General features: G+C 37.1%; 5 protein-coding genes and 2 long non-coding RNA genes across 25 annotated transcripts; 5 read left to right on the plus strand and 2 right to left on the minus strand.

Annotated features, from left to right (window-relative positions):
* The first annotated feature begins 20,089 nt into the window (after positions 1-20,089).
* On the plus strand, positions 20,090-25,287 carry LOC145804651 (uncharacterized). Its single transcript, XR_014346853.1, has 3 exons — positions 20,090-20,453; positions 24,489-24,524; positions 25,017-25,287. It is a non-coding gene; the product is annotated as an uncharacterized LOC145804651 (long non-coding RNA).
* Positions 25,288-26,029: 742 nt separating this feature from the next.
* Positions 26,030-29,788, plus strand: LOC114289280 (HAD superfamily, subfamily IIIB acid phosphatase). The gene is made up of 3 exons (XM_028232951.2): positions 26,030-26,699; positions 28,352-28,561; positions 29,445-29,788. The coding sequence occupies exons 1-3, from the start codon at positions 26,158-26,160 to the stop codon at positions 29,620-29,622; spliced, it is 930 nt and encodes a 309-aa protein (XP_028088752.2). The 5' UTR covers positions 26,030-26,157; the 3' UTR covers positions 29,623-29,788.
* A 36,575-nt stretch (positions 29,789-66,363) lies between these two features.
* LOC114289281 (protein PHOSPHATE STARVATION RESPONSE 1) lies at positions 66,364-80,466 on the plus strand. Of its 10 annotated transcripts, none has more exons than XM_028232953.2 (10): positions 66,375-66,735; positions 69,172-69,221; positions 70,897-71,160; positions 71,668-72,382; positions 72,534-72,744; positions 73,046-73,122; positions 73,225-73,264; positions 74,312-74,369; positions 76,795-76,864; positions 79,915-80,466. In XM_028232953.2, the coding sequence occupies exons 4-10, from the start codon at positions 71,750-71,752 to the stop codon at positions 80,284-80,286; spliced, it is 1,461 nt and encodes a 486-aa protein (XP_028088754.1). In that variant the 5' UTR covers positions 66,375-66,735; positions 69,172-69,221; positions 70,897-71,160; positions 71,668-71,749; the 3' UTR covers positions 80,287-80,466. The 10 variants fall into 10 exon arrangements, with proteins under 10 accessions (XP_028088756.1, XP_082755477.1, XP_028088753.1 ...); XM_082899352.1 differs by having other exon boundaries at positions 66,590-66,735; positions 71,739-72,382; XM_028232952.2 differs by lacking the exon at positions 70,897-71,160 and having other exon boundaries at positions 66,374-66,735; positions 71,739-72,382.
* A 3,411-nt stretch (positions 80,467-83,877) lies between these two features.
* LOC145804652 (uncharacterized) lies at positions 83,878-84,472 on the plus strand. Its single transcript, XR_014346854.1, has 2 exons — positions 83,878-83,959; positions 84,037-84,472. It is a non-coding gene; the product is annotated as an uncharacterized LOC145804652 (long non-coding RNA).
* A 2,388-nt stretch (positions 84,473-86,860) lies between these two features.
* LOC114289282 (uncharacterized) lies at positions 86,861-90,023 on the minus strand. 2 transcript variants are annotated; one of them, XR_014346851.1, is made up of 4 exons: positions 89,706-90,023; positions 89,250-89,338; positions 87,225-89,084; positions 86,861-87,132 (listed from the first exon to the last, which is right to left on the minus strand). XR_014346851.1 is itself a non-coding variant. In XM_028232958.2 (3 exons), exons 1-3 carry the CDS (start codon positions 89,790-89,792, stop codon positions 87,329-87,331), a joined length of 1,932 nt encoding a protein of 643 aa, XP_028088759.2. In that variant the 5' UTR covers positions 89,793-90,023; the 3' UTR covers positions 86,861-87,328. The 2 variants fall into 2 exon arrangements, 1 of the variants encoding a protein (XP_028088759.2); XM_028232958.2 differs by having other exon boundaries at positions 86,861-89,084.
* Positions 90,024-91,513: 1,490 nt separating this feature from the next.
* Positions 91,514-94,968, plus strand: LOC114289284 (heterogeneous nuclear ribonucleoprotein 1). Of its 8 annotated transcripts, none has more exons than XM_028232961.2 (5): positions 91,514-92,000; positions 92,595-93,995; positions 94,094-94,187; positions 94,269-94,445; positions 94,732-94,968. In XM_028232961.2, exons 1-2 carry the CDS (start codon positions 91,776-91,778, stop codon positions 93,588-93,590), a joined length of 1,221 nt encoding a protein of 406 aa, XP_028088762.2. In that variant the 5' UTR covers positions 91,514-91,775; the 3' UTR covers positions 93,591-93,995; positions 94,094-94,187; positions 94,269-94,445; positions 94,732-94,968. The 8 variants fall into 8 exon arrangements, with proteins under 8 accessions (XP_028088762.2, XP_028088763.2, XP_082755481.1 ...); XM_028232962.2 differs by having other exon boundaries at positions 94,094-94,183; XM_028232966.2 differs by having other exon boundaries at positions 91,668-92,000; positions 92,595-93,654.
* A 4,569-nt stretch (positions 94,969-99,537) lies between these two features.
* Positions 99,538-109,588, minus strand: BARD1 (breast cancer associated RING 1). 2 transcript variants are annotated; one of them, XM_028232969.2, is made up of 13 exons: positions 109,275-109,588; positions 109,100-109,153; positions 108,912-108,982; positions 106,813-106,908; positions 106,220-106,671; positions 104,122-104,424; positions 103,818-103,918; positions 102,709-102,895; positions 102,500-102,609; positions 101,526-101,616; positions 100,785-100,950; positions 100,552-100,670; positions 99,538-100,032 (listed from the first exon to the last, which is right to left on the minus strand). In XM_028232969.2, exons 1-13 carry the CDS (start codon positions 109,361-109,363, stop codon positions 99,682-99,684), a joined length of 2,190 nt encoding a protein of 729 aa, XP_028088770.2. In that variant the 5' UTR covers positions 109,364-109,588; the 3' UTR covers positions 99,538-99,681. The 2 variants fall into 2 exon arrangements, with proteins under 2 accessions (XP_028088770.2, XP_028088769.2); XM_028232968.2 differs by having other exon boundaries at positions 106,220-106,692; positions 109,275-109,556.
* Positions 109,589-144,179: the final 34,591 nt, after the last annotated feature.

A 144,179-nucleotide genomic window follows, 5' to 3' on the forward strand; every position in this document is an offset into this window, starting at 1 on the left:
CAATTCAAAGCCGTAATGCTCTATCTTTCTTTTTAGCAAAGAGAGCCGGTGCTCCCCAAGGTGAAGTACTAGGGCGAATAAAACCCTTATCTAACAATTCCTGGAGTTGAATCTTCAACTCACTCAATTTAGTAAGTGCAAATCTATATGGAGCCATAGAAACCGATGTCGTGCCAGGCACTAAATCAATAGAGAACTCGATCTCTCGGTGATACGGTAAACTAACAAGATCCTCGGGAAAAAATCGAAGTATTCACAAACTACCCTTGGCAATTCAACCCGAATTTCATCACACTCACTACTCAAAAGGCTAGCAAGGAGACAATTAAGTTCACTCCGCCTATGCAGATCATATACCGGTGATAAGACTCTATCCATCCGGTCCCCCAAGAAATAAAAGCAATCACCGCTCAAGGTACATACAGTAATCTTCTGACGGTAACAATCTATAACAGCCCGGTATGACAATAACCAGTCCATACCCAATATGACATCAAAACTAAGCATATCAATTAATACAAATGCAAAAAGTAATCGACGACCAGAAACCTCGATGTCACAACCCCGACTTCCTTGTCTCAAGACAGTCTGACCACCAATAGGTGACTTTACACAAATAGGAGATGCTAACTGTGCCAACTCCAAACCCAAAACTGATGCAAACGCATACGAAATAAAAGAATGGGATGCACCCATATCAATCAACACATTAGCAACTGACTTGCAAAATAAAAAGGTACCTTTCACTACAGAAGGATCAGGTACAAGATTTGGCCCTACAACTGTATACATATGTCCAGTAGGCCTCTGCTCAACCTGCTCGCCCCTCGGAGCATAAGCCTGATGCACAAACTGAGCCGATGAGACTCCTTGATTGGCCCTTGAGGCCTGTGCTGACTGTGTTGGCTGGTAACTTTGTGTCTGTCTCGAACCAGACGAACCAGGTGTACCACCCAACTGTGGGCAAAACCTCTTCAGGTGCCCCGCCTACTCGCACTGATAACAAGTGAGTGACTAGCCTCTTCCCTGACTCTGGCTCTGAAAACGAGCCTAAAATGATGTTGTTCGCTGTCCTCTCCCTCTCTGAGGATAGGCTGGAGACTTGTGGCCCAACTGACCACATTTAAAGCAAGTAAAATCTCCTCGCCCATCTCTCCCAGAACCTGAACTCAGTATTGGAAAAGTGGACCTCGACTGAGTTCCCTGGGACTGCTGAGGGTAGGAACCCCTCTGCCTCTTACTGTCTTCCTAACTATCCTGACTCCTCCTAGAGCCCCTCATTCTTTGATCTTCTGCCTGCATAATAGTTTCAAGGTGGGTTGCAGACTGCACAAGGCGCCCATAATCTCTAGTCATGGAACCGGCAACTTTATACATTGGCCTGGTTCTTAACCTCTTTTCAAACTCCAAACAACGACGCTCCTTAGTCGCCACCAACTTCGGTGCAAAACTCGACAGACTAGTAAAGGTTGCCTCAAACTCAGCCACTGGCGTATTCAACTGTAACAATTTAGAGAATTGATCTCTCAACTTCTCCCTAACCGTGGGAGGTAGAAATTTATCCTGGAAAGCCTCAACAAAAGCCTCCCAAGTTCCTCTAATGTGCCCACGCGTATATTTCCACCACTAACCCGCATCCCCCTTCAACTGGAAAGACGCCAAGGTCACTTTCAACTGATCATCCTTGATGCCAAGAATCTTGAATGTCTTCACTAACTGTTCTAGCCACTCATCTGCCTTCAGTGGCTCCCTGGGATCACCCACAAACTCATCCAGATTCAACCGGAAGAACTCCCTTTTCAGAAAAGATAGCCTTGCTTCAACTACTTGGGCTTGGACCTGATTCTCAGCCTTGAGAATGTCCATAGATTCCCTCAATGCGCCGGCCATTTCACGGGCTAAGGCATCCATGGCCTGATGACCAACTGGTTCAGCCACATTGGCTTGACCAATTCCTTCCTCTTATGCCGGAATGTCATCCGGTATCGGCATTTCATGCCCCATAGGTCTACTACGTCTACCACCACCACGTGCACGTCCAGACATCCTAATAAAGGTAACAATAGGAGATTAGCACATTCACAAATGTGACGACGCTAACTCACTTGTGTCCTAATACATTGGACAACAATAAATCATTCCATGTAAGCACATAGTCATAGAAACACATACGAATTTTATTCCCAGATAATGACCGTCCCACGGCATTGCTAGAGTTCCAAATAGAAATAGCAGTGATCAAGTGTTCTTCTAATAGGATTTCTAGAAAATCGTAGACTCAATCAACATCTTAGGAACCAAATCCCATACTCATATAAGCACATAAGCATACAATACATGCTAACGTCTCAATCAAGCGAGACAAACCCTTGTGGTACTAACCACTTCCCACGTACCCAAAGTATTCAAACCCAGTACACTCTGATACCAAGTTGTAACGCCCCCAAAATAATACAATAAACCTATCTATCATGCGGAAGAATATAACAGAAATATAATACTTTCATTCATCAGAGTTTACCATTTAATAACCAGTTAAATGCCATGCAGGTTCACATCTTCAAAGTCATTGCTTGGTTACACAAATTGAGTCACGCTCATTACATCTTAAGCCCTTGGCTTTACAAATAATAAACATACACACAACAAGACATAATTAAGAAGCTCTTGCTTCCCGAAAGTCCATTCCCGCTATTGCCTTGGAGGAAACATCTCACCTGCACCTGAAAATGGTATTCCCGTATAGGGGGAGCCAACAGCCCAGTAGAAATAAGTTAACACAATATATGAGGTTTAGCAAATGTATAAATACCACGTGCATAAACAATACCGATACTAAAACATCCACAAGGCCTATATATTCATATGCCACTAAGACCAAACCTCATTTCCATTTTCCTTCAAGTCATTTCAAGTTCATATATGCTACTCAATTCACAAGTTAAATTCATTATCTTTCAACAACCAAAATGAGACTACAACTCAATGGTTTCCAATTATGCAAAACATACATAAACACTTCAAATCTATCATTTTACGGATATTTCGTCCGAGGGAATCGACACCCATATATATTTTCTCAAATATGCCATTTTACGGATATTACGTCCGCAGGAATCGGCACCCATGTATATTTTCTCAAATATGTCATTTTACGGATATTTCGTCCGCTGGAATCGGCACCCATATATATAAATGATTTCGGGTCTTTCACCCAAGACACTCTGGCTAACTTGCTTTCTACGGAGTCCATCTCCTTTCTCCTCCCAAATAAACATACATATACAATGTATTTATAAACATAGTCATATGCAATGACAACCAACGTTTGATTAGCATTAAATCGCCTAATCCTCAAGCAATTTCTACAACAATCATAACTATCATCCACCGATAGCCCAATACATTTATCTCTAAACAGATATTCAATATAAAGATAAATAGTTTATTCACAACTTCAAAAAGTGTAAGATAATACATATCTAATTTCACCATCTATACACATAACCTTCCAATTTCACATTTCAATGCTAATCCCAATTATTTATACAAAATAATAATTTAATCAAAATTAGGGCAAAATCTTCCTCTTTCCAAATATCAACGTAAACACCATAATCAACTATTTTGGCACAACATGATCTTATATTCAAGCCTCATACTCATTTACCTCATATTCATCAAATACCCCTTTTTTCATTTCACACCCAAATCCTAGATTTGTCCAAACCACAACCAAATCTCATCATCTATACAAAATAGCAAATAACTAAGTTAAAAACCATATTAGAGTGTAAAAAATCCCTACCTCAAACTTAGAAGAGAAGATGAGCAAAACAAGGTTGAAAATTCAAAGATGTCGAAACTAACTTCTACTTAGATCAAAACGAAGCCTTTGATAAGCTCTACACTTAATCTCAAAGGAGCAAGGCAATGAGATGCTTCCAAGAGAGTAGATCTAACGATCTTTGAGCAAAAAGTGATTTTGGAGAGGGAGAGAGTGACTCACATCTTGGAGAAGGAGAAAAAGAAGAAAAAGTAAAGAAAAGCTTAAGTGAGGGACCTATTTATAGTGCTAGGTCATAATGAAATAAAGTCCCAAAGTCAACCCAAAAGATCAAGTCAAAATCCCCAAAAAGTAGGCCCAAAACCAGACTAAAATTTGAAAAAAAAAGTCTACAGGGGTCGACCCTTTCAGTACAGGGGTCGACCCTATGAAGAAACTTATATTTGACAGCATGCAAGAGGGTCGACCCTTAGACAGGAGGGGGTCGACCCTATTTTCCAACAACCAATACACAGACATAAGAGGGTTGACCCTCTCCCAGTCTAGTATCTACCCTATTTTTCAACAACCAACACACAAACATAAGAGGGTTAACCCTCTCCCAGTCTGGTGTCTACCCTATGTAACCCAACATTGGTATCCATTGTGTGACCCATCTAGTTGGTTTAATTCAAACATCATTATATACATATTTATTTGTATATATTAAGCACATGGGGGGTTTAGACCTTTGTAACTCTCATCTTTTGATGATGGAGTTGATGACCATATTAGTGGCCATAGGTTTTCAACCTTAGTAACTCTGGCCCTAATGGCTAGAATTGATGGCCTTGGTTAATGGCATTTAACGGCCCTATTGATGTATAGCCTTTATGGCTAGGGATTCCTCTACTTATATAAATAGAGGCCTTTCCCCTAGAAGAGTTTAAGAGAGATTTTTTATGGAAAATGAAGATGTTGTTTTGAGATAAAAAAAAGTTGGAGATGGTTTTTATACCGAAGAAAAAATTTCTTATCTTCTTTTGCTAGTCCCTTCTTTGGTTCTTGTTAGAGAGAGTACAACCATTATCAAGTTCACCGAAGCTATTTAGAAGGTGTTTCTGCATTAGCTGGTTTTGACCGTCGTATCCTAGGAGATAGAAGTCGACATACCTCCAGCACCCCTGGTGAGGCAGCTAATCTGTTTTAAGGATATTGTGACATCACACAGGCTTCGGTTTGCTTTTTTTTACCTTTTATTGTATTGTATATTTCTATGGTTGTAATATTCAACATGTTTTCTTTTTCTATTATGTAATTTGATTAATCATGAATCTATTTATCTTGTTTAATTACACAATTTGTACAACAATCTTAAAACAGATTAGCTATTTTTCTCATGAAATTAACAAATAGATTCACATAGATTAATTTCCCCACTGTATCAGATTTAAATTTTTGTAATAAGCTACTGTGTGGCAGGTTCATTATGTTGTTACCTTTGCATAATAATGGAATTATATATATATATATAGGCATGCTATCATCTATTGGAATTCTAGTATATACAGTTTTGTGTTAATAACTTCACATGATGTGGCCACAGCTTTGCTTATAATTGTATAATTTAGAGGCCACTGTTTTCCTGTATATGGCAATAGGATATGCATCCTAATTAGTTGCTATTTTTTTTTTTTTTATACATGTTCATGATTTTCTAGAACCTAGTTTAATTCACTTTTTTATTAGTTTCTACAATTTAAAGGTAATTTGCATGTCCTTAGATTTTGGTGTATGTTATATGCATATTTTCTAGGATTATTTGCATGTTTTTAATTGCTAGAGTTATTTTCATAGTTATTGTTAAATAAATTCATATGTAACTCTTGCCTATTAAACTTTAGTTTAAGGTTTTGGAATTATAAAATTTTGTAACTTACCTAAATTTATTTACATATTTATTATGTAATAATGGATATATAACTCATGGCAATAAATTTTAATTTTAATTATTTGTAATTATAAATTTTAAGGTTTTTTAATTTGTCTAATTTATTTACATATTTATTGTATAAATTTAATTGTACATTTAGTTTTGGAGTTTTAAAGTTTATATGTGGAACTTATATTGCATTTTAATTTTCACTTAATGTGTTATTCATGATAGTGCTAGAAGGGTTAAATATAAGGGTTTTTTTTTTTAATTAATTGTTTTGTATTTTGTTGTGGTTTGTTATTAACTTTCTTTGTAGACATACCTATGCGAAAGGGAATGGAAACAATACAAATCCAAATTAATAGAATTTTGGAGTGCAATTTTTGGACTACTTACAATCATCAATTGGATTGGTTTACTCGTCTTTTATTTGAAGCAATTGTTTGCTTGAGTTTTAATTTGATTGATTTACCAATGTGTTGAAGTAAGTTTGTTTGCTTGTATTGGTAAAAGAATTTTATTTTCTTGTATTATTGTAGCAATTTTTTGCATTGCTTGTAATGTTTATTAGCAATTTTTAAATTGCTTGTAAAGTTTGGAACTTGGTTTGATTTTCTGTAATAAAAACCAAAGTGTTTAGCCTTGGTTAAAGAGTAGTTCTTATTTGTTCAGAAATGACAACTAAGACGGATTTGGTTTCAAACCTTTGGGGTTTAAGGAAGTCTTTGGGTTCAATTATTTTATTCCCAAAGTGTTGGAAAACCAAGTTTGGAGAAAATCTTTGATTATAATCTGATTATTTCCAAAGGGTTTTGGGTTATAATCTAATTATTTCCAAACTGTTGTGGTTTTGAGAAAAGAAACCAAATTAGCATTAGCTAAAATATCTTTGATTTTTATTCAGAAATCATAGGCTCAGTTCCGGGAGTACCGGTTAACTTTTATGAGTGGTATAATTTTACTAACAAATTTTATTTGCTTAGGAATTGGTTTGTTATAACTTGGTTTATCCCCTAGAAAACTTAATTTTAAATTTGTTTCCCATGGACTAGGAGTCAACATGCTCTTGAAAATTTTGTCAAAATGTTAACTGGGTTTTAAGTGAGACCAATGTGACCCCTCCAGTCTTCTTGGAAACATGCTTGACCATGTTCGATTCTAGGTTAAGTGGTGAGACTAATTTTGAATTAAATTTCTAACTGTGGATTTTCTAGTGTTAAGTTCAGTTTACGGAAAAACAGAATAATGAAATTATGTTGTGATTTTTTAGAAATGGTTTCAAGAGGTGACAACAGAAATGTTGTTCCACCTGACAACATTAAGCCTTACGAGATTCTTAAAAGAAGATCTAGAGAGATCAAGTGTGATTAAAGAAAATCATAAGATTGCATGATAATATCTCTGAATTAATTAGAGGCAATTAGTATGTTATCCTTGTGTCAATTATAGCATTTTGATTGCTATGTGACTTTGCTTAAAGGCAAAGATGAGACAACCCGTTAGGGCGGATGAATATATTTTTGAATTTTTTAAATTTCAAATATATTCTTAAATTGATGGCTCCTAATAAGTACAAGATCACTGATCATAGAGATAGAAAACTAGTGGTTCCTATGAGGTGTTAGACCACTGGCTACACAGTTATGAGATTATGGTTCCTAGTAGTGAACATATTACTGATCACATGTCAAGACATGATGGTTCCTAGTAGTGGAGAGACTAATGATCATATATCAAGACATGATGATTCCGAGTAATGAAAGAGTCTATTGATCCTATGTTAGGACGTTGTGATTCCTAGTAGTAAAGTGACTACTGATCACAGGTTAAGACATTGTGATTCTTAGTAGTAGAAAATCTACTGACCACATGCTGAGAAATTAGGGATTCCTATAAGACTACTGGCCATGTTATAAAGTTTTGAATAGTAGACTATTGCACACTGGATTTCTGTTTCCTAATAGTAAGACTATTGGCTTCAGAATGATAGGTTGGACCAAATATGTTTGGGTGCCTAATTCGATTGAGGATATTCTGGTGATATGATTTTAAGAGTTTCATAATCATTGTGACACAAGGAATTGTTTAAAGACTCTGTATGAATTTTCGAAAAAGGCCAAAAGCCTTTGTATAAACTCTACAAATGTTCGAGTGTCATGCAAAAGGTGGGAATACCTAATCCCAAAAGGGTTAGGATAACCTAAAAATCTGGTGCCTTTGCATTCAATGGTTATGCACAATATAGCAGTGCATATCGATTTCTTGTGGTTAAGTCTGTTATTCCAGATATACACAAGAATATTATTATGGAATCAAGAAATGCATCTTTCTTTGAAAATGTATTCCGAGATCCATGAAAGAGTTTGAAAGTGACAATGATCACATAGCTGATCAAACAGATGATCACTTAGTTGATCAAGCTAATGATCAAGCTAAGGAAGTAGATGAGCCAAGAAGGAGCAAGAGAGCTAGGACTGCCAAGTCCTTTGGCCTGGACTTCTTGACTTATATGTTAGAGGGAGAACCTCGAACTTTCCATGAAGCCGTGACTTCACCTGAAAGTCCCTTATGGAAAGAAGTTATTAAGAGTGAAATTGACTCCATCTTACAGAACTATACTTGGGAGTTGATTGATCTAACCCCAAGCAGTAAGACCTTGGGGAGTAAGTGGATCTTTAGAAAGCTAATGGGTCAATTGATAAATATAAAGCTAGGCTAGTTATCAAAGGATACAAGCAGAGAGAAGGCTTGGATTACTTTGATACGTATTCACTTGTGACAAGGATTACATCCATTCACATGGTGATTGCGATAGTTGCTTTACATGGTCTAGAGATACATCAAATAAATGTAAAAGACAGCTTTCTTAAATGGAGATTTAGATGAAGAAATCTGCAGGAAACAACCCAAGGGGTTTTCAGCTCTAGAGAAAAATAAGAAAGTCTGTAAGCTTGTCAAGTCATTATATGGTTTGATTCAAGCACCTAAGCAATGGCATGAGAAGTTTGACAATGCTACGTTATCAAATGAGTTTAGAATCAATGAGTGTGACAAGTGCATATATGTTAAAGACATTGACAAAGGTTATGTCATTTTGTGTCTATACGTAGATAACATACTCATTGTTGGTAGTAATGATAAAATGGTTCGAACTACCAAGAGATTGTTAAACTCTAAGTTTGACATGAAATATATGGGCCTTGCAGATGTCATTCTAGGTATTGAGATTACCGGAACATCTAGTGGTATTGTACTTTCTCATTCTCACTATGTTGAGAAGATACTTGAGAAATTTGGTAAACCAGATACAAGTGTGTCCAAAACACCGGTAGACGTGAGTCTACTTTTGACCAAGAATAATGGTGAGAGTGTCTCTCAACTAGAATATTCTCGGGTCATTAGAAGTCTGATGTATTTGATGAGTTGTGCAAGGCCGGATATAGCCTACTCTGTTAGCAAGCTTAGTAGATGCACGAGTAATCCAAATGCCACTCATTGGAGAGATATTATGCGGGTGTTAGGTTATCTACACTACACCCGGGATTATGGACTACATTATAGCAGATATCCAGCGATACTAGAGGGGTATAGTGACGCTAATTGGATAGCTGATATAAAGGACTCCAAATCCACTAGTGGTTATGTGTTTACCCTTAGAGGGGCAGCCGTGTCTTGGAAATCTTCCAAACAAACGTGTATATCGAGATTAACAATGGAATCTGAGTTTATTGCATTAGATAAAGCAATTGAAGAGGCTAAATGGCTTCGCCAATTCGTTGAGGATATTCCACGTTGGCCAAAACCTGTGCCTGCTATCTGTATTCATTGTGATAGCCAATCGGCGATTGGACGGGCACAGAGTCATATATATAATGGAAAGTCTAGACATATCCGTCGTGGACATAATTCCGTACGACAACTACTCTCTAATGGAATTGTCTCTCTAGACTATGTAAAGTCTAAGGACAACATTGCGGATCCGCTAACCAAAGTGTGATAACCATGTTCTGTATTATGCTGATTAATCTTGATTATGAATGTGATTGTGTGTTTGATATGACTTTGAGTGCTATTTGTATGAATATATGTGATTTTGGATTTCTATCTGTTTACCGTAGGAAAATCTGTTTGATTTTCTGCTTTAGAAATTAAATTGAAGGCCTTATCGGCCGTAGAACTCGAAATTGATTGCGCCATTGTGATTAGCGTAATTTTTAGAGCCCATGGTGAAATTTAATTAAAAATTGATTTGGATCGAATTAAATAGATTAAATTGATAAAATAATGCTCAATTAATTAGTGTTAATAAAGTGTGATTAAGAGAGCCTATAAAAAGGCTCATTCTCACTCAATTCCCCTCTTTTAATTCATTTGGCTGAGATTAGCTCTCTAGGGAGAGAGAGAAAACCGAATTTAGAGAGAGAGTGTGTAGACAAGTGAAGTTTTGATCAAGAAGTTGGAAATCTTGAAGATAAACTCAAGAATTAGCTACAATTTGGAAGAATTGAAGCTCCTAGGTGAGTAATCAACCCTTAATTCATGGGTTTGAGTTTGTAACCATGTGAATTCAAGTGATTATGTGACCAAGAACAAGAATTGAGTGGTAATTGATGAATTTAAAGTTAATAGATGCATGTATGTGAGAAATTGCTATGAATTTGCATGTTTGTGCATAAAATGTATGATCCATGTTAGATTTTAATTGAAGTTCATATTTTTTACCATCTCTTCATCATCTAAGTTGAGAATAAAAGTTGTGTTCCACATGCAAGTGCAATTCATAGAAGCATGGGCGTTGAATATATGAATTTGTTATGTTGGAAATAAATTTGGTATGATTTGGGGCATGCATGTATTTTATTCATGGGATTTGAGCTTCATAATGTTGTAATTTGGTGTTTGTATCATGTTAGTATATATATATATATGAGAAATATGGGTTGTAAAATGCAAGAAATATCAACTTGAATGCATGATTGAAGCTCAAAGGAAATTCTAGAAAACCCAGAATTTGGCATGTCCGCTCGAGCGGGGAAGGGGCCGCTCGAGCATGAAATGTGAGTTCCCAGAACTTTTGCAGACATTGGTGTCTGCTCGAGCGGGGACATTCACGCTCGAGCGGGGAGCCATGTAGTGTGACTTTCAGCTCGAACGTCTGAGTTCATGCTCGAGCGTAAAAGTAAGGCAAACAGTACTTTTGCAGACTAAAGGGGTCCGCTCGGGCGGGGAACCCTGTTTCAGAAATTTTGTAAAGATATTTTGTGTTTCATTTTCCGTTCTCTCTCACTTCTAAGCACTCTTAGACATACATTAAGTATTGTAAATGAGTTAAAAGAATAAGAAAGAAGCCTAAGAATGGTGTATGAATTAAGAGCGGAATGAATTATTTGTGACCCATTGTGTTCATGAAATGTGTAGGGTTGAGCTCCAGGGCAAATCCACTGACAGAATACTGTGAGCAATATCTTAATAAAGATATTTTGAAGTACGTTATTTGTCCAATTGCTTATTTCTATATAAGTCTTATGACCTAGTTAATTTGAATTGTGGACAAATGTTTGTTATGCCACATGGTTGGGCCAAAGGCCGTTGGATACAATTAATTGGGCCGAAGGCCGTTTGACATGCATGAATGTTTGGGCCAAAGGCCGTTTGATCTAAATAATTGGGCCAAAGGCCGTTTGACATGAATGCTTGGGCCAAAGGCCGTCGAACACTGTTTGATGTGAATGATTGGGCCAAAGGCCATTTGACACAGATAATTAGGCCAAAGGCCGTTGGACATCAATGACTTGGGCTTGAGGCCATTTGTTAAGGAATGAAGTGGGCCAGAGGCCGTTTGATATGTTTGGGCTTGAATTGCCTAATGTACTAAGTTATGCGCTATATGGAATTCTAAATAGGCCCAAGGCCGTTTGTTATATGTGAATCTCATTCGTGTACCTTCTTTATTTGATATTATTCACTGGGCTTTCGCTCACACTCATTCATGTGTATGTAGGTGAGCCAAGGGATGTCCAAACCCAGCCTCTGTGAAATATATGAGAAATAGTCAAGGTTTTGAAGAGTTAGCGCAAACGTCTCACACACGAGACTTGTCTTCGCCTCTTTTGTTCTTTTGATATAGTTTTGTTATATTGGCGAAAACATCAGATTACTTTTGTATATAAACTTTGGATTTGACTGACTTAGACTTGAATGATCCTGTATGTACAGAACCTTGTGTTATTATTCCATTGATGTGAGTTATTAACATATGTATATATATGGATTGTTATGGTGTGCCATGTAAGCACAGCTCTATGGACAAAAGTTTTAAATTTGCTTCTGTTTGGCCCTTTTACTCTGATGAGATATGTCTTGTTTGGTTTGAGGTCGTAGGTAATCCCTTGATTACTGGCTGGTTATGACCTTAATCCATAGGGGCAGGTTCGAGTCATGACACAAAAGGTTAACTCGAAAGTTAGTAGAAACGTCGTCAAGAGAAATGGGGTTAAGGCCTTTAGTAATGTCATTGGAATGGAAACCCAACCTAGTTGACAGAAGATCCCAAGATTTAGGTTCAAAGGGACAACCTAATTGCGTGTAACGAATGAGTCACTGTGGAGGTAAATCCTCCTGCACATTCCTTTATACAGTGATACCCTATGGGGTGGGAGGTTAAGCTGATGCTTTTAATGACCCAAGTGTTGTGAATAGTCAACCACAGTATAGAGAGATACCTTATGTAGGTCACCTATATGAGTGCAAAGTGGAGCCGCTTCTTTAAGAATTGACAAGGCTGAATTCTTTAAAAACGCTCACTGAACCAGGCTAGTGTTCCAGGGCCAAACCGAACACACCAATGAAAATAAGAATAATGGTTGGAGTAACTCCTGTGTGAGGTCTATTGTCTCGATTTACACAAACGGCAGAGCAGGTTAAGACATCACGTTCACTGGTCAGCCAATAAATTCAATAGGCTTTCACTACGAAAGGTTCAAGGCTAACAGCTACCTTTTCTGATGTAGGATTAGTCTGTGTTCTCTCCCTCTGAGTCTTTGTTGTAAAGCGTTTTCCGTTTTCTTTATTCGGCCAATTTTATTCATGTGGGAGATTGTTGAAAAATAATAATTTTTCGGCAACTTTAATTCAAAATTAAAGTGGGACCCAACCGCCGATTGAGGTGGGTCTAAGTGGTTTTGTATTCTCTCAACTGAGAAGATTACAATATAAAAATGATAGGCCGAAACCATTAAGGTGTGAATGAGAATTGTCTCATAACGTGGACATCAATAAAAGTTGGGCTTAGATTTGGACTTAGTCTTAGTTTAGATTGGGCCTAGACTAGTACTTGTGCTTGTGCATGTGTTGGGTTTGGTCTTGGACTTAGACTTGGACTTAATCTTAAGCTTGAGCTAAGCTATGTTGTATTGGGCTTAGCTTGTGCATGTGTTTGAGAATGGGGTTTGGATCAGGTTGTAACCCAACATTGGCATCCATTGTGTGACCCATCTAGTTGGTTTATTCAAACATCATTATATACATATTTATTTGTATATATTAAGCTCATGGGAGGTTTAGACCTTTGTAACTCTCATCTTTTGATGATGGAGTTGATGACCATATTAGTGGCCATAGGTTTTCAACCTTAGTAACTCTAGCCCCAATGGCTAGAATTGATGACCTTGGTTAATGGCATTTGACGACCCTATTGATGTATAGCCTTTATGGCTAGGGATTCCCCTACTTGTATAAATAGAGGTCTTTCCCCTCCAACTTAGTAGAAAAGTTCAAGAGAGATTTTTGATGGAAAATGGAGATGTTGTTTTGAGATAAAAAAAAGTTAGAGATGGTTTTTACACCAAAGAAAAATTTTCTTATCTTCTTTTGCTAGTCCCTTCTTTGGTTCTTGTTAGAGAGAGTGTAACTATTATCAAGTTTACTGAAGCTATTCAGAAGGTGCTTCTGCATTAGTTGGTTTTGAACGTCGTATCCTGGGAGACCAAAGTCGACATACCTCCAGCACCTATGGTGAGGCGGCTAATCTATTTTAAGGACACTGTGGTATCACACAGGCTTTGGTTTGCTTTCTTTACCTTTTATCGTATTGTGTATTTCTATGGTTGTAATATTCAACATGTTTTCTTATTCTGTTATGTAATTTGATTAATCATGAATTTATTTATCTTATTTAATTATACAATTTGTACAACAAATAGTTATATCTAATAGCTGTAGTTTAAGAAGTATGAACACGGACAAGGAAAATTAAACACAATGTAAGACACAACACGTGGGGGATACGTTCAAAATATATAATTTTATATTTATTATATGTCATGTATATGAACTTAACTTAAAGATAATAAGTTTTTAAGTCTAAGGATGAGAATAGGTATAAATTTGCATTGTTTTTGTTTTGCTATTAGATTTCAAATTATTTTATTCAAACTTGTAAATGTTTCTTGTGTGTCCAAGTGTTGGGAAGTATCCGACGAGTGTTGTGTCCATGTCAGTGTCAGCAAGTTACCTTCTTAGAAGTGTCCGTGTTTCTTAGAAGTGTCCGTTTCGTGTCCATGTCCGTGCTCACAAAAAATTGCATCTGGTAATTTCTTACAAGAATATCCACTAGTCATCCCATATACACTGTTTTGGCTTTTGCATCAGATAGAACACACAAGCATGCCTAGCCAAAAAACATGTGCTCTTTCAAACGGTCCTCAGATCACCTTTGTGACTGCCTTCAATATATATTTGGTTTTGTGCTATTAGCGCCTTCTCATATTCTAAGGACACTGAAGCTGTAAATCTTGACAGTTTCTTAGTAGATCCGAACTCTTTATTGAGCTGCAATTGCGACTGATATGATACAAGTGCTATTTATTGAACTGTTTTATCCAGTTGAGGCATCTGATAGCATATGTAACACATTAGTTTGTTGTGTATGATAAGGATGTCACTATAATCCTGAAGAGATAGTTTTCAACTGTTAAGAAATAGTAAATAAATTAATGAAGTGCTACAAAATGCGCAAAGGAATAGAGTCCATGGACATATTCACCTTCTACCGCATTAGTTTGTTAGCATTTGGTTTTGCTCGACTTTTCTTTAAATATTGAGGAAGCTGACAAGATTACCTAATAGGGACTTAAAGCCCCAAGTTAAAACATATTTTTCCACTGAAAGGCAGTTGGTTGAATATATGACATGGTTATAGAGTGACACCCATATCACAATGTTCAAAGTGTTGCCATACGGGTAACATGATTAAAAAATGAGTAAGCAGGTTTTTATTTTATTTTTTAAGTTCTTGACATATCTAAAGTAAATTTAAAGGAAAATTTGACTTCTAAGAATCGCTATCTGATATGGCTTTGCTTCTCATCCATAGATTGGTTTACTGTATTCAAGACTTGTTTAACAAGATTGAATGATTAAAATAGGAAGGACAAAAAAAGAAGAAAAAGAAAAAGAAAAAGAAAAATGAGAACAACTTGGTTTATCTCATTTTTTTTTGAAGTGATTGCAAATGTCAGTCCATTCAAATTTCAATATAAATTCAACCTAATAAGTAAAGTCGTCTAGCCTGCGTCATCTCTGGTTCATCTTGCCCAATAATTTGGGGTTAAATAGAATACAACACATACATGTACATATCTGAAAATTCAATTCAAGGAATTAATTGTTTTAATAGCTTAGGATACAAGTTCTTTTTTCCACTTCAGTTCAATTAATCTAATATAAGTTGGTTGATTCTCTGGATAGCTTAGCTAATATCAGTTTAACTTGTATAAGTAGGTTGTTTAGTTTGCTAATGTAAGTGCACCGTGACTTGAGGAAACACGTAGAACGATTGTCTGGGAGAAATTACTGGTTTATTAGCTAAGTTTAGACCGTTGTGGTGATGGGGGAAAAAATACAAGGGAATTATCTCTTGGTTTTGAAATTTGCCATTGGAGATATGGTTAGTTTAAAATTTTAATTTATTATTTTTCTAAAGATTGAAGATATGTTTCAACTAGAACCCAATAACTTACAGTGAATTCCATTTAATCTCCTTTATAAAGACATGTCACCATGTTTTTTAAATGTTGATAACTATTGAAAGACAAAATTTATGTAATACCTCTTGCGTGGAATATGATACACACAACCAATATGGGCCTGACCTGTGGGCTTGAATTGCTGGCCTGACTTTACCCAGATATGATGGATTAACCCATATGGCTTACGGCCTAATGGTTGTACAGTCTATTACTTACTACTAAGGGGCACCATAGGAGAGAAACTCTACTAAAGGCAGAGGAGAGAAGGCACAAAATAAGTAATATATAAAACCGTAAAGCCCTCATTCCATGACCTCTCTATACGTTGATTATGCTAACTCAAGCATCGAATAGTCTTTGGCTGGCACTACACAGATGCCCACCCAAGACTCCCATCTTCTCTTACAGGGTCATTGGATCAAGTTGGACCATACAAATCTGGACATCAACAGAATAATATCATTTTCACCTATAACAAAGTAGCATGAAGGGCTATGAAGCACCGACACTTCAAAACAAGTGCTATATCTGTATCAGACACACGGACACTTAAGGAACATGTATGGGACACACCACATGGCATGTCCCCTTATTTAATTAACTTATTTTCTGGAGACATGCCGGGGACAGTTGGGGGTACACGAAGTTGTCTTTTTTCTCATTTTATTTAGTACTTTTGATAAATGTTGAATGTTTATTATTTACTATTTTTTTTTTTAGATTTAAATACTTAATAGATCCATTGTTTTAAAAGGCGCACAGCGCAAGGCTGGACTTTGAACAGGTTGAGGCGAGGCGACGTATGTGAGGCGCAACTTAGGCGATGAGGCGATGCCTTTTTTCGAGGAGCGAGGCGATGGGTTTCTGCACTTTACCTATTTTTCGACTCCAATGGTTGATTAAATGGTTTTTCTGTGTGCATACCCACCTAGAATCAAAACTCTTCAATATAAAATGACCAAACGTGGTCCAAAAAGAGCAGAAAATGATTAAAAATACCGTAGGTGGTTGGAGAAGATCAGAAAGTGAAGACAACACGACACGACACGACTTCAACTTCGACTTCGACTTCGACTTCGACTTCGACTCTTCAAGTACTTGTCTTCTTCTTCTTCTTCTTCTTCTTCTCCTCTGTTTCTCTTCCTCTCCTCTGGTTCTCTTTGATGAGTCCTCTTCTTCGCTGGTTCTCTTTGTTGGGTTTCTTCTTCTTCTCTTCTGCCTCTTCTTTTTTTCTTTTCTTTTTTTCTTCGCTTTTATTTTTCCGCTCTTATTCTTCCCTTCTGCCTGTGTTTTTTTTCTTCTCTGTTATGCATGCAAGAAAGGTGGCTCGGTTCTCTCTTTGTTCTCCTCTGTTTTTTTTTTCCTCTGTTATGCAAGCAAGAAAGAGTCTGTTTTCTTACTTTGTTGTTTTATTTTTGCTGCACCTCTTTACTACTTGCTTCTCGCCTTGCCTTGCACTTAGGCTATAGGAGATCTTATCGCCTCAGTGCATCTTGAGCCTTTTAAAACACTAAATAGACCATTCATAAAAAAATATATAAACTGTAAGTATTAATTTAAAAGTGCTTTTTTTAAACAAAAAAAATTAGAATTAGAGTTAGTTTTTGTTAATATTAATTGTTTGTGGATGTAATATTAATTTAGATAGCAAATAAAAATCTATGAAAGCATATTTTATTATCGTGTCCTTACAGTGTCCATATCCCCATTTTTTTTGAAATCGCCGTGTCCCGTGTCCCATCCATATCCTTGTCCGCACTTCTTAGATGATGGGTATACTGATGGTTTGTTTTAAATTTGGATTAAGTGTATTGTGCCAACATATCAGTCTTGGGTTTTGCTTTAACGAAGAGTTGTTATAAGTTCTGTTTTCATTGAAAATGTTGAACTCCTTTTGTTGGTGTACTTTTTTTCATTAAGAAATTTATAATATATATATTGATCTAATACTTGAGTATTACTTTACAAAAAATTTCATGCACTTAAATGAGGCTTGTCACCCTTTGTACATCATGTGATGGATTTTTTATTTCAATATTCTTCCCTTTTAATGTTTTTGTCCCTTTTCTAAAAACCAATTACCATTTTCACATTATATTTTGCAATTCTCCCTATGGCTATTTTTGTAATGGAGAAGTTTGAAAAGTAACTAACTAAACGAATATGGATTTAGTATGTCACTCTCATCGCGTCTCAAGGATTTTAGGCATAGACGGTGATAACCTTCACATAATATCAGACCTCATCCAACTTTCCCCTGCTGGATGCTTTTTCCAGGAAACTCTTATCATATTTATGTCACAAACAATATAAAATACTCCCTTTTTGAAATTCTATCTATTATCTATTGTAATCTAAAAAGTGATTTCTCCCCACTAATGATTTTACACCACTAGAGTGGCAGTGTCTTTTTTCCTCTCTTAAGAATGGGACCATAAGAATAGCAAAGAAGAGTTGAATGTGCCTTTGATTACAACATTTTCCTACTCTCTGCATATGCAAAAACAACATCCATTATCATCGATGCTGATCGCTGCTCATGGAATATATTGGCACTTGAATTGAAAGCACAATTTTCCTGTTTTCTTGGCAAGTTAGATTTAGATTTTTCTCATGTTGTCAGTTGGATCTGAAGCCATATATAAGAGTTCCTTGCAATGATATACTCTCTATTTCTCTGAGAGTCAAAGGTGTGCGCTATGTTGAGCTTGAAGAGGATTCAAATGAAGTGTGGGAGTAGAAGAATTACATGCAGTGGCTCTGCAATCGGCTTTCAAAGAAGAGCACAAGTGGAAATCCACCATGGATCGTGCGCCTTCTTATTGGGGAAGCTAATTTGTAGGTTAAAGTCACAGTGGAAACAAACTCTCAGATGGGAAAGAAGAACGAGCACTGTACTGTACAGCTATGACATTCAAAGCTATTCTCAGAACTTTGATGATGGTTGCTTGGATGAGCATATCTCACCTTTTGCTCCAAGATGATTTTGTGTGTGCTTATGTTTGTTTCTTGGCCTCTTGGGTTGTGATAGTTTCTTTGAGTTTTGTTTTTGTGCTCCTCTGTATATCTTTTTCTATTCATAATAAATAAATAAATCAAGTGGCTCGATTGTTAGTACTTCTTTCAAGGTGTGCCATTTGAGGCACAAAGACAACCTTTTGTTTTTGGATGTTTAGAAACTTTCTGAATTACCCAGTCTCAATCATCTTACTTAATTATGCAGCTTTGCTTGAGAGGTGATGAAACTAGCATCATGATAAGATGTGTGGCTATTTCGGGTAGTGTTTGGTTAACTTGAATGAAAGTGGAATGAAATTACCATTACTCGAAACATTATTCTAAAGTTTTGAGAATTCCTTAATTCTTTTTCCCTTTTATGGGGTGGAATAATTCTTAAAATTCTTGCCCATGTTTGGGGTAGTGTTTTTTTTTTTTTTTTTTTTCTTTAAACCTCCACCTCCAATCCCTTCTCCCAGTTCAGTGGTGACAGCAGAAAGGTAAGATAGCATTTCTATATATGCAAAATTGGATCTGGAATCTAATAAAAGATATGGGCCCTCCACTATCCATTACTATATTCTTTATGTAACCCAAAGTGATGTGTTATTTCCATATTTTCACATCTATTTAGATCTTAAATTTGTAAAATAAAATAAAAAAAGAGTTAAAATTAAACTTTCATTGTTCCTTCTCTTTCTCTTTTTGCCAAGAGAAGAGAAATGACTTTTTAAGGGGGACAGAATGATGCAAGATAGGAGAAAAGTGGGCTTCTTGAGAGAGAAAGAGTGTAAAAGGGAAGAGAGAGAATGGATTTTTCGACAAGAGAGTGAAAAATGATGTTGAAAACGTGCACCGAAAGAGAAATATAAACCAACATATAATCTATAAGATTTGTTCATTAGTATAACATTATTTTTTCTACTAGAGGGTTGCTAATGCAACTAGTTGCTAACTGCTACGATTAATTTGCTTGAAGAATTATTGTTGGTCCATAAGGTAAAATATATAACAATCATGTGAATTGTAATATCAATTTTCATTAATCAAAAATGTGAAAAATATTCCAAAATTATATCCTTAGCTGTTTCTATTCAATATGTATAATTACAGTTGCGCAAATAATAAGATGTGACTAGATAATTTGCTAAACAAAAACAATAAAGAGAAAGAAGTCCATACGCGAGGAAATTCTATTCACACCCTAGAAATTTTTTGTACACATAGTTTGTATTGTTTGAATATATATTTCTAAATAAAAATTAAATCTTTGATTATAAATTTTGGGCATTTACATACAAGTATAATCCATTAAGTCTAAATAAAATTATTTACTTATTCAAGTCTCATTAATTTTTAATAGACCAATTTACCCTTCTAAACTTGAATTTGGGAATCAAATTGTCGTCTTCCAATCCACGATCGAGCTCCTTCAGGTCGCCGTCGTCGGCAGCCAAAGCAGCGGCAAATCCAGCGTCCTCGAAGCTCTTGTCGGCCGCGATTTCCTCCCCAGGGGTTCCGATATCTGTACTAATGGTGTTTTGAGTTATTTTTATGATCTGATCTCACAGTCAGAACCATCCAACTCTGAAGAACAGGTTCTTGATCTGGTGCTTTATCGGTCCAAATGAGTGCGTCGAGGTTCATAAAGTGCGTCACGGTTGGTGACGGTGCTATCGGAAAAACCTGCATGTTGATTTCATACACCAGTAACACCTTCCCTACGGTGAGCTCCAAGCCTTGTATTCCATTTCATTCCATTTCCTCACAACTTTCTGACTTCTTTTTAAAGTTTTTGCCATCTTTTGACTTTGATCTACCTCTGTGTGAAAGAACAATGTTGATTTTTTCAATTTTATTTTTTTGGGTATACTCTTGTTACATGTTGTGTTGTATCTTGAAAAATTGTAGACACAAACTATTTAGCTGAGTCTTTTTTTTTTAAAAAAATTGAAAATATTCTCAATTTTAATTATGAAAAAAAATTCAATTCAGCAATTTAATGTGTCAAGTTCGTAAAATTATCTTTCTTTTCAATCCTATATTTTTCTCAAAAGCCAAACAGATTGTGACAAGCAAGAAGAGAACACATACCTCTTAGTTCATACTAGGAAAAAAATTGAGAAATTTCTTAGTTTTGAAAATTGAGAACATTCCCAGTTTTGAAATTGAGAACATTCTCAGTTTTGGCATTAAAGGGCAAAACGTCTTTTTACCTATAAATGAGACTTATTGGTTCAAAAACTTTTTGACAGGACCTAAGCTATCAACAAATATGTAGACAGGACTTTTTGGTAATTAATTCATAAATTTTTGAGTAAAGATTAATTATTCAGATATTCATTTTGTTTAACTATTTATATCCGAATAACTGTTTTTATTAGGAAATTATTTCTGAACATTAATTTTTGTTTGAAAATTTATATCCAAACATAAGAGGGTTAAAATAGTCAATAAGACAAAATGTCACATTCAAATCATAATTATTTCACTTTTTTTTTTATAACCATCAAATCAACTAAAAAACATATTAAAATAAATAAATAAATAAATAAAACTAACTAATTTCCCAAGCATAACTATTTTAGCGAGGTTAAAATAGCGAAAAGTGTAATGCTAGAAATCTCAAAAATTTTATCAAATATCTCTCATAGGTGTGAAACCTACACAATGTGTGTCCCATGTGGGTTCACACTCATGTGAGACATTTGGTATAATTTTTAGGATCTCTACCATTTTGTAACTAAAAGGTCAAATAGCCAACTAGAAGAGCTAACTTCTCAAACAAGGCCAATATAAATTACCGCTCGACTATAAAGTCCCCTTTTGGAAGTTGGTTGGAGGTTAGTTGGGACTAAAAAAGTACAAAAAGATAAAATAAACTAAATAAGTCAATAAGACAAAAGAAAATGTCGCATTCAAATCATAATCATTTCATTTTTTCTCTTACAACAAAGCAAAAAAGTCAATAACAACCAAAAAATTCTTCCAAAACAAAACTAATTTGCTCAGGCTAAATTAACCAAAAAATTAAAAAACCAAACTAAAAAAATTCTTTCCAAATGAATCTGAAGACCTAACTCGGAGTGCCCCTACCTTTTTGTTTCGGTGGTGCTATATACCTCAATTAATGTACACACTAGTGTACCAATTAGTATTATGCTATTATTACTGACCTCACCTATTATACGAATTACAAATACTCAAAACCTCTAAAATTATAACGCATCATCTATTAATATATTAATTATTAATACATTAATATGTACATATAACTTTATTCTTTTATTTTTTTCAATTGTTTATTTTAGTTCACCTCCTTTGTCTGTACTTGTGGTGTTTAGGCCCCCAATTCTCATAATCAGTGGACAACAAATTGTTGGTTGTGGCGTCAATTACACTTAAGTGGGCCTTTTTAAATTGGGAAAAATACATATCTGTGCATCTCTCAAAAATAAATAATTATTTGATGAAAAAATCTTTCATTTTATATTTTAATATTTGTAAATTTTATCAATAATTTATAAATATTTTTTAAAAATCTACACTGACATATAACTTCTCCTTTTAATTTCGTTGGTCAACATTTAAGGGGCTTAATTATTTGATGAGTTTTTCTTTTCTTTTTCTTTTTTTGCATTGAAACTCATCTCCATATGTCAATTAGAGGCTTGTAGATTTTATGTTGCCCAAAACTCTCCTTGGGCGAAATCTATTACACTTATAAAATCACCTTAGTAATTTTTAAAAATTAGTAAAAATCTCTCTTCAACTTTTGGCAGTAGAAGAGATCCAATATGTTTTTTTTTTAGTTAAAGTCCCTCAATAATATTATTTGAGAAATTTCAGCTTATTTCTCCACGATGAATTTTTCTATAATGAGTTGAAATTTCTTCCTAAAGTTAAAGTTTTTTTGTGAAATTTCTCTTTGAAGAGTTGAAATTTTTGTGTTGAAATTTTTCTACGAAAATATTGAGAGACCCCAACTATTATGAAAATGTTGCATGTACTATCTTATAAAATCTTAATATGAGAGATCTTAAACTAAAAATCCCTAGTAATTTTATACACACGAGATCAAATTGTAAAAAATGTCAAACATTTATTTTTGGTTAAAATAATATGGACATTTCAAATGAGAATGGGTTTTATATGATATTTTTATAATTTAATTCTGTGTATGTAAAATTATTCAAATCACATAATGCACTTTTTTTTTTTTTTGTTCCATCTACTCTTCCATTTGTTGGAATATTGTTAATGTGATTACGTAGTAAAACCAACTAAGCTATTTGACCTGGACTTGTGTGATAACCCTCTCAGGTGCTATGTTAATTAATCATGCTTACGTTTGTAATTATTTGCTTAATTTGAATTTGGGTGTTAATTGCATGATTATATGTGATTCTGGCTTTGTATCTGTTCACCGTAGGAAAATCTGTTGGAATCTGTGCTTTGAACTGAAAATTGAAGGCCTTATCGGCCACTGAAGCCAAAATTGACTACGCCATTGTGATTGGCGTAATTTCTAGAGCCTATGGTGAAATTTAATTGAAAATTGATTCAGATCAAAATAATTAGATTCAGAATGATTAATTAGAACACTATTATTAACCTTAATCAATTGGATTAAGTAGGAGACTATAAAAAGGGGGCATTACACTCACATTTATTGTTTTTGAACTCATTTCACTCGTATGGTGGAGATTAGCTCTCTAGAGAGAGAGAGGGCCGAATTTAGTGAGAGAGAGGGGGCCAACATTGAAGAATTGTTAGAGAATTCAAGAAACTAAGGGGATTAGCTCAAGATTTAGCTATACTTGGAAGAATTGAAGTCCCTAGGTGAGTGATCAACCCTTGATTCATGGATTTGAGTTTGTAATCATGAAAATTCAAAGAGAATATGCGATCAAGAACCAAAATTGTGTTGTAATTGATGAATTTAAAGTCAAAGAATGCATGCATGAAAGGAATTGCCATGAATTTGTATATTTGAGCATGAAATATATGATCCATGTTGAATCTTTGATTGAAGTTCATGCTTTTGCCCATCTCTTCATCATTTAAATTGAGAATGAGAGCTATGTCTCACATGCATGTACAATTCATAAGAGTATGAGTTTTGAATGCATGAATTTGTTATGTTGGAAAGGAGTTTGGTGTAATTTGGAGCATGCATGTATTTGATCTATGGGAATGAAGCTTCAAAATGTTGTAATTTAGCATTTGTATCATGTTAGAAGGTTTGCATGTGAAGTATGAATCATAATATGCAAGTTACATTAGTTTGAATGCAAGTTTGAAGCACAAATTGACTGCTGGAAAACCCAGAATTCGGCATGTCTGCTCGAGCGGGGAAAGGTCCGTTCGAGCGTGAAATGCTAGTTCCCAGAACTTTTGCAGACATGGACGTCCGCTCGAGCGGGGATATTCACGCTCGAGCGGGGAGCCATGAAGTTTGACTTTCAGCTCGAGCGTCCGAAGTCACGCTCAAGCGTAAAAATGAGGTAACCAGTATTTTTGCAGACCCGATGGGTCCGCTCGAGCTGCCAAAGCCACGCTCGAGCGGGGAGCCCTGTTTCAGAAAGTTTGTAAAGTGGTTTTGTGATTTGTTTTCAATTCTCTTTCATTTCTAAGCACTCTTAGGCATGCATTGAGTATTGTGAATGAGTTAAAATGATAAGAAAGGAGCCTAAGAGGAATGTATGAATTAAGAACGGATTGAACCGTTTGTGACTCATATGTGTTATGTAATGTGTAGGGTCGAGCTCAAGGGCAAATCCACCGGCAGAACACTGTGAGTAATATCTTTGTAAAGATATTTTCAAGTATGTTACTTTCCGAATGCTACTTCTATATAAGCTTCATGGATTTGTTGATTTGAAATATGAAATACGCATGGATATGAATATAAAGAGAATGGGCCCGAGGCCGTTTGATACGTATGATATGTTTGAATTGGACCCGAGGCCGTTTGATGTGTTCGAATTGGACCAAAGTTCGTTTGATGTGTTCGAATTGGACCAAAGGTCGTTTCGTATAAATGGACCTGAGGTCGTATTGTTTTATATAAGAATTGGACCTGAGGTCGTTTTGCATATGGACATGACGTGTTGGACCTAAGGTCGTTTTGGTTTGTTGAGATTTGTAAGTCTGGTGTGAATGAGAATAGTGGTTCAAATATGTACATTACAAGTATGATTCATTTATGAACGAATCTCATTCATTAACCTCTTTATTTTGATATTATTCACTGGGCATTAGCTCACTCTCATTTATATGTATGTAGGTAAGCAAAGGGACGTTCAACCCAGCCTTAGTGGAATTTAAGAAAGGAACCCGAGTTTTGTGAAGTCAGCCCAGGTGCCTTACGCAAGAGCCTTGTTTATAATCTTTTGTATTTCTTCTACTATTTCTATTGGTCGTGATAGACCGTTTATGTGTATAAGCTTTTGGTTTAGTTGACCATGTGTTTGAATGATCCTGGGTATACAAGATGTTGGCTATTAATATGTGGTGTGAGTTATTATTAAGTAAATGTGAAATGTTTTGATATGCCATGTAAGCATAGCTCATTGGATAAAATTTTTAAGTCTGCTTTCGTTTGGCCCCTTAACTCTGATGGAGTATATTCTAATCTGATTTGAGGTCGTAGGTAATCTCATGATTACTGGCCGATTATAACGTTAATCTATAGGGGCGAGTTTGGGTCATGACAACTTGTGTTCATTTTCTTAAAAAATTGTTCGAGATCTATTTGTAATATAAACAAAGTCAAACTTGAACAACTTATTATTCAACTCAATAAATTTATATATACAAAATTAAATTACTCAAACTTAGTTCATTATTAGTTTGATTAAAATTTGTTTGAAATCGGTTGAACAAGTAAGCAAGTCAAAATAAATACATTTAGAAACTTGATAGACAATTTATTACTTGACTTGAGTTAGCTCATTTATAGCTTTTAATGTGAAACACCCAAAATGTTGATGTCCATATTTTTCTTTCTCATTTAGCCTTTTTTCATGCTAATGTAAGAGAGAAGTGCATGAAAATAAATATATAAAAATATTTTATAATGCTAAATGAAACATATGTATTAAGATTTTACTATAGATTGGTAACTAACATGAGTGCATCAACTTAATCAATTAAATTAACTTTAACATGTAAGATGATAAACAAAATGATAATAGATCAATTTGATCATTATAGTATTATTGAAATCATTGTAGGCCCCATGGTAAAATGGGTTCTTTGTTCATGTTCAATTAAATCCGTGATTTATGCTAGTAAATTAAGTTCCTATCTAGCTAGTTACACCTAAACCATGTGAATGTCAGAAGAGGTCATTGATAATACAACCTACCCACTCATTGATAATACAACCTACCCCACCATGTGACCTAAAATCAGACCTCAATCCCATGCCATGCCATCCCATCCTCCACCAAAAAAATGCTATAAAAATTGCTCTACCCCCTCCCTCTCTCTATAGGGGTGAAATGAAAATAGTACAAATGGGAAGAGAAGTGTGTTTGTTTCTAGCCATCATCAGTGGAGGCCTCTTCATTAGCTTGGTGGCTGCAGGTGGAGGAGATTGGAACATTTTGAATCATCATCACAAAAACAGGCCATTCAATGTGAATGCAAATGTGCATGTGAGTGGTGGTGGTGGCAGTGGCAGTCACAGCGGCAGCCTGAAGAATTACTGTGAGAGTTGGAGGATGAATGTGGAGATGAACAACATAAGGGGATTTGAAGTAGTTCCTGAAGAATGCATTGACTTCATAGGCAAATACATGACCTCTTCTCAGTACAAGGCCGACTCCGAGAGGGCCATCGAAGAGTCTTCACTCTATCTCAGTAGTTGCTGCTCTTTCAAAGGTGTTGGTAAAGATGCATGGATCTTTGACATTGATGACACCCTCTTATCTACTCTACCTTACTTCAAGAAACACCACTTTGGGTAAGTCTCCCATCTACTCTGAAGTTTTTGAGTTTTTTCTCTGATTCAAAACATTTATCATTGTTAGATTATATGAGATGAGGATTTCTATTAGTACAAGAATCTCGTGACATGGTTTAATGATTGAATACAAAACCTTTGACCCTTCACCATATATTGATGTTTCATTTGGACAAGCCATAATAGAAATGGGATAATGTCCATGTTTGATTTTTTTGAAAAAGAGATTAGAATTAATTTTTTCCGGAATAAAATTAACCCATGCCTAGTTCAATTTTTGTGGCTCGTAATTACTTATTTGAGAAGTTATTTTATCTCACATATACTAAAATAATTAAAATTTTGAGAGGAGATGGAACAACTTGGTCTTTGACGCCAAATGACTAAACTATTCTGCTCGAGTTAACTTATCCCAAGTGAAGTTATCTAGCCTAATCCTATCCACAATTAAATTAAAAATAGAATAATTCCCATTACCTTTCTCCTTTTTGTGTTTTTTATGGTGATTTTCTTTCTTTCTTTCTTTTTTTAATATTTTTGTTTTTCTTAGAACATGCTCTGATTATTTGAGTTCTTTTTGAACTTGTTAAAATTATATGGGTGAATCTAAATTTCCATTTTTTTACAATGAAATTACAGTAAGAGCATCTTTCCCAGTTGGCTTTGGAAGACCAAAACGAACCAATCCCATCTCTATGAGTCATCAAAATATGCTCTCAATCACTATATATCATGTCATATATATGTACTTATAAATTCTTAAGGATGAATTTTCTCTCCCATGATTGGACTAACTGGTCTAGTAACAATAATTTTTACAACAATAATATTAGATTTTATACTATATATTTTATTTATCATATTATACGATACATTCACACTTGTTGAATATTAATGATGTTCATCTCTTTTCCTTATTTATTTATTTCTTATTTTCTTTACACTTTTTTTTAAAAAAAATCACTTTAATCATGTTTAGAGAGTTATTTATGATTAAAGTAAAAAGAGAGAAAAAGTAAACATAGCTTGTGTGCTCCTTTTCACTATTATTTTAGAGTCACATAATTGCATAGAGCGTGCACTTGAGAGACTCGAGAGATGCTTTTCACTTTAAAATGTCTAGGCAGCATCAAAATATTTCATTTGCTCCGGGAATCATGGCCTATTAAGGGACTGTTTGGGAAGCTAATAAGTTTTAGTTAAAAATCAAATATTTATATTAAAAAAATCAAATATTTTTTTTTATTCTCCCTACTTTTTACACAAAAAAATTAAAAAGTCATTCTTACACATTTTTTATACCTTCACCTATATTTTAACTAAAAAATTATTTAAAACGTCACTTCTCAATCCAACTAATCTTAAATTAAATTAATTAAATTGTCTAAAATCATTGTGGGGAAGATCATTAAGGTGGAGTAGTAATTTTTTTTTTAATCATTGCATAGGAGAATAATTACAAATAGGGTATCAAACTCCTCTTCACATGAGTTAAATTCGAGACCTCACACCAAAAAGAATGTTTACACAATCATTAAGTCAAATGTCTAATCGGAACAGTAATTCATCCTAGCTTGATGTTATAACCTTTTTTCTTTGGTAATTAAAATTTTTGATTTGTGATTAAGAATTACTATTTACATTTTCATTAGGGGAGAGAAGCTGAATGTGAGCTGTTTGGAAAAATGGATGAGAGAGAGAAAGGCACCGGCTCTTGAGCACACACAGAGACTGTTCGAGGAGATAAGAGGGAAGGGGATTAAGATCTTTTTGATATCCTCTAGAAGGGAATCCCTCAGAGATGCCACTGTTGATAACCTCATCAAGGTTGGATATCATGGATGGACTTCTCTCATATTAAGGTACTTAAAATCCATTTTCTACCCTTTATTACTCTTTTTTTTATATATTTAATTTGATTTTAAATTTAAGTAGAAAAATTGGTTTGATGTAAACTATTCAAATCCTTTCATCAAAATCTTTTTAGAAATTCTCATCTTATTCCAAAATTTTTCTTTTTATCAAATTTGTTGAAAAAAAGTAAAAAATCATCTCAAATGTTTTATCTATTTAAATTTTCATCAAATTTAAAACTTGACGAAGAATTTGTTCAATTATCAATTCGATAAAGAAGTACTTCTCCCTTAATTTGATAAGCATTTAATGAAAAGATTGAATATGCTCTTATATGCATCTTCTTACTTGTTAAGACTTGTAACCCTCTATTTCTATATAGCCATTAAGACACCGAGATTTTTTTTTGGTTTTTTATCAATTAATTTCTACATTCATTTATTTTTAGATAATTATTAGGCCTAAGCATTGGAATGACATCCATGGCGAGCAGGGAATAAAATTTTAATTATTAGCGCATGACTTTTCATACGAGAGTTGTAAACGTTAACTAATTTAAACAACTTACTTGATTAGAGGGTTGAGATTTTTTATTCCAAAAAAGTTTCAAAATTAGATTGACTCACATGTGATAAAAATATTATTCAGAACATAGGGATATGAGAGAATGGGCATAAATAATCCTTTGTAGCAAATGCCCTTTTCTTATCACTCATAATTACATGATATGATTTTTATTTTAATTAAAAATTAGATCAAGCTAGGTATCTTTTGAAAATAGAAGATCTCATGGTCATTCAAAAACATTTTAATTTAGATGTTATATTATGATTGGAATCTTAAAAATGATCATATTTCATTAAGAGTACATGATGGGAACTATGAATACAGGGGTATGGAAGATGAATATAGAGAAGTGCACAATTACAAAGCTGAGGCGAGGAAACGGTTGGTTGACGAAGGTTACCACATATGGGGCATCATTGGTGATCAATGGACTAGTTTTGAGGGACTCCCTGCTGCTAAAAGAACTTTCAAGCTTCCAAATTCCTTGTATTATGTTTCCTGAAAGCTAAACCCCCATTTAATCAACCTATATGCTTGTAATTTTTATTTTTATTTTTTACATTTTTATTTTTAAGTCAAGGGGAGTGGGGATGGTGGAAGGGATTCTTGAGACTTGATGAGCAAACATGACTTGATTTAAATTTTAGATGATTTTATCACTGCACTAATCAGCCATATTATTATTATGCTTATGTCTACATATTAGCGGTTTGGTGGTCAAATTGATCGAACTAACCGTATGCTATGATGGTTATCAACAATATTATGAAATTTAGATTGTTAAGTAAATTTCAAAAAGATATTAGTTAAGGGTCATTAGTTTAATTAGTAAGTTAATTGAAATCGAATAATGATGTTATGAATGTCATTATAACTACGTCCTAAATGTATTAGAAATTCTAAGTAAATTTAAAAAAATAAATTACAATGACTTCTCTTGATAACTGGAACAAGTAGAATTGATCTTGCTACTTTGATGAAATTATACTCACTTTCTTATCCCTAGTTATTTCCTCACTTGTTATTGCGAAAAATATCTCTCAATCTTTTATTCAAATACAAAAATGCTTAATAGATTAAGCCAAGAGTTTTGTAAAATCAAAACAGACAAAAAAATATAAACAACTTTTTTCACAAATAAAATTATATATATATGCCATGTGAATATATAATTACATATACAAATAAAAATAATAATTACTACAAGATATATATCTAAGATGTACATGTTTATGGAGAGTTGGGAACAAAACACATTTTTAGGATTTCTTTGATTTTCAGTTGAATATGAAAGAACCCACTTGATAAAGAAGAAACCTCTTGATAACTACTGGTAATACCAAGAGATTGTAACTCTTGCCCCTGATGAAAAGAATGAAAAAGATACCATTAGCGATCTCCAAAACAGAGTTCATAAGCTATTCTTGTGAGTCACACATAGCTTAACCCAGATTTTCAAAATACAATTGTCCTTGAACATACATAGACTATTCCACTCTCTTGACCCACTGCCACTACAGTCATCAATTGTTGCAGTTGACAATCTTTAGGGTGGGTTTTGCAGAGAAGAGAGTGGTTGGATTTTCAAGAGAAGAGAGGAAGAATTTCTTGAGATCTAAATATCAAAAATGACTTAGACCCCAGTGGGGTGACCCCACCACCCCCACTGATTTTTGATTGGCTCAAAAAAAATTTTTTTTTTTGTTCTCCACTCTGACCCCCACGTGTATGTGGGGGGTGGTGGGGGTCACCTCATGTGGGGGTCTCTAGCATTGCTATCTAAATAGAGGACAGTATTGCTTGTTGAGATGAATGACAAATTGAATTTTAAGGGTCTTTACCATTTTCAGACATGAAAGAGCTTTGTTGCAGAGGGTGGCAATTATTGACGAGACTGTTGATTGTGTTTTGTAGACAGTGATGACCATTGATGAGCTATTATTGGTTATTACAAGATAACATTTTGGGATGGAATTGATCAAGTTTTAGAGTAAACTAACAACCAAGCACGAAATAATCTTCTCATATAATCTTGTTGATCAAGTTTGCACTCCTCCAAACGTCGTCGCTTTACTACCTGAAAACACAAACTTGAGCTAGCCGGCGGGTGTGTACCGGATACCTCTCCGATGCCTAAGTCAACCAATAGACAATAAAAACAAAAGCTCTGTGTATTTGAGAGTAGAAATTGTGACATCTGTACATAGGTCCTGCCATGAGCTTTTGTAAATTCCACCTAGCAAAATCCTAGTAGGACTCCAACTCTCCTTATAAGAGTCCTCCTAGGAATCACACTCCCAAGGATGATGCATATCCTGATAACACCCTACTCACAACCAGCCAAGTGAGATAGCTCAAACCTCCTGTCTCGGCTCGGTAGTACGCGTAACCGAGTTACACGACCCTGCCTCACACTGTTCAGAACCAAGATGGCACTCGACCGAGCTAAATGTTGTAGTTCGGCATACTATACTAACTATACCCCGATCTAATTCTTGATTACCTCTATTTCACCTGTTTTAAACCCTTAATGTCTGCACGCTTCATGGACCGAGCTGGTGAAGCTCTTAACACAACCGGAAGGGTACCCTAAGGAGCTAAGGAGACCCTTCCTAGCTCGGCTCAAAGCCTAAAACCATTGGACCTAGCTTGGCCCAATAAATTACCCTCTCAATTTGTAACAACCCTCATACTGTTTACTGATTAATGACTGACTGATAGATTACCGATAAACATTGATTGCCGTTAAACTGAGCTGATTAAAGTACTGAACTGACTGATTGAAAACTGGAACTGAATTGACTGAGTGTGTATATTAAATTGTATTCTATCTGTTTGATTGATTATTTGCTCTGTTTGTGTTTTATGTTTAAACTGCTAATTGAAGGCCTTATCGGCGGCCGAATCCGGAATTGATTGAAGTTTTATGATCATCATAATTTGTGTGATTTTATGATGTAATTATCTGAAAACTGATTAGGTATGATTAAATTAGATTAAGCATTGATCAATTGCAAACTTTGACTTATTTACCAAACTCGCCACTAAGTGGGTCACTATCTCACACATTGAGCCTTACACTTGATCATAACATAATTCCCTCAACCCTTTTCTTGAGCCTTGCCGACCTAGAGAGTGGAGAGGGAGAGAAATTGGTTTTTCACCTTGAATTGCTTGGAAACTCGAAGAATTGCTTGGTAATTGAAGTGTAGATTGCTAAATTGAACCTCTAGACTTGCATTCAAGGAACCTAGGTAAGGATTTCATCTTCTCATTCTTGTGTTTGAGCTAAGTCTTGCATGGTCCATGATAAATTGTAGAGCTAAGCCATGTTTTGGTTCATACATGTTGACATAGAGCATAATTCATGCATGCATGTTTGAATTGTTGGATTTTGAGTTGAGTTCATGGCAAATTGTTGCATGCATGTCCATGTTTTGAGTGTAGGCCATGATTTCATCATGTTTTGGAAATAACTGGCTCTTTAGAGCATCAAATTGAAGCTTTAAATTGGTTTGAATTCATGCTTGTTTGCATGTTCATCTTGTTCTTGAAATTGATTTGAAATTGAGTTTGAACTAAACACCCTTGGGCTTTGATTCCTCAAATTGAGCTTTGAACCATGTTATTCTATGTGTTTATAAAGGTTTTCCAGAAAAATGGGCCCAAGAGGATTGGTTTTGATGCATTTGAACTTGGTTTTGAGCTTGGAGGTGCAATCTGGAATTTCCAGATTCTGCACTTCCGCTCGAGCGGGGGAAATGACGCTCGAGCGTGGAATCCGAGCGTCCAGTATCTCTGCACTGTTTTACAGTCCGCTCGAGCAGAGTATTGGGAGCTCGAGCGGAATCATGTGTCTCAAGCTCGAGCAGGCGTCGAGCGTCCGTCGAGCGAAGATTCCACCCATCCAGCACTTTTGACTGTTTTTGCAGAACGCTCAAGCGGGTAATTCTACGCTCGAACGGGTACCTTTGTCTGCATGTCCGCTCGAGCGGAGTGACCTACGCTCGAGCGTGACCCCTGTTTTCTGAAAATTCGAAAATGCTTTTAAAAGTACATCTTTGCATCCTCATCCCACTCTAGGCATTCTTAGGCCTAGTTTAAGGCATATTGTTGAGGAGATAGATGTAGAACACACCGAGGCATTAGGGATTAAATTATGATATTTCCCAACTGTGTAGCTTAGTGTGTGTTCAACCTGTGAACTGTGTAGGGTTGGCGACTGGGGAGACACGCTCTAGCACACTGTAGCCCGAACACAGTGAGTAACAATTGTGTAAAGATATGTTCAACTGAGAATGTTTTCTGACTGTTTAACGAAACTGCTTTCCGAAGTACTTATTGTTAATTGTTGAATGTATGTCCTATATTCTGAAATGTATTGTGGCATCCTTAGCAACTGTTGTATACTGTTACTGCTACTGTTACAGAGATCTCTGTCGGTTCCCTCGCGGAACCACTACTGTTTACTGACTGATGGCCATCATTACTATTCGGTCTTTAAGACCTACTGTTTACTGCTATGCTAATGGATGTACCACATATGACTGAATAACTGTTCTAACTGAAAGACTGAAGTATTGTTTAATGAACTGTTTTCATTACTGTAAGGACATTTCATTCTTAACCTCTTTACGCATTATGTTATTCACTGGGTTTTAGCTCACTGTTTATATATATATGTAGGTGCTCAGCCACCAGATCGGAGCTAGGAGCGCGGGTTAGACTCCAGTTTTGTCAAGCCAGCCTTTGTGCCTCACTGCGAGGTTCCGAGTTGCCATGCTATGGCTTTGGGGTGTTTTGTTTTTCCCCCGTCTGTCCCCACACTGTTGGACTACTGTATAGACTGTCAGCTGCTAACTGTACTGTTACCAAGGGATTAGGTCCCTGTACTGTGTGACTGTAAATTTTGTATAGACTGTACTGCTTGTATATGTGAATGCATGAAAAATCTTTTTGACATACAGACTGTCACAGCTCAATGGACATTATTTATTTACTGTACTGGCTTCCGCCAGGCCCTGTACTCTGTATTGCTGTATTGCTGTATTACTGTTCTGCAGGCCTTCGGTAATCTCGGATTACTGGCCGGTTACGGTGCTAAACCCATAGGGCCGGGTTTGGGTCGTGACACAATTGCCCCTTAATTCCATCTGCAAAGCATGATTAGGATTATTGACTTCCAGCCGAGTTGCCCAAGTCCAACCGCGTTGAAATAATGATTCCAGCCGAGATAAACACTGATTCCTGCCGAACTTAAGTCTATTCGGCTTCCTGAACTTGCACCGGTCGCACAGCTTGTCGTTTTAAAAAAGTCTAACATCACGTTCTTATCAGGACACGTGGCACACGTCGATTGCTTCCTCATACTTTGCCAGCCGTTTCACATTGCTCAAAAAATTTGAAAAAGGCCCGCCGTTTTGCCTCCACCATAAATACAACCCCTTCATTTCGAACAGTTACCTTTTTACTGTTCATCTTCACTCTGGAGAGAATCTCTGCATTCTGAGTTCCATATCCGTGCCTCATGAGCTACAGCATCCATTTCGCTTGCCTTCTTGCTAGTTGGATTTTGTCCTCACGCTTTTATACTCATAAGTTACTAATGCCTCTCTCTCCCTTTTGCTGATGTTCTTTTTTATTCATTTCTATATTTCCAATACTTAACCTCCATTTGTGTGTTATATACACTAAAGCGTTTGAGTAAAATACTAAACCCAAAACCTCACGTTCAAACCTAAACACATATATATGACCTTCATAACATGATCTTTGATCCAAAATCATGCTATGACCGAACTAGGCACTTGTTTGTGGCCTTTAGGCTTGTACTTGACTGAACTAGAAGTGCATTGATCACCAACCTTGCTATAAACCTTGAGTTGGCCCTATTTTATGGCCGAACTAGGAAATACTCTGTAAGCCCATTATAACCGAGCTAAATTTACTTAACTTTGCCTTTTTACTTAGCCTGGTCCAATTATTTCGGTATAACACCTTTTATTTCCACTTTGCAGACTTGGTTAGGTTGGCCAGGCATACCCTAGCACTTTGGCCCTAGGCCATTTTGCTCAACCGAGCCTTTTAAAGTCACCCTAGCGCCGAGCTAGGCTGCCGTGCTCATTTTTACACAACAATTTTTCAGTTTAATGGGTAAATACCGATTCCTCGTGGACTCGCCTGGGGCCACGGCCGAATTTAGAAAAAACTACCATATTCCTGGTGACGTCCACCTCTCCTTAGCCGAGCTAGACACCACACCCTATGGCAAACCGGGCTTCGTCCCTTTTACAGTGATATCGATCGTAGAGGCCGGGCTTCGGTTCCCCGTACAACCCCTTATATGCGAGTTCCTTAGGCAAACCAGATTGTGTCCAACCCAACTATCCACAAACACTTACAGAATAATAAATGGTATCGCTGAGCTAAACCGCCGACTCGACCTCAACCTCAGATTGACTGAGCAATTTCATCAAGATTCGCTCAGCCAAAATGACGACGGTTGGGTGTACCACCTCAGAGTAAGAAAAGGCCGAGAAAAAATTATCAAAAACACACCAAACAAAGATTTAAACAATGATGATTTCTTCTGGGTTTCTAGCCATTTTGAAGATCAGAAAACCCAAATACTGGGCTACAATATAAACTGGAAAAGGAACAGCTGGTAAGAACATTCCGGTTCAAATTTCTTTGTTGTTCCAATAACCACTGTGCTAACCCATTAAGTTCCTTCTCTTTTTTGCAGATTTGAAGCACCTTAAATCTCATTACGCTTACGCCAATCAAGACACCCTTCGTGCTGCGCTTAGATACTGCCACCGAGATTGGACCGACCTGCCAAATTTTAGGCCGACTTACCGGTACAGCGGAAAGAGGAAAACCAGAGTCACCGACTTCCTCCTGGAACCTTCACCCGAGCTAGACCCCACTCTTCCCCAAATCAACCTGATCCCTCTTACTGAAGAACAAGAGATGGCAAAAAAGTGAGCTGTCTGCGCCCTTATTACCGAGCAGACCGCTCCTTCCATAATCGAGGCCCAGACCGAGCTACCCCTAGCTAGTAACGCTCGCAAGGCCGTCGTCGCCCTACCAACTGCTAGAGCCTTGTCATCTCAGCCTAACAAGAGACCGTGTACCTCAGCCAGCCAAACACAGCGTTTGGCTGATGAAGAAGAAACTGAACAACCTGAGGTCGCGCTCCCTGAAACACCCATAAGTAGACACTGAGCTACCCTATCTCCCCCTCCGGCGCGGGCACCAGTTGTGTCCTTCAAAGGCCGTGCCGTGCCGTGACTACGTTCAATTCTGTTTGCACCGAAAAGGACCATCTTCTGGCGTTTAATTTGGCAAAAAGTATATGTTTGCCAGCCGACATGGAGCACCATGCCCATCTAACCGAGCTAAAGGCCACATGATTTGCCAACAAATCACTTATTCTGGTAATGCTGAATTCGACTCATGTTCTGATTTTGCCACCAACTTGTCGCTCGGTTCTTCTAACTGTAGATGTTCTGCAGGCTGTGCAAAAAAACCAAATTGCGCATCAACGCGTGCTAGAATTACAAAAAATGACAAAGGCGGCCATTGTAGATGGCAAAGCCAAGGAAGCCGAGCTGAGAAAACTCTAAACAAAATTTTCCAAACTGAGCGCCGACCGCGATCGCTTGGCCGAGCTTGTTAGTACTGTTGAAGAGGACAAGCAAAAAGCTCTAGCCGAGCGAAAGGATCGCTACCTTCGGGAGCTTACTAAATTAGAGAAGAAAAAAGATGCCAAAATAAAGGCACTTCGAAAGCAAATGGAATATGTCAAAGAGCGCAGCTTCAAAGAGGGTGAGGAAGTCTACGTCAAATAATGCGAGGCCACAAAGATATCTTCTTCAATAGTGGTTGGAAAGTCGTGCTGGAGAAGCTCGGTCATGCGCCAAACATAGACATTTTTGTGAATCTCCTCCCTTCCGCACTACATATCGAGCTACATGGTGGACTACGCAAATGCAGTCCAACAAAAGCTTCTGCAAGAGGAGGAGAAGGAAGAGGAGACCCCTAATCCAGTAAATGTTTCACCTGGTGGCACAAACCTCAGCCGTCAGCCTTCTCTGCCTAGCACGATTGATGTGCAGCTATCGACTGAACTACTCCACAAAGCAGTTGCCCAAACCGGCCTTCCTAGTGGCGAGGTCCGGGTTGACTTGGACGCTAACCTTGATGATTTATTTGCTTGAGACATTTCTTGTTGTATTTTTTCCTTTTGTTTTTCCTTTTGTTTTGATAGAATGTAACTGGGCTACAAGCCCTTCCCTTTGTACTCAGTTTCAAATGAATGAAAGAAACTTTTCTTCTTTAACATCTTTTGAACGGTTTACATCACTTTTCCGCTTTGTGGTGTAACAATTTTGCTGCATGCCCAGCCAGCTTAGTTAGCTCAGTCATGCCTTATCATGCCCACCTTGTTCGACTGAGATACTTATCCTGGCTGAAAAACAACTTTGGGAAACTGCAAAAACTTTTGTAACCAAGATGTGTGCCTTGATCCTTGTCTCGACTAAAGGAAAACAGGTTTGATTAACCCTTCCAACATACTTGAGCCTAGATCCTTATCTTGGCCTGAGGGACAAACTAAGTGTTGGTTAAACCTGTCCACTTTCTTTAGTCTAGATCCTTATCTCGGCTTAAGAAGAAAAATTTGTTGGTCAAACTTGCCAACTTCCCTAAGCCTAGATCCTTATCTCGGCTTTAGGGATGAGCTAAATGTTGGTCAAACTTGCCAACTTTCTTGAGCCTAGATCCTTATCTTGGCTGAAGAAGAAAAATTTGTTGGTCAAACCTGCCAACTTCCCTAAGCCTAGATCCTTATCTCGGCTTTAGAGACGAGCTAAATGTTAGTCAAACCTGCTAACTTTCTTGAGCCTAGATCCTTATCTTGGCTGAAGAAGAAAAATTGGATGGTCAAACCTGCCAACTTCCCTGAGCCTAGATCCTTATCTCGGCTTTAGGGACGAGCTAAATGTTGGTCAAACCTGCCAATTTTCTTGAGCCTAGATCCTTATCTCGGCTGAAGAAGAAAACTATGTTGGTCAAACCTACCAACCTTCTTAATTGCCCCCAGTCGACAATAAATATGAACAACTTTTACATACAAAAGAAAGAATCTCACTGAAAAAACTACTTGTTTTTATTGCAAAAGAAAAATTACAAGTGTTTTAAGAAAAGGCTAAAAATAAAATAGTTTGAGATTGGCCGTGTTCCATGGCCTGGGAACAGCCTTGTTGTCTATATCTTCTAAGTGATATACCCATTTTCCCGCTAAACCAATCACTTTGTATGGTCCTTCCCAATTAGGTCGTAACTTGCCATCTCCAGGTACTAAAGTGTTGCCCATTACTTTGCGCAGTACCCAATCTCCAATCTTGAATTGTCTTGGGTGCAGTGTTTTGTTATATTTTTTGGACAACTCTTGTTGATATGAGGCAATGTGCACTAATGCTCTTTCCCTTCTTTCTTCTGCGAGGTCGAGTTCTAGGGCTATGGCCTCACCATTCAAGTTTGGATCAAAATTTTTGCTTCTAATAGTGGGGAGGCCCATTTCCAGGGGGATTACTGCCTCCATGCCATAGGCCAAAGAAAAAGGTGTTTCACCAGTTGACCACCAAGGTGTGGTACGGTAAGCCCATAAAACATGGGGAAGTTCTTCAACTCACTTGCCTTTTACTCTTTCCAACCTCTTCTTCAGACCGTCTAAGACTACTTTGTTCGAAGCTTCAGTCTGGCCATTAGCTTGGGGGTATACCAGTGTAGAGTTGTAGAATTCTATTTTGTATTCTTTGCAAAAGCCCCTAAAGATTTTTCCATCAAACTAAGTGCCGTTGTCGGATACTAAAGCCTTGGGTATGCCGAACCGAGTTATAATGTTCTACCAGACGAACTTCTTGACGTCTTTTTCTTTTATGGATGCAAGTGCTTCTGCCTCCACCCACTTTGTAAAATAGTCCGTTGCTGCGAAATAGAACTCTCTGTTGCTGGGCGCAGTTGGGAGTGGTCTTACTACATCCAGGCCCCATATTGCAAAGGGCCACGGGCTGGTCAATGGTAGAATCTCTCTAGCTGGTTGATGTATTTGGTGTGTGAACTTCTGACATTTCTCACACTTCTGGACATACTTCTCTGAATCTGCTTGCATGTATGGCCACCAATATCCTTGTGAAATTTCTCTGTAGGCCAGCGATCTTCCCCCTTGGTGGCTTCTGCAAATGCCTTCATGTATTTCAAACAAAAATGCCTCGACCTTATTGGGATAGACACACTTCAAGTAAGGTCCTGTAAAGGATTTTTTGTACAATGCTAGTGATAGGGAGAGCTAAAATCGCTGTGATTTTGCTCTAATTTTGTTGGTTTCTTTCTTTTCTTTAGGTAAGATGCCATCTTTTAAAAATACTATGATGGGGTCCATCCAAGAAGGGCTTAGCTCGACACAACATGCTTCGCCTGCCTCGGGTTCTTCAATACTTGGTCTAGGTAGGAAGTCAATCAGTAATGCGTGTGGAATAGATGTATTTGCCATTGACGTAAAACCGGCCAGCTCATCCACTTTACTATTTTTTCCCCGGTCGATTTGCTCTATCCGGACTACTTCAAACTTCATGATCTCTTTCTGACCAAGTCTTGGTACTTAGCCATCCTATCATCCTTTGCCTCGTAGTCGCCTGAAATCTGGTTGACTATCAGTTGGGAGTCACTATACACCATCAACTCGGTGGCCTTCATGCGAAGTGCTCATTTCAAACCTGCTAGCAACGCTTCATACTCTGCCTCGTTGTTAGATGCTGGGAAGCCAAGATTGACTACCTGTTCAATTGTTAGTCCATCCGGTGAGATGAGGACTATGCCAAGTCCTGCGCCGTACCTGTTAGATGCTCCATCCACGAAGAGTTTCCACATCTCTCCGACGAATAGCTTCCAGCAAGTGGAAGGATCTGATGATGTCTTGGGATCAGGGGCGTTGTTGATGCCTTCTTTCATGTTATTGTCTATCATTGGGCTTTGATCCTCACTGTCTGACTATATCGAGACTTTACTTTTGGGTGAGTCCTTGCTGGCAGTGCTGCGGTCTGTTCCTTCTTCCCTCTCTCCCCTTCTTTCAGTTGCCTCGGTCAAGTCAATCGGATAAACATGATGACTTCCTGGTGCAAACTCGGCCACAAAGTCTGCCAAAGCTTGGGCCTTTATTATGGTTCTTGGTTGAAACTTAATGTCGAACTGCCCCAACTTCACTGCCTACTTCAAAATTTGGCCAGAAAAATCCGCCCTCTCAAACAAAGCTTTCAAGGGGAAGACCGTTAGGACAATCACGGTGTGGGCATGGAAGTAGTGTGACAATTTTCTTGAAGCCATCATCAACGCTAAGGCCAATTTTTCCAACGGCGGGTACCTTGTTTCAGCACCCAGCAATGTCTTACTGACGTAAAAGATAGGCAGGTGTTGTATTCCTTCCACTCTTACTAACACTATGCTCACTGCATGCTGGGAAACTGCTAAGTACAAAAGGAGCTCCTCTCCTGGTACTGAGGTCACTAACAATGGAGGAAAGGTCATGTAGTCTTTCAAGTTTTCCAGGGCGCGGTCGCACTCATCATCCCACTTGAATTTGGCCTTTAGTGCTTGAAAGAACGGTCAACACCTGACGACCGACTTATGAAGCGGTTTAGCACGGCTGCTAGGCCAGTGAGATGCTACACCTTTGTGACTATGTTGGGCCTCTCAAGATCTTAGATGGCCTTGATCTGAGAGAGATCAGCTTCTATACCTCGGTTGGTCACTAGAAAGCCCAAGAATTTGCCTAATCCCACGCCGAATGCATACTTAGATGTGTTTAGTCACAACTTGTGAGACTTAAAAATTTGAAACATCGCATCTAGGTCTTCGAGATGGTCCCCCTTATCCCTACTTTTGACCACCATATCATCTATGTAAGCCTCCATTGTTCTGCCTAACAGTGGTTCAAACATTTTGGTGATCATCTGTTAGAATGTTGCCCTTGCACTTTTTAGGCCCAAGGGCATGACCTTGTAATAATATAGTCCTCTGGGTGTCGTAAACGACGTGACCTCCTGGTCCGGTTCATACATAGCGGTCTGATGGTAACCTCGGTACGCATCAAAAAAGCTAAGTCGGTTATGCCCTACTATTAGGTCCACCAGTTGGTCTATTCGGGTCAGGAAAAAATTGTCTTTTGGGCAAGCTTTGTTAACTGTTTTGTAGTCCACGTAAACGCGCCACTTGTCGTTCTTCTTTGGTACCACTACGGTGTTGGAAATCCACCGGGGATAGTGTACTTCTCTTATTACCCCTGCTTCCAGCAGGTTTCCCACTTCTTCCGCAACTAGTTCTGCGTGGTGGAGTGCCAATCGGCGAGTTCGCTGCATAATTAGTCTGGTGATTTGGTAGACATTGAGTTGATGGAAAATGAAATTGGGGTCAATGCTAGGCATGTCATACGGCGTCTAGGCAAACACTGCGATGTTAGAGGTCAGAAATTTCATGATCTCTATTCTCTCGGTGCTGGACAGAGATGAGTAGAGCAAAAAAAACCTCTCTGGATTTTTTTCATCTATCCTTACCTCTATCAAGTCTTTCACCACCTTTTGTTCGGCTGCTTTGTCGATGTCTGGGAATAGCTCGTTGCTTTCTGGCTCTTCTACTATCTACACAAACCCTTTCGCAGCCCGGCTACCGTTTACCGTAACGAAGCATTGCTTGGACATGATCTGGTCTCCTAAGACCTCTTCAATTACTCCGGCTTCGTTAGAGAACCGTATTACTTGGTGGTAGGTCAAGGCTCCTGCTCACATGGCATGCAACCATGCTCTTCCCAAGATTATGTTATAAGTGGAAGAGACTTTTAATACCCAAAATTCCACATGTTTTGTCATCGTTCCTGCCTTGACTGGCAAAATTATCTTACCAGCAGGCTATTCTGGCATTGAGTTGAAGCCGACTAGGGGAGATGTTGCGGGTGCCAAGTCTTTGTTCTCCAATTTTAGTTGCTTGAAAGTCTCGTAGTACATTATCTCGCACGAGCTCCCTTGGTGAATTAGGATCCGCTTGATGTCAAAATTCTTGATGCGTAGAGTCACTACCAGTGCATCGTTGTGAGGGCTCTGCAACCTCGCTAATTCTTTGTCAGAAAAGGTGATAATGTTTGTTACCTCCGCTTTTTCCCTTTTTGCGGTAGGTTGTGCACTTAGTACCTCTCTCATGTGCTCAGCCTTTTTTATCATCCCTCTGAGTTCACATACCCGTTCAAGTTCGACGATCCCATGTATTACATTGATTACGCCTTGGGACGGACCGTCGCCCGGCATCCCATCCGGCCTATTGCGGTCCTGGAGGGCTGGTTGTGTTCCCCTTTCAATATATTGGTCCAGGTGGCCACTAGCTCCTCCAAATATTGCCTTAATGGCGTATAGTTTTTAGTTCGGTGCCCCTTTTCATCATGGAAGGTGTAACGGTACCTCTCATCATAGCCCCTCTGCGCTTCTCCCAACTTGGCTGGCTGCCGAACGAAGAGTTTATCGCGTATCTAGCTAAGAATCTGGTAGATAGGTTTATGGAATATCGTGGTGATGGCAATGTGGACTCTCAACTTTCTTGCTTGGGGGTCCTTTCTGTTGGCTCGTTTGCCTCGCCCATTTTTGCTTGGTTGCTCAACCATGTTGACTTTTGCTACAGTCTTTCTATCCAGCATTGCTGTTGTGCTAGATTTTTCTTTAGCGCAAGCGTTATCTTTTTCTACCCGGATGTGCTGATGTACTCTCTCCATTAGGGCCTCATTGTGAGGGGTGGCATCATCGTTATTGAATCCCTCAACTTGTTACCTGCCGGTAAACCCTGTTTGTATTGTGCAATGGCGAGGTTTGTGGGGTAATCCCCAATCTGATTGAAAGTCTCCCAATATCGACTATTGTAAGACTTCAATGTTTCCTTCTCGCCCATGTCAATGAAGAGTAGCTGGTCAATCTCCACTGGCGGCTTGGTGTTTGTTCTGAATCTAGTCTCAACTGCGTCTGCCAACTGCGCCCATGAAGCTATGCTGCCTTCTGGCAACCTTTCAAACCATGTTAGACCCAGGTCACCAAGGATGGAAGGAAACAAGATACACATTAGGGCCTCATTTCATCGATACACGGCCATAACCTGCCAAAAGTGGCTTAAGTGCATGTAGGGGTTTGACTTCCCCTCATAAGTAGGGAATTTGGGCTAGTAGAAACCTGGGGGTAACAGTGCGTTCTCAATTGCCGGAACGAACGGTGAGCTCTGCAACCTTGCTAACACTTTATCTACTAGTTCGTAAGCAAGGCGTGATATTGGCATCCCTACCTCAACACTCCTATGTGTCCTAGGAGCCAATTGTTGTAGAGCTAAAACTCTACGAGGATCGCGAGCCTAGCTGTCCTCCTTTCATCAGGCCCTCTCCTCTAGCACTGTACGCAGGTCTGCCGACCTAGGCAACTCTATATGCCTAGATGTCATATGGTGCATGTACGAGGGCCGATAACTGCTTCCCTCCGTACACGACCTCTTAATCCTCGTTCTCTCAGACCTGGAGTAACGAGTCCTAGAGGCTCGTGATTGTGTATCGCCTATCATTAGGCTTCTACTTTCTGTCTGAAACGGTGTGGCTTGCCTGTCACGATCTTCTGAGTGGCGAGAATGCGCCATGCTCTTTTCCATCTCTTCTTCCGCCGCCCCTTTGCTTTTTATCTAGCGCTTCATTGTCTCCATGTCCGCCGCCACCCTCCTTATCAATTCATCTTGCTCCCTCCTGCAATTCTCCGGAACCTGGGAATCCATTCTTCGCCTCTGTCTGTCAGGGCTTTGAGAGTGACGCGGACTTGAGCCCCTTCCATCTCGCATGCCTCTACGTGAGTTCCGTCTCTGAGGATCCAATTCTACCATGGGCGGGACAAAAGGTAGACCTTCGCATCTCCCACCCCCTTCCGGGGTTTGTCCATCGATGGCAGAATGTGGTAAATCTTTGTTATGCGCCATTGAACTTAATGGAAGGAAAAACTTTAATCAAAAGGTTTGTTCTTAAGCTGTTCCCACAGACGGCGCCAATTTTACAAGCACGAAATAATCTTCTCGTATAATCTTGTTGATCAAGTTTGCACTCCTCCAAACGTCGTCACTTTACAACTTGAAAACACAAACGTGAACTAGCCGACGGGTGTGTGCCGGATACCTCTCTGATGCCTAAGTCAACCAATAAACAATAGACACAAAAGCTCTGTGTATTTGAGAGTAGAAATTGTGACACCTGTACATAGGTCCTGCCATGACCTTTTGTAGATTCCACCTGGCAAAATCCTAGTAGGACTCCAACTCTCCTTATAAGAGTCCTCCTAGGAATCACACTCCCAAGGATGATGCATATCCTGATAACACCCTACTCACTACTAGCCAAGTGAGATGGCTCAAACCTCCTGTCTCGGCTCGGTAGTACGTGTAACAGAGTTACACGACCCTGCCTCACACTGTTCAGAACCAAGATGGCACTCGACCGAGCTACATGCTATAGTTCGGCATACTGTACTAACTATACCCTGGTCTGATTCTTGATTACCTTTATTTCACCTATTTTAAACCCTCAATGTCTGCACGTTTCACGGACCGAGCTACTGAAGCTCTTAACACGACCGGAAGTGTACCCTAAAGAGCTGAGGAGACCCTTCCTAGCTCGGCTCAAAGCCTAAAACCATTGGACCTAGCTCGGCCCAATAAATTACCCTCTCAACAACTAAACTAGTTCTTACAATTCTAGACTTTCATTTATACTCTTTGAACAAGTAATACCAAATCTATTCATCAAAAATCCATATCCATATGGAACTTTGGTCTCTAAAATATCTTATCTGTGTCATTTTGATATTCAAAATCACACATTCATTTTTAATTTTAATGGGTCTATAAATGGGACCAAATTGAAATATTTTTTATATATTAAGGATTAAATTGACACGATTTAAATAGTGAAAATTAGGACCAAATTAAAGTAATTTAAACATTAATAACTAAAATGAAACAAATCTCTATAATTAACCTTGGGTAATGTTACAATAGACATCCCTCAAAAAAATGATATATCAAATACATGTTATGACACTTTGGGGTATAATCAAATCGCTTTATGTCATAACTGAACACCTTTGAATCATAATCAAAAAAAAATTGGTCATCACTAAAATAATAACTACAGTATAAATCATGACTGAATCATAATCAAGACTATAATTTATCATAAGCAAGGATTATAACCAAACATCACTTAGGCCATGTTTGATTGAGGGTTTGGGAGGGTGGATTAGATTACAAATTCATGGGACCCATCAAACTCTTGTTTGGATGCAACAAAATGTCATAGGATTAGTAGTGTAGGGGGCTTAGTAATCCCACTCTACAGGGGGATTCGCTTGGGAGAATTTTAGGTGGAATTAGAAAATAGTGAGGGGATTGAGTCTATTTTATATAAAAAAAAAAAATTTATTTTTTTATTTTTATTTTTTTTTACCAAGTGGACCTATTTGTTTTAATATTTGTTTTAGATTTTTTTAATATAGAAATAATTTATTTATTTATTTTATATAAAAATAATTTAACAATCTCATCACTGATCATCTCCCATACTATTATCAAAACAAACAAACTTTTCCTTAATCCCCTCACTAACAATCCGCATATTAACAATCTCTTTACTAATAATCTTCTCACTAATAATCTCATCCAACCTAATCCGCCAAACAAACGTGGCCTTAAGGTATAATCAAAACCTCTTCAATCATAATTAAAATAACAATTATAATAGAGTATAACTAAGTCATAATTAAAACATGAATCATAACTAGACATAATCAAGCACAATAATAAGTCATATCGAAAGGCTACTAAAATCATAATTAGGAGCTATCAATGCGTGTATTATAAAATAGACACTCAAGTCAAAGGTCCACTTTGAAACTGTTGGGCCGATAGGCCCAAGTTTAACTTTTTGGACTAAAATGACATTTGTCCACAAGAATACCAATTTGTTCAAAATTTACCCATCTATATGTTAAAATGTCACCCATGTGTTCAAAAGTCGCATGTTGATACACATGTCACGAATTTGTTTAAATGTGCACTTAGAGCATCTCCAATGCATGAGGCAAATGGAGAGAATTAGGCATTTTTCCTATTAAAGCTGCATTTCTAGGGCTCCAACACATGAGGCAAATGGTGAGGAATTTTGCCCATTCTCGTTTTGGCTCTCCACAAGTAGCCAGCCTCCACTGCTAGGCAAAGTGTGTTCCCGCCAACTTAGGTGATTCTCTTTCTCTCTCTCTCTCTTTCTCCTTTTCCTACTCTTCCCCATCAACGATATCTCTCAACCCATCTCCTGCACTACGAAACCCTTCCTTTTCTGTTTGATTTCGCTAAGCTTAGTTCACTTCTTGCGATTCAGGAAGATTCAAGAAGTCTGGACATTGGATTTCAACGTCAGAATTCTTTGAACCCTAAATCAATACCTTTGCTTCACTCTGATTTCTTTCTTTGTTTCCTAGTATGTTTGTCATCAATTTATTGGACTCAATGAGGTTCCTATTGTTACCGTATATTGGGTCCCCAACCCAAATATCTGGTGGTAGTGGGTGGTTTGAAATGTCGTTGCCATTCTCAAACATTGTACCAAACGAGTCCTTTTCAAACTAACCGGTTTTTATTGTTCCTTCTTTTATACCTTTCCAATCAATTTCGACTACTGCTCTGAATGTTGAACAGCTTTCAGAGCAAATCATTTCTTTCCATTCATGGGTTTTGCAGTGCTTGAGTTTTCCTCAATTGGGTTCTGTTTGATTTTTCATTCTCTACCTCTTACTATGATGATTGTACAGAGCACATGAAAGTTTGTTTCTTGTTCTTTAATATGCTTTTTTCATCTACATATTATTAGTTTCGATCCTTCATATTTGACCTGTTATTCTTTTTGTTGTTTTTCTTTCTTTCTATTATTTATTTATTAATAACTTGATTTTTGCCTCTGGGTTTTGAGTTTAAGCCCTCGTCATTTGTTCTGAATTTATAATTGTTTTTACCTCAAGATTTTGATCAATTGTAACTAAAGGAAAATTCAAGTTTTGTTCTAGAATTTTTGAGAGAGAAAGAGAGAGAATGGATTTATGGGTTGTTGAAGCAGTAACTGGAGCTGGGTATTTAGCCAAGTATTGGCAAAACTTGTCTGGGGAAAATGGGTTATCAGATGGGAATTCAATTCACAGGCAATCCAAATCCCAATATTTGCTTCAGCAGATGTAGGACCAAAATAGTCCATTTTGCAGATCGATACAAAAAGGATTGTGAGGAGATGTTTCTTTAGGGGGAGAACATGATGAATCAATTTCAAATTGGACGTTTCATGAATTGGACCGACATGGTGGTAGTTTGGCAGTTGGAAATGCATCTACAAGTGATAGTGATGCTAAAGTTTTGGCAAATGTAGGGAATTATGAGAATTACAATGTGCTTATGACGAAGAATTTTCCATCAGGATTCCAAGGATAATAAATTTTTTAGGACAATGCGATTGGAATTGGTGAAAAGAATGAGGGTTTTGACAATTTTGGTGATGCTTTACTGGAATTTGAGACCTATAGATTAGCAAAGAGCAAGCCTCTTAGAAGTAGAAGGTCTCGCGAGTTTTCTATTAAACCATTGAACCCTTTAGAAAGTTACCTCACTGTTCAACTGTATAGAGAGCAAACTCAAAAGAATGAGTTTGAGTTTAGTTTAGTTCCATCACCACTTATACCAATAGTGAGGCCATTGTTGGTAACTGATGGGAACTAAATAATTAGCAGAGATTTTAGTGATTCATTTGGTTGTAAGCTTAAGAACAGACGTGTGATTTCCTTAGAAGAGGATAGTAATACAGTTTTGGAAACGATTGACCATTTGAAAAAGTTCTTCATCCAACCCAACGTATGTGGGCCTTGTAGAATAAGTTCAAACCGTGTATGAGATTTATATAACCTTCGAGTACTTGCTTTTATTTTATTTTACCATTATCTTTTAATGGGTTCTGCTTGATGTTTCATAATTTCAACTCTTGTGTTCACTCTGTGAATTCTATTGTTGATATAATACACATTTTGTGGTATGAATAATTGTGCTTTAGATGGAACATCAAGGAAATGCATATTTTAGCAACCTAATGAACGACAAGTTTGACCTTAACCATGATGCTACCACTGAATCTCCTCAACAAGAGAGTCAATCTTTATCATTCTCTCCTGAAATTATTACCCAAACCACGAAGGTATCACAACGCAAAGGGAACTTCACCGTAGAGGAAGACATGATGCTCATATCTTCATGGCTTAATATTAGCTTAGATCCAATTAGAGGAAATGAACAAAAGTCAAAGGCATATTGGTTAAGAGTGTGGGAGAACTTCAACAAGTACAAAACCTTTTATTCTAACAGAACTCAAACTTCTCTAATGAATCAGTGGTCGACGATTCAACTTGCCACAAATAAATTTTGTGGATGTTTTGCTCAAGCTGAACGGTTGAATCGAAGTGGTTCGACTGAAAAAGACAAGGTATTACTAGAATTCAATTTTGTACCTATAATGAATATATATTATTCATTACGTGATATTGATTATTCTTTAATCTATTTTTCAGATTCGGGATGTGAAAAAAATTGTACAAAGACTTGTATCAATCGAACTTTCCCTTTGAGCATTGTTGGAATGAATTGAGATCCCAATCAAAATGGATGGAAGATACAACAACGAAGAAGCAAAAAAGCACAAAAAATGAATCTCCGGCAACGTCTACCCCTTGTAGACTAGATTCAATAAATTTAGGGGACAATGATAACTATGATGTTGTGGAAAGACCAATAAGAAAGAAGGCTGCAAAGAAAAACAAAGCCAAAGATCTTGGAAATAATGTTACAGAGTCGCATTTTGTAAAGCTCTTAGAAGAAATAAACGTAAAGAATGACATAACAAATGAGAAGAAAATAGAGATATTTGAGAAATCTTATCTTCAAGAGGAACGGATGATTGAAAATGAGGAAATGAGAGAGGAACGAATGCTTGCATTGGAGGAAGGGAGAGAGGAAGAGAGAATCATGTCAATGGATACAAATTTGATGCCTGTAACGCCCTCAAAATAAACCCACAATATCATACATTCACGATAAAGAAAAGAGATCTCATATTACAATCATCAGAGTATTCTTACAAAAGGTATTACATGTTGACAACAAAAGTAAATGCCCTAAAGGCTTACAACTTTCCAAGTCAACACTTGGTTACAAAAAGACAGTACTAACTCTACACAAATAAGCCCTTGGCTTGATACACATGTAATACAACAAAAAAACATCAAAGAGAGTCCAACCGCCTCAAGCCTCCCAAGCTACGTCTTTGGAGGTGGCATAACACCTGTTTCTGAAAATGATATCCCATATAGGGTGAGCCAACGCCCAGTAGAGATATGCTAAACATAATATGAGCAATAACTAAAACATGAGCATTTGATAAATGTTTAACTCACATAAATCAAGTCATAACTCATTTCAATTACATGACAATATGTCCATGCTTCATTTCATTTTCCATTTCTTGTCCAGTTCTTAATTTATGAATAAGGCTCAGAACCTAGCCAATAATTTAATGAGACTATAGCTCATATCAACAATGCTTCCATACATCACTATAGATACACAAATTCGTTGTATCGATATCACACAAAACACTTCCATACTTCACTATAGATACACATATTCGTTGTATCATTACTTCAATAGATACACATATTTGCTGTATCAATGGAGTACATCCCTTATCTTCTCCCAAACAATATCTGGTTTAGGAGTCCATCCCCTATCTTCTCCTAAACCATGGAATACATCCCCTATCTCCTCCCACACAACACAATGTATATAAGCATCTATCATATACATGTTCAATCAATACACAAATTTGATGTATTATTCCAATGGTCATATTCGATGATATATTCAATTGATTAGTTTTAGTTCGCCTAATCATCATGCATTGTCTACGACAATCAAGACTATCCTCCACCGATAGCCCAAAGCAAGTATTTCTAAATAGATAATAATTACATCCAACAGATAAATTATCAACAATTTCCAAGGTGAGTGATTAATAATTCCAACTCCACCATTATATCTCATAATGAGCCAATTACATTATTACCAACTCAATTTCATAATTCCATAATAAATGTCATTAATTACACTAATGACCCAAATATATCCAAACATGGCATTTTCCTCATTTTTCTCAATATTGACCCAAAGGTCCAAATATTATCAACAACAACAATAACCTCCTTTTTTAGACTCAAAACACATATTTTTGAATCAAAGAACAAAAACCCCTCTTTCCAATATAACACACCTCAAACCCTAACTTCCCAAAACCAAACCATTTATACAAAAAAACTCAACATTTAGGTTAAAGCCCATAAAGATGAGTAGGAATCCCTACCTCAAGAGATGAAACACAAAGGAGATGATGAAGAAATCCCGAAGTGCTCCAAATCAAGAAATTTTCGGATTGATAGGAAGCCCACACCAAGCTCTACACTTTTTGTAAAGGCTCAAGGGTAGGAGATCACTCTAACTAGATCAAACCCTAGAGAGAAGGTATATTCTAGAGAGAGAAGCTCTCAAAAGAGGTTTTAGAAAAGTAAGAGAGAGAAAGGAAATGTGAAAAGTGATTCAAAATCACCCAGCTGCCATCTGATATACGACTATCCTGCTCGAGCGGAGAATAGGACGCTCGAGCGTCAAACACAAGAAACTTGACCCGCTCGAGCGCAAAAAGACCCGCTCGAGCGCCAAGACACAAAACCAAAATACACCCGCTCGAGCGCAAAGAGAAACTTGTTTGAGCGTAGATTACACTCGTCCAATACTTTTACAAACAATGAACACCCGCTCGAGCACCAAGAGGTCTGCTCGAGCGCGACCCGCTCGAGCGTAAGGAAATCCGCTCGAGCGTGAAAAACGCACCTGTAGTAGTTTTGTAGAGGCACAAAATGCTGAAAGAGTGTAAACTCCGCTCAAGCGCAAAGGGACCCGCTCGAGCGGACCACCAAAAATCTGGGCAACAAGGAATGGGACTAAGGCTCAACCAACCTGTTCGAAACACGCCCAACACATCCTAAAACTCAAATATATGGGATTAAAGGATAACAACATGATATACACAACAACCAACTCCACGGAACCTAAGTCCGGATACAACAATCAAAGAAGGAAGAACCAGGATCGCTATAACCTCCCCCACTTAAGGAATTTCATCCCCGAAATTAAGTACAAGTTTTTCCAAAAATATAATTTCTCAATTACCAACATTATTACAATGTAAAATTCAACAACTTGACCCATTACCGGTCATTCCATCTCTATTTAAGAGGCAAACTTCCATATAGTCTCCAACATGCATTATCAACATGTATCTCAAAACATATTCAATGCCAACAATACATTTGCATTTCTAAGACATCATTAACATATACAATGTTAAAATAAACTTCCATTTCAAGGCAAGTTCCAAAATACTTCCATAAATCAAAACATATACAATGTTTTACAACTTAAGACATATTCCATGTTCTCAAGGTTCATCAACATTACCAAATTACTAATACATGATTACACATCAACAAACATATCCGAATATTTTTCACAGACCTCCAACTCACGTTCCCAAGTGGCTTCTTCCACTCCGTGATGTTTCCATAAAACCTTTACCAAGGGAATGGTCTTGCCTCGCAAGACTTGCTCCCGCCTATCCAAGACCCGAACCGGTCTCTCCTCATACGAGGCATCCTCATCTACCTCCAAGTCAGTCCAATCCAATACATGCGATGGATCCGGCTCGTACTTCCGAAGCATACAGACATGAAACACGTCATGCACCCCGGACAACTGCGACGACAAAGCTAAACGGTAGGCAACCTCACCAATTCTCTCAAGGATCTCGAAAGGGCCTATAAACCGAGGGGACAGCTTCTCACTCTTCCCAAATCTCATCAATCCCCGCCTAGGTGATATTTTTAGAAAAACATGATCACCCACCTCAAATGCCAAAAGCCTCCTCCTACGGTCGGCATAACTCTTTTGGCGACTCTGGGCTGTAACAAGCCTCCTACGGATAAGCTCAACTTTCTCTGTCGTTTCCCTCACCAATTTCGGGCCCAACAAAGGTGCATCACCCACCTCGACCCAACAAACTGGAGACCTACACGGTCGGCCATACAAGGCCTCAAACGGTGCCATACCGATACTCGACTGAAAGCTGTTGTTGTAGGAAAACTCCACCAAGGGCAAGTGCCTCTCCCATGACCCACTAAAGTCAAGAACACAACCTCGAAGCATATCCTCAAGGATCTGAATAGTACGCTCGGACTGCCCGTCAGTCTGAGGATGGTAAGCCGTGCTAAAGGTCAACCTAGTGCCCAAGGCACTCTGCATACTCTGCCACAGCCTGGCGGTAAAACGAGGATCTCTATCTGAGACGATCGACACTGGAACCCCGTGCAACCTCACTATGTCCTGAATATACAAATCGGCAAGATGATCTACCGAATCTCTTACGCGCATAGGGATAAAGTACGCCGACTTAGTCAACCGGTCTACTACCACCCAAATAGCATCACTACCCCGCTGAGTCCTCAGAAGACCTACAACGAAGTCCATAGTGACATGCTCCCACTTCCACTCGGCAATAGGCAAGGGTTGTAATAAACCCACTGGCCTTTGATGCTCGGCCTTCACTTGCCGACAAGTAAGACACTTCGATACGAAGACTACCACATCCTTCTTCATACCCCGCCACCAAAACTGGCAACCCAAATCACGATACATCTTGGTGCCTCCCGGATGCACCGCAAGGCGTGAATGGTGAAACTCTCGGAGTACCTCCTCTCGGCAAGACTCCGGCACAAACAAACGATCTCGGTATCTCACACTCAGGTCGGGATACACCGTCAAACCCTTCTCAACCTTCCCACTGGAGATCTTCTCTCGGAGGGATTCTACCTCAAGGTCACCTCCCTGTGCCTCTAACACTCGAGTCACAAGTGTAGGCTGCGCAATAACAGAAAACAAGGCCGCAGCCTCAATGGATTCGCTCAGAAGCAAATCAAACCGCCAAGTGCACCCAACATCTCCCACTCCCGGATGGCTATACAAGCAACATCACTAATGGATTTCCTACTAAGGGCATCGGCCACAACATTGGCCTTTCCCGGGCGATAATACAACTCGAAATCGTAGTCCTCAATAAACTCCATCCACCTCCTCTGCCTCAAATTCAAGTCTCTCTGTGTAAACAGGTACTTCAAACTCTTATGATCCGAGAACACCTCGAATCTCTCACCATAAAGGTAGTGCCTCCAAATCTTCAAGGCAAATATTACCACTGCTAACTCTAGGTCATGTGTAGGGTAATTTCTCTCGTGTATTTTCAACTGACGTGAGCCATAGGCTACCACTTTCCCCTCTTGCATCAACACACAACCCAAACCCTCTCATGAGGCATCGCAGTAAACTGCATAACCCAACCCTTTCTCTGGAATAATCAAAATCGGAGCAGTGGTCAATCTAACTTTCAACTCTTTGAACGACTTTTCATAAGTCTCACTCCATACAAATTTGACCCCTTTCCGCGTCAATCTAGTCAATGGTGAAGCTAGCCTGGAGAAATCCTTCACAAATCGGCGGTAATACCCAGCTAATCCTAGAAAACTATGGATCTCAAAAACACTCTTAGGTTGCGCCCAATCTTGCACTGCCTCAATCTTGGATGTATCAATAAACACCCCCTTCTCCGGAAAACACATGGCCTAAGAACTTAACCTCTCCTAGCCAGAACTCACACTTCCCAAACCTGGCATATAGCCTATGGGCTCTAAGTAACTCAAGCACCACTCTCAACTGTTTCTCGTGCTCCTCCTCAGATGGTGAATAAATCAGAATGTCGTCCACAAAAACGACTACAAAACGATCTAAAAATTCCCGGAAGATCCGGTTCATCAAATCCATAAACACTACCGGTGCATTGGTGAGCCCAAATGGCATCACCAGAAACTCATAGTGGCCATACCACGTACGGAATGCCGTCTTCGGAATATCCTCCTCCCTGACCCTCAACTGGTAGTAACCCGATCTCAAATCTATCTTAGAGAAACAACGGGACCCCTTCAACTGGTGAAACAGATCATCTATACGGGGCATAGGGTACTTATTCTTCACCGTAGCCCAATTCAATTTTCAGTAATCGATACAAAGTCTCAAGGAACCATCTTTCTTTTTAACAAAGAGGATCTGTGCTCCCCACGGCGAAACACTAGGGCGAATGAAGCCCTCATCTAGCAACTCTTGGAGTTGAATCTTCAACTCACTCAACTCGGCTGGGGCAAAACGATAAGGTGCCATGAAAATCGGTGTCGTGCCGGGCACTAAGTCAATAGAGAACTCGATCTCTCGATGTGGTGGCAAACTCACAAGATCCTTGGGAAAGACGTCCGAGTACTCACAAACCACTCTTGGCAACACAATCTGGGTCTCATCACACTCACCACTCATGAAGCTAGCGAGAAGACCACTAAGCTCACTCTGCCCTCGCGGATCATACACCGGTGGCAACACACTACCAACCCGATCTCCCAAGAAATGGAAACACTCCCCGCTCAAGGTACATACTGTGACTCACTGGTGATAACAATCAATAACTACCTGGTATGATGATAACCAGTCCATACCCAAAATAACATCAAAACCAGACATAGCCATAACTACAAATGGAAATGGAAGTCGGCGGTCTGCGACCTCTATATCGCACCCTCTACACCCTTGTTTCAAAATCAATTCACCCCCATAGGTGATACTACACAAATAGGAGATGCTAACTGTGCCAACTCCAGCCCCAAAATAGATACAAATGCAGCAGATATAAAGGAATGAGATGCACCCGTATCAATTAACACATTGGCAACCGAGTTGCAAAACAAAAAGGTACCTCTCACAACAGATGGAGCCGGTATTAGATCCTGCGCGGTAATAGCATACACACGCCCTGAAGGCCCCTGATCTACCTGTTCACCTCTCAGAGCAAAAGACTGCTGTATAGACTGGGACGATGAAGCCCCCTGATTGGCCCTCGAGGCCTGAACTGACTGAGCTGGCTAAAAACTCTGCATCAACCCAGGTGCACCAGATGTGCCACTCAACTGCGGGCAGAACCTCTTTAGGTGCCCCGCCTGACCACACTAGTAGCAAGAAAGCGGCTGACCTCTGTCCTGACTTTGGCTCTGAGGTCGAGCTGAAGATGAAGCCGCTCTCTGCCCTCCTCCCCTCTGCGAGCAAGCTGGAGACTTGTGGCCCAACTGACCACATTTGTAACAGGTGATGTCTCTCTGATTGCCTCTCACAGAGCCTGCACTCGGCACTGGAAAGGTCGATCTAGCAAAAGTACCCTGGGACTGCTGAAGGTTAGGACCCCTCTGCCTCCTACCGTCCCCCTGACCATCCTAACTCCTCTTGGAGCCCCTCTGCTTCTCTTCCTCCTCCTGCATCATAATCTCCATATGAGCTGCAGCATCCATAAGGCGCCCATAGTCCCGGGTCATAGAACCCCCAACTCTCATCTTGAGGCCATACCTCAACTTCCTCTCAAACTCGATGCAACGGCGTTCCTCAGACGCCACAAGCTCAGGTGCGAACCTGGATAAGCTAGTAAATGCAGTCTCAAACTCGGCCACTGATAAACTCAGCTGCTTGAGCTGGCAAAACTGATCCCTCAGCTTCTCCCTGATAGCTAAAGATAAGAACTTCTCCTGGAAAGCATCTACAAAAGCCTCCCACGTGCCAACAACACGACCCCTCATGAACTTCCACCACTGACCCGTATTCCCCTTGAGTGGGAAAGATGCCAAGGTCACCTTCAATGCCCCGTCTTCGATGCCAATCATCTCAAACGTCTTTATCATCTGCTCCAGCCACTCATCAGCCTTAAGTGGCTCCTTAGGATCCCCAACAAACTCATCCGGATTAGACCGGAAGAACTCCCTCTTCAGAAAGGAAGGCCCTGCATCAACAACCTGGGCCTGAACTGGATTCTCAATTCTAAGAATGCCTATGGACTCCCTCATAGCTCCTGCTATCTCGCGGGCTAAGGCACCCATGGCCTGCTGACCCACTGGGTCGGCCACATTGGCCTGACCAACACCCTCCTGCTGCGCCAGAACCTAATCCGGTATAGGCATCTCCTGCCTCCTAGGCCTTCCTCACCTACAACCTCATCCTCTCCTGACATCCTAATAAAGGTAATGAAGAACATTAGCACATTCACAAATGTGCCGAAGTTATAACACTCGCATCCTAAAACATTGGACAACTGTAATTCATTCCACGTAAGCACATAATCACATAAGCACTTATGAATTTCATTTCTGGATAATGATAGTCCCGAGGCATTACTAGAGTTCTGGTTAGAAACAGCATTGATCAAATGCTTTTCCAATAAGATTCACAGAAACCCAAGGATCCAATCAACATCCTAGAAACTAAATCTCATACCCAAATAGTCACATAAACATGTAATCACATAAGTACATAACACTACATCTAAGTCTCTATCAAGCGAGACGAACCTATTGTGGTGCTAACCACTTTCCGCGTACCCAAAGTATTCAAATCTGGTACGCTCTGATACCAAGCTGTAACACCCTCAAAATAAACCCATAATATCGTACATTCACGATAAAGAAAAGAGATCTCATATTACAATCATCAGAGTATTCTTACAAAAGGTATTACATGTTGACAACAAAAATAAATGCCCTAAAGGCTTACAACTTTCCAAGTCAACACTTGGTTACAAAAAGACAGTACTAACTCTACACAAATAAGCCATTGGCTTGATATACATGTAATACAACAAAAAGACATCAAAGAGAGTCCAACCGCCTCAAGCCTCCCAAGCTACATCCTTGGAGGTGGCATAGCACCTGTTCTTGAAAATGATATCCCATATAGGGTGAGCCAACGCCCAGTAGAGATATGCTAAACATAATATGAGCAATAACTAAAACATGAGCATTTGATAAATATTTAACTCACATAAATCAATTCATAACTCATTTCAATTACATGACAATATGTCCATGCTTCATTTCATTTTCCATTTCTTGTCCAGTTCTCAATTTATGAATAAGGCTCAGAACCTGGCCAATAATTTAATGAGACTATAGCTCATATCAACAATACTTCCATACATCACTATAGATACACAAATTCGCTGTATCAATATTACACAAAACACTTCCATACTTCACAATAGATACACATTTTCGCTGTATCATTACTTCAATAGATACACATATTTGCTGTATCAATGGAGTACATCCCCTATCTCCTCCCAAACAATATCCGGTTTAGGAGTCCATTCCCTATCTTCCCCTAAACCGTGGAGTACATCCCCTATCTCCTCCCACACAACACAATGTATATAAGCATCTATCATATACATGTTCAATCAATACACAAATTTGATGTATTATTCCAATGGTCATATTCGATGACATATTCAATTGATTAGTTTAAATTCGCCTAATCATCATGCATTGTCTACGACAATCAAAACTATCCTCCACCGATAGCCCAAAGCAAGTATTTCTAAATAGATAATAATTACATCCAACAGATACAATTTCCAAGGTGAGTGATTAATAATTCCAACTCCACCATTCTATCTCACAATGAGCCAATTACATTATTACCAACTCAATTTCATAATTCCATAATAAATGTCATTAATTACACTAATGACCCAAATATATCCAAACATGGCATTTTCCCTATTTTTCTCAATATTGACCCAAAGGTCCAAATATTACCAACAACAACAATAACCTCCTTTTTTAGACTCAAAACACATATTTTTGAATCAAAGAACAAAAACCCCTCTTTCCAATATAACACACCTTCAAAAAACTCAACATTTAGGTTAAAGCCCATAAAGATGAGTAGGAATCTCTACCTCAAGAGATGAAACCCAAAGGAGATGATGAAGAAATCCCGAAGTGCTTCAAATCAAGAAATTTTCAAATTGATAGGAAGCCCACACCAAGCTCTACACTTTTTGTAAAGGCTCGAGGATAGGAGATGACTCTAACTAGATCAAACCCTGGAGAGAAAGTATATTCTAGAGAGAGAAGCTCTCAAAAGAGGTTTTAGAAAAGTAAGAGAGAGAAAGGAAATATGAAAAGTGATTCAAAATCACCCAGCTGCCATCTGATATACGACTATCCTGCTCAAGCGGAGAATAGGACGCTCGAGCGTCAAACACAAGAAACTTGACCCGCTCGAGCGCAAAAAGACCCGCTCGAGCGCCAAGACACAAAAACAAAATACACCCGCTCGAGCGCAAAGAGAAACCCGCTCGAGCGTAGATTACACTCGTCCAGTACTTTTATAGACAATGAACACTCGCTCGAGCGCCAAGAGGTCCGCTCGAGCGCGACCCGCTCGAGCGTAAAGAAATCCGCTCGAGCGTGAAAAACGCACCTACAGTAGTTTTGCAGAGGCAAAAAATGCTAAAAGTGTGTAAACTCCGCTCGAGCGCAAAGGGACCCGCTCGAGCGAACCACCAAAAATCTGGGCAACAAAGAATGGGACTAAGGCTCAACCAACCTGTTCGAAACACGCCCAACACATTCTAAAACTCAAATATATGGGATTAAAGGATAACAACACGATATACACAACAACCAACTCCACGAAACCTAAGTTCAGATACAACAATCAAAGAAGGAAGAACCAGGATCGCTATAATGCCTCCATTGCAAGCACAATATATTCGTCAACGTCAGATGCAAATCCTTGAAAAAAGGAATTAATTGTTTCTATTTAGCTTTGAAACTATGTTTTTATTTAATTTAAGTTTGACTGTATTTTATTTTTGGGTTTGCTAGCACATCTTGTATCAGTTGGGGTTGCTTTGCTGAGTTGTCGTGCTACTGAAAATGGAGATATTTTGTGATGTTTTGGGATAGTTTCAGTTGGGGTTGTTGTTTGTTGTTGCTGATGGTTTGTCAAATAGCTAAATTCATTACATTACTTTTATATGGCTTGTTGCCGGCACATTTTGTATTGTATTATTTAGAGTAAATATGATACAAGCTGCAATGATATATTGTTTTATTGTTTTAGTATGGCTTGTTTTATTGTTTTATTGACAAAAAAAAATTATTCTAAATATCACTAAAGATCATAGATTTAAAAAAAATCACTAGTGATATATTATTGAAAGCACATAAAGTAGTACAAATATTTTTGAAAGCACACTCACTAAAGCATATAAACTAGTACAGTAATCAATAAGAACCAACAAGTACTTCTCACAAGAAGTCTCCATGTAGTGTCCACAAGTGTTCGACCAAGTCCTGTTTGAGTTTGGAGTGAGTTCCTCTATCTCTGATGCGATGATAATTTTGAATGAATTCAAAAAGTTCTAGTGTACGCTCATGAGACACTGGTGAAAGACTTTCGCTAATTGTATCATAATTAAAAAATGAATGAAGTTGAGAAATATAGTTCAAATTGGTAAAAATGAAAGAGCAAATCCTTTTTATAAACAAAAATATATGACCGTTAAGAATATGTCTATTAGAGAATATTACCGTTAGAGCATAATACCGTTTGAAAATATGACCGTTGAGAGAATATTACCGTTTGAAAATATAACCATTGAGAGAATATTACCGTTTCAAAATATGACTATTGAGATAATATGATTGTTTGAAAATATTTTTTTTATAAATAATTTAATTATATATTTTAAATAAATAAATATTTGCAAATACCACATCAATATATGCAGCATGTCATAAAAAGATTATTTATTTATTTATTAATGTTTATAATAGTTTTCTTTTAAAAATTAGTTAAGTTAGTTTGATTGGTTAGCTAAAATAAAATCCAACCATACTCTCTAAAATGCCTACTCAAAGTACACAGAAAACTACCTTCTTTATTTTGCCTAACTAGTTTAGCTAGTGTACACTCCAACCATACTCTTTATTTTAGCTAACCAATCAAACTAACTTAACTAATTTTTAAAAGAAAACTATTATAAACATTAATAAATAAATAAATAATCTTTTTATGACATGCTGCATATATTGATATGGCATTTGCAAATATTTATTTATTTAAAATATATAATTAAATTATTTATGACAAAAATATTTTCAAACAATCATATTATTTTAACGGTCATATTTTGAAACGGTAATATTCTCTCAACGGTCATATTTTCAAACGGTAATATTCTCTAACGTACATAATCCTAACGGTCATATATTTTTGTTTATAAAAAGGATTTACTCTTTCATTTTTAACAATTTGAACTATATTTCTCAACTTCATTCATTTTTTAATTATGATACAATTAGTGAACGTCTTCCACCAGTGTCTCATGAGTGTACACCAGAACTTTTTTAATTCATTCAAAATCATTATCGCATCAGAGATAGAGGAACTCACTCCAAACTCAAACAGGACTTGGGTCGAACACTTATGGACACTACATGGAGACTCCTTGTGAGAAGTACTTGTTGGTTCTTTTTAATTTATGTACTAGTTTATATGCTTTAGTGAGTGTGTTTTCAAAAATATTTGTACTACTTTATGTGCTTTCTAGTGATTTGTTTTTAATCTATGATCTTTAGTGATACTTAGAATAATTTTTTTTTGTCAATAAAACAATAAATACTAAAACAATAAAACAATATATCATTGCAGCTTGTATCATATTTACTTTAAATAAAACAATACAAAATGTGCTAGCAACTAGCCATATAAAAGTGATGTAATGAATTTAGCTGTTTGACAAACCATTAGCAACAACAAGCAGCAACCCTAACTGAAACTATCCCAAAACATCACAAAATATCTCCATTTTCAGCAGCATGACAACTCAGCAAAGCAACCCCAACTGATACAAGATGTGCTAGCAAACCCAAAAATAAAATACAATCAAACTTAAATTAAATAAAAACATAGTTTCAAAGCTAAATAGAAACAATTAATTCCTTTTTTCAAGATTTGCATCTGACGTTGGCAAATATATTGTGCTTGCAATGAAGGCATCATACTTGTATCCATTGACATGATTCTCTCTTCCTCTCTCCCTTCCTCTAATACAAGCATTCGTTCCTCTCTCATTTCCTCATTTTCAATCCTCCGTTCCTCTTGAAGATAAGATTTCTCAAATATCTCTATTTTCTTCTCATTTGTTATGTCGTTCTTTACCTTTATCTCTTCTAAGAGCTTCACAAAAGGCAACTCTGTAACATTATTTCCAAGATCTTTGGCTTTGTTTTTCTTTGCGGCCTTCCTTCTTGTTGGTCTTTCCACAACATCATAGTTATCATTGTCCCATAAATTTACTGAATCTAGTATACAAGGGGTAGACGTTGCCGGAGATGCATTTTTTATGCTTTTTTGCTTCTTCGTTTCTGTATCTTCCATCCATTGTGATTGGGATCTCAATTCATTCCAACAATGCTCAAAGGGAAAGTTCGATTGATACAAGTCTTTGTACAATTTTTTCACATCCCAAATCTAGAAAATATATTAAAGAATAGTCACTATCACGTAATGAATAATATATATTCATTATAGATACAAATGAAATTCTAGTAATACCTTGTCTTTTTCAGTCGAACCACTTCGATTCAATCGTTCAGCTTGAGCAAAACATCCACAAAATTTATTTGTGGCAAGTTGAATCGTTGACCGCCGTTTCATTAGAGAAGTTTGAGTTATTTCAAAATCGAAGGTTTTGTACTTGTTGAAGTTCTCTCACACTCTTAACCAATATGCCTTTGACTTTTGCTCATTTCCTCTAATTGGATCTAAGCTAATATTAAGCCATGAAGATATGAGCATCATGTCTTCCTCTACGGTGAAGTTCCCTTTGCGTTGTGATATCTTTGTGGTTTGAGTAATAATTTCAGCAGAGAATGATAAAGATTGACTCTCTTGTTAAGGAGATTCAGTGGTAACATCATGGTCAAGGTCAAACTCATCATTCATTAGGTTGCTAAAATATGCATTTCCTTGATGTTCCTTCTAAAGCACAATTATTCATACCACAAAATGTGTATTATATCAACAATAGAATTCACAGAGTGAACACAAGAACTAAAATTGTGAAACATCAAGCAAAACCCATTAAAAGATAACGGTAAAATAAAATAAAAGCAAGCACTCGAAGGTTATATAAATCTCATACACAGTTTGAACTTATTCTACAAGGCCCACATATGTTGGGTTGCATGAAGAACTTTTTCAAATAGTCAATCTTTTCCAAAACTGTATCACTATGCTCTTCTAAGGAAATCACACCTTTGTTCTTAAGCTTATAACCAAATGAATCACTAAAATCTCTGCTAATTATTCGATTCCCATCAGTTACCAACAATGGCCTCACTGTTGGTGTAAGTGATGATGGAACTGAACTAAACTCAAACTCATTCTTTTGAGCCTGCTCTCTATACAGCTGAACAGTGAGGTAACTTTCTAAAATGTTCAATGGTTTAACAGAAAACTTGCAAAACCTTCTACTTCTAAGAGGCTTGCTCTTTGCTAATCTATAGGTCTCAAATTCCAGTAAAGTATCACCAAAATTGTCAAAACCCTCATTCTTTTCACCAATTACAATCACATTGTCCTAAAAAATTTATTTTCATTGGAATCCTAGTGGAAAATTCTTCGTCATAAGCACATTGTAATTCTCATAATTCCCTGCATTTGCCAAAACTTTAGCATCATTGTCACTTGTAGATGCATTTCCAGCTACCAAACTACCACCATGTCGGTCCAATTCATGAAACATCCAATTTGAAACTGATTCATCATGTTCTCCCCCCTAAAGAAACATCTCCTCTCAATCCTTTTCACACTGATCCACAGAATGGACTATTTTGGTCCTGCATCTACTGAAGCAAATATTGGGATTTGGATTGCCTGCGAATTGAATTCCCATCTGATAACCCATTTTCCCCAGACAAGTTTTGCCAATACTTGGCTAAATACCCAACTCCAACTGCTGCTGCAACAACCCATAAATCCATTCTCTCTCTTTCTCTCTCAAAAATTTTAGAACAAAACTTGAATTTTTCTTCAGTTACAATTGATCAAAATCTTGAAGTAAAAACAATTATAAATTCAAAACAAATGACGAAGGCTTGAACTCAAAACCCAGAGGCAAAAATCAAGTTATTAATAAATAAATAAATAAATAAATAAATAATAACAAAAAGAATAACAGGTCAAATATGAAGGATTGAAACTAATAATATGTAGATGAAAAAAGCATATTAAAGAACAAGAAACAAACTTTCGTGTGCTTTGTACAATCATCATAGTAAGAGGAAAAGAATGAAAAATCAAACATAACCCAATTGAGGAAAACTCGAGCACTGCAAAACCCATGAATGGAAAGAAATGATCTCACTCTGAAAGCTGTTCAACATTCAGAGCCGTAGTCGAAATTGATTGGAAAGGTATAAGAGAAGGCATAGTAAAAACCGGTTAGTTTGAAAAGGACTCCTTTGGTACAATGTTTAAGAGTGGCGACAACATTTCAAAGCCACCCACCACCACCAGATATTTGGGTTGGGGACCCAATATACGGCAATAATAGGAACCTCATTGAGTCCAATAAATTGATGACAAACATACCAGGAAACAAAGAAAGAAATCAAAGTGAAGCAAAGGTAATGATTTAGGGTTCAAAGAGTTCTGACCTTGAAATCCAATGTCCAGACCTCTTGAATCTTCCTGAATCGCAAGAAGTAAACTAAGCTTAGCGAGATCAAACAGAATGGGAAGGGTTTCGTAGTGCAGGAGGTGGGTTGAGAGAGATTGTTGATGGGGAAGAACAAGAAAGGAAGAAGGAGAGAGAAAGAGAAAGAGAATCACCTGAGTTGGTGGGAACACATTTTGCTTAGCAATGGAGGTTGGCTACTTGTGAAGAGCCAAAACGAGAATGGGCAAAATGCCTCACCATTTGCCTTATACATTGAAGCCCTAGAAATGCAGCTTCAATAGGCAAAATGCCTAATTCTCTCCATTTGCCTCCTGCGTTGAGATGCTCTTAGTACACGTGTTACCTATTTATTTAAATGTATGCCTATTTGTACATATATCACCTATCTATTCAATGTCACATATATATTCATCTTACTGTCATCAACCGTCGACATCGATAACTTTTTAACATGTTTACTTATTAATAAAAATATATATATATATATATATATATTAAATTAAAACATATGACCTCTTAGTATTAGATTTTTCACCAAGTATTCCTTATAAATTTTTTAAAAAATTATTACACATTAATGAAATTTTTTATAAGTTTTATAATTAATATTTAAAATATTTATTACTTTTTGTATATATATATATTTTGTGATCCACTATGGTGTAATTTTTCTTAAAATTCTCCATGAAACACTAAGACTGTGTTTAATTGGGAGATTTTGACAGGGATTTGAAAAGGGAAAGAAAAATATATGTATAGTTAGAAAAACTATTCAATGCTCCTAGAGTGTCATGTGTTCATACTCCAAGATTAATCATCATACATCATGACACATTATGTTTATTAATCACTCGACACAAAATCATGGATCCTACCTTTTTCACAAATCACAACACTTTGGAGAACCATGTAGCTGTACTTCAGAAGAACCCAATAACTAATTGTGAAACTAGATGATATGCCATGACACATCATATTTCTCAATCACTCGACTCAAAATTATGAGTCATACATTCTCCACCAATCACAACACTTCTAAGCACCACATGGCCGTGATTCAGAAGAATCCAATAATTAGTTGTGAAATCAGATGAAATATAAATATATTTTATGTTCATTTTATCTATCTATTTTCCTTTCCCTTTTTAAAGTATTTCTCAAATCCCCGTCCACACAAAGCCTAACCAAAATTAACACCTACGTTTTATTATTTTTTTTAACGAGTAAGAGCATCTCCAATGGTTCACCAAAATTTTCATCAAATCTGAGTAAAAAAATGACTTTTTTCTCAAGCTAATACCGAGTGCTTCAATGGTTCATTTTCATCAAATTTTCATCAAATCTGCGCCAAGACAACCGGTTGGTCGACCGGTCAGTCGACCGACTGGTCGACCGGTGAAGGCAAAAAATTTTTTTTTTTTTTTTGAATTGTTTGAACCTTTTTTTTGAACTATCTGAACTTTTTCCGGGACAACCGGTTGGTCGACCGGTAAGGCAAAAAAAAAAATTTTTTTTTAAATTGTTTGAACCTATTTATTTGAACTGTTTGAACCGTTTTATGGTCAACCGGCTGGTCGACCGGTTTGTCTCCCCCAACGGTAACAAACAGTGATTTGGTGAAACCTAGAGCGTGTTCTCATTTTGGTGAAAGATTTGGTGTATTCTCGATTTGATATTGATTTGGTGAAATCGTTGGAGTACCAAAAAGTCACTTTTTCACCAAATTTCAAATTTGATGCCAGATTTGATGAAGCGTTGGAGATGGTCTAAGAGCATCTCCAACGGTTTACCAAAATTTTCATCAAATCTGAGTAAAAAAATGATTTTTTTCTCAATCTGATACCGAGTGCTCCAATGGTTCATTTTCATCAAATTTTCATCAAATTTGCACCGGGACAACCGGTTGGTCAACCGGCCAGTCGACCAGCTAGTCGACCGGTGAAGGCAAAAAAAAATTTTTTTTTTTGAATTGTTTGAACCTTTTTTTTGAACAGTCTGAACTTTTTCCGGGACAACCGATTGGTCGACCGGTAAGGCAAAATTTATTTTTTTTTTAACTGTTTGAACCGTTTTATGGTCGACCGGTTGGTCAACCGGCTGGTCGACCGGTTTGTCTCCCCCAACGGTAACAAACACTGATTTGGTGAAACCTAGAGCGTGTTCTCATTTTGGTGAAAGGTTTGGTAAATTCTCGATTTGATATTGATTTAGTGAAACCGTTAAAGCACCTAAAAATTACTTTTTCACCAAATTTTAAATTTAATGTCAAATTTTATGAAGCGTTGGAGTTGGTCTAAACATACAAGATCCTCGTGGGCAACTGGAGCAAATACACAACAATCTCCCAATTCTAAACCCACGTGCATCCCCACGGGAGTATCCTCACTGTCCAATCACAGATACCTTATCAATGTCTAGACTAGATCTAGAGGACGATCCACGCACCTGACAGTCACCAACCTTTCTCAAATGATTCCACGCGTCCCATATGGCGCGTGGATTCTTCTCTACCACAAGGCAAAAGCTAATCAAAGCCAAAAAAAACAACACTCGTCACCGTTCACTGCGTCGGAGATCGGTGACTGAGCCCCGACTAAACCCACCTGTCCAATTACAAGATGATTTATCATATATATATGTATGTATAGAGTTCTGTCAATCATTCTCAGTTTCTCGGCTTTCTGTGATCTTTAGGTAAGAATTTCGAATACCCATTTCGTGATTCTGCTCAATTTTGCGTTACCTAGAGTGTTGAATCTGGATGATTTATGTTTGTTGTTGCTGTCAATTGAATAACCCATATTGGGTTTGCTTCAATTTTGTTTCTTTTTATAATCTTTATTATTGCCTGCATGTTGAATAATTGGGTTTCTCTCTTTCTCACTCTATTATGTATTGCTAAATTCATGGAAATTATTGTGATGTTAGAATACATATTTGATGCTTGTGCATGCTTCAAATATGGGGATTTTAGGAACTCGATTTTTGGTGATTTGCTGTTTTTATTGATGACTTGTGATTTAGTTAGCTTGTGATTGGAGGGGGCAGTACAGTGAAAAATATACATACTGCTGAGTGAATGAGTTATGATAAACACTTGATTGAATTGTGTTTAGTTGGGTTTTTAAGAGTTGGTTTCATATGGGGATGCAAGTCCCTAGGAATGGCAACGGGGCGGGGCGGGGCCTGGGATTGCCCTCCCCGTCCCCGTCCCCGTCCCCGATCCCCGAAAGTATGGAACTCCCCGATCCCCGACGGGGAACCCCTCACTCCCCCCACCCCCGTTCCCTAACGGGGATCGGGTTTCCCCGACCCCGTAAAATTCCCGACGGTGACAGAGTTACAGAGCTGAGTGAGTCGTCTTCATCACACACACACACATGTGAGATCTAAGTCGTCATTATCATCATCATCATCATCATCTCACACACACACACACACACACACACACACACACACATCTGCAAATCTGAGATCTGAGTCGCCATCATCATCATCATCACACACACACAGACACAAAGGGAGAGAAGAGAGGTCTTGATCGGTGACGGGCGGCGAGCTTGAGAGAGTGACCATGGCGGTGGAGCTGTCAAAGTGACAGAGAGACGGAGACTTTGGTTGTAGTGGAGCGACGAGCGGCGGAGCTGTCAAAGCTCTGGTGCAACGAGCTTGAGAGCAAGTGGCGGAGTGCGACCATGGCGGCGGAGAGATAAGAGACAGAGCGGCGGAGGAAGAGAGGATCTGAGATGAGAGAGAGAGAGGGATCTGAAATGAGAGAGATGAGAGGTGTGTTTTGGTTTTGGGATTGTTAGATGAGATCTGAAATAAGAGAGAGATGAGTATATATTATAATTTTTAAATATAATATTATATTATATTATATTAGATGAGTATAATATATTAGATCTGAAATGAGAGAGGGAGAGGGAGGCGGGGAGAAACGGGACGGGGAACGGGGCCGGGGCGGAAGAACTTATCACCGTCCCCGGCCCAAAAATGATTGGGGATTTTTTTTTGAATACCGTCCCCGGCCCTCGGGGGTATTTTTCGGGGAAATCCCGTGTTAATCGGGGTCGGGTCCCCATCAGGCCGGGTTTAAATTGCCATCTCTACAAGTACCACACAATGACTTTAATATTTTAGGTTTTTTATCACTAGAATTTGACTTTAAATTGGTCTTTAATATTTACTGTAGATTTTTTGTTTTTGTTGTTGTGTGTGATGGTTTTGAAGGTTTCAAATGCTTCTGAGAATCATAATTCTTGAGTTCTCTCTATTAGTTGGGTGCAAATTGCTGGCAAAATTACCCGACCCGATTATATTTGTTCCAACCCAATTTTAATAATAAAAAAAAAAGTTTGGGAGAGTGTCCATAAGGTAGGGTAAAGTATAGGGGTGTACAAATCGTATCATTAAAATAGTTGAGTTTAAAGTTAATTTGTGTGTGAAACCCGAAAAAACCTGACCCATTGGCATCCCCTGCAGTATTTACTAGGGTTGCAACTCAGGCAAGTTCGGGTGGGTTGAGGGGATGTCCAATACCAACTTCAGTTGTGATTAGAGTTGTCTAGGTCGGCCTAAGTCCGACTTCCAACCCAAGTTTGTCTACCCAAGGCCCCAAGCCCAGCCCAAGCTTAAGCTCAATAAATTGAACTCAAGCTAGGCTCGAATTGCCCACAAATTTGATTTGAGTGTTTTTTTTTTTTTTTTTTTCTTTTTCTACTAGGCTGCTTACTTTTATAAAGTTGGAACATATTGAGTGTAATGGTGACACCATCCTACGTAGTGTCACCGGCCAATAAAATACCTCAAAGGGACTAAGTGGACAAGTCTTTGTTTCCCACTAACCCAATATTGTTGTGGTCCCTCTAGCAAATCAAGATTGTTCATTGGATGGTGATACCACCACGTGGTATCACCGTTACATCCAATATTTACTTCATGTTTGCTGCCCTTATTTAGAAGGACACCTAGAAGACATGCTACTCTTGCTAGTGTCATGCATCCATGTGTAATTTTTGGTGTTTATGTTGGATCAAAACCTCAAATTTTCTTCTACTTGGATACATATATCACTTGTTTTACATGTAATACCATCATGTGTTGAATGAACTCCTTTTTTCATTTCAGGCTGCTCGTCTGTCATGCTTACATGAACCTAATTCAATTGCCAACACTGGGTGGGTCCATTGAAAGAAATGCTCTTTTTCATGGTTATCCCTTTGTATTTACAAGTGGGCCGTTGGTCTCATGAATTTATTTGTTACATTAAAACTCCATTAACTTGCTAGGCCTTTCAGCTTCCTCACGATGATGAACTTAGTCATGGATAATTACAAGATATGTCAACAGCTGTCATTTTCCAATCAAGAAATACCACAAATTTAGTGTGTATTACTTTGGGGGAATTGCTATAGTAATGTCCTTCCCTGGCATAGAATTTTGAAACCTTTTGCCACTGGAAGGTCTCAGCCAAGGTTTTAAAAAGCGGCCGCAATCGTTACGTAACGCCGTTACGTAACAGTTGCGGTAGTTACTGCCACCCGTTACGGCCGCTTTTGCAATGTGATTGAGATTCACAGGTGTGTCGGCCGCAGCGACTGCCATAGCGGTCATAACGGTGTTGTAACAATCGTAACGGCCTGTTACGCACTATTACGTAACGGTTCCGAACTGCTTCTTTCAAAAAAACACACAAAAAAAGCTGAAAATGAGGGAAGAGGGATAGAGAGAAGAGGGAAGATAAAGAGAGAAGATGGAGGAGCATGAGATAGAGAGAGAAGAGAGAAGAGAGAAGATGAAGAACATGTTATTGATTTGTTGAAGGTGTAAAACCTATGCTATTCTATTCGGCTACTATCACTCAACCATTTTGTTTGTGTGTGTCTATCTATATATTGTTTGAAAATAATAATAATAATAAGTGTGGTCATCATCTATTTGACTTGGTTAAAGTATGTATATATATATATATATATATTTAGGCTCTTTTTTATTCTCTAGCTTTTGTCATTGTTTATCTTATATATAATAGTTAGTGATTGATTTTTTATATAATATAAAGTCATTAATTATTAAAATAAAATGTAAAAAACTCAGTTTATAGTGATTTAAAAATATGAAATATATTGGATCATACTTAAAAATTTACAAAACTTGATCAATATTTATTTTAAACTCAATAAATATGATCATGGAAAAAAAATATGCATATCGGTAAGTTTTTTTCAAATTATGCGAAAAATAAAAAAATTCTCGGCTCCGGTTACCGCAACCGTTACGCTACGGCCTTTACACCCCGTAACCGTAACTACAACCGCGCCACCGTCACCGTTACGGCGACCGTAATCGCTTTTCAGAACCTTGGTCTCAACTGTTCCTTTAATGTTTGATGGTGTCTCATCATTAAATATCACAAAATATCATGATTCACCCTCGTCTACCATAAAATGTACCACAAAGTTCTGTTCATCTTCAGTATTCTTTTACACACCAATGATGACTATTGTTTGCGGGCTATAAGGGTGAGGTATTGGAGCCTAAAACCTTTTAAAATTCCCTTGTGGAAATGCCTAAAGCAGTAAGTACTTGAAGGACTACTTTTAAGCTTCAGCTTGTCAAGTGAGGTAACATTTAACAAATTCCAGCTACTTTCAGTAAATAAGCAGTACAAGTACTGAAATTTTTTGCCAGGGAAAAAAGTACTGAAAGTTCTTATAAGTGGCATTTGTTGCTTGTAAAATTCTTCAACAATATCAAGATTCAAATAGTTTCACATGTATTTCAGAGAGGATTCTATGATGAACGTGTTGGTGTCGTGAGACTGAAGTTTTCTCCATTCTTTGTTTTTTGCAGGGCCAATCTTTGTCATGGACGTGTTACTCTGATGTTGCGGAATAAACCACACACACACACACACACATGCACCAAAAAAAAAAAAAGAAGCAAGAAGAATCAATCACAAACAAGAAAACGTGACCCACAGATTTACGTGGTTCGGCAAGATTGCCCATGTCCACGGCTCACACTAGTTCTACTATACTGAAAGAAGAGAATAGTACAATACAGTTGCCATGAAGACAATAATATATATGTTAGGGTTTACATCAACAAATTATTGTAATACCCTTAATTCAATTCACAACAGCATGTTGAAGTGTACAATACTAATTTGGCCCCACAAACCCAACATTTGAATCGTTTCTTCTTCTTTTTTGTTTGTTGTGTTTGTTCGTTTTTCTTCTTTTTTTTTTTCTTTTTTTTTTTGTTGGCCAAAAAGTTTTTTAAAAAAAAAAACTAGGTCTTTAGAAGTATCTTTAGGAGACTTTTTGGAAGGTAGTGCATATTTTAATTGTTTATAATATTTTTCCATGTAAATTTTAGGTTTCTCACCTTGAAACATTGGAGTAGATTATATTTGCTGTTTCTTTTGGGCTAGTTTATAAGATTTTTATTTTATTCGTGATGTCTATTCATAATAGCTCTTTTAGCTCTCGAGCTAATTTTTAATTTCTGGTCCAAGGAGAAACATTTCCATGTTTTAGTTTCAAATTTTTATTGATGTGTTGCATTTTCTTCTCTATCTTTGGAGAAGCAATAATTTGTTTAACCTTCATTATGGTGTAGGTTTCAAGTATTGTTAAATGTTCTAGGCTAGCCTCAATTGATTGAATAACTGTGCTGGCTTGTTAAATTAGAAGTGGAAAAAATGGAAGCTCGCCCTGCTTTATCTATTCAGAGCTCAAGTACAGGACAACTCAGCAATCTTGGAGCTTCTGGAGCTCTATCATCATCTTTACCCATTCTTCCCTCTGAAGAGAAATATCCTCAGTTGCCCGACTCTCAACAGGTTTCCATGGAGAGGGAAATTAATGCAAATTCTGTGGGTCTTCTTTCTTCTTTACCCTCCAACAGCGAGGTTGCTGGTCCTATGTTTTCATCTATGTCAGGATTCTCCAATAATCTCCATTTTTCTTCCATTGCACATCTTGAAAAGCATTCAAGAAAGTATCCCTTTATTTCTCAGTCATCAAAAAGTGGTACATCAATGCCACTAGATCGTTGTGATTCTGGGATGCTCCAATCTACAGCATCGAGCAACAATTATTCCTGGTGTGCAGATTCACCACCAGATTTCTTCAATTATCCTGTTAATGCTCCTACCCGGAACTGTCAAATAGGAAGCTGCAATAATGGTGTTTGTACCATGGCAACTGAAGACCTTAGTAAACGAACCGACTGGCACGATTGGGCAGACCAGCTAATCAATGATGATGATTCCTTGACAACTAATTGGAATGAACTTTTTGTTGATAGCAGTGTTGAAGATCCAGAACCAAAGGTGAGTCTCCTCACGATGCAAGACTATTAAGATTTCATTTCATCATTTTACTGTTTTTTCACTAGCTTTTGTCCAAGTTATTTATAAGAAGTGTATCATAACTTGCTCGATTTGTATTATTGTGTCCTTGTGTCCTTGTGTGTTACTGTAGATAGCATATCAGGGGGTGAAACCATCAACAAATTTTTTGGCAGTCCAGCCCCAAGTACCCCAGCAGATTCCAGCTCCATCTGGAGAGCCTTGTGGTGTTCTTAGTTCCACAACCTCAGCAAGTAGTGCACCGATCAAACCGCGCATGCGTTGGACGCCTGAACTTCATGAGGCTTTTGTTGAAGCGGTCAATAAGCTTGGCGGCAGCGAAAGTATGTAGCTCTTCTCACCTTACAGTACTTCTTAATCTCATTTGCTTGTGAGTTGGCTAAACCCGTTCCGTTTCCTGGCTTGAGAGTCGGTTGTTGCTGGTTTTGCATAGTTGGGTTACGGGTTTAGCCGATCCAAGTGTTTTGGTTTTTGTAGATTTTGTGGAGGATTTACTTAGATAGTTTGGTTGGCCCTTTGTGGGTGGTTTTTGTATTCCTTGCATCATCTTGATGCTTTTCTAATAAAATCCATTTATTTATCAAAAAAAATAATAATAATATGAGGCTACTTTTTGAACTGCAGAAGCTACTCCTAAGGGTGTACTGAAGCTAATGAAAGTAGAAAGTTTGACAATCTATCATGTGAAGAGCCACCTTCAGGTATGTTCACTTGTTTTTTTATCTTGATGTCCATTCCTCTCAGAATTGGATATTTTATTTTGCATCATTGAATTGGGGAATTTCTTATTTGTTGAATTGCAGAAGTATAGAACAGCCAGATACAGGCCAGAGTCATCAGACGGTAAACAAGAATAGCTTCCTGATATTCTTTTCTGTACACTTAGTTGCACCATCTCATCCTCTTTGTATTTATGTTGTAATTCCTTTCTTCAATGAGCTCTGTACAACTATAATTATGATGTTTTATGCATTGTTAGTGGAGCATTGGCACAGCATGAGGTGAATGAAACATCAAGTCCAGCCTATTTTTGAGAAAATGACCTCCTAAAATAAAAACACAAGTTGAATGCATTCACTTTTCAGGATAATAGATTTACAAGTTACGATGAATTATCAATCTTTCCATGCTAAAGTTGGTAATGATTTTTTTAAGTAATTTTTTTGTACTGTATTTTTTTAAAAAGAGTTGGTAAGTGCTTTTTTTGTGTGTGCGGTTTCATTACTCTCTTTTTTTTCCTTTTTCTTTTCCTGCAGGTGTGTTAGAACTTTGTAGTATAGCCTGTTACAATCATGTGGAAGAATTGTATATGTTCCCCAATTATCTCTCTCTCTCTCTCTGTTTTTTATCCCATTTATATGATGTTTTCAATTTTAAAACATGATTGGCTTTGTATAATTGTTTTTTTTGCAATTTTAAGTGTCGTTTTTACAAAATTTGTGAACTTTTTTCCCACTTAAATTTGGAAAAAAAGAAAAGAAGAGTAAAAGTTGTCTTTTTAATTCAGTTTGTATTTTCTGTAACTATTCTTCACTCTGTTATCAAAATGCCCTTTCCTTTATCTGGAAATTACTCGGTGATGTAGATATTTAATGCAATAATTTTTTATATTATCTTCCTATTGATCACTTGATGCTTATGGTTCCATACTTCTTTGGATTCTATTGTTTCAGCACTGCCCTATGTAAGGCAAACTGTCTTCATATATTAAGTCAACTCCTTTTCCTCCTCACATTTTATTTTTTTGGGGGGGGCTCAAATTCCTATCTGAAAGTCTGACTTTTTCCTTTGGTGGTATATGCAACTTGTTTACCTTATGGGCCATAATATGTGAAAATTTGTAAGAGTGGCAGTAGTTTAATGAAGTTGGTCTTTTCTTTTGATTTGCAGGATCCTCAGAGAAAAGGTTGACTCCTATTGAGGAATTGACATCTCTGGACTTGAAAATGTAAGTTTATTGACTTGGAAGAACTTATAAATAAATCCATCATGCAACATAGCTTTTTTGTCTTTTTCTTGAAGGGATTGCCTTAAGATATCATGCTTTTCTGAAGCATTTGCTAGTCGTGGTTCATTTATATTTTCAGAGACCTTAGTTTACCTATTGTTGCCTCAATAATTGAGTTAATATAGACCTGCTCTCATAGTACTAGTAAATCTCATCTAGAATGAAAATGTTTTGTTTTTAAGAGTTGATTAAATTGATGCTTAGATTGTATACAGTTTTCTGGAGTTCGGAAGACATACATGGGTTATAACTTTTATCTCCAATTTATGTGTTTCATGATTCGGTGGTTTAGTTAGTCAAAAGAAGTATATTTTGTTTCTTACCAGTCAACATTATTAGGGTTTTTCTTTTCCTTTTCCTTTTTCATGAAGGTATGGTATTTGAACCTAGTTAAACTACTGTTGCGGGCCAAAGTATTTAGAGATTTTGTTGGTTTGATGTTTGACATCAACTTTGGGGAACCAGGAATTATATATTGGCTGATGGGTTGTTTAACTAGAATATAAAAAATCTAAAAAACACAAACACAGACACGAGACATGAATGCAACACGGCGAGAAGATATTCAGAAAATGCAGAACTTGACATGGCAAAAAAAATTTAATTTTTTATGTACAACTGTAACACCTATAAATCATAAAAATAATGAAAAAGGATTAAATTAATTTAAAGGAAAGCTTGGATGGTAGGTCGCAATGGAGCAACCTTATCGCTGCCCACCCTCTATGCATTGGACACAGTTGAAAATGCTAATGTGAGGTGTCCCCATGTAGTGGGAACTGTCCTTGACTCACTATAGTCAAACCCCTGATGTGGGAACTGTCTTTGACTCAATACAGTCAAACCTCAACAAATTTGAATACCTGCGTCACTCTCAACATCTGTTAATCCATGTTGTTTCACAATATGGTGCCCTTTTATCTGTTGTTTGTGTCAATTATCCAACCCCATGCTACTAAGCCCAAGAGTATGTGAGAACTGTTAATAGAACTCCCTGTGGATAGTTTCAATAAGAGTTGGTTATCTTCTTTGTATGTTACTTGTTTCTTCCTTCTTGAATGGAGGTTTAATTACAATTAAAAAAGTTTCATTAACAATCAAATGGCAAATGGGGGACTTGCACCATGAACTTTTGATTAATCTCAAAACCACCAGAACTTCAGGATATTGAATTTAAAGGTATTAAATTTTCTTAAGCATGTTGTTTTGATTGGTAATGATTATCTTCATCGTCCAAGCATGTTCTTCTTTTCTAATTGAGTTTTACTGCCTTAATTGTTGAATTTCTGTTGAGTTACTACTTTATAATGAAAGTAAGAGTCTAAATTGTAGAAATGATATTAGAATGACCACATACAATAAATCATTCCTCCGTTCAATGGCTTTTTTGACTTTTAAATAAATGGAACCTTGATTCTTAATTATATTTCCTCTGTGGCAATTATTTTTATATCTTTGCTATTCATCTGAAATCAATTTTGGTGTTCTTGATGAAGCTTTTTGTTTTCAACTTGTTGCATTAATAGCATGCCTGGTACAATGGAATGAAATGAAGTAACGATGGAATGAGAGTAAGAATGAAATACAAGGTTGAATGGAATGGAATGTCCATTCCCCTTCCATTGTTTGGTTGCCAACATGAAATTACATAGGAATAGGATGATAATTCTTATTCTCATGTTTGGTTATACCTATAAAACTCATAGAATGGTTGTGGCGGCGACCATGGTGGTCATGGTAGTCATGGTTGTGGTGGCAATAGGGTGGCGGTGGCAGTGGTTAGAGAATGGAATGGTGGTAGTAGTTAAATAATAATATTTTTTTTAAGTGCTAACAAAAAAAATAATAAAATTTATGATAATTCCATGATGGAATGGAATGGCCATTCCTTAGGTTGGAAGAAGGAATAGGTATTCCCACATTTTGTTGTAATAGCCATTTTATTGGAATGGCTATTCCCACTTAAATAAGAGGTACCAAACAAGGGAAAGGGAATGCAAAGTTAGAATGGGCATTCCATTCCAGTCCATTCATGCTCTAAGCAGCTCCTCCTGCCATCTAAAGTAGCCTAAGAAGTTCAAACAAATTTCTTGGTCAAGATTGGTTGTGCATTGTAGCTTTTGGAATTATTTCAGTATTGATAGTGAATCAGTGATGCTGTTCTGACTTGTGTCTGCATACCACTGTTAGGATATGTATTGTTTTGCATTTTTCTTTTTATGATTTTGACATATTTTCTTTTAATGCATTTGAAGCTTTCTACCTCTTGATGCAATTCAGGCTACTAGAAAAGTTTTGTATCGGGTATCTCCCATATAGATTGCTAGATTGAATTTATTCAGACCTCTTGCTTCTGTGTGAACAGGGGTATTGACATCACTGAAGCATTACGATTACAGGTGGAAGTCCAGAAGCGCCTGCATGACCAGTTAGAGGTATGAATTTGTTTCTCTGAAACAGTTTTTTGTTTTAGTTTTTCAGTCATGCCTTCTTGTTGGCAGTTTGATGCTTGTTAAGGCTTAGTTAATCACAGCCAAAGAAATTGCAGAAAATAAGACGATAGCTATGTTGTCTGGAATGTGGATCATTTTCTTACATAAATGAGAACGTGGTATCCCATATTTTCTAGAATGTGGTACAATAAGGGTAGAATTGTATAAATTATACTACTAGAATTTAAAGTACTTCTAGAGTAATTTTCTTTTTTTAACAATTAGACATCCAATAAAATGTTTAAAAAATAAAAAATAAAATTCAATTTAATCATGTAACAATATATTTCTATGAGCCATTTTTTTATGTTTTGTTTTGCCAAAACCCACTCTCCTTAGAATTTAGTTGATGAAATTCGGTTTTCTTTCGTGTAAGGAAACCTTTAAGGATGATCAATAAAAATGAGGAAACCTTACGTTTTCAGTTTTCTGTTTATATTTACAAAAATTTTAAAAACTCAAATAAAAACTTGTTTGGTAAAATTTTTTATTTATAAATCAGTGGTCTTAGTTTATAAATTTGGTCAAAAAAATGAAAACACAAAAAATGTGTTTCCATTTTGAGTTTTCAGTTTTTTTTTTTTTAACCACCCAACACTAGCCACCACTCGCCACCATTTTCTACCACCGTCTTCCGCCGCCACCACCCACTCCCCACTCCCCTACCACCACCACCACCACCACCACCACCACCTGCCACCTGCCACCACCACACACCACCCACCTGCCACCACCACCCACCACCCGCCACCACCACCCACCACCCGCCACTACCATCTACCGTTCGCCACCACCACCCGCTACCTATTTGCTATCACCACTCACTACCCACCTGCCACCACCATCCACCACCTGCCACCACCAGCCACCTGGCACCCACCCACCCGCCACCACCACCATCATCACCCACTCGCCGCCTACCTGCCACCACCACCACCACCACCACCCACTCGCTACCACCTACCACCCGCTATGGTTACCCACTCACCCACCCACCACCACCACCACTCGCCACCTACCCGCCACCACCCGCCATCCGCCACCCACTTGCCATCACCACTTACCACCCGTCGCCACCACTGCCACCACCCCCACTACTACCCACTCGCTACCACCCACCACCCGCCACCGTCACCCACCCAACCACCATCACCACCCACCACCCACCCACCACCACCCACCTGCCGGCACCACCACCCACTCGCCACCACCTGCCGTCGTCACCCACCCACACACCCACTACCAACACCCGCCACCTACCCAGCACCACCCACTACCACCCGCCATCTGCCATCCGCCACCCACCTGCCACCACCACCCACCACCCGCCACCACCACCACCCATTCGCTATCACCCACCACCCGCCACCGCCACCCACCCACCCACCCGTCACCACCCACTACCACCAGGTACCACCACCCACCGTCACCACTTTCCACCACCCGCCACCGCCACCGCCACCGCCACCGCCCACTTGCCATCACCCACCACCCGCCACCAACCACCATCCACCACCACCACCATCTACCCACCACCTACCGTCTTTCGACGTCACTTGCCACCACTTGCCATTTTTCACTCTTTTTTATATTTTTTAAATTTTGTAAACATTTTGTCAATTACCAAACGCGTTTGTAGTTTATGTTTTTCTAAAAATAAACAAAAATAAACAAAAACTAGTTTATAAAATTTTTATAAATATAAACTGAAAACGTAAACGTTACCACCAAACGACACCTTAATGAAATATATGGGGAAAAAATTTTGGGATCGCTTTTTATTGCTAAATTCACCATTTTGGAACGGAAGTATGGTATGTTTCAGAACATGTGTTCCAAAACGTAAATCACTAGAGTATTAGCATTTTCCAGTAACAATGGAGTAGAGTACTATTGAGTTCACCTCTTAATACCAAATTTGCATATTATTTTGCCTATTCTCCTTTATGTTTGTTAATCTTTGAGCATTTTGAGTTCATAGATTTCTATTTGTGTGTTTCACTTGCTAGTTACGCACACTCTCTCAATTGATTAATATATATATATATATATATATAATATTAAGCTATTGAAGATAATTTGTGGGTACCCATAGTCTTTTTTTTTTTTTACCCCCAAAAATAAGTTTTTGGTAGTTGTCAAAAAGCAAGTTGGGTGAGAAAACTTAATATCCTGGTTGTACACCATACCTTATCTATATTAGATGTCCCAGAAATAGCATGTTGATGTTTGAAAGGTAGATGCTTAAGGCTTGGGATTCTATTGATAACGTAAAAGAATCTCATATTTCCCTTTTAGTGCAACAAATGGCAACACAGGAACCCTCATAATCCATACTTCTGAGAACAAACTCTCAATATTGAATACCATAGATTCACTTAGGTTGTTTTTGGATCATGGATTTGGATAGGTATTTCGAAAGAGAAAGGAAAAGGTGAGGGACATGGAGAAAAAATTTAACTTATTTTTAATTTGCATTTTCCTTGTCTTTTCCTTTCCCTTTTGAAACTCCTATCCAAATTTATCATCCAAACACAGCCTTAATGTCCCAATAAACTTCATAGTGATTGTATCTAATGGGAAAATCCACTTCATGGCCCTGTGATATTGCACTGGACCCTCCTGTCTTCTAAAAATATGCAAATGGAAAGCAGCACCACCACCATTTCTGTACACACGGTAACTTATTAAAAAATGGAAATTATACATATATATATTGATGTTTAGAAATTACCAGGCCATACCACAAGAGGTAAAGTGGATTTTACCTTTATATCATCTATATGGATGTTTAGAAATTACCGAAATTACAGCAGGGTGGTCTTGCTTTTGTCAAATGATACTTACTGACTTTCTAGTTTATAATCAAGTGCCCATTGGACTAGTTAGAAAATTATTTGCTGCTTGCTACCATGATAGTGGTAAATCAAATTGGCGGCTCTTTTTGCCTTAGCCATCTCTATTATCGATGAATATTGAACATCTTTCTGCAGATCCAAAGAAAGCTACAGCTGCGAATAGAAGAACAAGGGAGAAACCTCCAGATGATGTTTGAGAAGCAATGCAAAGGAGGTGACTTTCTTAAGACCTCGTCATCCTCCGCCCTGGAAAACCCTTCTTCTGCTGAGATGATGGATGCAATTCCAAATTCCCCTACTTCCAATAATGAATCAGGAGCCTCTCAGTTGGACCAACAAGAAAGTGAAAATGCCAAGGTTAACGCCAACACGGCATCAGTGCAAGTTTCCAGCAAATTGGGAGAGAAACAAAAGGCTCCTGGAAGTGAAGCTTCCGAGGATCTTGAGGCAAATGTTGTTGGTGGATCTAGTTCCCAACCCTCAAGGCGTGCAAAACCAGGTGAATAAGCCATATCATCTGACAAATCATCTTAGGGTTGACAGTGGAATATATCAGTAGTAGGATAGACTTTTAGCTGAATGGTGCAAGGAGCTTTGTAACTCTCATATCCAGATTGGCACTTCTTTTAACATTTAAAAATATAAAATAAATATAAAAAAAAAAAAATTTGCTCCTTTTTAGTTAAATTCTCATTATGACAATTCTCCATAGTTTTGCTTTTATTTAAGCAATGATGAATTTTGCAAAATTTCAAGTGCAGAATGAAGATCTCTTTTTGCCCATGGAGTAATTACTTGTAGAAATTTAATGTATAAAGAGAAATAGAGAATTGTATTATTGATTGATTTATATTGATTTCTATTACAATGATTCATGATTCCTATATATAGAAGAGGGTGAGTGTGTAGTAGGTAAGGAGTAGGTGAAGTGGAGGTGGTAGTGGTGTAGTGGGTTAGGTTTAGTGGAGTAGGTGAGGTGGTAGTGGTGTAGTGGGTTAGGTTTAGTGGAGTAGGTGAGGTGTAGTGGGTTAGGTTTAGTGGAGTAGGTTTAAGTGGGTGAAGTAGGTGATAGGTTTTAACAGCCCCCCGCAAACTCAAGGGGGATAGGAACTAGCCAACTTGAGTTTGAAGAGAGTAACAAAACAAGAAAATAGACGAATACATAAAAGAAAAGAGGATAGGAGACACTGTATGGTCGTGTCAGACCGATGGTGAAGACACTGTATGGTGGTGTCATAACGTTGTAGAGGACACTGGATGGTTGTGTCAGACCGATGTAGAAGACAATGTTGTGACAGTTGTTGTGACAGTTTACGGAGTCTTGCTGGACCCTTGTAGAAACTAACCGGAATCAATGTCGGGACAGTTTACAGAGTCTTGTCGGACCCATGAAGGAGCTAACCGGAATCAATGTCGGGACAGTTTACAGAGTCTTGTCGGACCCTTGTAGAAACTAACCGGAATCTATGTCGGGACAGTTTACAGAGTCTTGTCGGACCCTTGTAGAAACTAACCGGAATCATGTCGGGACAGTTTATAGAGTCTTGTCGGACCCTTGTAGAAGTTGCACCCTCAAAAGGTGTGCCCAATTTTTCAAAAGGCGTGCCATCAAAAGGCGTGCCCAATTCATCAAAAGGTGTGCCGGACATGATGGCGAGGCACGTGAGTGTCTTGGTTGGCGCGCCCGTTTGTCGTCTGGCGTCAAGTGGCGCGCGATACGCGTGGCTGCCTTGGTTATTTAACCAAGACGAAGGCTGAGGCTGAGGCATACCATTCTGAAACCTCTGAAACCAACCCTTCTCTGAAAAAAACTCTGCCTCTGCGGAGAGAGAAACTGTGGAACACTTTGTAGCCCAGAAAAATGGCATCGTCTTCCCGCGGGCTGCTCACCCTCTTTCCCGACCTCAACGAGTCAACAAGAGAGAGAACTGGTGCGGTGGCACTGGAACCTCAACCAAGCGCCCCGGAGTTTGCTCCGTTGAACTTTCCGATGCGGTCGGTGGAGCAAAGAATGGCAGTGCAGTCGGATGTGGAGGCCAATCAGTATACTTTGAAGTCATGTGTGGAAACCATGACGGCGGTCACAAATTTGTCGAACCGGCTGCAGAGTAGGACAAATGAGGTGCAGCAGTTAAACGCCCAACTGGCTCTGCTCCAACGCATGTATAAGGATGCGCGAGCAGAGATGAGTGTGCTAAAGGCAGAAAACAAGGAGCTGAAGCGGAAGGCCACCGTGATGTTCCGATTTGGAGGTCCACCATATGCTGGAGTGGAGGAGCAGGGAGGAGGCAACTTGCTTGGTGGTCTAGGAAGCAACACGGAGGCAGCACCGTCAAGGGCCGCCCAGGATGGAGGAAAGAAGAAGAGACCTGCGGCAGAGTAGAGAAGAAAAAATCCCGCCGGTGGATGTGGTTTTTTTTTTTTTTTTTTTTTTGTGTAAAAAGTGTGATCGGGGTTGTGCCCTGAGATGAATAAAATATGAGTGGTGGTGCAAATTTGTAAATTGTTTGCAATGGTGTTTGGTTTTTTTTTTTTTTTTTTTTTTTTAATAAGAAGAAGAATAATAATAATAATAATAATAATAATAATAATAATAAAATAGGTATGCAGTGGGCGGTGGAATGATGGGTTGGTAGTGTCAATAATAACCTGTCAAAAAGTAGAATAAACAATAATAATAATAATAATAATAATAATAAATAGGTATGAAGTGGGCGGTGGAATGATGGAGTAAAAAAAATTGAGTGGGGAACATGAGTGTGTGGAAAGAATGAAAAAAATAAAGAAAGGGAGATGTATATATATATAAAATAAACATATATATATAGAGAGATATATTAAAATAAGAGAAAGTGGAGTGGGTGCATGTGTGTCTGTCAAATCCCGTGGGTGTGTGTGTGAGTGTGGGCTGTCTTTGTAAAGTCCAAGATTATCATGAGAAACCTGATGTAAACAGTTTGAAACTCCAATGGCAAACCTGTAGCACGGCTTCCTCTATGAATGGTTTCATATTTAACTGACGGATTTCCTCCTGACTATAAATGAACTTGAACCAAGGGAGAAAGCCTTTTCCGGGGCACTTCTTCTGCACCTGAAAATCTACCAGAAGTGAAGAGATCCAAAGCCTACATTTGCATGTCCATGGAGCTTGAAATCGCCGAAGACGGTCGATTCAAGTTGAAATATTTATGGTGGGAAAAATCTGGCTGAAATTCCCTCTACTAGGTGGTGCTACAGTCGCCCCACCGCCACCACCGGAGTAGAATTCTCCGGCTGGAAGTTGAATCCCATTGATCTGACAACCTGAAGAGTTTCTGAGCAAGAGCTTCTCACTGAGATCATTCAAATCTCTCTGCTCATTTGTCGCGTAGCTTGTCGCCTGTTGTTGTAAGTGCAAATCTTCTATGCTTGATGATGACGTGGTGTTGCTGTGTATCATTTCAGTAAATTTTGGATAATGATCTTCTGGGAGGTCTCCTTTTCTTGCAAGGTGCAAGTCATGGGAAGGGGATTGAGAAGAAGTCATTTGACCCCAAGAGAGACTGGTCCAAGAAAGAGGTCTTGGTCAGATCCAATTTTGGGTCTTGGGTTTGGAGGAGAGAGAAGAAGTGAGGGTTGTGTAGAGAATTTTAGCGGACTAGGTTGAGGTCCGGCGGGCGGCCAAGGCGAGATTGCCGCCCGCCGGTGAAGCGAGAAATACTAAGGTCTTAACCTTGCTCTGATACCATGTAGAAATTTAATGTATAAAGAGAAATAGAGAATTGTATTATTGATTGATTTATATTGATTTCTATTACAATGATTCATGATTCCTATATATAGAAGAGGGTGAGTGTGTAGTAGGTAAGGAGTAGGTGAAGTGGAGGTGGTAGTGGTGTAGTGGGTTAGGTTTAGTGGAGTAGGTGAGGTGGTAGTGGTGTAGTGGGTTAGGTTTAGTGGAGTAGGTGAGGTGTAGTGGGTTAGGTTTAGTGGAGTAGGTTTAAGTGGGTGAAGTAGGTGATAGGTTAAAAAATTTTTTTTTTTTTAAAGAGAAATAGAGAATTGTATTATTGATTGATTTATATTGATTTCTATTACAATGATTCATGATTCACCTGAAGCTCTCTTCTGTGAGCCTTTTTGATAATTTTTTTCTTTTGTTACCGATAATGTGGCGCATTTGGACAAGAGTAAGCTTCAGGTGCATTAACCAAATATGTATTACATGATTTTTTATATTTTTTTTTTCAAAGTGGGATGATAAGGACTTTATTTTAGGATTGTTTATGAACTGCGATTTTGGATCAATGTTTGGAGATGGGTATTTGGCGGTTGACTCAGGGACATGTTCAGTTGGTGTATGAGCCCCTCTGAATTTTACAGATATCAGGAGCTTCTTATTTCTGAAGATGTTTTTCGGAATTTGCACTTGAAGAAACATCAAGTGAAGAAGCGACAGGCAAGATTTCATGAATTTTAAAGAACTCGAAGTCCAAGAAAGTGAGCGTGGAGAGGTTTCAATGATTGTTGTTGTTGTTGAGATTGGCATAGGTGAAACTAGAAAATGAAGTGAAATTGTATTGTTCAAGACTGTGTTTGGATCTTAGATTTGAGATTGGCGTACAATTTTCAAAATTGTTGGTATTACCAAATGTATTTTTGTTTCTAGTTTCAATGTTTTTTAAAACAATAAATAAATAAAAATTAGGGTTGAGTAAGGAATCCGTGAATCCGTAATCCGATTCAATCCAGTCCAATCCGATAGGTTTGGATTGGTTTTTTGAATCTGTGGTTCGGTTCCGGATTGAAAAATTAAAAATCCGTAGTACACAGATTGATTCCGGATTGAACTCCACGGTTCCAGATTGGAACCAATCCGAACCGTATATAAATAGTATATATTTTTATTATACATCCTCCCCCATAGTATCTTCTCTTGTTTTATATAAAATCTAAACTCAAACCTAAAACCGTATAATATCTTCTGTTATTACTTTTGTTTGTTAGTTTTTAGTTTTAATTTGTAATGGTCTAAATCCTTATGGTGAAACCAGTTTTCTTATAGTTATTTAAATTCTAAAACAGTATGTCGCTATTATAGAAATAGATGTTACTATTGTGAAACTAATATAGCGCTATGTTTATATTTTTATGAAATTAAAGTGTTATATATATATTTTTGTTATTTAATTATGTGAATCCGTGATCCTAAACCGATCCAATCCGTATTTAAATGGATTGGTTCTATGATTTAAACGGATTGGATTGATTTCAATTTTTCAGGAACCGTAGATAACGGATTGGTCATGATTTTATCCGAATCCGGTCCAATCCGAACCATGCTCACCCCTTTAATTACTAAATGATCCCTAAATTGGCAGAGGGAACCCTAATCCTCCCAATCATCAAACCGGCAAATTTAAGTGAAGTGCTCTACACCAAGGCAACATCGGGGGGGGGGGGGGGGGGGGGGGGGGGGGGGGGGGGGGGAATGACTATCAGACTCTATTCACAAGAAGAAAACTTAAAAGCCATATTCTGATCATAACATCACACAACACAACTATCAAACTGATATGGTGTTAAGACATCTTTTCCATACCATTTGCAAATTTACACAATTCATGCATAATAACAAAACAATGTATAATCTAGACAGATCTATGCAGGCATAATTGCCTAAATCAATTCTTCTTTTCAAGTTGCTTCCCCGAGATTGCGCAGTGCTTTCAAATCATCAAACTTTCTGGTGGCGCTTTGGATTTCATACAATTTTGCACCGGAGTCCTGGCATAACTGTAGAGTCAAGACCACCACCCAACCCATCTTCAGGGAGCTCCAATGTTGGAAGTGACAACCCTTTACCAAATTTTTCACCTCTTACGTCCCAGCTCTACAATAATGTTCCTCTTCAGTTTCTCGTTTTCTTTGACCACTTGAAATTTGTCACATTCATTATAAATCTGGGGAACATTTGTTGCCCGCTGCAAGCAAAATTCTCAAGTTTTTATTGCATTGGGGGACTTTATTTTAATGTACCATCTCTAAGTAGCCTATACATTTTGTAATTGATATATCTATTTACACTATTACTAAAAGTGAACAACTTGCTTGGTTTTCATGAACTTACTTGTCTCCTTTTGTCAAGTGTCAATTTCTTCATCCAAAATGATATATCTATCTATACTATTATTAAAAGTGAACAACTCTCTTGGTTTCCATGAATTTACCTGTCTCCTTTTGTCAAGTGTCAATTTCTCCATCCAAAATGATATATCTATCTATGCTATTACTAAAAGTGAATAAATCGCTTAGTTTCCATGAACTTACTTCTCTCCTTTTGTCAAGTGCCAATTTTCCCATCCGAAAGGGGAAAAAAAACAAATAGTTATAAAAGGAGTACAAGACTTGAATTTATGGTCATTGTTGACTTAATAAATAACACTTTCACCACTTAAATAACATAGAAGATATGTTTTCAATTTAAGATTAATATTTTTATTTTAAGCACATCCATCGAGTGGGCTCACACCCCTCGTCTTAAAAAATGCATACAAGGTTTGTTATGATAAACATATGATATACGGTTGAATACCAAGGGAATAGTGAGGCAGTACCTCTTTCCTTTCAGCTCTTTACTAATGATCAAAATTTTTACAGTGGTTCAATGTTAGCAAGAAAGAAGCATTGGTTTTTATCAAGTCAAACTATAATTAATGATATATAGCCCATTGGCCCAAATATTATTAGGATATATGAATAGCTAATTTTCTTCACCCCAACAAGACTGCTAAAAGATTATCCCAGGCTCTGCTTCCCATGCTAAAATTATGATGAATTGCACACAAGTGTTCCAAAGAAAGATCATCAACACATCAGCATTTAAAAGTTCATCTTCCTCCATTTTCCTATCTTAAATGAAGTTAGTTGTTAAGAATAATCAAAAGTGGGGTGAAGAATTACATTTTCAGAGCAACCAAAATTTAGTAAGGGAAGCAAAAAGATGTCTCAGCTCCAAAAGCCATCCCAGCCAGTTTGCACTTCCAATCATTAGCATATTTTCATTAGACAATATCTCCGGAAGATAGTTGAAAATAATGAGTAAATAAAAAAATTCAATCCATTGATTATCAAATGTCAAAACAATAAGGAATTACGCAAACAAACAATTTTGCACACTACCCACATATATCAATCCACAAAACAATAACAAATGAACTGTGAAAGAAAAAATAAATAAAAAAGAATTGAAGAAAAAACAAACAGTCCAAGACCATCTCACAAAAAACACTGGGAATATATGTAGATTAAGCATCAGCAGCATGTCTGCTGTTCAAAGCTCTCTCCAACCTTGTCTGAATTCCCTATCTTATCCTGCAAACCATTACCCCCTCTTCATGTTAGATTCCAACATTTACCTATATTGCACACATAACACGTGAAATTTCACTTCACAAAGCAAATACCTCTCTGTACTTGCTGGTTGTGTTTGGTATGCCTTTATAGGAAGACAATGAACCGTGACCCTTGGTTGGCTCTGTGTGACTCCAATATGTCCCAACAGTACCTATTATGGGCATCGACTAGGTGACCCCCTTGGAGAGGACGATGCTGAAAACTGTTTGAGTTCCTCCACTGTCAATAAAATTGGTCTATCTTCTATGCTCATCACAGAATTTGATCCCTGAGACATGGTTTCAAACCCATTAAAGCCAGTCTTCTTGGAGGGTGTGGTTTCAGAGGAGACAATCCAACTTGAAAGACTAGCATCAACAGCTATTTCTTGATTTTGATACTTGAATTGATCCGGTTTGGACTTGAAACGGAGTGGTGATGATTGCTTGAAAGTCAGCTCAGAGCTAAATGCTGTGAAATTCTCATTCTGAGCCTTTAAAGGTAGTGTGAAATTTGATTTCACAGCTTTCCATTGAGTGAGATTCTCTACAGGGTTTAGCACAGGATGAACATAAACACTTCTATCTCGAGCTTTTCTGTTTGACCCAATTGTTTTCACTTCTCGCTCGCCCAAACCACTCATTGTCAAATGACTGTCTACCTCTTCCGTAAACACTCGAGCTGAAGAAGTTTCTGTGCTTGATTCCATTGATGAAGTTGGAATCGACTCGAACCACACTTCTTGGCCTACAAATCTGTCATTGTCATCCTCATCATTATCTTCATAGTCTTCTTCTTCTTCTTCTTCTACATCATCACCATCCAAATCACTGACCTCACACTCAAACTCCTTCACTTCATCATCACTGTCTCTAAATGCTGTGAAATTCTCATTCTGAGCCTTTAAAGGTAGTGTGAAATTTGATTTCACAGCTTTCCATTGAGTGAGATTCTCTACAGGGTTTAGCACAGGATGAACATAAACACTTCTATCTCGAGCTTTTCTGTTTGACCCAATTGTTTTCACTTCTCGCTCGCCCAAACCACTCATTGTCAAATGACTGTCTACCTCCTTCGTAAACACTCGAGCTGAAGAAGTTTCTGTGCTTGATTCCATTGATGAAGTTGGAATCGACTCAAACCACACTTCTTGGCCTACAAATCTGTCATTGTCATCCTCATCATTATCTTCATAGTCTTCTTCTTCTTCTTCTTCTACATCATCACCATCCAAATCACTGACCTCACACTCAAACTCCTTCACTTCATCATCACTGTCTCTAAATGCTGTGAAATTCTCATTCTGAGCCTTTAAAGGTAGTGTGAAATTTGATTTCACAGCTTTCCATTGAGTGAGATTCTCTACAGGGTTTAGCACAGGATGAACATAAACACTTCTATCTCGAGCTTTTCTGTTTGACCCAATTGTTTTCACTTCTCGCTCGCCCAAACCACTCATTGTCAAATGACTGTCTACCTCCTCCGTAAACACTCGAGCTGAAGAAGTTTCTGTGCTTGATTCCATTGATGAAGTTGGAATCGACTCAAACCACACTTCTTGGCCTACAAATCTGTCATTGTCATCCTCATCATTATCTTCATAGTCTTCTTCTTCTTCATCATCATCACCATCCAAATCACTGACAGCACACTCAAAATTCTCCACTTCATCATCACTGTCTCTGCAATTTTGATACCTATGATGGGAAGGATAAGATTCAACACTTGAAATAACAGAATCATCTTCCGATAGCAAGTGGGATGAGCTCGATTTTCCTGAACTTTCCTCCTTATTCATCTCACCATCTATATTGCTTTCCGGTAAAATTTCAATGCTTTCGCAGACCGAAACAGGCTCATAGGTCTTGATATTTGTATCAAAAGTAACTTTCTTTCGGGTACTCAGGCTCAATTGTTCCTCACGCCTATGTCTGCAATCAAAATGCATGATTTTTTACACACGCTGATTCAATTCAGGCAACAAGATAATTTCTTTTGTTTTTCAAAATCAAAAATATATATATATTAACGAGCTAAACTCAAGAACCCTAAAAAAAAATAAATAAATAAAAAAGAAGGAAAAATTGATTACTTACGGAACTTTTGAAATCAGGTTCACAGGTTTTGCAGAGGTGTCCTGTTCTGGAGAGACAATAGGCTGCAGAGGCTTACGGATTCCATGTATCTGTGACAAAGTTTTAGAATTAAGTAGAGCAACATAAGAAAAACACTTCAAAGCAATGTGTTTGGCTGGTGAGAAAATATCATCGATAAGAAAATAAAAAAAAAATCAACCATAATGACATCATAATTTCTTCCTAAGTTTTGGGACCTAAAAAAACAAAACCCCAAATCAACTGATCCTCAAATACAATGTTTTGATCCGTCAGTGTTTGGAAAAAAACAAAACAACAGGAACCCAGAAGGGCTTGGAAATTTTTTTAACCATTACAATTTTCTTTCGTTTTCTGAGCAACCAAACAGATAGGGAAAGAGAAATTGGAAACAACATACATACAGAGAGTGACAAAGCTTTAAAAGATGGATCTTACTTGGTGTCGAGGGAGGACCTGGTTCTTCCTCTGATTTCGGCGTTTTCGATCTTTGGAAGATCCAAAACAAGCAAGAAAACAACCCATTTAGAGGGTTTTCTAAGCTTGCTCTGATTCTCAGTCTAACAAGAAGTTAAAGATTTGGCTGTTAAGAGATCGTCTTCATGTTTACACTTTGTGAAGAAGAAGAAGACGACATGAGCATTGGATTGTGAGAAACTTTTAGGAAAGAGAGATAAACAAAACAGGACAGCCAAGAAATTGTAGGAAGTTGTAGTGAGGCTTTGTAGGGTTTTTGTTTGTTTGAAAAAGGAAAGTGACCGTTACGATGTGAGCACCTCATTTATATAAGAAAAACAATTGGTAGGGTCTTTTTTTTTTCTTTTTTTTTTTCTTCGCGTACCAATTAACGTATTAATTGATGATATAATATAATTTTAAAAAATTTTGATATTTATAATTTATATAACGAGTGAAATAATAATGTCATAATTAGTGTTAATATACTAATTAATACATGTAGTGCGACAGTTTTTACTTTAGCTACTAAAGGGGTTTTTTTTTTTTTACTCACTTTTGTTTTGAAGTCTTTTTTTTTTTTCTCTTTTAACCTTTCATATTTTAAAATGTTTTTAATCTAATTTTAAAATTAAATAAGAAATATCATTTTAATTATCACATAATATAAAAATATACTATTGTTTTATTGAGATATTTGTTTGTATTAGAGTTGTGAGCTTACATATAATAAAATATTTTTACATCACTTGTATCAATTTTTGTTTATTTTTAGAATAAATTAGAAAAAAAAATTAAAATGTGAAGGGCTAAAATGAAATAAATAAATAAACTTTAAAAATCAAAAAAAAAGATCAAAAAAAAATTGAGAAATAAAAGATCAAATATAAAGGGGGTAATGTGTAATTTATCCTTTCAATATTTTGAAAAGTAGATTAAAAACTGATTTTTTAATTTTTTTTATTACTTTTTTTGAAAAAATATATAAACAAATATAGAGGTGATGTGATTCAAAAAACTCAAAAAAACTAATAAATTAACTTTTAACTTGATTGCCAAAAAAGACTTTGACTCCATTTTCAAAATCATATTTTAAAAATAATAATACAAGTTTAAAAACAATACTAATTTTATAAAGGACAAAAGTTTACCTTTGAAATTTTTTTGAATGAATAGGCTTGAGCTTAATTTTTTTATGCTGAAGGGACTTTATTTGTCCAAAATTTATTTTATCTATTTGTCTAAATGTCATATATTTATTTAACTATTGATTCGAATATCACATATTTACACACATGTCACTTGTTTATTCATTTAAGGGAAATGCTAGAGAGTTCTAAATCTAGAGCTCTAATTTGAGCTCTAGTGATGTGTCTGAGTAAAAAAAAAAAAAAAAGAAAAAAAAAAACAAGGCAAGGCACAAACATCACATCAGAGTGGGTCTCACATTCCCACTAGTGTATAATGCATTTTATTTCATAGAAAGTGACTCAGGATTGAATTCTTAAGGCGCACTCTCTCTGAAGAAATTTTACATTGTACTTCAATCGATACTTGATCCTTTTTGTAATACGTTGATGAGATTCATTGAATGTCTCGATAGTAAGTCTCTTTCTATAAGTTAGATTAAATCTACCGATTATTCTGAAATCAAGAACAGCAACGAAACATCTTTTTTAACAGGTGAAAAAAAAAAACTTAAAACCCCTAAAATTTGTAACCCCTGCAAACCCCAATTAATTTATGATCATTCATTATTTTCAATTTTTAATTTTTTTTTCTCTCTCTCCCCCTTTCTCACAAAATGTGAGGGGGGTGTGGGTGTCCTGAGTCTCTATCACCACTGGCAAAAAAAAACATGTGTCCCCACCACATATTTCAATTTTGGGGGTCCAAAGCCAAAACCGAATAAGAGGAGCGGTGATCAAAGCGACGTCGTAAAAGGAATTCCGAATATCTCTTGGCATAATCGTGCATATTTTTTCTTCCGCACAGAAGAATCGTACGACACAAACCCTAACCCCCTAGATTCTGAGAGAGAGAGAGAGAGAGATGGATTCTTCAGACGAAGCAAAGATATTCATAGGAGGGATAGCATGGGAAACAACAGAGGAGAAGCTGAAAGAACACTTCAGCAACTATGGAGAAGTCACTCAGACCGTGGTCATGCGCGACAAGATCACCGGCCGTCCCAGAGGCTTTGGTTTCGTTCTCTTCTCTGATCCTTCTGTCCTCCACTCCGTTCTTCATGATACCCACTCCATTGATGGCAGAACCGTGAGTCACTCACACCTACACCTACACCTACCTTTCTTTGCCACTTCAATGTTTGAATTCTCTTGTTTTTTTTTTTTATTTTGTTGCTTCTTTAGTTTCATTTGATTTTCCACATTCTTATAGTTTAGGTATGGATTTCGAGGTTGAATTTTTAGAACTTGTTCATGATATACATTTGAATTTTGAAATAACAACGCAAATCTCTTATATTTTTATAAAATTCAAATTCTTTCATTTAAATACCATCCAAACAGAGCCTAATTGTTTCTTATCAGAAATTTCTCTTTTTTTTCTTCTTTTCTTTTCAAATTGTTATCTTTCTCTTCAATTTTATCAACCATACTGTTGCAGATTGTATGAGAAATCAAAGAGGTGGACTAGCCATACTAGATTGGCTATTCCTACCCTCAAATCTTCCCCCCGAGATCTTCCTAAAGAAATTTAAAAAAAATAAAATAAAATAAAATAAAATCAATTTTTATTCGAGCACACGTTTATCAACTTGTTTAAGCTGTGAGTTCCTAAATAGCTCCTTACACAGTTTGAACTTTGGGCACATACATGTCTACGCGTGTGTGCATATGTTTACTGCAGGTGGAGGCTAAGAGGGTTTTACCAAGAGAAGAACAGCGCACCTCCTCCAGACCTGGGCATCCAAATACTGGCCGAAGCTTTGAAGGGACGGGAAATTATAAAACCAAAAAGATATTTGTTGGAGGGTTGCCTTCCACACTGACAGAAGAAGGATTTCGTCAGTATTTTGAAACTTATGGCAATGTAACTGATGTTGTAATAATGTACGATCAGAATACGAATCGGCCTCGTGGTTTTGGATTCATCACCTTCGACACAGAAGATGCAGTCGATAGAGTTCTCCACAAGAACTTCCATGAACTGAATAATAAGCTTGTTGAGGTGAAACCAGCCCTTCCTAAAGAGGCAAATCCAGGTAGTGGTGGTGGTGGCGGTGGCCGTGGTGGAGGCCATCAACCCTATGGTTCTTCCGGTGCCAATGCTAGCACATTTGATGCTCGAATGGATGGCGGTCGATTTATGCAGCCACAAACTGCTGGCGGTGGTGCTTATGCACCATATCCTACCTACGGAGGACCGAATTATGGATATGGAGCTGCAAATAGCACTGTTGGCTATGGTGGATATGGTGGTTATGGTGCTGGTGGCTATGGAAGTGCCAATATTGGCTTTACTGGCCCTGCTGGGGCATATGGAAACCCAAGCGCCGCTAATGCTGGTTATGTAAGTGGTCCAGCTGGTGCCTTAAAAAGCCCATGGAGCAACCAGGCTCCAGGGTATGGTGCTTCAGGCTACAGTGCAAATGCAGGGTATGCACCAGGTATTGTTGGTGCTGTTTCTGCACCAATGGTTCCATCTCCAGGTGGGGCTTCTGGGTATGGGAGTCAAGGGTATGGTTATTATAGTAATTACGGTGGAAGTGAAGGCTCTTATACTAATTCTGGTGGGGGTGCCCCTAACAGCAATTCTGGTGGCAACAATGCTGCAGGGGGGCATCAAGGGACAGGTGGCGCCTACACGGCGTATTCAAATACTTCCTGGAGATCAGACTCTTGACTAGCTGCTGGTTGTGCTAGGGGCCCAACAATGCTGATCATATTGCTTGAAGTTCCTGGGACTGGTTGGATTTGCTTGAATCTTAATTGTAGTTTGCAGTAGCTATCTTTCCGGCATGGATTTAGTAGTAGTTAGCAATAGTAGTATTTTGCCTCTCATTTTCTTTGTCTTTCTTGAGTGTTAGTGTTAGTGTTAGTGTTATACTTCAGATTGCTTATAGTTGTATCTGCTAGCTTAATTGAAACCCTCCCTTCCCTTCCCTCTCTTCCTCGTGATATTCAAATGCTTTTCCTTTTCTTTACTGTTAAAACTAGAGTGGTATCTAGTTGACTTCCTTTTGGCTACAGGTATTCGTGATAATCTCTATATTTGATTTTGTGAATTGCATTAGCATATATCTCAGAGGTATGATTTTTTTGTGCCTGATATGAAATCTGTAGAATTAGAAGTACATGCTTCATGATAGCAGTGTCTCAGTTTCTCGCTGCTGCTTTGTGTGATAGAATTTGATGAATAAAGACATTGACATGAAGCAAAGGTTCTTGGTAATGTTGTCAGTGGATTTCTAGGCAGCCTTAATTGATCGCTACATTGTGGGTAGGAGTAATCATAGTGGTAGTCGTCGCAACTTTTATAAGGCATAGCCATTTTCTTGCCTGAACTTGCCTTTTTGTACAGGAGATAGAGATACTCCTATCCGAAATTGGCACTCGTGGAACTCTTAAAAATGTTAAATGGCAGTTGTGGCATGATGAGGATTCTAAAGTGGACTCTTTGGATGAGGCAGTGTTCACCTGATCTTTCATGCAGAATGTGAAGGAGGCTCTGGAGTCTTTCAAGTTCAAACAAGATATGGTATGTGTCATTTGAGGTTTGAAGGATACGTAGTTTTCTGTTTTTCTTTACAGTTTTGGCTTTCATGGGCTTGACGATTCTTTGGGGTGGTCCGAAGTAAAATAAAATCTGAGTAAGCTTTTTTCAGTTTAGGTGAAAGTGGGTCTGGTTATTTTTCGATTTTTTTTTTTTTTTTTTGGGAGAATTTTAGTTCGTCATACTTTAGCCTCATCGAATATTCAGGAACTCAAAGTTATATTTCTTTTTCTAACATCTTTGTGCTTTGATGTTGCATACATGTTGGCAGATTGATCTCTAAAATGAATTGTATCCACCAAGTGGTTGGCCAAGCAGGAGGGGCATATTTCGCCATCATTCGTTCCTACTTTGGTTCTTGCATTGTAACAACCACTTTGGTTTCTTTACTTTCATGATGTGTATCAATGATATTTTTCTATTTTATCAGAATGTGATAGAGATAGAAGACTGATATGATTTTCTATGACATTGATGTTTAAGGAAATTGTTTATTCATGTTCTACCATCATCATGTTTTCCACTTGGTTGCCATCAAGGTTGATGATGATTTTGTGCATCTTTTTTGTTTGTTTAGAAGAGAGTAAGACATTATGGGGTTCTTTTGGTTTTTTTTTTTCTTTTGTTTTTTGGTCTTGGGAAGAACATTGTAGGGGGAGGGGGGGCTGGCAGAGATTGAAATTCCATGATGAGCTTGGTGTGATGAAAATGCTGTATCACTTTGCTACCCCTAGCGGATTTGGATTCTCTGCCATGCAATGATCTTGCAATACTACTTGCCAGTATGACACATCAGTAAAAAAATAATCCAATGGTTCATTCTTCTCTACTGCCAGCCATGCTGCAAAGCGACCACTGTGAGCATCCACTCTCTCTTTTGCTCTCTAAAATGGTCTCTGTTATGTCTAGTCACCAATTATCAGAAAACAAAGAGTTAAGATGAGTTCTTTGATGGCGGTTTTAGAGTTCTTTGATGGGTGTTAATATCTATATGAAGATGTGATGGGGTAAATGAGGCTGTAGATCTGAAACCTCAGTTCTGTTCTTGTGGTTTGCAAATTTATTATTAGGAAAAAGATTCGAGTTTCTTGCTCGAGTGGCCCGAAACTCAGTCAAAATGAGTCAAATATATTTCTGTCAATATTTTATCTCTCCTCTCTATGTTTTACTTTCTACCTCTATCTGAAGTCGAAAACCCATTGAAACAGCAGCAGCTCTCATCTTCTCAGCAAATCTCTCTCATTCCAGATCACTCTCACCGCTCAGCAAATCTCTCTCATTCCAAATCTCTCATCCCCGATCTCTGTGGCACAAGCCTATATATATAAGGGTTGATTGAACTGTTGGAGTTATTGGCAAAATACTGAGAAACAAAATTTTCTTTATCTTATCCATGGAAGCCTTCTCATCTTCTGCCGCTCTCTCTCTCTCTGCTTTTGCTTTGTTTTGTGAGTGTTGGGGATTGTGGGGGACATTGCCATCATTTTTAATTGGGTTGGAATAGGGAAAACAGTGCCCATGACCTGTTGTGTGATAAACATCTGCCTGGTGCAGGAAACTTAGTATTGAGTTTGATTGTAAAGGCTAGTAATGCTTAATGGTGAGGAACAAGATATGAAGGAAATGAACTTGAGTAGTGACATTTTTGCAATGGTTTTGTAGTAATATTGAAAAAGGAATTACTTAAACAAATGTTTATGAGAAATCTGACATAGTAAGTAGCATGGGAAGACAAGAGGGTTTTGCGTAAGAGACGATATGGTCATGGCCCTCGTGGGCATCATTTGCACCATAGAAAATGATCGCATAAAAATGTAGCATTGGATGGTTTGACCTGAAACACAAGGGGAAAGCGATATTGAATTAATGGATAATCATGTAACAAAAGAAGTGGTGTTGGATTTTTTTTTGATTGGATGAACATATTGCGTACTGATTGCAAATATTCTTGTAGGGCTTTGTTCAATGTTACATGGAAGTATGGATGGAAGTATGGTCTCCAGTTCTGTAAGTGTCACCATGGTTTTGAAATTTGGTGCTCTACGAATTCGAATTCATATTATTTTAAAAGAGAATGCTCTATGATTATCATTTTTGGTTTGTTTTCTAGTCAAAAAATGAATCATGCTTGGAACTTGGAAGATGCTAAGCCCGTTAATAACCATAAACTTAGACCATGAGTAACTTAGTCTAAATTCAAAGAAGTTAGCCCCCCAACAATTAAGAACTAAGAAATTTCAAGTATTTGAATCTTTTTTGTAAATACAGCAATTGATACAAGCACAGTCTAACTAAAAAAAAAACAGAAAATCAAACAGAAAAAACCCTTTCTTTTGTTCTTCACCGAAATCTCTACAACAGATTAGAAAAACAGAGTATAAAATAACTTCTGTATACTATTATTATCAGACTCAAATGAAAGTTTTACAATCTGAAGGAAACCTAAAAATAGAGATCTCATAAACGATCTCTGAAAACTCAAAACAAAAATAAAAGAATCAAATTCAATCCCAAAAAAAAAAAAAAAATCTGAAAATCTTTAACAAATTTGAAGATGAAACCAAACAATGAAATTCAGTACTATCTGTAACCCAGAACAGTATTGGCAACCCCTCTTCCTCCCCTGTTTTCCCCATTAATCGCATTCGTAGCAGCCAATGACAATCCCTCAATTCCTCTATACTCGCATAGCTCTTCCTCCCCATCAATCCACCATTCCTCTTCTTCCCCAAATTCGCATCCTTCCAAGTAAGAAGTACAAAGCCATTGAAGAAGCTTTTTGTTGGGGATGTACGCAATGCAAGTCATTTTGTTTCACCTGATAATCTTTATGGTTCCGGTCCACAACCATCTGGACCAGATCGGTGCTAAGCGGCTGCACACAAGTCTGTTACCCGCTCCTCTCACTGTTCCGCTACAAAGTTTTATCCCTGTTCCTCTAGGTTACAAAGGAGACAGTGCTCTTCTCTCTCTATTCTCTGTTTTTTTCTTCTTTTTTTTTGGCAAATGAAATGTGTGGGTGTGGAAGTTGATTTGAGCACACGCACACAGCAGATAAAAAATAAAATTTGAGCCACTCGAGCCACATGGTTTCGAGCTACATAGCAGAGCTGTTATTATTATTATTATTAAAAAAAAAAATTCTTTACCCCAACGTTTGGAGCTTTTGTTTTTAAAATTAATCTATAACGATGCTAGGTAGCTCAAAATTTTGTGGCTCAAATGGCTCAAATCTGTCAAAACGACGTCGTTTTGACAGATTTGAGCCATTTAAACTACAAAATTTTGAGTTACCAAACATTTTTCATTAATTTAAACTATTATTATGCTTTTGCTATTGTGTCGAACTGTCGTCATAAAGGCCCTGTTTTAGTACGTTGTTGGTGTGATAGTGAATCTCAGACATTATGTTTGTTTTGCAACAATGTCATGGGACCAACAGTTACACGAGATTACAAACTCCCTTCGAAGAGGAGAAAAAATTTCAGTGAAATGGTTTTACCCTTCATAGGGATATTAGCAATCCCACAAGGGGGTTGGGTTTTGCATTCTAATTTCATGGGATTTGAGGTGAAAATATCATTTTATCTCAATTTTACAAAAATAACAAAGTCATTTTTTATATATTGTAAGCTTCTACATAAATTTAAAATTTGAATCCTAACAAACTAATAGGTAAATCTACTTTGCACAAATGCACTCAACTCATTACACTCATTTTTATTTTATTTTTATTACAATTTTATCCTTTAGTAAAGTTGTTTTTTAAACCATCAAACCTAGTTTCTCTACACATCCAACTCATTACACTTGTAAAATTTGAAAAATATCTCTATTTTCTTTAATTAATTTGGACAGTGTTAGTGTTGGGAGCCATTTGAATTCACATTTTATAATTTGAAAATTAAATTAGTAAAATTAAAAAATTAGAGACTAAACAACAATTTAGATACTTTGAGAATCATTAATACAATTAATCCAAAGTTCAAATAGTACATTGACTTGACGCTTTATCTTGGCCAAAAGAAGATAGCACATGACCAGTGTAGAAGAAAAAAATTATTCAATGTTTTTGGAACAAAAGCACTCTAGATTGATAAGGGGGTAATTACACAAAAAAAATAATAATAATTTTTTTTTAAAAAAAAATCCAGAATTTAAGTCTAGTGACAAAACAAACCCTAAGTTTTTAATTTTATCAATTTGAACCTTACTCTTTTTACTTATTTTCAATTTAAATCATTTATCTATTTTCGTTAAGTAAAATTGACTGAAAAATAATATTGTAATCAGTAAACTCAATATAAATATACATAAAATGTCTAAAATAACATTTTTCATGACTTTAATAACTAAAATATTCATTTTTCTATCAATGTTACTTAACAAAAATAGACAAATAATTTATATTAAAAACAAATCCAAAATATAAGGTTTAAATTGATAAAACTAACAATTCAAGATTTATTTTGTTACATGAGTCAAACTGTGAATTTTTTTTTATAATTTGACCAATTAATAAGTATTAAATAAAAGCAACACATACATTTGTAAAGAGCATAGGATACTGGAAGTCAAGGGACATCATGTTAAGAAACACATGGGAAAAAATGCAGGACTATTGCAAACAATTTTTCATATGGGTGGCATTTGAACACCATATGTCAATTTTGCCGCATGTTAAGAAAACTCAACGTGTGTTTCGCACATAATCCAAGCAAGCCATCGCATACCCTTATTTACATTTCCACACTCTAAGATCCAAGGTACAACAAAGATGGTAGTTGATAGAGGGAGGATGCTACATTCCAAAAAGAAGTGAGGGAGGATGCTATGGGTGTGTCAAAATCTGACTGATTTACTTCCTCTCCTATCTTCAATAGAGTAGGGCGAGATCACTTTCACTTCCTAAAGATCGTTTTCAAATGGGAAAAGCAAGCTTTAAGCGCTACACACTATCTCATCATTCAAATAGACAAGAAGAACACTCTTTAATCGAAGCCTGATAGCTAAAAAGCCCTAAACAAATAGGCAAGCAAGATTAAATAACAAAGGGGGATGAGAACCCATAACCAACTAATAAATGTGGACACATTTCCAACATTAACATAGAATATGGATCAAAAAATGTATCTTACATAATTTAGGATGCAAAACCAAGCAGCCCAGGCTTTAACAAATCTGTCATCAAAACTTTTCATAACAAAAATCTGCAGATTAGTTAGCAACCAAAAGGCTGCAGCTTACTTGCAGCAATTGATTCCAACAGCCATGTGTGTGCGATGATGACCTGAGACCCAATTTCATCACCCAACCTTTCTGCTACTTCTAGTCTTTGCAACACAACAGAACCTTCCTCTTCCAATCTGCGCCCTTGCATGGTGTCATTGTTATAAACAACTAGAGTTCCTGAAGAAGTTGTTTGGGTATCTTGACCTTGTGCGACTAACTGTTCCTTGCTCTCAATGACAGTACCGCCTGCAGTGATAACCAAATCTAGAAGATCATCCTTATAACCTGGTATGAAGTCCCCAGTGAAGTAGAAATTTAAGCCATTGAAGAGCTTTGGCACCTGCAGAAGAAAGAACAATATATTATTCGCTCAATCAAGTACAAAAGTTTAGATTTTAACGCCCAAAAATAAGGTGCAAAAGGAGGAACCCAAATCTTAAAAGATTAATGTAATTCTCAAGCGAAGTTACTTAAGTAACAAAATTAGTTTAGTGAAAGCAGATCCACCAAAAGCAGTACAAGACTCTACTACCAGAGGTCATATAGGAAAAAAATCATTTTTTATCATATGGCATGAAACCTGTGGCATATTTCATTCTTCAAGTTCCAAATATCTAAAATAAAATGATACAATTTAATTAGTCAACTAAAAATCAAAATTGTCGTAGTCAGTAGTTTTTGACCCATATATAAATATGAGTGTTCAACTTTTTAGTCCATAACACTAAATAATAACCAGCCATGTGTTGGGAAAAAAATAAAAATAAAAAGAAACAAAGTTGAGCATATGGCTTATTGTGAGATTTTACATTTCCACAAAACATTGTGCACTTATTCTTTCACATAAGTATGCACTTACATTATTTAAGACCCTTAGTCTGCCAGTTCTGGGGCCGTCACAACAGCCATGATTGTCTAGACTAACTTCATAAGGTTCTTCATCCACAGGTTGCATAGCTTCCATGCATGCTTTTATCCCTGCAAGCCCACAGGCCAAAAGTTCAAAAACAGCCATGCTTAATAACGTAGAGCAAATATTAATATTTCACTTAAAAAAATGCAACGAAGTGGGAAGGCATAAATATAGCTTACAGTCCGTCTTGAGGATCCATCTCCCATTCAAAATTGCCTTGAGAACTTTCAGCGTCCTGCTGCATGCACCCTTCGCATCTGTGGCAGCAATGACATGAGTAACATTTGGCTTCCAAAACTTGGACACAGTTGCACCACAAATGTTGGCAAACTTGACCAAAAGATACTGCACATCAGAAATTTTAGAACAAACTATTAGGTTACTCTGGAATTGAGTGAGATATCAAGCATATGATTCCAGGCAATTCTGCTGCAGAAACCCTAATAAATAAAATTGTGAAGAAATTTATAAAATAAAAAATAAATAAAGGTTCACTATAGACAAAAACAACACATTTTCATAAATTGTCCTTGGTGCACTTTTTTCAAATTTCTTCATAAATAATTTACTTTTTAGGTGCATCTAAAAAGTGATAGAAAAACGGCTATAATGTTAAGAAGAAAAAAAAAATCACTACAGACAAAAAAAAAAAAACTCAAAACAATTTTCAAAAACTTATAAAAACCAGAAATTAAAAAGAAAGGCGGAAACAGTAAAATCATTTATGCTGGGAATGTATGGAAAACCTAATTTGATGCCAAATATAATAAGTGGGAATCATACAGCAAAAAGAAATGCGGAAATCATATCACATATTCATGGTTTAAAAAATAAAACTATCCAATAGTAATGGTCTTACATGCATGACTGTGCACACATATATTATACACGAGCTAACTATCCTCTTAGAGTTAACCAACCTTTTCTTCAGCAGACAGAGCAGATCCACAAAAAACCCATTTTTTCACTCCATTAGGAGAGGCTCCCCAAAAGTTGGACTGCTTTGAGGTTCTGCATTCATGTTGACATATATAAATAAATAAATAACTAGATTTCCAGCTACAAATTGGCAATAGATGCAATCTACATAGCCATATGAAAAGCATATCACCATGGGGAAATATAACACCAAAATTAAATTGAAGTGGAAACAAAAACTATCAAATACAATGTTCAAGTACAAAAAATTAAAAAATCATTTTAGAAATGCAATTGAACATCAAAACATCATGTTTATTATTGCCTTTCTCACTTAAAAAAACAAATTATTAAGAAAAAAGAGTAAAATCAAATAAACCTTATCTGGAAACTTATAAGGTGGAATAACTGGAAATAAAAGCTAAAAAACATACAAACAAAACAAAGGCAATCACTTTGCTGCTGAAATAGGACTTCAAAGGTGTTCACAAAGTGTCGTGCTAAATATATGACCATCAGTATTTTCTTTTTTTTGGAAAAAAAAAAAATTTGATTGTAGAAGAGAGGACACAGGAGGACCTGTACTCAGACAAAAAACAAAGCCTTGCAGAAAACAAACCCACAACACACAAATAGAAGGGATTATTTTATCTGTTCCTAAAAAGAAAAAAAGAAAGAAAGAAAAGGGAGTGCATATTTTATCTTCCTAAAAACCTAACACTATAACAAATAGTAAATAAATAAAGAGGCTTCCAAGAAATTTGTCAACGCATAAAACTTGTTCAGGAACAACATTACCATTGGTATCTGACAATTCTAGCAAACAAAATAGCTGCTAAGTACAAATATAAGTTCTAAGCATCTTAAATATTTGAAGTAAGAGAGAATTATGAATTGCTTCAGCTAATCATTTTAATTCCATGGTAAAATATTATGAAATATATATATATATATATATAGAAAATGGTCACCCTACGTTTCTGTTGGCACAAAATGCTGTTTTTCACTGGCATGCTTCCCATTCTTGGACTTCTCACGAGGAAACTTGACTGAGGAATGACTTGGGCACAGCATTAGAAAGTCCTCCTGCAGAAAGGGGCAACAAAGAAATAAATAAAGCTCAGTTCCCTGACAAGATGTGCTTGAATTCACTTCAAGCCAAACAGGAAGACTTAATTTACTCACAAAGTCCCATCTGCATCCAATGATTTCAACCGCACAAGGCACGTGATAACTTTTGCGACAAGAATTCACAAAGCAACCAAGAGCTGCTCCTTTCAGCCCACAGCTAGAACACTTTAGCTTTGATGCTCTTGCCACTTCTGCCTTCAAATTTTTAACTGTTTCACCGACAAAATAAGCTTGAGGTGTCCTGCAATTGCAAATGCTATCGTAAGGCCCCATGATAGTGAGATGCAAGGTCAATGCATTAACTCCTCTCAATCAACCCAATCAAAACCATAAACATACAAAAACATGAAACACAGGCTGTGTGAGAGGTTACAAAAAGACAATATATATTATAATATCATGATAATCACACCATCAGCATAACAATTCAGAAACAATGCACATTCAAGATATCCAGTATCTAATTTTAACTTTGAAAATTTCCTCCATCTTAACAAGCCTAACCATAGCTTTGAAAAACATTAAGAGGCAAAGCATAAACAACTTAAAAGGCATTCAGTAAAGGGAAGAACCCAGAAGGGTGCATGCCTCAACCTATTAAACATAAATCCGTGACAATCTGTTACACTTTGTATGCCTTAGCATGAAACTTTTATGCTCTATAAGAGTCCAAAACATCTTTGCACCTCACAAATTTCAGCTTATTCTAGCTTTTGAGGCACATGTCATGGGTAAGCAGCAGTATAAGCTTCTTCTTTTTTTATAAAAAATAAATTCTAATTTATCTTCAATTCGAGAACAAGCAATAGTCAGGGAAATGGTCATGAAAAGGAGAGATGAAAGGAAAACAATAATTTTTATCATCTCCTATGTATCATATTTCTTCAATTTTTCAGTTTCATAGTTATCCATTACCAATACACATCATATAACAATAAATTAATCAAAAAATTAAGGCCAATTAGCCATGAAAGGGAAAAAAACAGATTGCCTTCCTTATTGCTTTTCAGCACAGCTACCAGTCTATATATTTGTAAGTTATATATGTGTCTTCACAACATAAAAGTTTTTTTTTGGGTGAATAATCATAAAAGTTAACAGCTTTTAATATCAATGATTCAATATTCCTTGAATAGACTAGACAATATCCCAAGAAAACACACCATTCAATGCATATCTTGTGAACATGTATAGCACTGGTGTTTGTTGCTGCATCTCCTGCAACCTCCTTTCCATTGACATAATGCAACATAGGCCCAGTTCTCTACAAACACAGTAAAAAAAAAAATTAAAAAAAGGAAAAAAAAAAAATTAACCCCATAAATACTTTGTAGCTAGAGAAACACCAAGATATTTCAAAAGAATTCTTTTTCTTTTTTTTGAAAAAAAGGAAAAACAATGTTCACAGCAATATCAATTGTCACAAAGGAAATGTAGAGACAAGGGCATCCAAAAATGGAAACTCACATCAGTAAGCCCAGAGCACTGGCAAAAGGCACAAATACTTTTATTTGCATCGCATAAATCTGAAATTGTAGATGCCTTCGCACCAGAGAGATTTTCAAATTTTGATTCCAATTTTGAAACTGCTACATTTGGTTGAGTGCAACCATCAATTTTCACACCCATATCAAACAAACCATAGTTCAGTTTCTTTTGTCTTTTGACATCCCTGGTATGATCTCCAGCACTAGGTGAAGTTCTGTCACCTCCTGCCTTATCATTAGAGTTGTTTTCAACTGATCTCTTGGCTGGATGTTTTTCTGTACTCTGCAAAAATAATTAACCAACACTTTAATTCACAAATAGATTAAATAGCTTCGCAAGAAAGCTTAGACCCATAGCACAGTAATCCAAAAACATGCAAAACACAAAAATAACCCAGTTTAGAACAAATTACAAATTTTGTTCAAACACTAAAGCAACTGAATGAATAGAAATCCTCAACCCCTCCACGTGTTCCCTTCTCTACTCCATGCTTTTTATCAAGCCACATTATCGTTGTTGATGAGACAGATAATAACATTAGTTCTATGTTTAGTTATTTATTATAATTACTAAATATAAGAATAAAATGTTTATTACAAAACAAAATCAACAAAGAAAACTGAAAATTGGAATCTTTCCTAAACCAAAACTATTATCCTTTATAAAACAATAGAAACCTCAATCTTCTACCTTCTATGCATAACATATACATATGTATATATACAGATATAACTTTTGCATTTGATCTTGTGTACATAAGTTTCATGGGTTTCCCCTAATTGTATCTTCTACGCCTTGTAAAAATTTATTTTGTAAAACTGCCAAACCATTTCTGCTTCCTCACTCCCTCAACTAAGAAGTTTATGTAGCTATCTGAATCAATCCAATTGATGATGCTTCTGAGGACCTTCAGGACAATGTGGAAAAAATTGAAAGCCAATTGATATGTGATTATCAATATGTACTCTTCTGGTAAAATTCTCACCATTTAAGGAAGACAGTGAAGTAAGAATGGGGTCTTCATTAGATTATAGAGATAGTTTTAATTTAGAAAGTAATATACCGCTTGGTTTTTCTAATTGATTTTCTTACCTATTATAGATATGAATTGTTATTTTAATTAAATCTAATATATAAAACTAAAATCAACATTAATATATCATTAATAATGACAATGTGGCACAACAAAATACATGGGAGAGAAAATAGGGCATGGGAAGGGGGCAGAAGATTTGCGTTCCAATTGAAGTACATCATATGGTGGTAAAAACAGTTGATATAACCAACCAGAGTAATATTCCAACCCTCTACGGCCCCAGCCACTCCTACCACTTTAGTCCAACCCAGCAATTTTAGAGACTGAACTGATCAAACTATAGACAAATTTAAAACTGTGAAATCCAGTTGGGATTTAGTTCAACTGAATCATAATGTGGAAATCTTTGAAACCACAAAATCCAATTCTAGAAAATTTTGAAATCATAAAACCCTATGTACCACTAGTCATTACTAAAAGCCATTCAGTATTATCCATGCATATGTCGTAGTTTGATGAAACAAGCATCCAGGTTGCCAGTTTAATAGCGGTTAAACAAGTTGTACTCCGTTAATCTCACAAGGTTCCAATGTTGATTTAAGATGTTTCCCAGTGAAAGAAACCCCAAATTTTCTTGGTTTCTTTCAACCCAAGTTAGATATCAATACATATAGTATAACTTACACACTGAGACAGATATGTACACTTATTTGCACTGTCCCAACTTGACTTTAACCCCCCCACCCCCCACAAACACACAACTAAAATCTTCATAGGCTCCATCACTTCGTCAAGGATAGATGTGACCCCTACAACCAGTGGTGATAATAGATGGAAATAATAATGAAATGTAGATCAAAACCCCAACAATATACTAGGTAAAATACACATTTCATGAACACAGCATAGAGAACTGGCAAATGATGAACCCCAACAAAAGATAATTTTGAAATAAGAATGCATGTTATATATAACTTGATAATTTCTGAAAGTGATATTTATATTATAGCAGAATAAAAGCACTGACTAGTAAAATCTTACATCATTTCTGCTGCCTGGATCACTGCTATCATCGTTTACCTCTTTGGCATCAACGGAAGGAGGGCTGACTGGTGACAATTGTAACACTTGATTAATATCTATTTCTGGTGTAACAAGCTCTTCATTTGTTGCACCTCTCGCCCAACCAAAATAGTGTGGAGAAACCAACTTATCTCCACCATGGAAAACCACTTTACCCGCATCTCGCATCTGAAATTTTTCCATGTTACTAGTGGTTGGCAGTGTAGATTTGTCAGATTTCCCAGTCAACTTATTCCCTTCTTCAACAGAGTGGTTAAGTGAAGCCCGAACTCGTTTATTAGCTGTTAATGAAGAGATGCACTGCCCATTGCTAGAGTTTCCCTCTTGAGGTGTTTCAACCGATTCCTTTGATTGATTATCAACATTTGTCTTAAGTGAAATGGGGGATTGCAGAGGCACCCTTCCCGCATCTGCAAGAATTAGAAAACCATCTGATGAAAAGTAAAAAAATTAAAAATTAAAAATTAAAAAAAAAAATCCTCTAATGTACATTGAAATAAATTGAAATACAAAAAGAGTAAATTTCAACAAATGGTTACAAATGGTGGTACCAGAAGTAAGAGACTGAAAGAGACTGGCGCTGAAAGTAGCCTCCAAACTTCTATAAATGGCTACCAAATTTTCCATGTAAGGTGCTGGCCTTACATCTGCAACACCATGGAGTCATTTCAATACATACTACTTCATAAATCAATTTGTTGTATTGGAAATTCTCTCTCCAACTAGATAATATTGATTCCCCACAAGCACACCCATAATGCATTTAAAGAACGAGCAATCATCTCAATTACTCCCTCTGTCCCAAAATATTAACCCCTTATTCCATTTTTCATTGTTCCAAAATATTAATCGTTTTTCAAAAATCAATGACTAAAATAACATTAATTTTCTATTTTACCCTTCTTTAAATTCATTAATTAATATTTTTTAAGTGTAATAATTGTACTACCAAAAGGTAGTTTTGAAAAGTTAATATTTTTGAAATGTAATAATTTTACTACCAAAAAAGTGAGGTAGCGTTTAAAAGAGTTTTCTAAATATGATTTAAGAATAGAGTTGTATTTTGAATTTGTGAGATTTGGAATTATGGTTTAAATGTGAAAAATTTATTTGGTTATGAGTTTTGAAAATAATTTTTGAGGGAGTTTTGAGATTTTTGATGCGTCATATAATATTTGATACAAAAACTTACAACTCATAACCGAACACATAATTCAAAATTCTATTCAAAACTCATAAAAAAAAATTTTAATTCTAAAAAAAAAAATTATTTAAAATATAAAAAATAACATGTGCCAATTGTAAAAAATAAAAATAAAAATAATAAAAAAATAAAAAAGAGCACTATTCCGGTCAATCGGCCAGACATACGAGAGGACAACCAGTTAACCCAAATTTTCTCGCCTTGAAAAGAGTTTTCAAAAGTAGGTGTAGAATTAATTTTTGAAAATTCCAAACAAACAAGACACTCAAAACAAGGGGTCGAAATATGTTTGGAGAAGCTAACCAAACACAGCCTTAGATTTCTCAAAAGCGACTAATATTTCAGGACGGAGGAACTACTTCAAATCTAATATTACACGAAAATGTCACAAAGAATGAACAAATGTTGCACACAAATCAACTCAACTAACCAAATGTTGCACACAAATCCCATTGGGTCAAAAGCCCAATTTGGACCAAAACTCAGAATGACTGCAAAAGAAAGAAACACTAACTAACTTAATCCCTATCAACTCCACTAACAATTGCCAAACTGGCGATGACAAAACTATAATTTGACATGCTATAGTATAAACATTACAGATATTAACAATAATTTGACATGCTATAGTATAAACATTGCAGATATTAACAATAATTTGACATGCTATAGTAAAAAAATAACAGATCTTAACAATATAGCTCCACTGGTGCAAATGTCATTTTGGCAATATATCAATTCCCACGTTTGATTGACTAAAAAATAATGAAAAGCGTATTGCAAATGAAATCATCATTCACCATTGCAAGGAAATGATCATTCCATAAGGAAACCTAAGAAATGGCCGTTCCATTCAATCTCATTCTAATGAACCAAACGAGCATTAGATCAAAACACTGTTTTGGATAAGCTGAGTTGGCACTGGTGACATTAACAAACTTTTGCAATGCCATTTTCTTGGAAAGCCTTTTGGGCAGGCCACTGGAGAAGAACTTTTGGGCAGAGTTACTGTAATTTGACAATTGCAGCTCACTGAAATTGCTCCACATGAACCAAAGTGGTGGTTTAAGAACAGCTTAAGGCGTCTCCAATCCTTACCCAATGTTGACTCAAAACTTTAAAAAAAAAAAAATTGAGTAGAAAAACACCCCCAACCCTTCTCCACTCTTTGAATCAAACTCATACCAAATTGAATTTTTACCCAAATGAAGGGAGAGCCAAATCTTCAAATGCTACATTTGCTTCAATTATTTGCTAAATTTCCATTCTTGGGATAAAATGGGAAAAGAAACCAAGTTAACATTGATGTTTGCCATTGTAGATCTTCATATCAAATGAAGCTTTTTAAAAAATTTGAGTCTTGATTAGAGATGTAATTATTTTCCTTTCAAAATAAAGAAACCCAAAAGGTAGGGAAACACACAAACCTAGAATACATATTCATACCTCGATCAGAGTACTGTTGTTTACAGACAGGGCACTCGGATCCAAAATGGGTCAATCTCGGTACGCATGAACTGAACATAGATTTCAAACATTCAAACTAAGATCATAATCAGAAAAATTAAATCATGTATAACATAAAAAAAATAAAAATGAAGAAATTAGAGAAAAAATAAGGAGAAGAAACGAACTCGCAGAAGATGTGATTGCAGGGGAGCAAGGTTGGTCGATTAAGCAGGTTGAGGCTGAATGATTCAGAAAGATCAACATACAAAAACTATATCAGTCAAGATTAACACACAAAATATATATATCTATATATAAATGACAGAGAGAGAGAGAGAGAGAGAGAGAGAGAGGGGAAACCAGAGAGGGCACTTGAGCTCGAGACCCAATTTCTGGTGATGGAGGACCCATGGGTTAAGAAATCTGGCGTAGTTGGAAGCGTCCGCCATGGTAGTAGAGTCTTTGAGCTTCGACTGTTGATGAACGTTAGTCTAATAACACTGAGAATTGATGAATGGATAGAGAGAGAGAGAGAGGGAGAGAGATGAGTCAGTGAGTGAGTGATATAAATGATTAGATTTTGGCAGAAGGCGCCGACGTTTGAGCTTCTCGCGCTCTGTCCCCAAATGCTACTTCCCGCCCATATCTCTCCTTCCGCGGCTGGATTTTAATTTAGGCATTGTTTGGGTACGTTTGACTTTTATTACATATACCTCTCTTTGAGATTTGACTAAATTGTAGATATCTCATGAGATTTTAAAAATTACATCTTACCTCTTAAAATTTATATTTTCATAACAATTTATCTCCTGAGGTTTAAATTTCATAACAAATTACCCCCTAATTTGTCATGCAAATATAACATTCAGGAGAAAATTTGTAATTTTTCAAATCTCATGAGGTATTTGTAATTTAGCCAAACTTCGAAGGATATATATAATTTGCCCTAAAATGGGTGACGTGAGATAAAAAAAAGTATATTAAGGCCTCGTTTGTACGTCAATATTTTAGTTTAAAAATTAAAAAGTTATTAAAATAATTAAAAAGTCTATAATTTATATTAAAAAGTTAAAGGTTTTATTTTTTTGTCCATTTTTTGTATATTTTTTTTGTAAAAAATTAAAAAATTATTTTAAACATATTAATTTTTTTACCTTATATTTTAGTCAAAAAGTTACTAAAATAGTTTATTCCCAAACGAGGCCTAATATTGAGTAACCCAAACAAACTCGTCTTAAAATTCAACTATACAGATTCTCGTGCTGTATCATATGGGTGCCTCTATTTACACACTACATTTCATCTCAAGACACACTATTAATTAGTTTTTTTTTTTAATTACAATTTTAACCTTAGATAAAATGACCACAAAGGACAAAGAGTTATGATACGTATCATTTGTATAATTATCATAAAGGACAATAATAAATATAATACACATCAAGAATCTAAAACATTACTTACGTGTCTTGTCTCTCAATAATTCAAAAATTCTAAAACAACAATCCAAAACACTTAAAAGAAACAACAAAAAATATACATATTATTAAAGATTTTAATTAAATTGAATGATGTATGCATCTGACAATACTGGTTTTGAACAATAGAGCAAGGAAAAGGTTATTTTTTCATTCTTTTTTTTTCGTTTTTGTATACTTGCTGAGTGGTAAATTGTTTGTATTAGTTCAGCTATCCAGAGTCGAATAACATTTTCATCTTCGACTATCCACAACCATACAAATTGTATTTGTTCGATTTACTAGTGTCGAACACACAAAATCTGTTCTGCTATCAATAGTCGAACATATCTGCTTTATTCGACTCTGTAGTGTCGAACACGTAAAACATTTTTTTTTTCTTTTTTCATAGTTGTGCATCTACGGAATGCAGTAATGTTGGATCCAAGTGTCTTATTGACTACACAAGTCAATTTATTACTAAGGAGATAGTTTCATGTCCAAAATTAGTATTTTTTTTTTCCCCGCATGTGTTAATGACCTTGGTTAATTTGACATGTGGATTTTCAAGAGCAAGAAGAATTGCTCAGTTGGGTACAGGATGTTGAAAGAAAAAATGGTTTTGTGATTTTCATCAAGACATCGGACTATGGTGGTGGTTATAGGACACCAAGAATATATCTTGCATGTGAGAGAAGTGGTCAATACAGGGCTCATAAGAAATTAAAAGGAGATGATTCAAACAAAAAAAATTATGAAGATAGCGGGTACAAAGAAATGCGGGTGTCCCTTTGAGTTGAGGGCTCATAAGTTGATGGCTGATAATGATTGGAATGTAGATGTAGCATGTGGAATGCATAACCATGCTCCTATTAAACATTTTGAAGGACATTCATTTGTAGAGAGATTATTTGACGAGGAAACATCATTATTAGTGGATATATCCAAAAGTATAGTCAGACCAAAAGAGATTTTGGTTACCTTAAAACAAAAGGATGCTTTGAATGAAACCACTATGCAAACCATTTAAAATGTATATCATAGGAATAATGTTATTAAGAAAAGCTGAAAGATCACAAATGCAGTGGTTGTTGGGTGAATTAGAAAAGCATAATTAAATTGAGCAGCATAAGTGTGACAACAACACGATGACTGTCACATACTTGTTTTGGGCATATCCTGTCAGTTTAGATTTCCTCCGTTCATTTCCAAAGGTGTTGATCATGGACTACACATATAAAACAAATCGATATCGTCTTTCTTTTCTTGAGATAGTTGGTGTGATATCCATTGATATGTCATTCTCCGTAGCCCTTGCATATCTCCAATTTGAGCAGATTGATAACTACGTTTAAGTGTTAACTACATTGCGTAGTCTCTTGGATGACATTGCTATTCCTAAGGTGATTGTCACGGATAGGGAACTTGCTTTGATGAATGCTATTGACAGGGTATTTTCTACATCTCGACATTTATTATGCTGATGTCATATTGGTATAAATGTACTGGCAAAATAGTAAGAAGAAATGAGACAAGTTTATCTCTTTATGGAATTTCTTAGCACTCTCCTCAACTGAGCTTGAATACAATGAATGCCTTGCTATGCTACTTGCGGATTTTGATACATGCAGTGCAATACGTGTCACAAAGTTGGTTAATTCCATATAATGATAAGTTTGTAGCCGCATGGACAGATAGTTGTATGTACTTCGGGAATGTTACAACCAACGGGTAATATATATTTGTCTACTTTACACTATTAGTCATTATGATTTTGATTATTTAAACTTAATTATTGCAGACACCCCATTTTGACCTGCCCTAAGACTTAGTCGCTTTCTTTTGATTACCCGATGATGACAATTAGAATGTGTTTCTCACATAATCCTCAGTAAGAGAGATGAAATTTAAACTTTAATCCCAACCTTCACCGTTATGGCCAAATCGTTTTAAAATACTAAATATTTCATTAGTTTAGTATTTTTCTAATTTTGCATAATTTTATTCATATTTTTTGTGTTTTTATATAAATTGGTATAAATTATATATTTATATGTATAAAATAAAATAACAAAAAAGTTATATTATTATATTACATGTTTAGTATTTTGGTATAAATTATATATTTTAGATATTTTATATATTATATTATATATATATATATATATATTATAAAGGAAAATAATAAAAACAACTCGTTTGATGTCGGTCTACCGACATCAAACATCAAACAATATGTATATATATTTATATTATTATTATTATTATGTTTATATTATTATATTATTATCATTATATTATAATTTGCCTATATAAGGCAATCAAGAGAAAGAAAATAAAAGATGAGGCCCAGCAGAGAAGAAGAAAAGAAAAAATGAGGGAAGGGTCTGAGAATTAGATTAAAGAATCAGAGAGAAAAAAAAAAGAAGTAGGGCGAGAGAGTTTGAGAAGAGAGAGAGAGAGAAAATAAAATATATTTTTTAATATTTTTATTTCCATTTCATCAATACACCATTCAAAAACCAACCACTAAAACTGTAATTCCAATTTTTAGATTGAGAATTGAGAGCACATTCCACAGACTTGAGAGTAATCAAAAGAAAGTTTGTGACTCAGAAAATTCATCATTTCGCCAAAATGTGAGTTTTCGCAAATTTTCATTTAATTTAAAAATGTGATATAATTTGTTTAAATACTGCATTTACTTATTTTCATAACTTTTTTTTTATCGCTTTAATGGGATGACTGCACCACCCACATATCTGCTGTAATTTAAATATTATATATAAACTGTTGTAATTTATTACTTTAAATAATTTAACCCACCGGATGAATAGTAACCTCTGACGGTGAATAATACCTCCGGCGGTGAATAGTAACCCCATCGGTGACTAGTAACCTCCGGCGGTGAATAATAAAAGTGGTAGGTTTCTAATTTCAGCACTATTGCATGCTATTTAGGGGGCTGTTTAATTTATTTCAATGATTTATTCTTTAAATATCAAGTTTGTTTGTACTAACCAATTAATCAATTTCGCATAATCATCTCTGCAACCTCCCTCCATTCTTTGTTTATTTCGATTAAAAAGTTGTGAAAAATTAAGATTGTGGTTCAAGTATAAGAAATGAACTTTTTCATGCTTAATGGTTTAATCTCTTCATAGGTTCATTACCAAAAGTATAAAATGCTCTATGCTTAATGGTTTAATCTCTTTGGAGATTCACTACCAAAGGCATAAAATGTTTTATGCTTAGGAGGTTCATTACCAAAGGTATAAAATGTTCTATGCTTAATGGTTTAATCTCTTGAGAGATTCACTACCAAATGCATAAAACATTTTATGCTTAAGAGGTTCATTACCAAAAGTATACAACGTTCTATGCTTACTGATTTAATCTCTTAGGAGATTTACTACCAAAAGCATAAAACGTTCTATACTTAACGGTTTAAATTCTTTGGAGGTTCACTACCCCAAATGTATACATGTTCTTATACTAAAGCACAATCTTATATTTTTCATTTCTCTTTATTCATCAGTGTGTTTACTTTTAAGGGACTAATTGACCCTTGGAAATCACCAAGGAAAATGTCATTATCACTTATTATCAAGTTTGGATTTCAAGTCATTATCACTCAAGTTTGAGTTTTTCTAAATCATTATCACTCTTTTGAGTTTGAGTAGTCATTGTTGCACATCTTGAGTTTAACTTAGAATCCCTTATCGCTTGTAAATAAGTTTGACTCTTCCTTTGTAATTTCCCCCGAAGAAAATTTTCTCGGGTTAAGTTGATGCTTGTTTCTCTTCATTGCATTTTGGACTTAGTGGACGTAAATATCACTCTTGCACAAACAGGAGAAAAGATAAAGAAATGGACAGGTAACAAAAAAAGGCTAATAAAATTGGTTAAAAATGGATTACAACCGACATAAAGAACTAATATGATTAATTGAATTCGGTCGGACGTTATACCGAGTTTATTGTGTCAAGGCTTGCCTTACATCAATTCTTGTAATAAATTAGACAGCCCCTTTCATTTATTATTCATTCAGTTTTGTAATAATTATTTATTCGGACATTTGGACATTCGGACCCTCCTTCGCGAGGACAAATATGTAATAAGTTGTATGTCTTCCAACCCCCATTCTTTTTTCCTTTTATTTCACTGCTTATGATGGTTAGGTTAGGGACATCATATTTTCAAATTAGTATTTCCATGACTTGCATCTATTCGTTTTGCATGCATAAAAGTTCGGCTCATCATATTATTCAAATGTCAAATTCAGACTCTTTATTTGAATGCATGCTCTATCACATGCCTTAAATTGACTCGCATGCCACGCTAGTAGCCGAGCTTATTACTTGCACGCTGTATGTGTTACATTAGCCATATCACATTAATTAGGATCATACATTTTTTCTAACTATTTACTTTATTTTGACTCGCTTTCGGACATAAGGTAAGTGTGATTGCTGTCATATTAAACATATTACCATGAGGCTAAATGCTTACTTGATATACCTATTTGAATGCCTGTGGATGAAGGCTAATCACTTGAATTGGGATACTTTGATTCATGTATATATGAGATCACCATTTTCAGTGATACATATTCAAAACATTTTTTTCAAAACAAACATGGAATCAAACGTTCCAACTTTTCGTAAAATTAGTCTATACTTGTATGTTACATATAGAACAAGAGCATATATTGTACATAAAAACCACATCATGATTAGTAGAGGCCGATCTTTGATCGGGTGAGTGGGGTGTTCAATTATTGACCTTCCCCTCTCATACCTAAGCTCCCGAACCAAGACACTTTGGTAACGACGGACTAATGGCCTTTGGCATGAGTCATGGGTTTCTTAAATTTCCCAAAATAAATATTTAGGTGGCGACTCTGATATCTGGCAAAGCAGTCCATTTTTTGGCATTTGACTCAAACATCGATTTTCCAAAAGAAATTGCCGGATTTGGACTCTTTTTGTGTTTTCACTGTTTCTCATTGCACTTGTGAAATCATAATCAGAACCAATACACAAGTGGAGTCCGAACTGTAAAGGCTATTCATTCTTCCGAAAGGGAGCGCGAAAAGTCGAGCTACAGTTTCTGGCGACTCTGCTGGGGAATTAGAGAACTTAACTCAAACTTCATGATGTGAAATTTTATCTACATATATATGTTCTTTGCATTGCATTTGTATTGGTGCGCCTAAGTCCCTGTGTTTGCCATCTGTTATTCCTAGACGGTTTGTCGAAGGCTTGCCTACAAGGCTTGCCAAAAGGCTAACCGGTCATAGGCTCTGTCAAGTTGAGAACACAACCCTTGGATCTGGATTACCGTTGTACCGTTTGATCCTCCTTTCACTTCTTGGTGTTAGATGTGAGAGGTATATTAGGTAGTCTTGCTGAGGTACCCTTTGTGACTATTTGACCTAATGCATATAGTACGCTCTAGTGACCATTCAAATTAGGACAGGATGCTACCCGTACAGGATGTTATGAAACCACTTGCTTGACATAGTGCAACCTAGATCATGTAAAAATCTAGGACAGAGTAACCCTACCTCCTCATAGGGGTGTTTTGGTTCTTTTTACGTGGTATATGCTTTTACACTGAAACTGTACAGGGTGGTTCATATCAGTGGTATAAATGAGCAGTTAATTTGAGAACAAAGTTCAGTAGGGATTACAGTTCAGCTGCGTGTTGTCATTGTCGAAAATTGAGGTCGAAGTGCTGTCCGATTTTGCTTATGTTTTTTTTCTTGCTTTTATAAGGTAATTCATCATCATAGCTTCAGAAAGACTCGATATCCCCCAAGTTGTGTGGACTTATTTTGGTAGACTTTGCAAAATCCAGGATCTTGTTGACAATCAATCAGTGTTAGTCTCACTTCCACCAGTTACTCGACGAAGAATGAACAGACAGTCAGTAACACCAGTACAGAACGCTCAGCAAACACCTGTTCGTTCCCACCCATTCAGTTCACCAATACCTAACTCACCCTGGTCAGTGATGGCACAGAACATAGAAGAAGTTGTTACTATGATGGCAGCATTTTCAGAGAACCATGGATACCGCAAATCAAAGGATGGCCGCACAGGATGAAATCATTGCCGATCTGCGACGCCCATCTAGGGCATTCGCATCCATTGTCTACCCAATCCCGGCTGCTCAGCCAAATTCTGATCCATCTCCACCGGTTGAGAACCCCCAAATCCCGGATCCTCAGGAGATATTTGCATCAGCTCCAGCTTACAGACCTATGGCACAGCCCCCTGTGAGAATCCCTCCCTTTGATATCAATGAGATTGATTAAACTTTGATCAAGATTTCCAGGATAGAGAAAGAGTTGAAAAAGTCCCAAGGCTTCAATTCTATCCCGGATATTGAAGATGGGTATACCAAGGCCTCAGTCAGATTGCCGGAAAAATTCAAGATGCCTCACATCGATAGATTTGATGGGACCGGAGACCTGATTGTTCAGGTTCGCTTATTTTTAGATGTTCTGAGACCAATGGGCCTTACTTGGGCTTAGAAACTATCATTATTCGGCAGAACTCTATCAGATGTGGCAGCAATCTGGTACGCCAAACTGGAGAACTTGACTAAGCGAAATTGGGAAGAACTGTCTGAGGGGTTTGTTAACCAGTATTCATATAACACTCAGATAAAGGTAACCATCAGTGAGCTGGAAGTAACTACCCAGAACCCCAAGGAACCCTTCAAAAGGAAGCCAGAGTGACGAACATGCCCTCAGAAAGGGAGCAAGTCCGGCTGGTAGTTCAGAACCTTGAACCGGACATGTTGTAGAGAATGATTGTCGCACCACTATCGACCTTCGTCGCCTTACATGAGTTAGGGGTTCAAATTGAGAGTGCTTTCAAGAAGGGAATCATTCAAAGAACCAGTGAACCGACAAATAGACCATTTACTAAGGGTACCAATGCTAGCAATAACACTATTCCTAGGCTTGCTGAAGTCAGTACCGTTATTACAACAGCCAAGATAGCAGATCCATTTTCTAGCACAACCTCACAAACCACTCCCATCAAAAACCCTTTTGCTAAAAATAGCCTAAGAACTCGGCCCCAGGCCCGAAATTTTCATCCTCTTTACATGGATCTTTCTCAAGCCTTGAAAATTCTGCTAGGAAAAGGGCACCTAGAGCTCCTAGAATCCCGACCCCTCTCAAGTCCTCTTTCACCAAGACATGACCCCGATAAATACTATGCCTATCATCAATGACACGGACATGATACGACCCGTTGCATCCGTCTTCGTCATAAGATTCAAGATCTTATTGACGAGGAGATCATAGCTCCACCAAAAAGACCTCATGCCACCACTAACCCATCACCTCCACACCTCAACCTGATCCATATATTGCCATCCATCTACAACCCTAGCATATACATCACCCCAACCCATTTACCCAAGCCTGAGGTGTTCATTCTAGAAAACACGGACTTATGTATGATGGATGCACCAGAACCCCAATCATCTCAACCTCCAAAATTTGAATTCCCAGTCCAACCCACTCCAAAGAGCTTGGCCCAACCAGTTCACCAGGACCAAGTCGGTTCAAATACTTCACAGGCACCAATAGCCGAACCTACTACTTCTAAGCTTTTGAGCATGATTGAAGATCTTTAGAGTACTGTGGTAGATTTAGCCTTTGGGATCTTGGCTCCGTCATCGACCACATCACGAGCCAGAAATTTCACGTCAAAAACCTCACCAATCTTGAGGCAAACTGCAATTGAAAATGGCCAACCCGAAGTTATTTCAAGTATGGGTAATGACATGTCAACAATGAATGGGCCTCGTTTCGATATAACCACTCGATCTTTTGGCAAAATTGAAACAAGTGGTAGGAACAAGGTTGGGGCAAGCATTGACCCCATGAACATCTCTAGTGTGCCATTGAGGCTTTGAAGGTCAGAGGGCTGAACAAACAGCAAGTGCTTACACTTGTTGCAAAAACTGTGGATGACACTTTCGTCATTCAAGTTGGGAGGATTTTGAATCAAGGGGCAAGCCGGAAAAAGGGATGTCATACCAGAAATACCCATTTCAATTCCAATCCTACACTCGTAAGAGATCATCAAACCCAGTCAACACCTGCTGGCCCCTCTATCAATCCTTCCAGGACTGGTAACCTCCGCACCTTCAATCCCCTTAACATAACCTTGTCTAAAGCTCTCCAAATCCTCATAGAACAAGGCCATCTCAAGCTCCTTGACTCTCGGCCTCTCCCCAATCCTCTTCCAGCCAGGTATAATGCTACCAAGTACTGTGCCTTCCATCAACAATCCGGCCATGACACTGATGGTTGTTTTCGCCTTCGCCATGAAATTCAAAACCTGATTGACAACAAGATCATCACTGCACCAGGTCTTACAAAGTCTATCGGCACTGGATCAATGAACTTGGGGGATAGGACGACTGGTCTTGTGATCGGGGATAAACCACCTACCGATGGCACGCATTTTACGCCAAACATGTTGGATGGCATGCACTGATTTTAGCAATTTGGAAATGCTTTTATTTTACTTTCTGAATTGGGTGTTGAGTCAGTCTTGTTGTGTCAGAGTGTGGTGATTTCGGGGATGTCTTAGGCATCACTGTCCTGTTTGTTTTTGTCTTGTATTTTCTTTCTTTCTTTTGGATCTGTTTCAGTTGTTGAACCAGAAGATCCAAATGAAACGACAGTACTTTTTACCTACTTCTCTGTGCCTTTAAGTCATCGCATTGACCAAAGTTTTTCAAATTTTTTTCCAAATCTCTGATAAAAACAAAGAGAAAGAATTTCCTCGGGATTTGCAAATTTTGATCAACTGAAAAGAAGAGAGGTGTACTAAGCCCTTGATGAACAAAATCATTTTTGTTAGTGTGGGTACTGAGAAGGATCCTGGCTTGGTCCAAATTGGTTCTATCTTGTCTTCGTAAGAGTATGAGGGATTAGTCACTTTGTGAAAAGATTTCAAAAACTGTTTTTGCGTGGTCCTATGAAGACATGCCTGTAATTGATTATACAGCATATGATCCCTCTTGGCTCGAGGTCCGACCTCCTTAGCTCCTTAGCTTTCAAACCACGATTCAAAATAGTCAATGATCAACCAAAGTGTAAGGATTGCATAGCCGAATTGGAAACAGCCCTTGAACTAGGGGCAATGATGTGATTCAAATGGAGACAGCCCTTAAACTAGGGGCAAAAGGTTGGATGTGATCAAAGAGTTAAAAATGAATCGTTTCCCAATGAAGACCGCCCAGAAAGGCAAAACCCAGAATTTAAGAGAATGAATTTTATTAGTGAAGGACAGTCGAGTTCCTATCCACTACACTAGAGGCAACACTAGGGGCAAATTCAGATCCAATTAGCCTAGTCCCTGCATCATCGTAACTACTGGTCAAATGTAGCAGTTGTTCTTATAGATGGCCTAGAGATTTCACACCCAATTAACATGGACAAGTTAGAATAAAAGTAACCCTTGAGAGGCTCGTTGGGCTGAAAACCTGGAAGGGCGACCCAGACAAAAGTTAGAGCAGAAAAACAAAAAAAAATAGAAACTCAAAAGGAAAAAAACAAATGAAATGAAAAAAAAAACAAAAAAAATGAAATGAAAAAAAAAAACAAAAAAAAAAGAGAAAAAATTGGAAAAAATGAAAATGAAAAGCTCACAAGGTTGAAAATCCGAAAGGGCGGCTTTGGCAAAAGTTAGAGCACAAAAGGAGAGTGTCAATACTTGAGTGAACCTTAGCCGGAACTACAATGGCCTGATTCCTATCTTGAGGATACGTAGGTAGCTTCATCTTGAAGTTTGGCCCCAATAATTTTTGTTAACTCATTCATTCCGTCCATGTTTGATTGGTGTATCTTTAGTCAACCTGGTTGTCCTATCTGTATTTGATTGGCGTATCTTCGATCTGCTCAGTTCAGTTGGTTCAATTCAACTTGGTTCAGTTCAGTTTGGTTCGGCGATAAAGTTCGGTCCAGTTCCACTTAGCTTTATTCAGTTCGGATTAGCTTGGTTCGGTTGGCATGGTTCGGATATCACCGTTGATTATCTGGCTTGGGGCTATGCACCCTTATGGTTGATTCCATGTTAGTTGAGTAGTAGCCATTTGCAAAAATAGATTTTGATTAATTTGAATGAAGTTGACTAATTTTTCTCGAAAATTGTTCCAGTTTTGCAAAACCAAACCATTCTTTGGATTTTAAAAAGGAAAAATTTCAGTTCTCACAACTTAGCTTACATGATTTCAAAATAGAAAATGGAATAAGTATGCTAATCCAATTCTCATGTTGATCAAAACATTTTTATAAAAAAATCAAGAAAAAAAAAAACAAGACAATGAACTAGGGGCATAGTCGAGTTAGAGATTCTGTCTTCTCCACCACTTGAGTCAACTATTCAGTGTATATAAGTGTGTATTCATACCAGTTAGTGTATATAAGTGTGTTTTGATTGATTTGCTTCGTTTTTCAGTTCGTTAGGTCATTCGTTGATTCAGGTCAGTATAGAGTCAATGTCTAATTTAGAGTTCAAAAATTCAATCATTCTCAAATTCAATCAAACAAATTGTTTTCAAGCTCAAAGTGATATGCCAGTCACGCCATTGATGAGAAAAAAAGAAATTGATTTTTATTACAATCAGGGATGATATCCCCGATTACAAAGACTCAAAAAAAAAAAAAAAAAAAATTGAACAAGCCCAGGAAAAAAAAAAACAAAACAAAACAAAACAAAAACAAAAACAAAGAGAGAGAGAGGGATCTTTTTATTTTTTCTTCTCCGACAGTAGCCCGGCGGCGAAGATTACAACCGGTTTCATTTGCACACAACTTCGTTGCCCGATTTTACCATCAGTTGCCTCACTTCATCTTTACTCATTCGGAACTCTTGAAGACTCTACCTCGGCCTTGGCAGAGCTTCTGAATGAGATTATTCCTCGCTGGCCATCAAATTGGTTGTGCGAAGAAACACTGAATTGAGCCACGGAGGTGACCTGTCGTTTCAGCTCTTTGCTCTACTTTTTCAGCGTACAAATTTCTACTCGAGCGTCTTTGTACATACGTTGAAGAAGAGAGAGTTGTGCATGTAACTGATGTACTTCACACGTCTTGTTCTGCAGTCGACGGGACAAGTTGGAGACCGCAGTCACGGTCTCCACACATGACCTTAGTGTATACAAGTTTGCTTCGATGTTAGACTGTGCCGCCATGATTTGTTTAACTGACATCGCTGGAAAGTTAAAAATAGGGGAAGGAGGAGGAGCTCGTGGTTGAGGTTCAGGGGAGTCAGAATTAGTCATCTCTATCGTGGACTCGTTCAGGTCTGGAAAAAGAGTGGGAGAACCGTGTGAAGAAACCATGGCAAAGGAGAGTAATGCAAAAGAAAGAGGTTGCAAAGTGGTGGCAGAGAAAGTTTGCGGGTTTTGCTCTGCCTCTCTCTCGTAGGCCTCAACTTAAGAAGAGAGCGAAGGAGAAGACAAAGAGGGAGAAAGGCCGAGACGATCATTGACAATCAGGGAAAGATTGGATAGCTTCTCGGTCAGGCGCCGCGATTGTTGAAATCGCGTGACAGACACGACGCTCGAAGAAGATGAAGGAAGAGAGAGTGAGACAAAAATAGGAGAGGGGGGAGAGTTGCATATATATGTGTATACGTATTGTATATCTATGTATTATATATATTTGTTTGCAAATTTGGTCACAAGCATGGCTTGGATTTAGTGGCACAGCTTAGTGGTTACAGGCTGAAAGGCTGAACCTAAGGTCAGGGGTTCGAACCCCACATTGAGTGTTTCTCTATTTTGTTTTGATTTTGGTTTTGTGTATATATATCTCGCATACCTATGTATTATATATATATATATATATATATATATATATATATATTTTTGAATATTTTGTCACAGTAGTGGCGTGGCTCAATAGTTGAAGGACCAAGAGACTAAGCTTGAGATCAGGGGTTCGAAACCCCGTATCCTCACATCCATGCATTTTTTGTTTTTCCTTTCTTTTTTGCTGTTTGAAGTACATGTGCCGACGTCAGCAAACAGAATATGCCTTCTCAGTAATGGCATCTTCCCGCTGGCAGCTGCAAACAGAATATTTCCCACCTGTGTATATGTCCGTATATGTCTGTATATAGGTATGTATATGTCTGTGTCGTATATACCTGTATATATCCGTATATATCCGTGTGTATATACCGTATATATCTGTGTATATATCTGCCTCTGCCTGTGTATATATACCATATATATATCTGTGCATATATCTGTATCTGTCTGTGTATATATACTGTATATATCTGTGTATTTATATGCTTTGTCTGTGTATATGTCTGTATATGAATATATACCGTATGTACATATCTGTGTATATTTTGTTTATATATACGATCACACCCGCACCGTACATCTATCGCACGATCACATCCGCACCATGCATCTATCACACGATCTCATCCGCACCGTGCATCTATCGCACGATCATAACTATATTGTGCATCTATCGCACAATCAAGCGTCTACCACACAATCTTAATCCATCGCTCTATCTTGCGCATCGCACTATCTGGTGCACTTGTCGTGGTCTAGGAGACCTTAAATCCTTTAAAGGCGCAATTCCTTTGGTGTTTGTTATGCCCGAACAACTTCAGGTGGTCTGGTATAGCCACCATCCTATGTTTACAATGAGTTCCTAGGAGACCAACTGCGACGGTGGAAACTAGAGTTTGAATAGCGTTGCCTAGAACGCAAAAGGTTTGGAATTTCTGAGACTAAAGTCTGGTTTAAATACCCAGGGGTGTATCCCCGGCTTGAAATATGTATGGTAGCCCCATAGGTTGAGGTAGCGTGTATGCGCCTCAATTCTGGATACCAAACCAACCGAGTCTGTCACCCTGCTGGAGAATAGGGAAAGTTGTGAGTATAATAAAAAGAAAAACGGCATCAGTGGCTTCTACACGTGGAGGTTACCCCTTGTCATTCTACCATACCTTCTTCCACTCGCGTTAGACGCGTTTGAATTTCGAATCCACCTTTGCTTATTTCACGTAAGATGCGTTCGGATCTCAAGTTCACTATTCTTCCTCTCGCGTAAGACGCCCTTGGATCTCAAGTCCCTTCCTCTTCTCACGATTTCAACGTGGTTAGAGTGTGTCCTTCCTTATACGATTTTAGCGTGTTTGGAATTTGTTTTTCCTCTTCTCACGATTTCAGCGTGGTTAGAGTCTTTTCTCTGCTCAGGATTTCAGCGTGGTTAGAGTGTGTCCTTTCTCACACTATTTCAACGTGTTTGGAATTTTTTTTCCCTCCTCTCACGACTCTAGCGTGTTTGGAGTCCCTTCCTCTTCTCACGATTTTCAGCGTGGTTAGAGTATGTCCTTCCTCACACGATTTCAGCGTGTTTGGAATTTGTTTTTCCTCCTCTCACGACTCCAACGTGATTGGAGTCCCTTTATTTTCTCACGATTTCAGCGTGGTTAGAGTGCATCCTTCCTCACACAATTTTAGCGTGTTTGGAATTTGCCTTTCCTCCTCTCACGACTCCAGCGTGATTGGAGTCTCTTCATCTTCTCACGATTTCAGCATGGTTAGAGTGTGTCCTTCCTTACATGATTTCAACGTGTTTGGAATTTGTCTTTCCTCCATTCACGATTCCAGCGTGGTTGGAGTCCCTTCCTCTTTTCACGATTTCAGCGTGGTTAGAGTGTGTCCTTCTTCACACGATTTCAGCGTGTTTGGAATTTGTTTTTTCTCTTCTCACGATTTCAGTGTGGTTAGAGTATGTCTTTCCTCTTCTCACGATTTCAGCGTGGTTAGAGTGTGTCTTTCCTCTTCTCACGATTTCAACGTGGTTAGAGTGTGCCATTCCTCACACGATTTTCAGCGTGTTTGCAATTTGTTTTTCCTCTTCTCACGATTTTAGCGTGGTTAGAGTGTGTCCTTTCTCACATGATTTCAGCGTGTTTGTAATTTGTTTTTCCTCTTCTCACGATTTCAGCGTGGTTATAGTGTGTTCTTAATCTCACGATTTCAGCGTGCGTGGTTAGAGTGTGTCATTTCCCACACGATTTCAGTGTGTTTGGAATTTCCTCTTCTCATGATTTCAACGTGGTTACAGTGTGTCCTTCCTCACACGATTTCAGCGTGTTTGGAATTTGTCTTTCCTCCTCTCACAATTCCAGCATGGTTGGAGTCCCTCCCTCTTCTCATGATTTCAGCATGGTTAGAGTATATCTTTTCTCCTTTCATATGAAGCGTGTTTAGGATCAATGTTTACTTATTTCTTTCCGCGTGAAACACGGTTAGACCTTTTTTGATTTAAGCTTGAGGCTTGTTGCCTATATTGTCATCCTATTATTGCTCGTTGCATCGTTTTGCATGATCGTGAATTTATTAGTTTCGCGACGCGTGTAAGTCCAATGTTTTTGTGCATATCATTCTGCACCTTGCCCCTGAACTACGCAGGTTTGATTCCTTGCAAACGGGATACGTAGGCAACCTTCTAGTTCAACCACTTGCATTTGCACATTTGTTTGTTTGCCCAAGTCTTACGGCCTTGTCAAAAGAGTCATCTTCGGGCTTTGACATTCACTCACGTCATGAAATGACTTCGAGCTCTGTCAAAGAGAGGCAACTGTAGACACCTCATTTTGACCAACCCTAAGACTTGGGCACTTTCTTTTGATTACCCGATGATGACAATTAGAATGTGTTTCTCACAGAATCTTCAGTAAGAGAGATGAAATTTGAACTTTAATCCCAACCTTCACCGTTATGGCCAAATCGTTTAAAATACTAAATATTTCATTAGTTTAGTATTTTTCTAATTTGCGTAATTTTATTCATATTTTTGGTGTTTTTATATAAATTGATATAAATTATATATTTTATATGTATAAAATAAAATAATAAAAAAGTTATATTATTATATTATATGTTTAGTATTTTGGTATAAATTATATATTTTAGATATTTTATATTATATATATATGTATATATATATATATATTATAAAGGAAAATAATAAAAACAACTCGTTTGATGTCGGTGACCGACATCAAACATCAAACAATATGTATATATATTTATATTATTATTATTATGTTTATATTATTATATTATTATTATATTATAATTTGCCTATATAAGGCAATCAAGAGAAATAAAAGAAAAGATGAGGCCCAGTAAAGAAGAAAAAAAGAAAAATGAGGGAAGGGTCTGAGAATTAGATTAAAGAATCAGAGAGAAAAAAAAAAGAAGTGGGGCGGGAGAGTTTGAGAAGAGAGAGAGGGAAAATAAAATATTTTCTTTGATATTTTTATTTCCATTTCATCAATACACCATTCAAAAACCAACCACTAAAGCTGTAATTCCAAATTTTAAACTGAAAATTGAGAACACATTCTACAGACTTGAGAGTAATCAAAATAAAGTTTGTGACTCAGAAAATTCATCATTTCCCCAAAATGTGAGTTTTTACAAATTTTCATTTAATTTAAAAATGTGATATAATTTGTTTAAATACTGCATTTACTTCTTTTCATAACTTTTTTTTTACCGCTTTAATGGGATGGCTGCACCACCCACATATCTGCTGTAATTTAAATATTATATATAAACTGTTGTAATTTATTACTTTAAATAATTTACCCCACCGGAAGAATAGTAACCTCCGGCGGTGAATAGTAAAAGTGGTAGGTTTCTAATTTCAACACTATTGTATGCTATTTAGGGGGCTGTTTAATTTATCTCAATGATTTATGCTTTAAATATCAAGTTTGTTTGTACTAACTAATTAATCAATTTCGCATAATTATCTCTGCAACCTCCCTCCATTCTTTGCTTATTTCGATTAAAAAGTTGTGAAAAACTAAGATTGTAGTTCAAGTATAAGAAATTAACTTTTCCATGCTTAATGGTTTAATCTCTTCGGAGGTTCATTTCCAAAAGTATAAAACGTTCTATGCTTAATGGTTTAATCTCTTTGGAGATTCATTACCAAAGACATAAAACGTTTTATGCTTAGGAGGTTCATTACAATAGGTATAAAACGTTCTATGCTTAATGGTTTAATCTCTTTGGAGATTCATTACCAAAGGCATAAAACGTTTTATGCTTAAGAGGTTCATTACCAAAGGTATAAAACGTTCTATGTTTAATGGTTTAATCTCTTTGGAGATTCACTACCAAAGGCATAAAACATTTTATGCTTAAGAGGTTCATTACCAAAAGTATACAACGTTCTATGCTTACTGATTTAATCTCTTAGGAGATTTACTACCAAAAGCATAAAACGTTCTATACTTAACAGTTTAAATTCTTTGGAGGTTCACTATCCCAAATGTATACATGTTCTTATACTAAAGCACAATCTTTTATTTTTCATTTCTCTTTATTCATCAGTGTGTTTACTTTTAAGGGACTAATTGACCCTTGGAAATCACCAAGGAATGTGTCATTATCACTTATTATCAAGTTTGGATTTCAAGTCATTATCACTCAAGTTTGGGTTTTTCTAAGTCATTATCACTCTTTTGAGTTTGACTAGTCCTTGTTGCACATCTTGAGTTTGACTTGGAATCCGTTATCGCTTCTAAATAAGTTTAACTCTTCCTTTGTAATTTCCTCCGAAGAAAATTTTCTCGGGTTAAGTTGATACTTGTTTCTCTTGATTGCATTTTGGACTTAGTGGACGTAAATATCACTTTTGCACAAACAGGAGAAAAGATCAAGAAATGGACAGGTAATAAAAAAAGTCTAATAAAATTGGTTAAAATTGGATTACAACCAACATAAAGAACCAATATGATTAATTGAATTCGGTCGGACGTTATACCGAGTTTATTGTGTCAAGGCTTGCCTTACATCAATTCTTGTAATAAATTAGACAGCCCCTTTCATTTATTATTCATTCGGTTTTGTAATAATTATTTATTCGGACATTTGGACATTTGGACCCTCATTCGCGAGGACAAATATGTAATAAGTTGTATGTCTTCCAACCCCCATTCTTTTTCCCTTTTATTTCACTGCTTATGATGGTTAGGTTAGGGACATCATATTTTCAAATTAGCATTTCCATGACTTGCATCCATTCGTTTTGCATGCATAAAAGTTCGGCTCATCATATTATTCAAATGTCAAATTCAAACTCTTTACTTGAATGCATGCTCTATCACATGCCTTGAATTGACTTGCATGCACGCTAGTAGCCGAGCTTATTACTTGCACGTTGTATGTGTTGCATTAGCCATATCGCATTAATTAGGATCATGCATTTTTTCTAACTATTTACTTTCTTTTGACTTGCTTTCGGACATAAGGTAAGTTTTTATGCTTTAACATATTGCATAAGTGTGATTGCTGTCATATCAAACATACTACCATGAGGCTAAATGCTTACTTGATATACCTGTTTGAATGCATGTGGATAAAGGCTAATCACTTGAATTGGGATACTTTGATTCATGTATATATGAGATCACCATTTTCAATGATACATATTCAAAATACTTTTTTCAAAACAAACATGGAATCAAACGTTGTAAAATTAGTCTATACTTGTATGTTACATATAGAACAAGAGCATATATTGTACATAAAAACCATATCATGATTAGTAGAGGCCGATCTTTGATCGGGTGAGCGGGGTGTTCAATTATTAACCTTCCCCTCTCATACTTAAGTTCCCGAACCAAGACACTTTGGTAACGATGGACTAATGGCCTTTGGCACGAGTCACGGGTTTCCTAAATTTCTCAAAATAAATATTTAGGTGGCGACTCTGATATTTGGCAAAGCAGTCCATTTTTTGGCATTTGATTCAAACATCGATTTTCCAAAAGAAATTGCTGGATTTGGACTCTTTTTGTGTTTTCACTGTTTCACATTGCACTTGTGAAATCAGAATCAGAACCAATACACAAGTGGAGCCCGAACTGTAAAGGCTATTCATTCTTCCGAAAGGGAGCGTTAAAAGCCGAGCTACAATTATATTAATTGTTTCTGTTGTACACAGGACTGAAAGTGCACATTCAAAACTTTAACGACAACTTGGTTCTAACCAAGTTAATTTTGAGTGTTCTTGGACCAAGATCCATAGTTTGCTTGAGTTGCAGCATATTGATATTAAGGCATTGTTTAAGAAGAGTTCAACCGTTGTACAACACTAGTTCAAACCATCACATTTTAAAGAGCGCCGAGGCAATATCTTTATTACTACATTAGATCATGTCTTAGCGGAGAGTAAGCAAGCGGATGATGTTGGCATTGATGTTTCAGTATATGGATGTGTTGTTCGACAAACACACAGGTTACCTTGTGTCCATGAGATTGCGGATTACATTCAACAGGGTCGTCGAATACCACTTGATAGCATTAACCTGCACTAGAGAACTCTTGAGATAGCACAAAAGTTGAAGAATGATAATGTGGAATTGAGTTGTAAACCAAAGTTTGATCTTATACTTAAGCGATTCAATGTATCTGATTATACTATGAAGTTGGAAATTATGCATAAGTTATGAGAGATTGCAAATCCACAAAGTACTTTTCTCATTGAGCCGAATGTGAAACCCTTGAGGTAAGGGACATAAGAAGATAGATGTATCTACGCGTTGAGACCCATGTGTATTTGAGTTGGTTCAGTCTGGACATGATAGCCATTCACCTATGGGCACCCAGATCCCCACACAGGATTCTGTCAAAGCACATAAAAAACGGCCTACCAATGAAAAGGTACATGTAATCATTTTTTACTTACATTTTTATTGATGATAAATTACGTATTTTGTTGTTCATGTATTGATGCCTTCCTTATTGAATAGGTTTATCGAACTCGTACAACTGCAACTTATTCATATATTGATGCCCTCCCAATTGGATTGAAGTCGTACATACGTTTTATCAAGGATGTAGATGTGTAACGACCCCGACCTCTTATTAAAGTTAATCCTTGTTTAATTATGCCTAATTAGTAATTAAGGTGAAATTCTGAATTAATCTGCATGTGTGTTGCATTGTTGTGTTTATATCTGTTAGGCGTAGGAAGATCTGTTCGCGTCCTAGTTTCGGTTTGCGAATTAAAAGCCTTATCTTCGACCAATTTAGAAATTGTTTAGTGTTACGTGTTAATTAGGATTTATGTAATTTTATGGTGGTTTAATTAAAATCCAATTTGGAATGATTAAATTAGATTAAATAATGCTAAATCAATTGAATATAGATTGATTGAATGTAAGTTAATTACATTAGTTTGAATTTATTACATTGTTGCCATTAGTGGGCACTTTCTAAGCCATTAGTTGATTTGGCACTATCATTTTACCATTTTCTCAGACCAAACCATGAGAGAGAGGGTGCATAGGGGAAAATTGAATTCATCTAGGAATTTTGCTTGAATTTGGAAGGAATTGAAGAAACCTTGAAGAATTGTTCATTTGTTCAAGAACCTTGCTTAAGTAAAGCTTGATTGAAAAGCCTAGGTAAGAACTCAACCCTTTAATCTTGTTTTTGGGCCCCCTAGAGCTTATGTATGAATGAAATAGGTGAATTCATAGGTTAATTAAGCTAGAATTTGAAGTGGTCAAGTGAAGTCATACATGCATGTACATGTCCTTAAATTTTCAAGTTGTTTTGCATAAATTTCCGCATGCATGTCTAGATTATGGTTGTAATTTTAGAATTTACCATGTTCTTGAGCTCAATCTTGCATTTGATCATGTTTTGGAGCATTAGAGTTCATGAGAACTCATGCATGTTATGTTCTTGCATCGTTCTTCAGTTTCATTGATAATTGTGTTCAATTGGCATACTTCTGGGCTTTGATTTTGTAAAATGATCTTCAAAACATGTTGTTTTATGAGTCTCTAAGTGTTTTTTTAAAGTTTTGGGCCTAGAAAATTGAGTTTGATGCATTTGGGGTTGAATTTGAGCTTGGGGATCAAATCTGGAAATTCCAAAAATTTGATCCACGCTCGAGCGTGGAACTTTACGCTCGAGCGTGCACTTTGAGTACATGCACTCCGTTCGAGCGACGATGTTTATGCTCGAGCGTGAAATGCATATACCTAGAAATTCTTGTGTTTTACAGTCCGTTCGAGCGAGGGAATCCACACTCGAGCGAGGTTCTGAGTCTCACGCTCGAGAGTAGGTCGAGCGCCCGTTGAGCGTGAAAATCATGCATCCAGTACTTTTTCAAAAGTTTGCAGTCCGCTCGAGCGTGGAAAGTCACGCTCGAGCAGAGCTTTATTGTCTGCATGTCCGCTCGAGCGTGGACCTTATTTTCAGCAAGTTTTAAGAAATGTTTTCTAATGCATTCTTGCATCCTCATTCCATCCTAGGCATTCCTAGGCCATGTCTATGGCCCCATAATGAGGATTAAAGGTTAGAGACACATTTAGAGCAAACAACATGAGTTATATACAATTCGAACGTGTGTTTCAAGTGTGTATCTGTTATATGTCGTGTAGGTCGTGTGCCGCGTACCATTTGACCAATCTACACCATCTGTTTGTCTCAAGGCCAACTGTGAGTAACAACGTAGTAAAGTTATGTTCAACTGTAATTATTTTCTGTGTGATAAAATAAGATCTATTTTCTAAAGTGTTATATTCTGTACAATGAATGATTGTCCAATTTCTGATATTTATTCGTGACATCCTTAGCATCATGTGATATCTGTTGGCTGTTACCCGGTACCGGAGGTTCTATCATAGAACTTAATTTGTCTGCACTCTGTTACCCGTACCGGAGGCTCCATCATGGGGCTTAGCGTATTTATTCTCTATTACTCGGATCCGGAGGTTCCTTTATAGAACTGGTTATTCGTAACCCTTACGTGTCTGCATCTGTTCTGTATCTGCTCTGTTAATGTTAATGGATGTAACACGTATACTTAAGCATACCTCATGATTTCTGTATATGATCTGGACAAATTATGAATTTGATACGAAACTGAATTATGATTTCTAAATCTGTACGGACTTATTCATAGAAACCCCTTTACACCGTTATTGTTCATTGAGCTTTCGCTCACAGTTTATATTATGTATTTAGGTGAGCTGGCGCGTGATCAGGGCCAGAGTTAACGGCCTTCATTTCTTTTTTTGTCAGCCAACCATTGTGCCTCCCGAGGAGGTTCCAATCGAAGTCTAGCTACATGGCTGTTTTTGTATATATGCTAGTCTTTGTCTATTTTGTAAAGTCGGGTCCTGGGAATTACACTTTTGTAAATGTTTTGTAAATATTGATGTCCTTCGATCGACAAGCTTATGTATATATATAAGTTTTGAAATATTCTGTCCCATGTATGTTATCACAGCTCATTGGACTATTTATGTTTTTGTAGATCTACTTCTGCAGCCCCTTATTATATGCTTATCTATCAAGAGGCCTTTGGTAATCCACGGGTTACTGGCCGGTTACGATGCTAAACCTACAGGGGCGGGTTTGGGTCGTGACAAGATGCCAATGGCAATTGTGGTTTTAGGACCATTGTTGGCTTGATGGGGCTTACAGAGGCTGAATGGGGTCAAGTCAGGCTTGATCTCCTACAGGAATTGCACACGCACAAAGACCATTACATTCATCTATATGGTTCACATGACAGGATTGAAGAGCTAATCCATATTCTATCATACTTTGAGCCCAATCCAGGATATCACTATCACGGCCCAAACCCGGTACCCAAAGGTTTGGCGTGGCAACAAGATAAAAATAAAATAATTCAAAAAATTTTGTAGTAGTAGCGCAAGTGGATAAATTAAATTAAAATAAATGGGTACCAAAAGTTTATTAAAAAGAAAAAAAAATAGTCTTCTGGGCTTTTTATCTTATTACAAGAGTCCACTTAGAAATACAGATAATAATAAATAAAAAAGGAAAAAAAGAAAACACTTTGATTTATCCCTCATCTTAATCCTGCTAAATCTCGTCACCTGAAAGGGGTAACAGTTATAAGCACATAGCAGTGTGAGAAATATTATACTGTGAGTATAGAGGCACAAAATAACCATGGATAGTTATTTAATCTAAAACATTATCATAACTTAATTTGAATAAACAATTTATTTAAGTGGCATAAACTGAATAGTTAAACCAAACCAAACCAAACTAAGCCTTAAGTTCCATCAAATGGGGTCGGCTACATGTATCCTTCTTCTCCACGCGGCCTTATCAAAGCCCATTTCGTTAGTCAAATTAAGTAGATCCATATCTCTATTTTTAATGTTAGCCAACGTTAATCTAGGCCTACCCCGTCCCCTAATGCTTCCCTCTACCGTTACCAGAAACTGAATAGTTATTTAAACTAATTTTTTTAAAATAACTTTGTCTAAACAAATAATTATTTAAGTAGCAAAATTGAGATTATCTAAATAACTAACCATAACCACGGTACAAAACAGAACAGAACAAAAGTCACTGAAGTGACAAACAAAACAGAGGTCAATGGATCCATGACAAACAGAGGACCACAAGGTGGCCAAACAAAATACCACAAAGTGGCCAAACAGAAGCCAATGGTTTATTTAAGTCTCCCAAGGTGTGGGACTCTTACAGTGGTACTTACGGAAAATAATTGTTTACAAAATCATTGGCAAATAATTTTTAAAATTTAAACAAACATATCCATGGGGTTTAATTTAAGCAAATAGAGTTCATAAAATAATCCACGTAATTGAAACATTAACACGATCATAAAACATTCATTATATAGAATAAATTGTGGTAACTCAAAACATTCGTAAAATATATTATGGTGACGCAAGACATATATAAAACATATTATGGTGGCTCAAGGTATAATATAACTCACTTTTTGTTATTATTTCCTTGCGTTCCCTCTAATTATCCGAGCCTTTCTATTTCGTTGCCTGTTGCTTCTTTCCTCCTTCGCTGCTTCTCTTTACATCCTACGACCCTATTTATAAGCTCCTAACTTGGTCACCACGCAAGGCCCCTAAGCCCAATTATTGCCACGTTGCTATGTTTTCATGTGCTGGCCTAAATGAGTAATGCCACATGTTTGGCCCTTGGCTTCTTATCGTTGTTTTTACCTCGCGAAGTTACCAAGGGTCAAATTAACTTTAGGCAAATTTAGCCCACAGAAATCTAACTGTTTTTTATTTTATTTTTATTTTTTTTAAGGTTGTTACATATGATTATAAGTTAGGTTCACGTCTAAAAATCTTACCACCAAGCTAAAAACATCACTTACCGCTTACTCAAATATTTTATTTTTATTTTTATTGTTTTTAAACCACAAGCTTCCATTAATAATAAGGAATTGTATTTATTAATTACTTATTATTTATTTATTAATTTATATATATATATATATATGTTGCTTACTTATGAGTAATTGATATCATCACGGTATTGAATAAAAAAAAAATCAGGTGTCACAATTACCATTGGATAACTATGTCTGACGTGAGTTATCTTATTGCATCTTGTTATAATGTGGTATTGTACCACTTATCTGCACAACAATGCCTTACATTCCTCCCCTTACCATTAGTGCAACCATCATAAGTTCAACGGCGTGAGATTGCTATTGGGTTTGTTAATGGAAATCATTTTGTCCAAGCATAGCATTATGATTTGTGTAATACATTTATCATTTTGTACAGCATCACTCTCATACTTAAAGCTTTGTCAATGTAGGTGTTTATGTTACCGAGATATCCAGTTCCACCAATAGCTACCAATTGATGCAAGTTTCATCATTCTTGTGCGGTTGGATGGGGTACTACATATAGTCGTTGAATTGAGCATTTTAAAGAAGTTGTTCATTTAGGGGTAGCTACTAGAGAGACATTTAATTGTATTAATCTTGATGAGTAATGATGTATGTGAGTTGAGTTATAGTTATGCAATTCAAATAGTTACCGATACATTTTTTTGCAGATTAGCATTTAAATAGTTGAGTTGGATTAAGCTTTGAGTTAATTTAATGCACATGTTACTACTTGTTTATTGCGGTGTATCAAACGCATAGGTATAATACTTCCTGTTCATTTCCAAAAATACAAACCATGAATACTTGTTCATTACAAAATATTGGTAGAATAATTCTTATTCATTACAAAACAACAAAAATATCAAAAAAAGTACTTATTTTTCATTACAAAATAACAAAACAAGATTACCACAAAACCAACTACCTATAATCAACTCGTCTCTTACGATTGTATGTTCTAAATGGAATAAAACTAGGTCCAGCCTCATTGATTTGTTGACCCTGAAGAACACATGCCATCCTCTCAATGGCATCATATAACCTATCTGGCTCATGAACACTAGCATCATGGCCCACCTCGACGATAGAATGCACAATCCGTAGTGTGTGATCAATACACTGCATGAAGGACAAATACAATTCTAATTAGCTAAACATCTTCCAAAAAAATGTAAACAATGTGTGTGCAATATTGTCATACCTCAGCATTCTGCACATCAGATCGACTATCTTCTGCACATGGGTCAAAACTAGGCCGATGCGTGAGGTTCTAGATATACAAGTGTGTGATACTTGTATACCACTACATGTAACCATCAACACAATCAGCTGGACGACAGACTGGGGTACTTCTCCTCCGAGCAGATAAAACATGATTATCCTAACTCTCCCATATCTGATCAAGATAATGATACATTACTCTATATTGGCCTGCCACGACACTTTTAACAGCACGAACAGGGTCGAGTGGCGCAAGTGGGATGGTTTGAACCCTACCAAACTGTTTAAAAACACTTTCAGGATGATAGGGTTCAACTACATCCAAACACTTCAAACAGCCGGTATAGAATGTGATCTCATGAGATGGATGATGTTCACGGTAATCTCGATATGGATCCGAAGTAACCTAAGAGAAAAACACAAATGACATATTGATGAGTGACATGTAATGAGAACACTTAATTGAACTAATATTAATTAGTATATCTCATCAAATGCTAATCTGTCAAGCTCCTCCCGTAATGCTTATAGGTGGGATACCGTTGAACCAGCTTCCCGATAAGGAGTCTATCGATGCATGTGAGGCAATTGTACAGTATATTCCATGTTTTGGTGAGGTTTAAATGGCCGAAAATGCTTATAAACCCATGCCTCTAACAATGTCATCTAACCAGCCATCTGTCGAACAACTGATAAAAAACAACGCCCAATTACTACACATTAATATGTGTTTGGGAGAGAAAAGATTGAGTACACACCTAACATTTGGCATAATGCACAAAGTGGTGGCCCTAAGACTTGAACCTATAACCTTAAGGTTATTAGGCCAAATCTATCGAATAGCTGATCTCGTGGCAAATTCCAACTGTCGGTATAAATATGCCAATGCAGCTGCACCTCAAGCATATGCATGAATATCAGTCAAATCCATTAACAACTGCAAGTACACAACAGGAACTCTCGTTCCACTATTGTCGCTGAACAGTGTACATCCTAATTGAAATAGCAAATACACTCTGGCAGCACAAGCTATGGATTCCTCAGTGTCTAAATCTTTACAACCACTGAATTTGCTACGTAACCACTCCAGCTTTACTGATTGTCCCATAGCAGATGATAGCTCCTCAGTTGTTTCAGCATTATCAACTCCCAAGGCAGCTACCACAAGTGCATGTGCATGTTGATCTGTCAAAGTTGAAGCACTAACTGATCTACCTGTGATAGAGATCCCCAATATGGTACCTACATAATCCAATGTCATTGTCATCTCACTAACTGTCAAATGGAAAGTATTGGTCTTTGGTTGCCATCGCTCAACAAATGTAGATATGACAATCCTATTCATAAACTGATATATGCAATGGACCAAAGAAGATAGGCTTGACTGCTGCACAATGTTTCTAAACCTTCTATTGTCGGTTCTTGACCACCACCGCCACTCAAGAATATTGGACACATGATTATAACACCTTAAAGGATTTCTCTCCTGCAACTTAAGTAATAATTAACATAAATAATTTGGTTTAATAAACAATTAAATGAATGAAACATGGAAAAAAATATATACTACCTTTTGCTCCCATATAACTACTGTAATATGTGCCTTGAAGCTCTTCAGTACTAATGGATCTGATGGCCCCCCAAGAAAAGAACCAGTGAGTACCTCCTCAGCCTGATCAACATCATCAGCATCATCATCCCCTGAACTATTATCAATCACATCTTTTTCCAAGATTTGAGGTGCTTCCTCCAACACAAAATCATCACCCCGACCTCTACCCTAACCTCGACCTTAGCCTCGGCCACGAACAGGATTTGTTAATGCATGACGTCGTCTCTCTGAGACAGTGGGCGAAATACGCGAAAGGTCATCTATTTCTGAAAATGAAATAGAAAACAATAAAGTTAATAGAAGCAACACAAATAATTTATTTTAAAATACTCACAATCATTCAAATTCTTGTTTCTTTAAGTTCAAAATGACCCATAATTTTTACTTTTGTGTAAAAACAATTTTTGAAACTGTAAAACTCAAGAAACTTTCTGGTCTTTTAAAAAAATGTGAGTTGCGTTATGAAAATATTCTTAAATAGTTTAAAAACAATTTTTCTGAATTTTTTTTTTGGAAAAATAAAAACAGAGAATTAGAAGTTGTAATCTCTTCACAATGACTTGTTTTGTAAAATTGATTGGGACTTCATACCAACATTGGGTAACATCTCTCCTTTAAAAAAATAATTACAAAAAAAAAAAAACAAAAATTAAGTAGATCCTAGTATGGAAAACATAGCACATAATTAACACTCTATTTGATTATGTGATAGCATAATAAATTGATTTTATGAAAGCACAGTGGCTATTCAATCTATTTGAGTTGGAGGATTATAGAGCCAACACTCTATTTGATTATGTGAGAAATGGTAAGAAAGATAACACTCTTATTTTGCTTTATTTTTTCTCACAAAAAGTGGTGAGCTTTGGTGAAAAACACGATGATTGGCTATAAAGATCAGCTAATAGAAAGGGATGCTCTTTTTCATATAATTTAATTTATGAATATGAATGGGTTATTTGTTATTGAAACTATTTTAGCCTTGCTCAAACTGTTGAGTCAAGAGTCTGTTGATTTTTAGTAAATGATTTATAGGAATTGAAATATATATATACTTTTTAATGTAATGTATTCTTCCAAATTCAGTTGGTTACTTTGGTTCCCATAGTATTCCATTTCATCAGAGGAATTGGTCTGGCCCTCTAGCTAATGTTCACAACAAAGAAATCAATAAGACACACAAAAAAAAAACCACAGATAATATTTGACAATACAACATCGTACAACATCGAACATGTTGTTAGTGTTTGACATTCTAGATCCTAATTACATATTAGGTTTGACATTAAGATGTCGAACATGTTCGACAATAATAGACCAGACAAACTGCTATTATTCGAAAGTCAAATGTTAAATGACATGTTGTTCGACAGAAATCGACCGTACAGATGTTTGGGGTTCGAAATTCCAGTGTCGAATGGTTCAGAAACTGAATCATTCAAGTTTTCATGGCAACGGAAAAAAGTACATAAAACCCTAAAATCTAAGCCAAATGAGAACTCACCTGCTTTATCTCCAATGTGGAGTTGTTTCCAACTATGTTGAGCACCACCGACGACGTCTTTGATGAGAAAAAAAGTGTATTGAGCAATGGGTCTTCACCGGTTTAAACAGAGAAGGGAGGAGGAGATGGAAGATCGTGAGTGAGTGGGCTGTGTGAGTGAGTGAGGGTAAAGATGGAAAATTGTGGGTGGAGTGTGTGAATAAGGGTAACGATGGAAAATTGTGGTATGTATTGAGCAAAACATTTATTTATCAAATTACTAAAGGTATGCCTTGAGTAGTGGTTTGCCTTAAGATAAAATGTGGTGTGTAAATAGAGGCACCCGTATCATATGTATTTATTATATTATTATTATTTTTTAGTTATGATAATATTTTAATTATAACTTATGAGATCTGATTATGTCTTTTATGATGTTTGGTTATAATTTTCTTTTATTATGACTTAAAAAATATAAAATTATATTCTTTTTTTTAGTTATAAGGTGCATATGGTACACATCTTTTTAAGTTTATATACCGTAGTCTTTTTCTTTTATTTACACTTCACAACAAAAACATTTTCTTATATTTTACAATAGTGAGATAAAGTGGTCTAGGAGAAACTACAAGGTTGAGCTATTAGAGTTGCTGTGGAAGGTAAAAATTACCTCAACAGGAAAAGTGAGATGATAAGCCTAGTCATTTGCAATTTGCGAAGAGAAACTACTCGTCAATGATCACTCCCAACCTAGATTGGTCGGGAGGACCCTCTGACGATCAAGTCAATATATTGATAGGTCATAGATAATTTCTGTAGAAAAATAAAAATGTGTTTATTGAAATGGAGGTTTTGTATATATCTTCAGTCACCCTTTTTTTGCTATGTGTGTTTGTTTATTTATAGTTATTATAGCTCAAACCTCTTCCGTTGGATCTTTATTTTGATCGTAGGGTTTTACATGTTGTCTGGTCTTGATTGGGCAACTTGCTAACTTGATTTGTGTCATTAATCATTGGATCTTCGGCGTTCGAATGGCCTAGATGATGTTAGGTGGGAGTGGCAAACTTACTTCTCATCGTGTCTGTAGCATTAATTTGATCGGAAAGTCCAGTTGTTTCCTAGACTCAATCTATACTATAGCCTTATTAGTTTTAAGTTCCTACCGTTGGATAATGCTGAATCCAACGCTCCTTTTCCACTTCACGGATTTGTTTTCTACAAGACTACCTTCTATTCTACCATGTGTCTTTTGTTGGGTGACAAGTAGTTGCCAGATGTCTTTTGTGGGTTTCAGGAGATGCATTTGGGCCTTGTTTCCTTTATTTTTGCTTGGTAGGAATTGGGCTTTGGGCTTTGGCTCATATATATATATATATATATATGTATATATATTTTCCTCCACAATTGCTACTGCTATAAAAAAAGTATAAAGTTTACTATTTTTTTATTTTTTTTTATTTTTTATTTTTTATTTTAAATTTTTTTTAGGACGAAACAGCATATGAAATCAATTAATTAGCAAAACATTTTCGTACATCAGTTGCGAGGTAGTAAGCAGATTGAACAACCACTCTTCCTACTTTTTCTAAAACAACATAGTCAAAACCTTTACTATAGTACATAATATCACTTAAAATAGATTGAAGATGCCAGTCACTGGTCTAGTCATGATTTTGTAATAGCAAAACTAGAACTTGAAGATGCTTCATGCCCTGTTTGAATGCCCATCGCAGAGCCTGGAGCACAGCTACCGCTTCCACTTGCTGTAGAGAAAGCATTGGTGTTCCTGTAACTGCCTTCTAATGGACAAGCTGAATACACTCATCAAAACAGACCCAAGCCAAACCAGATCAATCGTCCATTGAGATCCAAGACTCGTCAACCACAATGCGCCTCATCTGAAAATCTGTGGTGAGTGAAACAACATGCTGCAAAAGAACTTGATTAGAAATTACCTTGTGGTTATTATAACAAGAATGGGATAGATCATATGTGACATGATGCTGCGGTGAAAGAACTGTAAATAATAAATCGTGAGCTGCTGCTAATGTTTGATCAATGGACATGGCCGTAGTATGAAATTCAACAAAATTTCTTTGTAACCAGATCGCCCATAAAATGGCAATAGATTGAATCAAAATCTCAGAATCATGTATCTGCTAAACCCAACCTTTAAACCAAGAAAGGAAAGACAGTGGAATGCCAACACTAAGATCTAGTCTCAATGTCGACCCACACCAAACCCTTTGAGATACTGAACAATCAAAAAATAAATGCTCAAGAGATTCTTCATGATCAAATCACCTTTTGCAAATTGGATCAATGTCCATTCCCCGTTTCATGAGTTCTCGTTTCGCAGGGAGAATATTATGAAGACATTTCCAGATAAATAGGATCCACTTTGGAGGAATCTTTAGTTGCCATAATCGTTTCCAGACTATCCAATCAGGATTAGGCTGGTAATAATTAGGGAATCGTCAGATTAGAGCCTACTTGTAGCCCGATTTTATGGAGTACTCTCCACACTTAGTCGATCCCCAAACAATTTTATCCTTAATGCCAGTCTGTGGAATGTGAATAGATAGAATATGAGGTAGAATATGGTCAGGGAAAAACATGTGCAATAAATCCATTTGCCAAGAATGAAGTGTTGGGTCAATAAAATGTTCAATCCTCATTCCAAGACAAATGTTACTCAATCCTCTTCCCTTACAAGGGTTTGAAACTATCAGAATCCACTGATCTTCAAATGGATTAATACAATGTCCATTCCTCACTACCCACTGAAGCCCTAAAGATAACAACATTCGTCCCCATAAAATACTCCGCCATCCCCATGATGATGAAGTAGATTGTTTGGTGTCAAGAAAAGAACTTTGTTGACAATATTTTCCTAGCAAAACTCGTAAAAGCAATAAATTAGGAGAGCACAAAATTCGCCAGGCTTGCTTTGCTAATAGTGTTTGATTGAAACACTTAAGGTTTCTAAATCCCAGACCGCCCCATTCTTTGGGAAAACATAAATATGTCCATTTTTTCCATGATATCCCTTTACCCCTGGATGAAGCCCACAGAAAATGACGAATTATAACGGTCAGCTGATTCTGAAATGAATCAGGCATGCGGAAAATAATCATTAAGTACACATGAATAGACTGAAGGACATGTTTAATCAAAATTCCCCTTCTTGCAAAGTTCAATAATTCACATTTCCATCCTTGTAATTTGGAATTTACTTTACTGAAAATGGAACTAAAGATCTCTGATTTAGTGCGCCCCGAAAACCCCAAATTAGTGCCCAAATAGATCTCAGGTTTAGATATAACTTTAACACCAAAAAGGGAAACAAGTCAGTCCTTATCTAAATGTAGAAAGTTAGGGCTTAGAAAAAGCTCAGATTTATGAAAGTTTATGCGCAACCCTGAGTAATAGCAGAATGCATTTAAGAACCAGTGAAGACACCAAATTTCATTTGGCTTATAGTTTAGGAAAATGAAACAATCATCGACAAAAAACAAGTGTGAAATGGAGGGGGAGTGCCAACTAATAGCTATTCCTCGACATACATTAAGGGACACCAAATGAGCAAATCCCTCCAACAATACTTGCATGACCGATAGAAATAAATAAGGCGAAAGAGGGTCCCCTTGCCTAAGTCCCGCATGAGGTACACAATATTTAGATGGGATTCCATTAATCAGGACAACAAATTGTACAGTAGAAACACATTGAGAAATCAATTGGATCCATTTAGAGGAAAACCCTATTTTAGCCATTACCGCCTCAAGGAAAACCCAACTGACTCTATCATAAGCTTTGTTCATATCCAATTTCAACCCAAAATAGGATAAACACCCCTGCTTCTTTCTTCTTTTTTTTTATGTATTCTATAATCTCATGGGCTAACAAAATGTTATCTGAAATAAGTCTACCCTTCAAGAAAGCGCATTGATTGTCAGCTACTAAATCTGGCAACACCAGACTAAGTCTATTAACTAGTTCCTTAGCGCCTATTTTATAAAGCACATTACACAAACTAATGGACCAATAATCATTCACGGTAAGGGGACTTTTCGTCTTTGGAACTAAGCATATGAAGGTTTTGTTGAGTTGTTTAAGTAAATGCCCCGAATTAAGAAACCCTAAAACAGTCTCAAATACTGATTGTCCTACTATCAACCAATATTTTTGGTAAAAACCGGCTATAAACCCATATGGTCCCCGTGCCTTAAACTTCCCCATTTGAAACATAGCCTTTTGTATTTTCTCAGTGGAAAATGGTTGTTCCAATCGATTGTAATGATTTGAGGCCAACTGACAATTAATTACACTAAGCAAATTAAAATGAGAAGGAAAGGAACCTATTTCCAGTGGCTCGTTGTAAGACTCCGCAGAAGGTGAGAAAAGATGTTGAAAGTGCTCCACAAATGCCCTTTGAATTTCCTGCTGGTGAGTGATAACATTCTCATCCTTATCCTGAATGAAAGAGGTGCGGTTTCGACTCTGTCTCTAGAATGCCATTCGGTGAAAAAAATTTGTATTTTGGTCCCCCAAATTCATCCAATGCTGTTTAGATCTTTGGGCCCAATATAACTCCTGTTTCTATAACAAAACATTGAGCGTTTGGATCACATCTGGATAGGGCCAACACCCTATCCAAACGCTCATAAACCACATCTGAATCTTTTTGATTATTACACCAAGTATACCACACCCCCTTAAGATGGAAGATCAACCAACCGGTTGCAAAATATTAACTCATTAAAAGTCGAGGCTCCATGAATAGTTCGCCTATGTGAACTTAATTTTTTCGCCCAACCTCGTACCTGGTTAAGATCCCCCATAATGATAAATGGCTTCTAAAAGTGTTGTATCTTTGCTTCTACTATACTCCACACTTATCCCCTATTGAGAATGAAAGGAGACTCGTACATAAAAACAATACACCAATTTCCTTGCAGGTTGTCTTTAATCTCTAAAATAATAAAGTTCACAGCCCGCTCACAAATCTCTTCTAGATTACCATCATGCCAACGAACCCATAATCTACCAGCTCTACCAGAACTATTTACCCCGCAATTATATTTAAAACCCAAAGTATTCCCAATTTGGTTAACCTTCTGAACCGTGCTTTTAGTCTCCATCAAGAAACAAATGTCCGGCCTATACTTATTGGTCAAGTTTCTAGCTGTTTGAACTATCAGGGGATGACCCAGACCCCTATAGTTCCAGCTGAAAATTTTCATGGCATTCGAGGAGGTTATTGCGGAACAACCTCCTGCAAAACCCTCATGTTCAACGCATGAACAAAGTCCAATGCTGGTGCCATAAATCGAGTAGTCTATTGATTAACATAAGCTAAATCCAGTTGCGTACTTGATTATGGTAACTCAAAACAGAATTCACGGGTTTTCTGACAAGCTTGCTCCAGTATCGTAGCCCGATTCCAAGGTTAGAGAACCTTGTACAGATATGCCTACGATGTTTGACCGACCACTTCGACTTCCTTTAATCTAACCTGCGAACTGAGCCCTACAAGGGCGATATGCAGGACCTGAACCAGAACCAGTTTCAGTAGTGAGTTGCCTCGACCTATATCGTAACTTTTGACGATGACACAATGATGAAAACCTAACTGACCCATCTCTTTCTCGACACGAAACTGCATAACCAGGTATGGAGGGCGGTAGGGAATGTCGGCCTCTCTTCAGGTGACTGTACTGTTTGCGTAAGAAATAGCCCAGACGGTGAGGATAATACATGGAATCTGAAGCCATTCCAGACCTGTGCATGGCTGACTTGGTCTCTCGATCCCATGATTGGCCACATAACTCGCCTTCAATCACTAACTGCCCTCCTCTGATACCCATTGATGAGAGTTGACCCTCCCATTGATTTCACATTACTTCTAACTCACTTACCAAATCCACCAGAGCTTGACCCAAGCCTTAAAGTACGTCGGATGCAACATGTATCCAATGAAGATGCTGGCAGAAGAACTCCATATTGCCTAATAACAGGCGGTGGTGTCTCACTATTCTCAAGCAATCCTTGTTGTAGACCAGTGTCCCAATCCCTCTCCCACATAGTGGCAAAATCGTCCTCCATATTGTCATTATGTCCATTGTTAGAGGGACCAAATTCTTCTGGTACCTCATTATGAGAGTTATTTGTATTTTGAAAAATACGAGTGGCGCGACGGTCCGGCCTGTGGGCATTAGCT

Source organism: Camellia sinensis, chromosome 12 (assembly GCF_055761805.1).
Source record: "Camellia sinensis isolate YWXY chromosome 12, ASM5576180v1, whole genome shotgun sequence".
In the NCBI taxonomy this organism is placed as follows: Eukaryota; Viridiplantae; Streptophyta; class Magnoliopsida; order Ericales; family Theaceae; genus Camellia; species Camellia sinensis.

What these genes read in the sequence shown, in the direction of transcription:
- BARD1 (XM_028232968.2), bottom strand. Translation starts at nt 109,363, where the DNA reads ATGGCGGACGCTTCCAACTACGCCAGATTTCTTAACCCATGGGTCCTC. An exon ending in TTGGATGCAGATGGGACTTT is followed by an intron (nt 102,610 to 102,708) that starts GTGAGTAAATTA and finishes CCCTTTCTGCAG; the next exon opens with GAGGACTTTCTAATGCTGTG. An exon ending in CATTTTGTGCCAACAGAAAC is followed by an intron (nt 101,617 to 102,499) that starts GTAGGGTGACCA and finishes ACATGAATGCAG; the next exon opens with AACCTCAAAGCAGTCCAACT.
- LOC114289282 (XM_028232958.2), bottom strand. Translation starts at nt 89,792, where the DNA reads ATGGGTTGTTTTCTTGCTTGTTTTGGATCTTCCAAAGATCGAAAACGC. An exon ending in AGGTCCTCCCTCGACACCAA is followed by an intron (nt 89,339 to 89,705) that starts GTAAGATCCATC and finishes ACTTTGTCACAG; the next exon opens with ATACATGGAATCCGTAAGCC. An exon ending in AACCTGATTTCAAAAGTTCC is followed by an intron (nt 89,085 to 89,249) that starts GTAAGTAATCAA and finishes TTTTGATTGCAG; the next exon opens with ACATAGGCGTGAGGAACAAT.
- LOC114289280 (XM_028232951.2), top strand. Translation starts at nt 26,158, where the DNA reads ATGCCATGCCATCCCATCCTCCACCAAAAAAATGCTATAAAAATTGCT. An exon ending in TTCAAGAAACACCACTTTGG is followed by an intron (nt 26,700 to 28,351) that starts GTAAGTCTCCCA and finishes CATTTTCATTAG; the next exon opens with GGGAGAGAAGCTGAATGTGA. An exon ending in TGGACTTCTCTCATATTAAG is followed by an intron (nt 28,562 to 29,444) that starts GTACTTAAAATC and finishes CTATGAATACAG; the next exon opens with GGGTATGGAAGATGAATATA.
- LOC114289281 (XM_028232952.2), top strand. Translation starts at nt 66,530, where the DNA reads ATGGCGCGTGGATTCTTCTCTACCACAAGGCAAAAGCTAATCAAAGCC. An exon ending in AATTCAATTGCCAACACTGG is followed by an intron (nt 69,222 to 71,738) that starts GTGGGTCCATTG and finishes TTGTTAAATTAG; the next exon opens with AAGTGGAAAAAATGGAAGCT. An exon ending in TTGAAGATCCAGAACCAAAG is followed by an intron (nt 72,383 to 72,533) that starts GTGAGTCTCCTC and finishes GTGTTACTGTAG; the next exon opens with ATAGCATATCAGGGGGTGAA.
- LOC114289284 (XM_082899355.1), top strand. Translation starts at nt 91,776, where the DNA reads ATGGATTCTTCAGACGAAGCAAAGATATTCATAGGAGGGATAGCATGG. An exon ending in ACTCCATTGATGGCAGAACC is followed by an intron (nt 92,001 to 92,594) that starts GTGAGTCACTCA and finishes TGTTTACTGCAG; the next exon opens with GTGGAGGCTAAGAGGGTTTT.